This window comes from Dendropsophus ebraccatus, chromosome 10 (genome assembly GCF_027789765.1).
Source record: "Dendropsophus ebraccatus isolate aDenEbr1 chromosome 10, aDenEbr1.pat, whole genome shotgun sequence".
NCBI lineage: Eukaryota > Metazoa > Chordata > Amphibia > Anura > Hylidae > Dendropsophus > Dendropsophus ebraccatus.
In genome coordinates this window covers 16,455,854-16,590,580 of record NC_091463.1, presented here as the reverse complement: position 1 = coordinate 16,590,580, position 134,727 = coordinate 16,455,854, and the positions used below count along the sequence as shown (strand labels likewise).

At 46.2% G+C, this 134,727-nt stretch overlaps 5 protein-coding genes across 13 annotated transcripts; 1 reads left to right on the top strand and 4 right to left on the bottom strand.

Annotated features, from left to right (window-relative positions):
• Positions 1–16,542: 16,542 nt before the first annotated feature.
• On the bottom strand, positions 16,543–45,318 carry FPGS (folylpolyglutamate synthase). Of its 4 annotated transcripts, none has more exons than XM_069943837.1 (15): positions 45,286–45,318; positions 27,120–27,248; positions 25,341–25,394; positions 24,577–24,641; positions 23,870–23,984; positions 23,149–23,226; positions 23,005–23,066; positions 22,721–22,823; positions 21,962–22,039; positions 21,731–21,878; positions 21,267–21,365; positions 20,880–21,030; positions 20,374–20,449; positions 20,165–20,231; positions 16,543–17,298 (listed from the first exon to the last, which is right to left on the bottom strand). In XM_069943837.1, exons 1-15 carry the CDS (start codon positions 45,301–45,303, stop codon positions 16,874–16,876), a joined length of 1,668 nt encoding a protein of 555 aa, XP_069799938.1. In that variant the 5' UTR covers positions 45,304–45,318; the 3' UTR covers positions 16,543–16,873. The 4 variants fall into 4 exon arrangements, with proteins under 4 accessions (XP_069799938.1, XP_069799937.1, XP_069799935.1 ...); XM_069943836.1 differs by lacking the exon at positions 45,286–45,318 and adding an exon at positions 43,797–43,883; XM_069943834.1 differs by lacking the exon at positions 45,286–45,318 and adding an exon at positions 28,518–28,675.
• Positions 45,319–48,472: 3,154 nt separating this feature from the next.
• Positions 48,473–60,158, bottom strand: CDK9 (cyclin dependent kinase 9). Of its 2 annotated transcripts, none has more exons than XM_069943039.1 (7): positions 59,725–60,158; positions 58,484–58,565; positions 57,306–57,396; positions 52,496–52,662; positions 51,717–51,888; positions 51,354–51,502; positions 48,473–49,243 (listed from the first exon to the last, which is right to left on the bottom strand). In XM_069943039.1, the coding sequence occupies exons 1-7, from the start codon at positions 59,814–59,816 to the stop codon at positions 48,881–48,883; spliced, it is 1,116 nt and encodes a 371-aa protein (XP_069799140.1). In that variant the 5' UTR covers positions 59,817–60,158; the 3' UTR covers positions 48,473–48,880. The 2 variants fall into 2 exon arrangements, with proteins under 2 accessions (XP_069799140.1, XP_069799139.1); XM_069943038.1 differs by having other exon boundaries at positions 52,496–52,674; positions 59,725–60,150.
• On the top strand, positions 59,619–105,563 carry SH2D3C (SH2 domain containing 3C). 5 transcript variants are annotated; one of them, XM_069943033.1, is made up of 14 exons: positions 59,619–60,562; positions 61,837–62,136; positions 63,729–64,186; positions 74,888–75,428; positions 88,399–88,438; positions 98,855–98,983; positions 99,076–99,512; positions 99,904–100,028; positions 100,406–100,944; positions 101,257–101,372; positions 101,991–102,162; positions 102,828–102,939; positions 103,371–103,577; positions 103,796–105,563. In XM_069943033.1, the coding sequence occupies exons 3-14, from the start codon at positions 64,147–64,149 to the stop codon at positions 103,969–103,971; spliced, it is 2,634 nt and encodes an 877-aa protein (XP_069799134.1). In that variant the 5' UTR covers positions 59,619–60,562; positions 61,837–62,136; positions 63,729–64,146; the 3' UTR covers positions 103,972–105,563. The 5 variants fall into 5 exon arrangements, with proteins under 5 accessions (XP_069799134.1, XP_069799133.1, XP_069799136.1 ...); XM_069943032.1 differs by lacking the exon at positions 59,619–60,562 and having other exon boundaries at positions 61,330–61,943; positions 62,051–62,136; XM_069943035.1 differs by lacking the exon at positions 59,619–60,562 and having other exon boundaries at positions 61,330–61,943.
• Positions 105,564–106,173: 610 nt separating this feature from the next.
• On the bottom strand, positions 106,174–111,259 carry LOC138766203 (ficolin-1-B-like). The gene is made up of 9 exons (XM_069943601.1): positions 111,190–111,259; positions 110,003–110,116; positions 108,586–108,639; positions 108,223–108,258; positions 108,062–108,097; positions 107,566–107,693; positions 107,354–107,483; positions 107,057–107,188; positions 106,174–106,418 (listed from the first exon to the last, which is right to left on the bottom strand). Exons 1-9 carry the CDS (start codon positions 111,257–111,259, stop codon positions 106,174–106,176), a joined length of 945 nt encoding a protein of 314 aa, XP_069799702.1.
• Positions 111,260–113,874: 2,615 nt separating this feature from the next.
• LOC138766204 (uncharacterized) lies at positions 113,875–126,034 on the bottom strand. The gene is made up of 5 exons (XM_069943602.1): positions 125,933–126,034; positions 122,611–122,856; positions 116,954–117,163; positions 115,492–115,588; positions 113,875–114,836 (listed from the first exon to the last, which is right to left on the bottom strand). Exons 1-5 carry the CDS (start codon positions 125,994–125,996, stop codon positions 114,668–114,670), a joined length of 786 nt encoding a protein of 261 aa, XP_069799703.1. The 5' UTR covers positions 125,997–126,034; the 3' UTR covers positions 113,875–114,667.
• Positions 126,035–134,727: the final 8,693 nt, after the last annotated feature.

Sequence of the window (134,727 nt, the reverse complement as noted above, 5' to 3'; positions counted from 1 at the left end):
CCCTATTCCACCGGACGATTATCGTTCGCATAATCGTTAACGATTAACGATCTCAAACGGCCGCTATCGCGAAAGACCTGAGAACGTTCACTCATTTCCATGGAACGATAATCGTTACTTATGATCGTATTTGCAATCGTTTTTTCTTCGCTATTTCTTCACTATTGCGTTCGTATCTACTGCGAGTGACCGAACGACGTCTTATTTAATGCGAACAACGATAAAAATAGGTCCAGGTCTTATAAAGTGATCAACAATTTCTCGTTCAGTCGTTAATCGTTAACTGCATTTCAACCGAACAATTATCGTTTGGATTCGAACGATTTAACGATAATCTAAACGATAATCGTCCGGTGGAATAGGGCCCTAAGGGTTACCTCTCTTACAATCAGAGGGTCCACCGAACACAGTAACACCAGTAGAGCGCCCACCATTAACTACAGCTACAGAGAGAAACACTATTAAAGGGGTTATGCCGAGAATGAAACCTATTCCTGGGACATCCACATATGATGCTCACAAGGAGAATGGGCAGAGTAGTCCAAGACAGCTGAGGGCATGTGTCTATGATGATGTCAAAGATAGCTTTGTGGTCTTTAAGTGGACTACGTCTGGTCAGTAACAGGTGAATATGCTTGCACAATTTTGCTTTTCTGCAACTTTTTACTTAGATAGATTCACTATGGCAGTGCTACATTTTAATAAATCAGTCACAAGATATTGGAACAAAATATACACCAATCCAGATTAAAATAAAAATCACACAAATTAAACTCCTTAGTAAATGTCCCTCAATGATCCTATTACTATGCATTTAATATAGCAGGTGGGATAAGGCTAAACACTAACACTGCTTTTATTATGCCCTAATGAATGCTATAGGATCAGATAAAGATGCTCCGGCAATATTGCAAGTCCTGCAACTGTAGTATATACCAGTATAAATGGTTGAATCTATAATCCTTTGGTCACTATCACTTGGTATTTTAAACTGCACGTCCCTGTGGGATCAATTGTGTAGTATACCAGTGATGTAGCAAGACCAAAGACAATATATGGTACAATCAAGAATAAATCCTGAGTGGAGGTTCCTATGAGCTACAGCTCTGTAAATTCCCCATGGCTGCAACCACAGTGTACATATGGGCACCATGGGTACTAGTCTGTAACTACTGTATTGGGGCACAATAAAGCCCAACTACTCTATGGGGCCTAACTACTATGTAGAGGCAGAGGGGCCTAATTACTAAATAGGGGTAGCACAGAGGACAGAGAGCCTAACTACTATATGTGGCACAGAGGGAGTTATGGGGGTGCCTATACTATATGGAGGCAAAGTGGGTCCTAATTACTATATGTAGGCTCAGAGCGGCCTTACTTCTATATGGATGCACAGAGGGGAATTATCTAATATATGAGGACACAGATCAGGGCCTTTCTACAATGTGATGGCTTAGAGGGGCTAAATAGTATTTGAGGGCCAAAATTGGGCCTAAATACTATATAGGAGCAAATAGTGGACACTCTCACAGTGTTACTGGCATCATGATAGCTGGGACACATGTGGAAGAAAAGGAAAAGCGAGCAACACTGATCAGAGAAGACACTCTCTGTGAGTCACTGGATGAAACTGTACTGTAATCACTTACATGGTGTGCAGAGCCTGTGTACAATTGGTGTATGGAGGTCTTTGTTTAGTGGATTTGTTAGTAATGGTATGGTGGTATTGGTCACTATGAGGTGCTAATGGTGGATATTTGTCTCTGATATACTGGTATTATTGGTAATATTGGTCTTGGGTTACTCGATTTGGTCAGTAACAGTGTGACGGTATGGTGACATATATGGTAATAATTAGAGATGAGCGAGTAGTGAAATATTCGACTTTCGAGAATTCAAATCGAATAGGCACCGATATTCGACTATTCAAACGAGTATTCGATCCCATTATAGTCTATGGGGAAAAAATTTGCGGCACTTGGAAATCAAAATTCGACCACTTGGAGGTCACCAAGTCCCCCATAAAACCCTCCCTAAACGATGCAAACACCTCCAGAATAACACTGGGACATTAGGGGGAACATGCCTGGGTGCACCCAACTCCCCAAAATCGCAGAATAATGCCACTCTCCGCAGTTGCAAAGGAAAAATATTTGCGAACGCTTTACGAACATTTATGGCAATGTTCACACATTTTGTTAGTATTTCTTGCGCAGTGTTACATACATGATTCCAATGTGCGTCCGCAGAGCGTCATGTTATTCGCCTGTTATAATGCTGTACGAAGGATACTGGAACAGTATGTATGACGTGCCTTTTTCTGGGCTACTGGAACAATATGTATCCCGTGCCTTTTACTGGGCTACTGAAAAAGTAAATATCAAGAGCCCTTAGTGGGCTACTGGAACAATATGTATAACGTGCCCTTAGTGGTGTTAAACAGGGACACTATAAGTCACTTGTACACACAGGGTACTGGAATGAATACACCTGATGCTGCTGCTGTTATATCATCTATGTCTTAGCACTGAGAAGAGCTTTGGATTCAGAGATGACTTTTTCGCTTGATCTTAGCCCTGAAAAGGACTTTTGGGTTCTGTAGTAATCCTGCCTAACCAAAACGCTACTAAACCTATCTTTCCCTGCTCCAAGATCTTTCCCTGGCTAGGTTGAAAGCTCATCTGCGGTCGAAAGGTGGGAGCCAAGTATTTAAGATTTGAGGTCATGTGGTTCAGCCATCCAATGAGGGTAGACGCCGTTTGCGCGCGCTGCGTGCGTACTCCCAGGATCCCTCACGGCCTCCCTGCATGGACATTGGATTTAAAAAAGCGATTGCGATGGGAGGGCTTTCGAATGTATTCGCCTCACTACTCGATTGAATTCGAATACCGCAATATTCGATCGAATACCTACTCGATCGAATTGTATTCGCTCATCTCTAGTAATAATATGCTAATGTAATGTTTGCTAATGTTTATTGATGGCCCTTCAGGACTGATGGTTGTGACCCACAGATTGCAGACATTAGGATCCTCTACACAACCATCACTCCACCTTTTTATGTTATCGCCACTTATTAAATGGTTGTCCTCTAAGAAACTACAACTTCCAGCCTACCCTGAGAGCTTCATTCATTTAGGGTAATTGAGGAGATGTAGTTTGACTAAAAGCCTGTTATTCACAAGGGTGTTGAATCCAAAATGGAATCGGATCATCATGCCATTACTTGCTGGTTCTTCATTGGCGGCCCCCACGATCAGTTCCACTGAAGGGCCACACAACAACTCTACATTATAGTAGCTGGGACACGGTACTGGGACACTGCACACGGCACAAGAACAGGGGTTCCTTGTCCCCCCATGAATGGCGTGGTGGATGAGCGTTGTTTATTTACCTCATGGACATTTACATACAGTTGCCCATCTGGGCTGCAGAAATGCTGAAAAATAAGAATAATGACATAGTTTGTGTATTCCTCACCTAAATCTTCATGAGAAAAACAAAAGCAGCTAGTAACAGGAAGAGCCGTCCCATATTATTTATTATTCCCTATATGTGTTTATATAGGATTGCTTTGATCCTGCACACATGTATAGGCTGGATGTGCGGGCCCAGGCGTCCCCTTACGGCCTTGTGAGGATTTCAGTCAACAGGGTCAGGCTCTGAACCATTTCTTCAGATGTTTATCGTGTTATTTTCTAATTGTTACCAGTTTATTATAGCAATAATGCTCTCTGCCAGCTCGCGGAAAAATAGGCACTTTGTTTCCTTCATGGACTCCTCTCGTCTGCCAGGAAATGCCCAACCCAAGGTCATTACTACCAAGATATACAATGTCATTCCTGTATATAGTGATCGTCACGTATCTCTCACATACATCCTGAAGATTGTCATATAGAAAAGAATCCGGTTATGCCGTCATATGGTGATCTTTGTGCCATGTGTTGTGTAACTGACAGTTTGGGCATTGGGGTAGTAGAAAGGGCCTATAGCTGATGGGGATCTACACCCAGGCACATGTTCTGTAGTCCGCTGTGATTTTAATGGAATTATCACAACTATAAAGAAAACTTAAACTGTGACTTACTCAGGGTCCCTATCACAAGGTTTATCCTGCCCCCAAATAGGGATGACAGGTTCCCTTTAAATAACAAAGTAGAACCTGTGTATCACTTGTGTATACCGACTTTAGTTGGCATGCATTGGTTGTCTACCATCTTGGTTCCTATTTTCCCTCTGATACGGCACTCCTAGTGCACGGACAGAGGGGGCGAAGTCTCATCGCTGCATTTGCCCTATATAACTGCCCCAAGTGATAGATCAGTGACACAGAACAGAAGGATCTGAGACCTGTCAGGAGAGATCTGATATATGATGTTCAATTGTGTAGTTTATATGCATTCAGTAACACAGGAGAGACTGACCTCTTGTCCACACAGTAGTGCACATCATTTTCTGGTGGTCACATATAGGTTGAACTTTATGGACTTGATGGTCTTTTTTTCAACCTTATTATTAAAGAAGAAGTCAGGGGATTTTGAAAATCCGACAGGGGGAAATTTTATAATGAGTAGGTATTTACCTCTCCCTGTGCCTGCGGTGATGGCGGGACTGGCCTTGGGACCAGTAATTTCAATGTCCCGGTTGATGGACTGGCCGCTCAGCCAATCAGTGACTGGAGTGGTCTACCACCCCAGTCGCTGACTGGCTGAGCAGCCAGTCCATCAGCCGGCTTGTGCCGTGTATACCCCAGAGATCCCCGAGCCTGGTGGGGGTTCTGAGGTGGGTCCTGACACTCACCGTGGTCACAGGGAGAGGTAAGTTCGTACCTGTTATCAAATTCCCCCGTGCCCCTGCCAGATTTTCAAAATTCCCAGACTTTTTCTTTTCCTGCAGTAACCCAGCTGCAGTAATGAAATATATGGATGCAGCTGAGCTGGGATGAGACAGATGACAATGTAGGAGAACTGGGGTTAAGTTAGCGTTATTTGGACAAAAAAAGCCTGGAGTGGTTTTTTAAATGAAAGAATGCTGGCTGAACTTATTTACTACTTTGTTATCATTGAGTTGAATGTATACAGTATGTAGTAGGCTTCTAAGTTAGCCATACATTTTAGATAGCTATTTGCTCTGTACACATGTACTCTTGGCCTGGCTGAGCGTTCATGTGCTCAGACTAAAAAGAGGGAAGAAAGCCACTGAACAGATGATGGGTGAGAGCTGTTGGGTTTTGGTATCAGTGACTGATAACCTTCCCTGTGGATAGGCCATCAATCAGTTGTGCCTTGAATACCCCATTAACGTTTCAGATTTTTTCCATCGTCTGGAGACAATCACAGGAATGGCTGCTTTACAAGTCTATGGACATATGCCTCACCGGCCTGACTAGAAGACACTGAGAGTCTGTCCTACTGTGTATATAAGAATCTTCAAACACTAAGGAAGACAAAATATGGCTATAGGGAGGTCGCACAGCGAGGAGAGGTGATGTGCGCACACGGGGAAGTTTATTGACTGTCCCAAGAGATAAAACTTCCTTCCAGTAAGTGAGTCTGTATAACACTGTAATCATTGAGATTGAGCTGTAATAATGGTTGTCCGCTGTGATCCCTCTTCAATAAACCTGGCCATACACGTAAGGCGGCTGCCGGTCAAACACTTGCTATCTCCCCTTTAAGTCTCCTACACAAATGCACGCTCGGCTACAGGGGTGGCTGTGGAGGAGGACACCTCTGGTAATGGAGAAGGGAGAAGAAAATGAGTGAGCAAATAAAATTCAACAAGCATGAGTTGTCTATGAGGAGTTTGGCTGCCAAGGCCTACTCACAGTTGCTTGGGATCAAGCCTGATTCCTGTGAGAAGCTACTATGAACACCCTGTATACCATCCTTGTCTGATCACATCATCACACTCCTAGTATGAGAGGGTAACAATTTGCGAGGACCTCATAGCAGTCTGGGACATTAGTGGAAATCCGTACTTGTTTCGACCACTGCTTCTTTTGTCGCTAGATTCTGTAGAGCAGTGCTTCTCAAATCCAGTCCTCTGGCCTCACCAACAGGTCATGTTTTGAGGATTTCCCATATAAAGATCACCTATAATACTACCTGATGCACTGAGTATAATTATATCACCTGTGAAATACTAAGGAAATCCTCAAAACATGACCTGTTGGTGAGGCCTGAGGACTGGAATTGAGAAGCACTGCTGTAGAGGAAGGACACAAGCCAGAACGTTCTCTACAGCAGTCCAGTTGGGCCCTGGCCCTCTGCCAGGTCCCCAGTCGCAGTGTGCAGTCTAGAAGCAGACCCAGGCACATGCAACCTACAGCTTCTTCTCAAGGAACTCCACTTAACACTATGCAGTGTAAAACCCTTCACTAGAGAGGACAAGTCAGAGATTAGCTCAACCCATGCCATGGAGAAGGAGAGAAACAGTGCAGGACAGTATCCACAAAGCAAGGCAATGAATTGATCCGGATAGCGCAAAGTTGCTAGAAGCCTATGAACTCTATCTTGCAGCGTGGGTGTAAGCAGGGAAACCTCAGCATTCGGCTCATCCCAGGTAACAATGTCTGGGGCCTGTGCCACCCACTAGGACGGGTCCCCCGACACTGGTAGGGCAATAGTTGGTGCAAAGACCAAAGAGTCAAAACACAGGCACAAGTATTCTCTCTCTCTTCTCAAGTACTCTTCTGTTTCTACCTCCGACATCCCGGCAGAGCACAGTACTACTTGGGTTGGGACTCTCACGACATTCTCCTCTCTCCTCTTCTGATTTTTCTATATACCTCTCAGCACGCAATTCAGTCAGCACAACTGTACCACTCTCTATACTCTCACTACAGATCAGGATTCTAAGCTATCAAGTGTCTTCTCAAGTGAAACTTCTTATATCAATGCAAAGCTGTATGATCTGCTGCACACAAGTATCATCTGAGTAAAACAGATTTTATTTATGATAAAGAGACTCTGTGATTCCTCGTCAAACACCAACACAGCACACACACACTCCTTTGGTCATCTCCCCTTTCTGTGGGTGGCAGTACCAATAGTCCGGGTGAGTCATCATTCCACTCCGGACCACCGTGACAACAGCCCAAGGGACTCCGCAACAGCCAGGCAGGCCACCATAGGCGTTAGACTTAACATCTCTGGGCCCGGCTATATCTCAGCAAACCACCATAGGACTGGCGTCACACTTCACCATCTAGCAAGTGACCGGCCGTGTTGCCTCCACATCGGAGGTGTACCACACCACACTGGCATCAGTTAAAAGTGGTGCACTGACAGACATTAAGACATCATTATGGAAGGGTGGGAGGGTGCTTTATGTGCCACGGCTTCCTTTTAGTCCCAGTTTGGCCTGTGCCAAGGTACTATTGTCAGTGCACTGTATTCAGGTCTTCCCTTAGGGAAAGAAGAGGCTACGATCACTCATACATTGGTCCAGCCACCCCTATTGGCCTCTGGTGTGTATGCACAAGAGTGTCCCCAAATCCAGTGTTCCACTCGAGCTACCAAAACATAAATGAAGCGGGTCCCTTTTGTCACCCCGGCCCCTAACCACTGGTCACCTGAAGAAGTATTACCATGAAGTACAGATGACATAGAACATAGCATTGGGTTTGTGCTTTGTGAATTGTTCCCATTCACTGACTGCAAGCAGAAACCATGACGGTAGTGAGAATTGTATAACCAAGTATGTCTGAAATTCAACGAACAATCTGAGTTGGAATCCGTTCAATCGACAAGACGCCTGACACGGCTCTGACACAGATTGTTATTGCAGTCTCTGTTCTTGTAGCTTTCCGCACGCATCACATGACACAGGCCAGCCAAGTCTGTATTTTGGCTGCGGCCGCCGAGTGAAGTCATGGCACTGTACCCGCTGCCTGGTGCCGCATTGTTTGGCTGTCCAGCACTCTTACTGCTAGCTGACTCAGCCACGGCGGCTTGTGTGGGGCAGCCGTGACATCCCCCATAGCAGTCTGGGTCCTGGTGGTCTCTACGTGGCGCCTCAGTCTTGAGATTTTATCCTCATTCACTTGAGAAGCTCATATCCTGGAATGCTTCTTCAAAGCAATTGTGTCAGGCCTGTAAACGCCGATGTCCTGTCGTGTCCTGGATGTTGACACGCCGCACAATTTCCTGAACCAATTACAGAACACCATATGCCTACATAATGAAAAAAAATCTTAAAGAAATTGTCTACTTTAGACACCCAATTTTAACTGATTATACCAACTGGGAAAGCAACCAGTGAGTCTTCACATACCCCGATACAATGTAATCAGCTATAATCTATATTAGGGATTGACTCCCCCCCAACATAGGGCCCCTCCATTACAGAATACATAGACAATATCTAAACTTTTTCAAACACCTGAGAGGAGGGCGGCTAGAAAGAGTGTCTCTCACTCTGGAGGACCTGTCCAGTCCTGCATCACATAGACAGTCCATTGATTTCAATGAGTACAGTGTAATTCCTCATTTCACCTGTGGTGGTGCTGTAGAGGAATTGAATACTCATACAAAAGCATCTCCACAGAACAGGGATGGGAAATCTTTGGCCCTCCAGGTGTTGCAAAACTACAATTCGCATCATGCCTGGACAGCCAAGTCTGTTCAGGCATGATGGGAATTGTAGTTTTGTAACAGCTGTGGAAATGCTTTTTTGTAGGATTGTTGAACGAATATCCGAAACACATAATAAGTAGTGTGGAAGATGAGTTATTTTTCTTGTCAGTCAATGATTTCACAACAGTTGTAAAGCAAGAATGCTGTTCGAATTGAACTACAGATGTCACGCCCCTAGTGACTGTATTTGCATACTGACTGGGTGAGTGTCAGATTGTTAGGCTCCAGGTGAGATGTACCTTGGTGGAGTTACCCTTTAATTCTGACGGTCCCTATAGTAACATCATCTATGATTATGAGGCTGCAGACCCACGCTACATCCACAGGCAGTGAGAGGGTTAATAATACACTAAGAATTTGGTTTCTTCGCAGCAGTGATTTCCTTCCTAGCGCTGTAAGGCTTTGATCCTTTGTTCTTGGCGCAATTCAATTTTACTTTTTAATGTAGAGTTTTAAGGAATAAAATCAGACAGGAAATGTAAATAAAATCCTTATTCTAAAAATCTATATAAAATATACAATAATATGAGCCCAGAGCTGCATTCATACTTCTGCTGATCCTGAGTTACAGCCCAGAGCTGCGTTCACACTTCTGTTGTTCCCAAGGTACATCCCAGAGCTGCATTCATACTTCTGTTGTTTCCGAGGTACATCCCAGAGCTGCATTCATACTTCTGCTGATCCTGAGTTACATCCCAGAACTGCATTCATATTTCTGTTGTTCCCGAGGTACATCCCAGAGCTGCATTCATACTTCTGTTGTTCCTGAGTTACAGCCCAGAGCTGCGTTCACACTTCTGTTGTTCCCGAGGTACATCCCAGAGCTGCATTCATACTTCTGTTGTTCCTGAGGTACATCCCAGAGCTGCATTCATACTTCTGCTGCTTCTAATTTACAGCCCAGAGCTGCGCTCACAGTTCTGCTGGTTGCTACACACACTAGTTAGAAGTCTGTAGATAGGCGCATTCCCAACAACTTGACACCTAAACTACAAAGTTACAAATCAAATTCAACTAGGATCTGAGCAATTTTTGTAAATCATAGAAATTAAAGGGATTTTTTTTATTTTTTACAGTGGCTAGACTGGGGTAAAACTTGAAAAAAGTACTCACCTGCCTCCATCTCAATGGCGCACAGTCCCCACCCCCACCCCTCAAAACACTTCCTGTCTTGGTCTCAGCACAAGGAAGTGCTTGTTCAGCCAATCACAGGCTGGGGCGGGTCACCATTGCATCTAGTCATTGGACGAGCAGGAACTTCCTTGTGTTGAGCGGAGACCACAAAGTGCTGAGCAGTGGGGACCAGGGGCAGCAGCAGCTGTGTACAGGTTTTACATCAGACAACCCCTTTAAGAAGTGTAAAGCAAATTATGCTGAGAAATGTAAAATGGTTGTATGAGATAAGAAAAACATGACTGCTTCATGGAGAGACTGTACCCCCATGGGCAATTGCAGTGTATGGGCTGAGCTGCAATACCAGATGCAGCCTGTGGACCAGGGTGGTGCTGTTTCTGGAAGAAAAACGTCATGTTCTTCCAATCTCATACAGCGACTTAACTTTTTTATGTCATTTATGTCTAAAAGTGAAATGTTAAAAAACATTTGATGACTGAGACATTTACCGCGGTGGCCTTAGCCGCCCTCGCTCCTGGCAAGAAAAAGGAAACAATGGCGCTGGAGCTTATGGTCAGACTGGAAAATATCAAAATACTTGTTTTTTTGGGAGATCATCTGACACTCATGTGAGCGCTATTGTTTTATACCGGAAACCTAGAGCATAAAACAGAGGCGCTCCGGCTTTTTTCAACTAGGAACTGAAATGTCACTGTCTTTGTTCTAAATCCCTAAATGTTCCATTGTTCCATGATGAAGATGACAAAACTCAATGAAATAGGTTGGGATGTGTACATAGCATGTGATCTCCTTGTTATGGTTAGTTTCTACTAAGTTATTGTGTTTTAAAGGGGTAGTTCACAAAAAAAAATCTTTCAAATCGACTGGTGCCAGAAAGTGCCAGAGATTTGTAAGGGTCCTTTTACACAGAAAGATTATCGACAGATAATTATCTGCCAAAGATTTAAAGCCAAAGCCAGGAATGAATTTGAAAAGAGGAGAAATCTCAGTCTTTTATGACCTGATCTCTGTTTATAGTCTGTTCCTGGCTTTGGCTTCAAATCTTTGGCAGATAATCTGTAAAATAATCTTTCTGTGTAAATGCACCCTTATTTACGTCAATAAAAAAAAATCATCAGTCTTCCAGTACTTATCAGCTGCTGTATGTCCTGCAGGAAGTGGTGTATTCTTTCCAGTCTGACAATGCTCTCTGCTGCCACCCCTGTCCATTTTAGGAACTGTCCAGAGCAGCAGCAAATCCCCATTAAAAAAAAACCCTCTCCTGTTCTCTAGACTGAAAAAAAAACCTGAATTTCACAATTGGAAATAATTTTACATTTCAGCAATAAACTCCTATATAAGGCTGGGTTCACACTGTGTATCTGCAGTCCGTATCTGTTTTATGTAGTTGTCTGTATCTATTTGGATCAGTTTTCCATTGACTTCCATTAATTAGAAAAGATACGTTTTTTTTTACCGTACACAAAAACACGGTTGAGCACATTGTTCTATATGGTAAAAGTAACCATTTAAAAACGGATCCGGTAAACGGACTGCAAAAACAGTGTGAACCCAGCCTGATTGACAGAATTGACTGACATTTAGATCCTTCATCATTGACTCTATGTAAAAGAAAAAAAAAAAAAAAAAAGAATGGGGCATAAACAAATTTTACGTCCCAAAAAAAAAAAAAAGTAACACTGATGGATTCGATAAAAACGGAGCACAAGTAAGACAGGCGGAACACAATGAAAACCCATAGAAATGAATGGGGAGATGGACGGATCCACTCGGCTCAGTTCCTCTGTCATCAATACTGAAAGTAGAAACGGAATTGTGCCGGAGGGTCAAACGGTGGTGTGAACCTAGCTGAAGAAATATAAGAACCTTGAGGAAAAAAAAAAAAATCTCTGAATCACAATGATCCGGACCCTTTAATTTTTTTTTACCCACCTATGGAGCTGTGCGAAGGATCATTTTTGCAGTAGTTTTTATTGGTACCATTCTGGCTCCCCCCCCTCCCCCCCCCCCCCCACACTTTTCTGTAAACCTTTCATATACCGGATATTGGCACTAACATTTTTTTTTTTAAAGTTTAGATTAAAAAAATAAAATAAAACTAGTCCCCATAGGCAATCATTTGATTGCTTATATAGATCAATGCAATACCATTGCATTGCATTGATGTATCAAATCGGCAATCTACCGGTACAGGCTGTATTAGCAGAATTGTCTCTGCAGCCACATAAGCCTATAAAATCCCTTCAATTGCCATGACAACTGATCGGCACCCTGCGATTACATTGCAGGGAGTGATAATCAGGCCACTGAGCCCCTTATGATATACAGTATAACTCACTATAGTATGATCACTACTATTGATCATCAGACTGATCACTAACAGCAGGTGTAACCATGTGTAGGGCAGACTGCTCCATACCCCCCCCCCCCCCCCCCCCGATCCATGGAATACTTGTATATACTGGGTCAGGAAGGGGTTAAGTAAAGTTTGAGCATAGGGTATCCTGCCACTAGTCCCCCCAAGAGATCATCTGTAGGGTACTTGACAAGTATTCACTTTCCCTGCAGCGCCTCCACAGGGCAAATGAAATATTACACATTTCCAACCCAGCTCAATAGGCGGTCCTTGTAATGATATTTAACCCTTTGTGCACCTGTGATGATAGGGATCACATATAGTATAGCAGCCGTGTATTTAACCCTTTGTGCACCTGTGATGATAGGGATCACATATAATATAGCAGCCGTTTATTTATCCCTTTGTGCACCTGTGATGGTAGGGATCACATATAATATAGCAGCCGTGTATTTAACCCTTTGTGCACCTGTGATGGTAGGGATCACATATAATACAGCAGCCGTGTATTTAACCCTTTGTGCACCTGTGATGGTAGGGATCACATATAATACAGCAGCCGTGTATTTAACCCTTTGTGCACCTGTGATGGTAGGGATCACATATAATACAGCAGCCGTGTATTTAACCCTTTGTGCACCTGTGATGGTAGGGATCACGTATAATAAAGCAATCATAGATCTAGCTCTGTATTGATATCATCCTCTAGAGCGCCAATTCTGCTTTGATTCCGTATCTTGGCTGAGCAGACTGCATTTCGAGGAGTCACGTAACAGGAGGTGGAATTTTCCATCTGGCGCAGACTCTACGTCTGCAACGGGCGACTTAGCGGAGGGGTCGAAAATAAAGAAAAAGCTGATTAGGAAAAGCAGTTATCGGAATGAAATTTGTCGACTGCGTCAGACACAAGAATTTTTAAACAAAATAGTTGCTTCCCCTTCAGGCTCATTGACAACAAAGGGGGTCCCCATGGCGCCATGTGTGAGGGTCACAGCTCAACGGAGGCAGCGGCAGCAGGCGGCGCTTGGAGCTGGGCACACCGCCAGGCTGCCTCTTCCTCACAATACACAGCACAGGAAGACCTCGAGGTTTGCTCTAACGTCCAAGGACAGGACAGAAAGGAAAAGCGTTATATACAGAAACTATAGGTCAACTTGCTGGAATGTCCGTGTACATTTACTAAATATAATTATTCAGCCGCTGAAGCAGCTGCCTGACACCAACCCATGTATAACCGCCCATGTCACCAGGTCCTAATGCCCTCCAAGTGTGGTGTTACCAATAACGCATCACATGTGGAGGCCGCAACCCTGTGCGGGATCTATTCACATGCAGATGAGACCAACATGGAATGGGCCAGAAGCCTTATGGGTAGTCTCTATGGCACAGATGTCCTTGTCCTCCAGTAACCGCATCCCCTGTGATTGGCTGTTATTGTCGGATCATTTACTCAATTGGACTGAAAGTGACCTTCAGGTAGATGAGGTATTACACATACAGGCATGGTCGATTACAGTTGTTGGTTTTTTGTTAACAAATTGAAATTAAAGGAGTCCGGCCTGACCCATTTTTTGTGCTGAGGAGGGTGAGGGGAAAAAAAAAACATGCTCTTAGCTCCCCCGCTCCAGCGTTGGTCCCCATCACCTTCCTGGCCTGAGCAGTGACCCGGGGTCGTGACGTGTGAGGTCCGCTCAGCCAGTCAGCGGCCAAGGTAGAACCTCACTACTGACGCATCTGGCTGGACTTCTCCTTTAATTGCTTAAAGTGACTGTACCACCAGGCCCAGGCTGAAGCACTGGAGGCGGCCGACCCACCCTTAGTGGGAGGAAACCCCCGCCCCTCTATGATAGGGTTCCATTGATTCTAATGGAGTCACGTCATGGAGGGCCTGGGTTTCCTCCCACTAAGGGTGGGTCGTCCTGCCTCCAGTGCTTCAGCCTGGGCCTGGTGGTGCAGTCACTTTAAAACAATAGAACAAGAAAAGTGAACAAAAGAAGCTTTATAATTTATCTTATTAGAGAAAAATGCTTCTACTCTTACCGAGCTCCATTCCTACCCCCCACCCCAACTTGTCATTAAAGTGGTAGTCCAGAAATAAAGCTTCATATATATTTCTTTTACCATTTTAACTCTGAAAAACATTTGCAACCTATTGTGATTGATTGATTGATTGAGGGCTACCAGCCCACTGAGGGATCGGGGATTACAGCTACCAATAGTAATCTGTGGAAAAGGGAAGTTAGATAGAAGGGGAGTGGCTGGAGCCAGGCAGAGACACTGCATTATTAGACAGCTCTTAGGACACAGAGACACCTGGTGCCGCTCATATATCCAGCTGTGCTTCCACAACAGAAAAAAAAAACTTCTATGGTGCAAAGTGCCAAAGAGGCGTTTCCGAGCTTCTGAAGTGCTGAGAGCTGTTGCGCTTCTTTACTCCCCCTCCCATCCCTATCCTGCTTGATTGACAGTCAGCTGGAAGCCGAGCCCTGCTTCTATGTCCGTTTCGCACCTTGGCTTTCAGCTCTCAATGAAGCAGGAAAGGTATGTGAGGGGGAGCAAGGAGGCGTTGCAGCCCTCGTCACTTGGCAATGCCTCTTCGAACCAAAGCAAAAAAAAAAAAAAAAAAAAAGCATTTTCTACATCCTGGAAGCAGCAGAGCTGGATATATGAAAGGTACCAGGTGTCTCCTTGCCCTGACAGCAGCGTGGATTCCTGAACTGCCTTATCAGCTGCAATACCCCTTTAAGACAACTTGGATCTTGCAAGTGCAGTTACATATTCTATACTAAGGCATCGCCCTTGTGGGTAAAGTCAGTACATCACCACACCGCCATCTATATGCCTGACATAGGAGGCGGTATAGAGGTGCCAGTCACACAGCAGACTGGTTTCCTTGCTATCAGGACCTACATGAATGGAATGAAAATGTAAACAGGTAGAAGCTTGTGCCGCCGCTCATCAGATAACCATTTCCTCTGGAGACTGCAGGTGGCACATTCTTTTTCCATGGAACAATCGCTGATGGATCAGATTACAGCCAGAGCTCTGGTTTAGTATAAGGTAAGGTTTCTCTATTCTCCACAGACACAGCAATATGGGGAGAAGCGGGGAGCACAGCAGCCGACATCACCATTATATGCACAATATACTGGGACCCCACTGATCATCAGCATTCGGACCGTGTAGGCTGCTGACCACCACAACCTGTACAATTGTATGGGGGGCTTTAGAACCTTGTGTTCTCCCCACCTCATCACACCAGAAGGGGGCAGTGTGTTCTCCCCACATCATCACACCAGCAGGGGGCAGCGTGTCCTCCCCACATCATCACACCGGCAGGGGAAAGTGTATCCTCTTCACATCACATCAGAAGGGGGCAGTGTTTTCTCCCCACATCAGCAGGGAGCATTACGTCCTTTCCACATCACACCAGCAGGGGGCAGCGTGTCCTCCCCACATGATCACACCGGCAGGGGAAAGTGTATCCTCTTCACATCACATCAGAAGGGGGCAGTGTTTTCTCCCCACATCAGCAGGGAGCATTACGTCCTTTCCACATCACACCAGAAAGGGTCAGAGTGTTCTCCCCACATCACACCAGCAGGGGGCAGCATGTTCTCTCCACCTCATCACACCAGAAGGGGGCAGAGTATCCTCCCCACATCATCACACCAGCAGGGAAAAGTGTATCCTCTTCACATCACACCAGAAGGGGGCAGAGTATTCTCCCCACCTCATCACACCAGAAGGGGGCAGAGTGTTCTCCCCCTCATCACACCAGAAGGGGGCAGAGTGTTCTCCCCACCTCATCACACCAGAAGGGGGCAGAGTGTTCTCCCCACCTCATCACACCAGCAGAGGGCAGTGTTTCCTCCCGACATTATCACACCAGCAAGGGGCAGTGGCAATTACTCCGATTATTTAATCTCCCTGTAGCTCAGTGCCCAGAGTGCTCAGATCACCACCACCAGGGTAAGGGGAGAAACTGGGGAAGGCAGGGTGGAGGTGATAGACTAGAAAGAGGTGTGTGTGTGTGATGGTTTGTTATTTTACACCCCTAAAAGACTGCAGTGTAGCTTTTCAATACATAGAAATACCCCTTTATCTTATAAGCAAGCATCATCTACAGCTTACATAACCAAGCGTGAGAATAAACTCCAAATATCTGTGGTTCTAACCCAATCCAGGACCATATACCTTGTATTGTAAGAAGTGTGAACATTAACACCCATCATCACAGGGATGGGGACCCTGCAGGAAGTGTACAATTCCCATCATGCTTGGACAGGTAAAGCTTTGGCACTCCAGGCATGATGGGAAGTGTAGTTCTGCAACAGCTGAAGGGCTGCAGGTTCCTCATCCACACTCAGTACTAGCACCACCTACTGGAATCATGTAGAATGACACAACACATTCTCAGGACAGGAGCAATGTTAATAAATATTTTCTGCAGGAAAGGAATTAAAAAAAATATTTTAACCAAATATCTCCCCTATGTACAGAGACGGCGGCAGTATTATTATGATCTTTGAGAAAATGGGACCTATGTAAAATAGCAGCCCTTACAGACATGGTCCAGAGGTAACTGGTCGATCCCCACTAATGCTAGAATTACTTTTTTCCCCAGAAATGACTTTTATGGATTAAAAAAAAATGGAAGGAGAGACGTCCCATGTCAGCCAGCAGGAGCATTGGCCATTCAAGTAAATAGTATGTGATATCGGACCGATAACCCCCATCCCCCTCACTGAGTAAGGGATTGATCAAGCAGTTTTAGGGCTCCCCCGACTAGATGCAGGCTTCCGGTGATGAGAATCTGGACATGAGCAGCTTCCCGCAGCAGTACCGAGCCAGAACTGGCCACAGGATGATGGTGGAGGTGGTTGGTGTCCGGACAAGAGAAGTCGGGGTCCCTGCCCTGGGTGGCCCATTGCAGAGCATGAGAGATGCACGGGAATACCAGGGAGTTACAGTTTAAGAGACGATCTGAAGAAGGGGCAAGGAACAGGGGAGAAGGGCGGGGGCCGTCCTTAATCAGAGTGTCAACCGGCAGGGCCGAGCTCCAGGGGTCGGAACAACTTCTCTCCTCCATCAGAAGGTGCCACTTCTTCTGGTTCTCCAAGCATCGAGTGAGAACGTTCTCCAAGGTCACATTGTAATTCTTCTGATCTAAAGAAAAGAAATACAAAGAGGGAAGGTGACCTACAGAAGATATCAAAGATTAAAGGGGTATCCCTCCAGCACCTCCCCTAAACAATAGGGCAACGCATGCACATGTGACTATCGCTCAATTCTGATGGGAGAATCAGGACCCCATTTTCAAGAATAAAGGGAGCTCAGAAGTCAGACCTCTATCCAATCATACACTTATCCCCCATCCTGTGGCTGGAATACCCCTTTAACTAAACTGCATTAAAAGGGGCATTTCCATCTGGACATAGCTGCTATATTATATCTTAGGGCCCTATTCCACGGCATGATTATCGTTCGCATAATCGTTAACGATAAACCATCCAAACGACCGCTATTGCAAGAGACCTGAAATCGTTCACCCATTTACATGGAACGGTAATTGTTACTTATGATCGTTCTTGCGGTCGTCTTGTGGTTGCTATTGCCTTCGTCAATACTGCGAACGACCGAATAACATCTTATTCAATGCGAACGATTTGCGATTGAGCAATGATAAAAATAGGTCCAAGTCTTATTAAACGATCAATGATTTCTTGTTCGGTTGTTAATCAGTAACTGCTATTCAAACAAACGATTATCGTTTAGATTTGAACGATTTAACAATAATCTGAACGATAATCGTCCCGTGGAATAGGGCCCTTAGAGATTGGGGGTTCCAACCGTGGAAGCACCCCTCCAAACATTCTCTATGGAACCACCGGAGATAGATGCATGCAGTGACTAGAGAATGAATGGAGCGGTGGACTGTCACTTGAATTTTGGGGGCCCCATTCTCAAGATCACAGGAGTCACAGTTATGCCATATCCCAGTGATACTTTGGATAGGGCTTGTCAAGTAAGAAATATCCCTTTAAGACAGACAGCTGCCGCACTGTCCCCCTTCAAAAGCTGACGCAAGTGGTTTATAGAAGTCTCATAGACTTTCAGCACAAATCCGTATACAGCTCACTTTAGCCTCCTGAAGGGCACAAAGCAGACACGAAGGGGCACCTCTCCCAGAATTCCTGAAAATGCATGAACAATGGAAGGAGCACCCCTATCCCTGTAACCTGCTGCCACACACTCATGCATCTTAACTGGTGCAACATAGTGGAGAGGATCCGGGTCTCATGGGGAAAGCTACATGTGATCTATCAGTATTTGGACTTAGTACTCTATTACATGGAGCAATAATCTGCAGAAGCAGGCCGATCCGGCAGATTATCACTCTGTGTCATAAATACAATGATCGGCCAATGAACACACTGATTGTGTTGTTTAATCCTGCCTTAAAATCATTGGCAACCGGGCGCACATGGCTACGTGTAATAGCGGTGCACGGCTGACTGAGGAACGTGTAAAAAGTACAGATGAGCGAACCTGGAGCAGCTGGAGCCCATCCGGACCCGAACTTTTGGCATGTGATTAGCGGTGGCTGCTGAACTTGGATAAAGCCCTAAGGCTATGTGGAAATCATGGATATAGTCATTGGCTGTCTCCATGTTTTCCAGACAACCTTAGAGCTTTATCCAAGTTCAGCAGCCGCCGCTAATCAAATGCCGAACGTTCGGGTTCGCATCGACTCGAACCCGGTTCGCTCATCTCTAGTAAAAAGTATCATGCTCCCCAGTGTTCTCCTCGCTTCTGCCCGCAGCCAGCAGTGAAACTTCTGATCTGGTCTCTGAAACAATAGGCCATTCAGCCAATCACTGGCCGAGATGGGACAAAGCAGGGGGCAGCAGCTAGAAGTACACCAGGAAGCGTGGACAGGTGTGAATAAGGTGCATTATTTTAGAGCAAGGGATACTTTGAAGTGGTCTGAGCAAACAGCCGTGCCTGCAAGGTTATAGGAGCAGGGGAATGTGCTGCTGCCAGACGCCTCTATCAACAACTTATCTCCTGCAGGAACACAGTGCACCCACATCTGCCATCTGGTATCAGCGGGACTTATCCCAGGCATGACCTCTGTACAGGAAGTGTAGACTCAGATCCCTACTTTAGATCTCATGCACATGCAGACACGAGCCTGGATAGTAGCATCTTAGTTCCGATATATGAGACCTCCACTATCTTGTCTGGACCCTGCAAAGAATCCCGCCCAGCTTCTATTGAAGACGCTCCCTGGACAGAGACCAGAGCGGCTTCTCCATGGATTTTGGCAGCACTGCTTCATACACAGCACAGGAATGTCCTCAATTATTGCCAAGTGTCTGATTTACTTCCTAAGCGTTGGGATCAGACAATGTTCAGCCGCGCAGGTTACCGGGGACACGCGGGGCTCTGGGAAGTCCGCAGAATGTCTGGTAAATAATTAAATGAACACTGGAGTGGTGGTAAACAGGAGGATTAACCCCTTCATGACGAGCCAATAAGCAACAGACCCATATGAGGACTCAGAGATCAATGCAGTACCCATGTACTGCATTGATTGATGTGTATGCTACAGGCTGCGGAGGGTAGTCAGAACTGACAGCGCCATTTAAACTGTTAAAATAACCGGCAAGGGAGATGGCTTAATGTCGGCTTTCAGCAGAAGCCCAGAGCCACCTGGTATAGACAGGACTCACCCTGTGAGCCATCTCTATACCCAGTTACCAGCACCATGGTGCAACTGCACATAGGGTAGGGGTTAAAGGCACATGGAAAATATCCTTATATTCCCGCTGGCAGCATGGCACATGATCACTCCAAGAACCCACTGACTTATAACTGTTCCCCACTCTGACCTGGCAGCAGAGATGAAATGAGACGCTCTGTGTGGAGCACAAACTTATTATCGGCCAACCCCAGGGGACGTTACACCCACAATTTTATGAAAGTGAGATGTAAAGTTACTGGCATGAAGACCACATCAAACGCTTACCTGCAATGCCCACCCCCGACACCTCACTGATGTTAGGACAGAAGACGGCATAGTCAAAATGGCAGGGCTGGAAGAGAATAAAATAGGATATGCTGGGAGTTGTAGTTTTGCACCAGGTGGGGGTCACAGAACAAGAACATAGCATAGTATATAGTACAGCCTTTGACCTTAAAATGTATATGGATATATGGATTGGGCCCCACACTCACCTGTAGTAGTTTCAGCAGAGCGGCAGTATCCCGCTCCCCGGTGGCGTTGAATACCAGCACCCGCACCACAGATCTGCTGCAAAAGAGTGAGATGACATGTGAGGGACATTATCATGGCTGACGACAAGTGACCAGGTGGGTTACATGATTATTTATTTACCTGCTCTTACACTGATCAAACCTCCTGCCTAATACCCTGTCAAGTCTCCATCAGCGAATGATGGTCTAGCAATTATTTCTACCTGGAAAACCCCTTTAAGCCCTCTAAGGTGTGAGGTGCGGCCCCCATGGATGGGACTTGTTCCTCCAGCACATCCCAGAGATGATGAATCGGATTGAGATCTGGGGAATCTGGAGGCCGAGTCACCATCTTGATCTCTTTGTCCTGAACAATGTCTGCAGTGTAGCCCCCAGGGCATTATCAATTACATACATTAGGGGGTCCCGCTGCCATGAAAAGGGGGACTGAGTGTGTACAGTGGTTAGGTAGGTGCTACAAGACTTACCCTCCAGCTTTTTCCTCATTGAGCGCTACATCCTGGAACCACTTGACACAGGCCTTCACGCTGCTGCTGGTGTGTGCGCCATCAATGTAATAGGATATGGGGCCGCGCTGAAGAACCTGAGTGCGCCCCAGCCAAATTGTGTGCTGTAAACCTAAGTATAAAAGAAACGCATGAGAAGAGCACAAGCCAGCCATGGCAGCCATGCCTAATGTATTATAGACTCAAGTTACATCACTGCCACCTAGTGGTCAACAGCCGGCACTACAAGTATAGTGAGTGAAGTTCAGGGAAATGATGGTCACCAATCACTGCTATGACACCATGACATCTCAGGCTGACCAATCTATAACAATATCTCTGCCATAAGACAATTTCACTAGATTTTACCTTGTACCATCGGAACGGAGGGTCGGAAAGCTGACGCCAGGGGAAGGGGCCACCTCACTGCAGGACTTCGCTGGTTTGGATTTTTGCTTTCCCCAAAACCTGAAGGATGAAACTCAATGGTGTGAATAACGTAAATGTCATCTAATTTAATGTTTAGTACTGAGATACCTATAAAGTGACCGATTCCAACAACATGAGCATAAGAAACTGCTATTTCTAAGATGTGCACAATAAACTTGTATTAAAGGGGTTATCAGCATTAAAAATACATGGCTGCTTTCTTCCATTAAGAGCGCCACCCTTGTCCTCAATTGGTATATTGTATTGCAGTTCAATTAAAGTGAATGGTGCAAAGCTGCTATACCACACACAAGCTGAGGAAAGGGGTGGCGCTGTTTTTTGGGGAAAAACAGCTGTGTTTGAGCTGATGAACTGGGTGGACAACTTTCTATACAATACGGTACCTTGACAGCCTTGATGGTGCAGCCATGTCTGCACCAGCTGCAATGCCAGGGAAGCATTGGATCTCTGATGATCTCCAGCCAAACCCAGATGAAGTGAGCTGCCATCCTCCTCATACTCTGCCAAGTCTGGGCACATATACAGGGGGCACTATGATAAAGCATCAGTCAGTACAGAGTCCATGACTACTAGGAAGAGAGGGGGAAGAGGCTACAGAGCGGCCGTGGACTTACCCCGATCTCCTGCGCTCTGCTTCTCAGCACCTCCAGAGGGCTTGCAGGTTGGGGGACAGTAAATGCTGGAACACCTGGCTGAGAGGCACGAGAAATCAGACACTAACCAGAGTGAATGTAGGTGTACATTATTACTGCAATGCTGTGTTTGTTTTACTAGTATTAGACATGTATTCCAAGTGCACCATGTTATTTAGAGGGATTATACTGTAGGATCAGTAATGACAAGCTGATCACTGGAATCCGGACCGACTAAAGTGAGAACAGCAGCAATGTGCATGACTGACTGCCGCTCTATTTACTATGGGAGCAGAGTGCTACCACCACTATACCAACTGTGAACAGACAGTAAGCAGAGCATGCACATTGCTGTTCTATTTACACAGAGAAGGTATCCCATGTACAGCGGCCGTCCAGGGGGTCGGACCCCCACTAACCAGTTAGTTATCACTGAGCTTTAATACCCCATCTACAAATTATAGGAAGAAGAAGCTTAAAGGGGTTATCCAGGCTTATAAAAACATGGCCACTTTCTTCCGGAAACAGCTCCTCTCCTGTCTTCATGTTGAGTGCGGTATTGCAGCTCAGTTCCATTTAAATGAATGGAGCCGAGGTGTAATACCACACACAACCTGAGGACAGGGATGGCGCTGTTTTTTTTTTTTTTTGCAACATAGTCATTTTATCTAATCTTGGATAATCCCTTTTAACTATTGCGAAGTGTCAGATGCAAGGATAAGAGATGAAGATTCTCCAAACCTTGAATATGCCGCCTTTCTGCCAGGCAATCTTCTCAATGGTGTCCCCCAGGATGGCCGTGTGGTCGATACCCAAAGAGGAAACGCCACAAACAATGGGTTTCCTGCAAGAAGGACAAACAGAGAACATTTTTAAGTGCAAATAACAAAAGTTATTAGAAGTCAGGACTTCTTGACATGTTTTACCACTTTCCAGAATTCTGACCACAAGGTGGCACTATACTATAAATGGCAATAAGCTTAATAATGTGGCAGCAAAGATATTAGGACGCAGGAGGCACCGACCTGATGATATTTGTGCAGTCATAAGCTCCACCGATCCCAACCTCCAGCACCGCCAGATCCACCTGCACCAGAGAGGAAAGGATGATAAGGAGGAGCGTCAGATAAGACGCCATGGAGGAACACATGCTCCCTGAGGATACCAACCTTCTCCTGCAGAAACACGTGGAGGGCCATGATGGTCAGGAAGCGAAAGTAAGCCGGCATGGAGCACATGTCATCGCTCTGAGGAACAAAGAGAAAGAATCAGACAAAGACATGGCCTCTGATCTAGTTTGTTTGTACTTCAATAGTTTAAAAGTCAATTTACAAGTAAAGGGATTATCCAGGATTAGTTTAAAATAAAAAAAAATAAAAAGCAGTGTCACACTTGCCTTCAGCTTGTGTGTGGTATTAAAACTCGCCTCGATTCACTTTAATACAACTAAACTGCAATACTACACCCAAACTGAGGAAAGGAGTGGCGCTGTTTCTGGAAGAAAGGTACTTTTTTCTAATCTTGGTCGAACCTTTTAAAATTATATTAGCCATGTGATCCATGGTGCAGAAATCCCTCTATTCTGCCCTGTGATTAATCAGTCACATGTTGGATTAGCAGGATTATCAGACACTCTGGCACTGGCATCTCCGATGGGGAAAGTACAGCCCCCCGATCAGGAACAACTGTATGGCTTACTGTAAGGATGGGCCCCAGACATTATGGTAAATGGCCGTGTATGTCTTCCAGCCCTGCAGTGTACATGTATGCTCGGCATAGCTGACCACACATGGTTCTGAACTGGAGTAGAGGAGTAAGCAACCAAGCCTCCTCCTCCCTGCAGAATGGACAGGACCACCAGATACAGGCTTATACTAGTCAGTGACTGACCTTGGTCTCCTCCAGGCGGTTGTACACTTGCCAGAAGTATTTGCTGAATAGCTCCTTGCTGATGGGCTGCCCATTGATGCGAATCCTCTCCCGTACCTGCACCAAGTGTGGCGAGCTGGGAGGAAGCCAAAGGGAGAGACGTTACCAGAGAGAATCGGTGAGAGCGTTAGACGCCCAAGATCATTCAGTGTATGAAGGTGATCAGGTTATATCAGGAAACCGGTCACATGAGGTCAGAACACAGCAAAGAGGTTCTTATCCTCATAAGAGCCCCGGGGGAGTCACTGGTCACACCTGCACATAATCCAGGAGACATGACAACGGTGTTATGTGTAATGTAAGGGGAGGGAGTTCGGACTGTGATCCCTGCGTCATGCTCCGCCAATAGGTATAACACACTGTCATGCTCCGCCCCTCGGGCCCTGCACTAGGTGAAACATACTGTCATGCTCCGCCCCTCAGGTCCTGCACTAGGTATAACATACTGTCATGCTCCGCCCCTCAGGTCCTGCACTAGGTATAACATACTGTCATGCTCCGCCCCTCAGGTCCTGCACTAGGTATAATACACTGTCATGCTCCGCCCCTGCACTAGGTATAACATACTGTCATGCTCCGCCCCTAGGAATCCTTGCACTAGATATAACACACTGTCATGCTCCACCCCTCAGGCCCTGTGTCAGTATTGTGGAGTTCTCCTTTAATACCTGTAAAATCCAGTCTTTAGGCCGCAGTTTCTAAGAATTTGCTCAGCAAAGGCACAAGTGGATCCCTGAAAAAGATCAAAATGTAACGACAAAGTGTGGTCAGGTAAGGGGCAAAAACCAGAGTATGTAGAGAACCTATGGATACAGCGACTGATCCGCCTGACACTGGTATAAATGGCAGCATGTGTGTCCACTACAGGGTTACTGGGAGACATGTTACAAGTCTCACTCATGGTCCCTACTGATGGGAGAACAGATCATCTCCACAGGCGCTGACAACGCCCCCTCCCCCCCCCCCATGTATCTCTGGGTGGAATTTATCGTTGTCATCCTCATACTGTCATCATCCCCAGTGTATACAGGGAAGGAGCAAGAACCTTCCTCTTCCACCATCCAGGGTGACGGGGCTCCAGGGTGACGATAGTTTTACAATGTGTTTTTGGTTACAGAATTCCCATGAAGCACTGGAGATCAAGAGTCCATGGCTTTATGCTATATCTCCTTGTGTATAGCGACTCCACTATGAGCGCTAATGCCCAATCTTACAGAAGACGAGCGTTCTCCTCCCTATATACACTCTGCATCATTGTTACCAGAGGAGGCCGGCGGCGCCTTGCCCCTCTGTACGCGACCCAGGCGGCGCCTTGCCCCTCTGTACGCGACCCAGGCGGCGCCTTGCCCCTCTGTACGCGACCCAGGCGGCGCCTTGCCCCTCTGTACACCAGCCCTTTATATGAGGGACGGATATATTTTCCATTTCTCACCTTCCCCTTTGTTCCAGTCACATGAATTATATTGAGCCGATCCAAATCCTCAACCTGCAGACACAGAAACAAAGATATAAAGAGGGCGCCGCAGCACACAGGGATGTGCACAGTTTGGATTCCCTACATGGAAGGGAAGGGAAATATAAAGAAAATGCACAAAGGTGCAAAGCTCCAAGACCAAGGCTGAGGTGGGCGGCTAAGGGGAGCACAGAGGGGCCGAGGTGGGCGGCTAAGGGGAGCACAGAGGGGCCGAGGTGGGCGGCTAAGGGGAGCACAGAGGGGCCGAGGTGGACGGCTAAGGGGAGCACAGAGGGGCCCAGGTGGGGGGCTAAGGGGAGCACAGGAGGGGCCCAGGTGGGGGGCTAAGGGGAGCACAGGAGGGGCCCAGGTGGACGGCTAAGGGGAGCACAGGAGGGGCCCAGGTGGACGGCTAAGGGGAGCACAGGAGGGGCCCAGGTGGACGGCTAAGGGGAGCACAGGAGGGGCCCAGGTGGACGGCTAAGGGGAGCACAGGAGGGGCCCAGGTGGACGGCTAAGGGGAGCACAGGAGGGGCCCAGGTGGACGGCTAAGGGGAGCACAGGAGGGGCCCAGGTGGACGGCTAAGGGGAGCACAGGAGGGGCCCAGGTGGACGGCTAAGGGGAGCACAGGAGGGGCCCAGGTGGACGGCTAAGGGGAGCACAGGAGGGGCCCAGGTGGACGGCTAAGGGGAGCACAGGAGGGGCCCAGGTGGACGGCTAAGGGGAGCACAGGAGGGGCCCAGGTGGACGGCTAAGGGGAGCACAGGAGGGGCCCAGGTGGGGGGCTAAGGGGAGCACAGAGGGGCCCAGGTGGGGGGCTAAGGGGAGCACAGAGGGGCCCAGGTGGGGGGCTAAGGGGAGCACAGAGGGGCCGAGGTGGGGGGCTAAGGGGAGCACAGAGGGGCCGAGGTGGGGGGCTAAGGGGAGCACAGAGGGGCCGAGGTGGGGGGCTAAGGGGAGCACAGAGGGGCCGAGGTGGGGGGCTAAGGGGAGCACAGAGGGGCCGAGGTGGGGGGCTAAGGGGAGCACAGAGGGGCCGAGGTGGGGGGCTAAGGGGAGCACAGAGGGGCCGAGGTGGGGGGCTAAGGGGAGCACAGAGGGGCCGAGGTGGGGGGCTAAGGGGAGCACAGAGGGGCCGAGGTGGGGGGCTAAGGGGAGCACAGAGGGGCCGAGGTGGGGGGCTAAGGGGAGCACAGAGGGGCCGAGGTGGGGGGCTAAGGGGAGCACAGAGGGGCCGAGGTGGGGGGCTAAGGGGAGCACAGAGGGGCCGAGGTGGGGGGCTAAGGGGAGCACAGAGGGGCCGAGGTGGGGGGCTAAGGGGAGCACAGAGGGGCCGAGGTGGGGGGCTAAGGGGAGCACAGAGGGGCCGAGGTGGGGGGCTAAGGGGAGCACAGAGGGGCCGAGGTGGGGGGCTAAGGGGAGCACAGAGGGGCCGAGGTGGGGGGCTAAGGGGAGCACAGAGGGGCCGAGGTGGGGGGCTAAGGGGAGCACAGAGGGGCCCAGGTGGGGGGCTAAGGGGAGCACAGAGGGGCCGAGGTGGGGGGCTAAGGGGAGCACAGAGGGGCCGAGGTGGGGGGCTAAGGGGAGCACAGAGGGGCCGAGGTGGGGGGCTAAGGGGAGCACAGAGGGGCCGAGGTGGACGCTAAGGGGAGCACAGAGGGGCCGAGGTGGACGCTAAGGGGAGCACAGAGGGGCCGAGGTGGACGCTGAGCTTTGAGGGGCTAAGGTGAGCGTGGAGGGGCAGACATGTCACCTACCCGCAGGCCGCTCCGCTCCAGGAACCCCTTCATGGCGGCGAGCTGCTCCTGGGGATCGCTGCGCTGTCTCTTCACCTGATCCAGGTAGCTGGCGTTAGTCTGGAGGGTGTTGAGGGTCCGTATGGCGTCCTGAGGGCAGAGACATCAGGATCAGTAAACTTTTGACTGTGAATCATATATCGTACATAATAATAATAACTATGTGGTGGTCACTGGACTACAAACACAGGGGCAGCGGGCCGTGCTATTCCTGTCACACATGAGGCCCCTTAAAGGGAACGTGAACAACATGAGAGCCTTAAAGGGGTTATTCAAGGGTAACATCTATCAGCTATCCACAGGACAGTGCATCTGATCAGAGGGGGGTCCGAGTACATGAGCAGCGGGCCCCTCCACCCCATACAACATCTAGTGCAGCTCCATAGTAAACGGAGACACTTGTCATGTCTTAGAGGGGTGTCCCCATCTCATGGAGTAATCCCCCCCCTTATCCACAGGGAGGGCCGCCAGTCTATACACGGGCAGCACCTGCCATCAGAACTAGAAGGGATTACACAAGCGGCTCTGCTCACCCCAGGAATACAGATATATAGAACACATATATATATATATATATATATATATATATATATATATATATATATACACATGGAGGTATACGGGATGAGGTAACACAAGGAAGAGATAGGATCACGTTATGTACAGGACAGGAGAGGGTTAATACTATAGCGGCAGCAGATCCAGACGTCACTGCGTCCCTCCCCTGTGTATACGGAACGCTCACTGAGCTGCAGTTACAGTGTAATAGTGCAGATAGTATACACAGACGGGGTATATAGTGTAGACCACACGGACAACCTTCAAGTGGAGATCCCCTTCACATACACACGCAGGTCGTCTTAGACTTTAAGCCACAAAGGCAAAAAACAAACGTGCGTTCTGATATTAAAAAATACATAAACAACAGCGCCACCTCTGTACACTGGCGGGGTCTGGTACTGCAGCTTCCAGTCACTTGCATAGCTGCAGTACTTAAAGGGGCGTCCTCGGGAGTAGGTTTTGCATCTTAGTTGGCCTGAAGTGAATGGAGCCGACCTGTAATACGGCACACAGCCTGAGCACAGGGGGGCGCTGTCTTTGCAGCTTGCCAGTGGAGTGCAATGTGATGGTTACAGTCACGTGACTCCCAGGCTGCTCTCTGTGACATGGGGAGCAGCGCCACGTGACCCCAGCTGTCCTGACACAATATAACACCACAGTGTACAGGGAGGGCATGCTGGCTCCTGTAGTCCCGGCTCGGGGTCTCTGTGTACGGGGGTCACGTGGTGGTGGCATCAGTGAGTGCAGTGTCCGTGTCCGGCTGATGTAATCCGTCCCCCCTTCCACCATGCCGGGTACCTGATACTCCATCCTGACAGCCGGGGCGGCCTGAGCGCTGAGACCTCGGGACTGTGATCGGGCACCAGGATACGGCGGCGGCAGCAGCAGCCTCAGCACCGCGTGTAGTGCCCGGTACCGTGGAGCCATGCTGGGGGCGCCGGACACACCCCCTGACCCCGCGGTGACCCAGAGAGCGGCAGACGAACGCCGCCATGTTGAGTGTGGCGGCAGGAATTTTTAAAACTTACGTAAGACGTGTGTGACGTCACCAGACCACGCCCTTCTGTGATTTGGCGCTTTAATTGGCTGCAGATGTTTAACCTCTGTTGCAAAACTCCAGCTTTCGGCATGGATGTCGGGGCATGCTGGGAGTTGTAGTTCTACAACAGCTGGAAGGCCACAAGTTGCCAGAGAGAGTAAAATGTGCAGAGAGATATTGCTATCCCGAATCCAGGTGTTGTGAAGGAGCCTAAAAAGCTAATGGTGACCCTCCCAATCCTGAGAACAATTACAGAAACAATCAATGTTATAAGAGCTTCCCTGGATGAGAGGCTTGCAGCACAGCGCGGCCAGTGGTTACCGTATGTGGCCTCCTTGTAAGCGTCTATTCACACAGAGCAGTTCAAGGCACGGTTATTGGCATACACAGTGGTGGTGAAACCGTGTGTGCTCACCGCACCGCAACAACCGCAACTGCTACGTGTGAGCAAAGCCACATGGTTACTACTTATAAGAGATGAATTAAATTTATTCCGAACTTCTCAAAAATTATGTGAATCCAAAAATTTGATATTAATCTCTCAAAATGATGGCTGCGCCACCTACCTCAAAACTGCCGCACATCTCCTGCCTCATCCATCATGTCCCATACTGTACTACTACCCCTACACACCGCACATCTCCTGCCTCATCCATAATGTCCCATACTGTACTACTACCCCTACACACCGCACATCTTCTGCCTTATCCATCATGTCCCATACTGTACTACTACAACTACACACCGCACATCTCCTACCTCATCCATCATGTCCCATACTGTACTACTACTACCCCTGCTGATATGTTCCTATATTAGGAGTTTAATCACCACTCTGCTGATTTTCATTAGAAGGGGTGGGCCAGCAGGGGCAGATCGGTGTATGGAAATTGTGCGGAGAATGAAGGTAAGAAATGTACCTTCATCCTCAGCGCCTTGTGCGCTATAGGAGATATCAGCAGGTTACATTCTTCTAACCTGATGATAGTTTCCTTTAAAGGGGTCACTACAATCTCCCTATAAGTCAGAACATATATACACTCGTGTCTCTGTAGCCCATCTGCCTCCCACTACGGTTTAGTGGGAAAGCAATGTATTTGCACAACCCCAGGTATCCTGCCAAGGACTCCAAGTGTAAATGCAAAAAGCAAACAAATATTATCGTCAAGTTAATCTTTGACAGTTTTACTCCCATTGACTTTCATTGTGGACTCCCATAGACTTGCACTGTGGACTCCCATAGACCTCCATCGTGGGCTCCCATAGACCTCCATCGTGAACTCCCATAGACCTCCATCGTGGGCTCCCATAGACCTGCACCATGCACTCCCATATACCTCCATGGTGAACTCCCATAGACCTCCATAGTGAACTCCCATAGACCTCCATAGTGAACTCCCATAGACCTCCATAGTGAACTCCCATAGACCTCCATAGTGAACTCCCATAGACCTACACCGTGGGCTCCCATAGACCTACACCGTGGGCTCCCATAGACCTACACCGTGGACTCCCATAGACCTACACCGTGGACTCCCATAGACCTACACCGTGGACTCCCATAGACCTACACCGTGGACTCCCATAGACCTACACCGTGGACTCCCATAGACCTACACCGTGGACTCCCATAGACCTACACCGTGGACTCCCATAGACCTACACCGTGGACTCCCATAGACCTACACCGTGGACTCCCATAGACCTACACCGTGGACTCCCATAGACCTACACCGTGGACTCCCATAGACCTACACCGTGGACTCCCATAGACCTACACCGTGGACTCCCATAGACCTGCATTGTGGACTCCCATAGACCTCCATCGTAGACTCCCATAGACCTTGTGTTTTTTTTTCTTTGTAAAAATGCACATAAAATATAAAAATGTATAAAATGCAGGTTGAGCTTTTTTGTTGCTTTTTTTTGTAATTTTTTGCTTCCACATCTCATCACAACTTTTCTATTTGACACTAATGAAATCTTTTTCATTAAAATCCACAAAACCCTTGTTGGTAGCCGTCTACTATAAAGACCCCCCTCCCCCAGTATACTGTACATCCATTGTTATACATGTAGAGGCAATTGGAGTCCCATGACCAGTTGGCTATTAATGTTTATACATACGGTCACCATTGAAGTTCCCCACCCCCCACCATTTAGATTTGGAATGTGTGACGGGGACATGTGATACAGGATACAGACAGAAAAGACCATTTAAAAAGTTGGCGGCAAGAGAGGCAGCAGCTTTACATTCACAGTGACAACTAAAACGTAAGTGACCAGGTCTTATTCCTTGTGCATACTGCTTTCTATCACTATATATTATTGTGAAATGTATGTATGTATGTATGTATATATATATATATATATGCTCCTAATTGTGAACAACAACAATAGAGCTACAGAGCGTTGTGACTATATAGTGGCATAAGGTTGTCGGCTGGATACATAGTAATGGTAACTTTGGAGATTCTGTATCATTTGTGCCAGTAGTGGATTCGGATGGGATGGAGACTATATAGGGAGGACTTGAACTTCTCTTTCCTATTGGATCCACGTCTGGTTTTGGCACAAACAAACACTGCCATGTGTGACACCAGGATAAAAGTTCTTTGTTTAATATATGTATATCTTAATGTGTTAAAAATTCGATAAATAAAGTTAAAAAAAAAAAAAAAAGTTCTATAAAATACGCAAAAAAATCCAGCACGTTTTTTTTTTGTTTTGTTTTTTTTGCAGACAATAACAGAATTCTTTTTAATCCACTCATGTCAGAAAGTTATACAGATTTGTAATTTACTTCTATTTAAAAATCTCCAGTCTTACAAGACTTATCAGCTGCTGTATGAAGTGGTGTATTCTTTCCAGTCTGACACAGTGCTCTCTGCTGCCACCTCTGTCCATGTCAGGAACTGTCCAGAGCAGGGGAGGTTTTCTATGGGGATTTGCGGCTGCTCTGGACAGTTCCTGACATGGACAGAGGTGGCAGCAGAGAGCGCTGTGTCAGACTGGAAGGAATACACCACTGCCTGCAGGACATTCAGCAGCTGATAAATACTGGACGACTCTACAATTTTTAAATAGTAGTCATTTATAAATCTACATAACTTTCTGACACCAGTTTATTTAAAGCAAAAAATTCTGGAGTCCTATAAAGAAGCACTCCAGTATTAAAGAAGCAGTTCAAAAAAATTATTATTTGCCCCCCGGTAGGAGCTGGTACGTATACTCCCCGCAGCGTGGCTTAGTTCCGGTCCTGTAGCGCCATTCAAATCTGGCGTGCGCTCACATCTGCCTCTGCTGTGACTCCTCTTCTCTTTCCTGTGATTATACGCCAGAAATCACACGCTGCAATTCATTCTCTATGGAAGCGCGTGACGTCTGGTGTTCAATTACAGGACAGAGAAAAGGAGTCACAGCAGAGGCGGATGTGAGCGCGCGGGTTTGAATGGCGCCGCCAGACACCGATCAGCTGTGGTGAGTATACGGGGGGGGGGGGGGGGGGGGTTGCAGTTTTATCCCCTATATTGGCTGTCTGCTATATGGATTCCTTAGAGCTTTATCCAAGTTCAGCAGCCCCCGCTAATCAAATGCCGATCGTTCGGGTTCGGATCGACTCGGTTCGCTCATCTCTAGTCAGGAGATGTTAATAACTCTGAAGCTAACCAGTGTATAGGCTCATCTACTATATCACTGCTCTCCTGTCATAGATAAGGTAGACATTATATGCTCAGCAGCATGCTATACATGGAGGGTAGAGCCTGAAGATGAGAGGGGGGGGTCTGAGAGCTGCCGGGAGGAGGGATATAATAGTTGCCGATGTTCAGTTGCATCCATACATATCAAACACATTCAATAAAGGAGTATTTTCATTGCAAAATACACAGCATGTCCACAGTCTAATGCACAGGCAGAGATAAAAAAAAATATATATATATATATATATATATATATATATATATATATATATATATATAAATAAAATGTGCTGATCTTAACATAATGAAGTGTCTGCTCAGCTCAGCCAATCACTGTACCTGTCACAGTGACCCCTACGCACTAATTGGGTGAGCAGGCACTTCCTTGTGTCAAATTTGGAGCAAAAGGTGGTGAACAGTAGGGAGTTAGTGAGCTTTTGTGTAGGGCGGGAAGGGGGATACCTTTTTTTTTTTGTTTGTTTGTTTTCTTTATCCCAGTCTGAGCAGACTACCCCTTTAATAAGCTTTCTCATCTTGAAAACGTTGCCATGTGTACATGATATGCCAAAATGTCTAATAGTTAACATTTTGGTGGGAAAAAAAATTCTTTCAGATTTGTAATTTACTTTTATTGAAAAATCTCAAGGTCTTCCAGTATTTATCAGTTGCTGTATGCCCTGCAGGAAGTGGTGTATTCCACCCAGTCTATCACAGTGCTCTCTGTTGCCACCTCTGTCCATGTCAGGAACTGTCCAGAGCAGGAGAGATTTTCTATGGGGATTTGCTACTGCTCTGGACAGTTCCTGACATGGACAGAGATGGCAGCAGAGAGCTATGTGTCATACTGGAAAGAATACACCACTTCCTGCAGGACATACAGCAGCTGATAAGTACTGGAAGACTGGAGATTTTTAAATAGAAGTAAATTACAAATCTATATAAACTTTCTGACACCTTTTCATTTTTTAAGGGCTTGCTATATACGACTTATATATAACATGAACTTTCTTATTTCCTTTTGTTTACATCTCTTTTTTAGATGTCTCGGGAAGGTTTTACTGATGGAAACGACCCTTATTATGTATCAGATTCTGAGCTAGGTAAATGGATCGTGTTAATACAATATACGTCTGTCGCACAATAGTCGGGACTATAATTTAATATCTGACATTATACTTCCACTAGTTGTATTTCTGGAAGAATATGAGGACAAGGAGGAGACCAGCCGTGGTGACACCAGCATTTTACAGCATGCGGTCAATGGTGAGTAAATCAGACAGAAGCCTCCATAAAGGCAATGGCATGGGGGGCCCAGGACTGACCTGCTTCCTGTCACACATTATAGCCTGCAGCTACTACCAGGATGGGCCTCACGGTATAGGCCCCATATACTACATAAGGGCTCGTTCCCACTGAGCAAAAGCAGCTGAATTTCTGCGCTGAATCAGCGCTGAAATTTCAGCCGTTAAAATAGGTGCAGAGCTAATTTCCATTGTGTTGAATGGAAATTCTGCTCTGCAGTTCACACAGTGGAATTTCCGCACTGAACTAATCCGCTTTCCGCCAGAAGAATGAACATGTTCATTCTTCCGCTAGCGGAAGCCTATACAAATCAATGGGGCTCTGATTTTCTGTTTCAGCGCGTATTCAGCGCGGAATACAAGCGTAATACAAGCGGAAATTACTCGCTGAATCAGCGCGGAAATGGGGAAAAGGGGGGGGGGGGGAGGAGGATTCTAGTATATGTTCTGGTATAGTCTAGTTTACTCACCAAATACTCGCTGAATTTCAGCGCTGAATGCATGCGGATTCAGCGCGGATTCCTCGAGTATTCCGCGCTGAATTTGTCAAGAGCTGATTACGAGCTGAACACTTTCCTAGCAGAATACGCAGGGATTCTGCTTACATTCTGCTTATATTCTGCTCGGAATTCAGCATCAGTTGATTTCAGGCGGAAATATTTCCTTGCATAATCCGCTCCTTTTGCTCTGTGTGAACGTAGCCTTAGAGTTGTCCCAACCTGCTGATTTTGGTGGAATTGGGCCTCCCGACTCTTCCCGGCAGATGATGAAAGGGAGAGAACTATTGGGCATGTCATTTCGGCCATTACAAGCTCATTTCACCTACCTCTCAAAAACATCTCTTACCTTTCTCTTAAAGTGATACTGTCACCCATCTTACTCTATGTATGGTTCTCCGCACCATCCACAAACTTAGATGCTGTACATCTGTATAAAACTTGTCTAAGCCTTCATTCTGATCAAAAATCGCTTCATTTTGTCAGTGGACAGCGTCAACCAGGCGGGGCTTCATGCCAGTTGGGCACCCTACCCAGCTGGGGTTAGGGCCCAACCTCTTCTCTCCAAGTCCTGCTCCTGGAGCCGGTCCCGGGACAGAGATATCCCCGTCGGAAGCCCGGCGTGCGCGCTCCAGAGATGAGTCCGATGCCCATAGAGAATGAATGGAGCCGTTCATTCTCTATGGGCGTCAGACTCACCTCTGCAGCGCACTCTAGCGGGGGGTCTGGCGGCCTTCACCCTGGCACGGGGGGTGACAGGTTCCCTTTAAGTATTGTGTTTCATGTTATGTCCGATACATTTTCTTACTGATTGTCATTGGATAGAATAGGGTTAAATCCATCTATATTCTTGAACTGTGTGACTTCTTTTTCAACAGATAAAACAATAAAGACTGATAAAATATCTGGCGCAGTTCAAATGGACAACCCTCCGACTCGAGAACACCGGGTGGGATCAAGGGAGCAAGAAAGACCAACGAATGTAGATCTGCCAAAAGGTCCTAGAAGTAGAGGGGCAAAATGGGAGGTAGACGAGGCTAGAAGTAGCCACCATGGAACTGGTAAACGAAGCGGAATAGAGCTAAATCTTTTGTCTTTTGAGGGGACAACACCTAAAAAACCTAAGAAAGAGCTCAAAGCAGAAGACTACAAGCAAGATCTTACCTATAAGCGGTGGTCAGAGAACAAACAAATGCATCATGTGAACGCAACGCCTACAGAGGCTACGAGTACTGAGCTGACTCTGACTTATCAGGAGAATACGTTCAAATATCATAGATCTAAACATATAAAACGAGCCATAAAAACACTGATAAGAGTGAAGCAGTCGCTAACAAACAGATCTCGCAGGCTATGTAAACAACGCGCCCAGGTCAGAACCGTCACCGAGGATGTGAAATCTCACTATATAAACCCTGGATATAAAAACTTTTTAAACCAAACACTAAAAACATGCTCAGAAGCCAATCAGTCTGGAACAAACAAAAAACACAGGTTATATGGTGGCCGAACCACAAACATACAAGTCCAAATTATGGATGATGATGGAGAAGAATTTTATGGGCCGCTACTAGATGATAGCACAAGTCCCATCTATCCCAGATATAAAAAACTGATGACAATTGCTAAGAACTCTTTCTTGAACTGCATACGTGCAGTCAGCAACAAGGATGTATCAAGCACAACCCAATACCCAACAACAAGGATGCATCAACACCCCAACATCGTAACGGAGAATGATGGCAGTGACGGCACAGCACATGAGCCGCGGACCCAAGGTCATGCCGGGATCCATACTACCAATATATTGCAACATATCTCTCATAGACAACGAGACTTTGCCAAATTCAACAGCGTTATGCATATCATCCTTTTCAGATTTGTGAACCTAGACACCATACAATCGTTTCTCGAAGCCGTGAACGCTGTGCTTTCTGCCATTGAGACAGTGGTGGATAGGGTTATAGCAGACATCAACCCGGGAGACTTTGTACAACTGAGACTGAGAGGTGGAAATTTCTTAGAGCATGTGTTTTCATCTGTGTATTCCCATAGGGATTTCAGTGTAGAGACCATCTTAAACTCCTTTGCCAGAACTCTGCAATATAATGGAGAGTGTTTCAGTAGGGTTAGCTTCAAACTTGTAGCCACCATAGTGAAAAACCGAAGAGGGGGTGGAAAACGGCACCTGAAATCCATAGCGTACAGTCAGATCATTCAGCAGAAAAGAAGATGGTTGTATGACTTTAACAATTCCAATTCTAATCTGTGCCTGGCTGCCAGTATATATGCCCTCATAGCAGATTCTGACGTTAGTGACGCCATTATAACGTCTCGTGCCAGGCAGCTGCACAAGGACCTGTCCATCCCCGACGGTCAGCTAGTCAGTTTCAATGACATCGAAAAGTTTGAGAAATATCTGGGCATCAACATTAAAGTTTTATACCACAATCAGGGCAATTGGCAATACTTCCATACAGAGTCCAGCCCAACAGGCAAAAATGTCTATATTCTCCACCACGACAACCACTATTACGGCATCAAAAATGTCAGAGGACTTCTCGGGGAAACGTATTTTTGTCATCAGTGCAGTACGGTGTTTCATCACAAGAACAAACACTCCTGCAAGTACTTTTGTAGAGCCTGCCAAAGAGATGACTGCTTAGAAAGTGCCGACAACCAACCGAGATGCCCCAGCTGTCGCGTATTCTGCCGTTCCAGCGATTGTTTCGAGCAGCACCAACGTTTGGCCAATGACAACAAAATGCTCTGTAAACCAAAAACTTTTTGTGATTCCTGCAAGCGGTACGTAGTGGCTAATACCGACCATGAGTGTAAAGGATTGTCATGTAATGTCTGCGGTGTAAGTCTCGATATGTATGCCGGTCACCAGTGTTATATGCAGCCTTATAACCCACCAGACAAGACCGACAAATATATTATCTACAACTATGTGTGCCAGCTGGAGAAGGACACACATGTACCATACTTCATCCATTGCACTACACTGCAAGGAGGCATTACTTGGGAATTTGAGGGCAAAAAATGTCTACGAGAATTTGTTCAATTCTTCACCAGTGGTAAATTTAATGGATTCACCTTCATCGGCCATGATACTGGCAGGTATGACGTCCCCTTTGTTGTTCAGGCACTGATTGAAGAAAAGCTACAAGTAAACCTGATCACACGAGGCCAGAGAATGCTTTTTGTAAGTCTTCCACATCTGAACCTAAAATTCATAGACTTTCTCAATTTCCTACCCATGAGTTTCAGCGATCTACCTGCCGTGATGGGTCTTTCAAGATCAGGAGGATACTTTCCTCATTCTTTTAATACTGAAGCCAACCAGACCTACGTAGGCCCCTTACCGCCTATCAAGTATTATGACGTGGACTACATGACCCCAGGCGATAGGAAGGTATTTAGGGTGTGGTATGAGGAACGCAAAAACACCATGTTTGATCTGAAGTCAGAGCTGAGGTCACACTGTCAACAATCGGTGGAGGTGCTGAGGCAGGCTAGTGAGCGATATCGAGATCAAGTAATGGAAGCCAGCAAGAAACAAGTTACAGTATACTGTAAACAGGCAAAGAAATATTTAGGAGTGGACAAATGCGTTGACCCCTTTCAGCTGATTTCCTTACCCTCTGTCTGTATGGCAACGTATAGTTTCAACTTCCTTCCCAAGGATACAATAGCCATTTTACCTTGCGATAACTACCACAAGTCTCAAAAGCGTACCTCGACCCCAAGCATTCAGTGGTTGATGTATGTCACCCACACGGAGAACATCACCATACAGCACGCTTTAAATGGTGGGGAAAAGTGTGTGGGCAAATATTCATTGGATGGCTATGCCCATGTTGATGGCAAAGATATAGCCTTTGAATTTCTCTACTGCTTTGGTGGCTGCCCGGTTTGCCACAAAAAAAATGACTGCGGGGATGTCCCAAAATCTGCCTACAGTCAGACATATCATACCTTCTTGGCCAAAAAGCAGTACCTGCTGCGTTGTGGATTCACAATTCGTGCAATGTGGGAGCATGAGTGGAAGGAAATGCTTACGAATAACGGGATACTTCAAAATTTTCTTCATAGAAAGAAATTCCCGACCTCACTAGACCCTAAGGATGCCCTATATGAAGGTAAAGTTGAGATTATTAAGTTGTATTACAAAGCAAGGCCAGGAGAGTCTATACATCACTACCAATTTACCAATCTTTACCCATTTGTCAACAAAACCAAGACGTATCCTGTGGGCCACCCGGAAATCATTTATGAAAACTTTGGTCCTATTAACCAATACTTCGGCATTGCTAAAGTCAAGGTCTACCCACCGCGAGGTTTGTTTTTTCCAGTTCTACCAATGAAAATTAACAAGAAACTCTTCTTCACCCTGTGTTACCGGTGTGCCCTGAATGGTCAGGCGCAATCATGTTTCCACAACGAAGAGGAGCGCTGCCTAACAGGTACGTGGTGCACCATAGAGCTCCAGATGGCCATAGAGAAAGGGTATAGGATAGGCCAGATCTATGAGATTTGGAATTTCCCCAATAGATCAGATGATCTCTTTGCACCCTACATTAAATTCCACCGTCGGGACCACCAGGAGGCTTTGGGCTACCCAGACTGGTGCACAGATGACAGCAAGAAGCAGCAATACATCAACACTTTCCTTGAGAAAGAAGGAATACAGTTACGGGCTGAGAATATAATGGCGGATCCAGCTAAGAGGCAAATATCTGCCCTGTTTATAAACTCCTTGTGGGGCAAATTCGGCCAGAAGCCTAACTTACCCTACACAAGCATTGTGACTGACCCCGACAAGCTTTTTCGATATGTTTTCCAACCGTCCTATGACATTTCTGGGCTAACTTTTATAGACGATGAAACGGCAGCCGTCACTATGAAATTCACCAAAGAACACCCCAAGCCCAACAAGAATACAAACATCTTCATAGCCAGTTTTACCATGGCCCATGCCAGGCTGGATATGTACAGGCTTCTGGACCGACTACAGGAGAGATGTTTCTATTATGACACGGAGGGAGTCATTTTTGTAAGCAAAGACGGGGAGTGGACCCCTCCTTTAGGTGATCACTTGGGGGGAATGACTAGCAAGTTGCCACATGGCACACACATCACAGAATTTGTATCTACCGGGCCCAATACTTACGGTTACAGACTGAACACAGGTGACGTCTTCTTGAAAATTAAAGGGATGACTCTGAATGTGGATCGTACACAGGATATTAATTTTGATAGCATCAAAAAAAGAATCCTCGAAGAGCTACACTCCTAGATCCATCACTGACAAACAATCAAAATTAGAATTATAAGAAATTAAAGAAAAAGTCTGGCCAAATAAAAAAAAAAAAAAGGAGGTGGGGGAAATAAACAAACAATCTATATTTACTGGCCGGGTCCGAGAGCTCCGTGATGTGGTGCTGTGAGGGAACAGGGACCAGTAAGTATAGGTTGTTTAACATGTCCGCCCACCCCCTGCCTGCAGTCTAATTATTAATATGGCCGGATTTCTCCTTTAGGGTGCGTTCACACCTACAGGATCTGCAGCTGATTTTCTGCAGCAGATTTCAGTTAAATAACTGAACACAGCATCAGATTTGATGCTGTGTTCAGTTATTTAACTGAAATCTGCTGCAGAAAATCAGCTGCAGATCCTGTAGGTGTGAACGCACCCTTAGGGTATAAACCCACACGCCGTATAAGCAGCGTATTTACTGCTGCGATACACAGCAAATACGCAGCAAACACGCAGCAAATACGCAGCAAAAACGCAGCAGATTATATCTAAATAACTGAACACAGCATCAAATCTGTACCAACAAATCTGCTGCGTATTTGTTGCGTATCTGCTGTGTATACGGTGTGTGGGTTTGTACCCTTAAAGATAATTCTATATGGATACTTCTTAGTTATTACTACTGGGTGACAACTAATATGGCTGACAAAGGGTTCAGTAGTCTGGGAAAGTTGAAGGTCTCTGTGCATTAGAAAACAATTATCTTCCTATTTTCCCATTGTCAGGTCTATGATTGTGAATTGTTCTGTAGCGTTATATAATAGGCCCTTTCATAATAAATAATGATTTTCAGTATCGTACACGTTATTTAGTGCTCAAAGCCACAGGCCTGAATCCTGAAGTTTGTCTGTGTAAAATAAATTATAATCGAGACATAGAAACATATTGGCAGCAACCATCTGGGCCAGAGACTGGCTGTGGTCCTCCTCCCAAGTCCTTGTCTCTGAAGCAGTAAGAAAAGAGAAGAAGATTGGGGGATTGTAAGTAGCTAAACGGGAGCAGTGGAGGATCAGGGCTAGGTGAGTATGTTTTTTTATATTCACTCCCCAGCATAATGATTTTTACACTAGGGATAGAATACCCCTTTAAGGATAGACCATTAAAAACCACAGTCCTAGGAAACCCTTTATAGGATGTCTATCAGTTTGGCAAACTAGTTTTACAGAATAAAATAGAGCAGTATGAGAGTTGAACTGTAATTTTCACTGATACTCTTTTAGAGTGAACAGGGTCATTTTTTTATTGCTTTATATACACGAAAAAATAATACAATGGCAAAAGAAGAATGTTTTGACTGTCAACACATGATACCATCTACAGCTATTGGTCCAACAATCACATAAGACACATGTTGACAGTCCAAACTTTTTTTGTTGTCATTGTATATAGTTTTTCTAGTAAAGATCGGTGTATATGGGAGGTGCAGTTTATTTCCCTTGAGTCTTTCTGCACATAGTTTAGTTGGTTTATCATGCAGGCCGGCACTCCAGATGAATTATATATAGATAGAGGTTAACTTTATATACTAGTAGTTTGAATATTACAGATACAGTAACCAATAAAACTTAAATTTTTAAAAAATGTTTTAATGCATTTTAGTCAAATCATATCACTTATATATGTAGTCATGTACAGAACATAGCAATACTAATGCACTGCAGTATATTGTCAAATTGCTAAACTAGCTGCCTATGGAGAGCAAACATGGCTGACTGACTGCCGTGACAACCAAACAGCACCCCAAGGGAACAGGGGCCACCTGTGCCTAGATGGGACCAGCATGGGGATTAAACCATCTAGATGATGTGGTCGCTAGGCATCTATACTACCGTATGGGAATCTGACTCAGCTCCTGACATCATTTAATGAACCTTCTATGCCATGGGTCGCCAAATTGCAGGCCTAGGCCTCCAGCTGTTGCAAAACCACAATTCCCATCATACTCGGACAGCTACAGCTTTGGATTTGGCTGACCAGGCATGATGGGAAATGTAGTAATGCAACAGCTAGAGGGCCGCAGTTTGTAGACCAATGTTCTACACTCAGTTATGGTGCAGGTCATGTCACAGGATGGTTCATCTGGCTGTTCAATTCTAATATTGTTGGCCAGACATCCTATTTACACTGAGTGATGTGCGGCCCATAATGGTGAAAGGCCTGTAATCGGCCTGTGTAATGCGGCCTACAGAAGCTCATAGCATTGCTTACCTGTCTGCCCCAGGTCTGAAACCATAAAAAATCTATTACTAGGTCAGATAATAACTGTGCTTCCTTGTTGAGCAGTTGCTCAGCACTATAATACCCATAATGCATTTCTTTCTCTTGACTGTTCATTAGAGATGAGCGTGATTCAAGCATGCTTGTTCGGCATTTCAATAACGGTGGCTGAAGAAGTTGTATGCAGCCCTAGAGGTGTCTGGAAAACATGGATACAGCCATAGGCTATAAGTTGTATCCATGTTTTCCAGGGCTGGTATTCAATTGTTGAACAATAGGAATCAAGCATGCTCCAGTCACCCTCATCTCTACTGTTCATCACAGCCCTCCTACAACACTCCTGCCAAGACAGCACACTCTCTTTGTCTTTAGAGCAAGTCTACAAAGCTGCTGTATTCACTGCCTGCTCCTCTGCCTGTGGCATTGAGCAGCCCAAGACAGCATGGTAAAAACACACCTCATTTTTCTCTAAGGGCATGTGCACACTACGGAATCCTGGCGGATCACACGCTGCGGAATCCGCAGCTCACGGGTGTGCGCATATCCACCTGTGCCATAGACTTCATTCTTCGTGCGGACAGCGGAAACTGCCTGTGCATAGAATGGAGTCTATGGCACAGGCGGATATTCGCACGGCCGCGAGCTGCAGAATCCGCTGTGGGTGATCAGCCAGGATTCCGTAGTGTGCACATACCCTCACGGTGCGTTCACACTGAGAAAAATAGGCGGAAATTAGACAGGCAGAATTCCGAATGGAGTCCGCTCAGGATTTCTGCCCATTTACCTCATTGTGAATGCACCCTAAATGTCCCAATAAAGTTATATATTTATGTCAGTGATATATATGTGTGTGTCAGTGATAGCTGGGTACCCGCCGCAACCGCCAAGACCCGAGTCAGATCTCAGCAGTTAAAGTGACTGTACCACCAGGCCCAGGCTGAAGCACTGGAGACGGGCCGACCCACCCCCAGTTGGAAGAAACCCCAGCCCCTCCAAGACGTGACTCCATTAGAATCAATGGAACCCTATCATAGAGGGGTGGGGGTTTCCTCCCACTAAGGGTGGTTCGGCCCGCCTCCAGTGATTCAGCTTGGGCCTGGTGGTACAGTCACTTTAATCCTAGAGATGCTGCAAGCAATACGATTGCAGCATCTATAGGGCAGAACAGAGGGAGAATTCTCCTTTTGTTTACCATCACCCCGATGGTTACTATGACAACTTGATTCCTCCAGTGTCATAGCTACAGTGGCTGATCAGGCTCAGCCCCAAGGCAGTACCTGATCAGCCATACCCATGACAGGCACATTACATTGCAATTAGGCCATTAGATAGTGAAGTTCCCATGGTGGGGCGGTGAAATAAGGTAAAAAAAAAGTTTAAAAAAAAAAAAACAACACAGGGGATATTTATCAAACATGGTTTAAAGTGAAAACGGTCTCAGTTGCCCCTAGCAACCAATCAGATTCCACTTTTCATTCCTCACAGACTCTTTGGAAAATTAATGGTGGAATCTGATTGGTTGCTAGGGGCAACTGAGCCAGTTTCACTTTACACCATGTTTGATAAATCTTCCCCATAATCCAGATATCCCCCAATGCATAAATAAATGTAGAAAAAAAAAGGACACATAGTTAGTATCGCCTTGTGCGTAATGACGTTGGCAATAAAATTGGCACATGTATAAACCTGCACAGTGACCGCAAAAAATTCCAAGTTAGAAAAATACTAATTTTGTCATTTTTTCTTGTTGGGGGTAAATCGAACAAAAACACACTGATGCCAGTACTATTAGTAAGGTACAGTATATGTCTTGGGGTGATAGTGTTATACTGCAATGTCCCTTTAAGAAGGGTTTCTTGTACACACATATCTTTAGCACATGGCATGTCTCTCAGGATTAGCGGTTACCTGCATACAGGAAAGTACAATGCAAAGGTGCAATTAACCCTTTAAGCAAGTGATCAGCTCCCATATACTATACACACATCATTCTTTTTACCTGGTGCCGACACTTGATCATTGTGAGCTGCTCCACACCGGCCGCTCTAGTAAACATGTCACTGGTTACGATGGGGCAAAGGTTCTGGTAAGGGGCAGTGTGCACTGTACTGTACACTCACAATGGAGCAGCTCCTCACCCAATCCTGGGCAGCATTTCCAGGAGGTGTGTGCACAAACAGAGGAGGAGGCGGCAGGATGGGGCGCTCTCCCAGGAAAAGCGTGATTCCTGATTACTAGCAGCACGCTGGTCATTGAGTGCAATGGACCCTGATAATCAGCTGATAGCAAGACTTCAAAGAGAGTCTATGGGGCTGGATGAAGATGGCTACAAATATGGGTCTAGTAAGGACATAGGAAGGGGAAGTTAACTCCTAACCAGTGGTCCCCTAGCTGTTACATAACTACAACTCCCATCCTGATCTGTTCTGGAAACATCAAAAGTTCTGATTGGTTGGGGTCTGGGCAATATCTGTCTCCTGAGAGTGAAGCGCTTAACAGAGTGCTTCTCCCAGCTAGTGATCAATGGGGTCACTTTAAAAGTGAATGAGGGTGCACAACCTGCCGCCCTCAGCTGTTCCAATACTACAATTCCCATCATGCCTGGATGCCCTTTGTTTGTCCAGACATGATGGGAATTGTAGTTTTGCAACAACTGAGGGGTGGCCGGTTGTTCACCCCCACACTTTTTAAAGTGCCTATTAAAAGGGGTCTTCTCATGAAAACAATTCATCCCTAGATTTTCTAGAATATAATGGGTCCAGCCTTTCAGTCCAGTTCTATTAAAGGGGTTGTTCACCATAATTTTTTTTCTTTCAAATCAACTGGTGCCAGAGATTTGTAATTTGCTTCCATTAAAAAATATTAAGTCTTCAATTACTTATCAGTTGATATATGTCCTGCAGGAAGTGGTGTCTTCTTCCCAGTCTGACACAGAGCTCTCTGCTGCCACCTCTGTTCATGTCAGGAACTGTACAGAGCAGTATAAAATCCCCATAGAAAACCTCTCCTGCTCTCCAAACTGAAAAGAATACCACTTCCTGTAGGACATACAGCAGCTGATAAGTACTGGAAGACTTGAGATTTTTTAATAGAAGTAAATTACAAATCTCTGGCACCAGTTGATTTAAAATAAAATTATTTTGTTGAACTAACCCTTTAAAGTAAATGGAATTAAGCTGTAATATTACACATATCCAAAAGACAGGGGTGGCGCTGTTTTTTTTTTGGAAGAAAGCAACTAAGTTTGTCTAGTCCTGGATAACCCCCTTTATTGTAAAAAAGGGGGTGTCATGATAAGACAAACCCTTTAATAATATCAAGAAACTGCTGTGTTCTATAAGATTTGACCTGTAAATGTGTCTTTACAGACCTGCAAGTAACAATTCCAATTCCTTCCATTACAAGCTGTAGGGAATAGAGCAAACCTGTCAGCAGAACGCAGGCTGTCATAGTCAGAGGAAGTAACAGGGTTAACCCCTTGGTCTTACCTTAAAGCACGACTCCATTCAAGCCGCCAGGTTGCAGGTGTGATCCTCCTCTGTATACTGTCTGTTTACAGCCGTGTATGTGAACTGAGGCAAAGGTCTATGACGTGAAGTAGAGGATATGTGAGAAGGCACAACACAGACTCGCTGGTCAGGTCACACACCCAAACATTACAATGCAGCTCTATTGTCTTCTGCTGGATACCTGATACCCTCCGCTATACGGGTATCGCCCACCGCCAAGATCCAATGGACACCTGTGTGATCGGGGAAGGTTCACATACAGCGGGTATCTGCCTCCCTTCTCTACATATAAGGCTGATATAGGAGGAGCAGCTGTACCTATAATGTACCACACCCAACCATGTACAACCAGTGCAAGTGCTACAGAGCACATGACCCTAGCAGACAGCCTGAGGCCTGTTAAAGGGGTACTCCGGTATCAGATTTATTTATTTTTTTTAAATAAGGCTATAACCCCAAGACACATACCCTATTAAGATAGTGTCATCACTAATAGTACAGCAGTCAGTATTGTTGCTCGATTTACCCCTGACAGGTAGTTTTTATTTCCAGTGTGGTATTGTCTCCAGCTCCTCCCTCTTTCCTCTGCTGGTAGGTGTTGTCTCCAGATCCTCTCTCTATCCACTGCTGGGAGGCGTAGTCTCGAGATCTCCTCTCTATCCTCTGCTGGGAGGTGTTGTCTCCAGCTCCTCCCTCAATCCTCTGCTGTGAGGTGTTGTCTTCAGCTCCTCCTTCTATCCTCTGCTTTAAGGTGTTGTCTCTAGCTCCTCCTTCTATCCTCTGCTTTAAGGTGTTGTCTCTAGCTCCTCCCTCTATCCTCTACTGGCACGTGTCTCCAGCTCCTCCCTCTATCCTCTGCCCTGAGGTGTTGTCTCCAGCTCCTCCCTCTATCCTCTGCCCTGAGGTGTTGTCTCCAGCTCCTCCCTCTATTCTCTGCTGTGAGGTGTTGTCTCTGAGCTGAAGCCCCACCCCTAAGTTATGTAATCACCTCTGACCAACCCCTAGAAGCTACCCTGCACACACACATATATAATAGATATACACACATATCTATCTATATCTATGATACAGAGATAGATAGTATGTATATATATTTTTTTATTTGGTCCAGAACATGACTGCCATCTTTAAAGCCGCCATATTGGCTGAAGGGTATGTTCTTCCATGGAGAAGGTGGTTGTGTAGCAAATCATAGAGGACCAGAATTGTCTCAGAATTCGATCATACAGATTTGCAATATGTCTTGCTGTTCAAAAGTTCAGCACCACGGACGACACATTGAACACATCAAATAGCTGTACATAACAAGGAACGTTCCCGACTGTTGTTGCTGAATCACTCCACAGACTTTGCACAGTTCCCAGATTTCTGAGCTAGAATATAAATGCACAAATCCCCGGTGTGATCAGCCGCTGCCCTTACAGCACCCAATACGTGTGATCCCGCCCTGGCACAGCGCCTGGACCTGGACACAGCAGGCTGGTTACATCTGGGCCCAAGGTTTGGCGTTGATTTTTTTTCCTCTCCGCCACCTACTGCGAAACTATAGTAAACAAGGTACTTTGTGAACTCACAGGATTACTGAGAGCATCTAGCCTGTGATAAGTGGGGGTACAAGGGGGGGGCTATAAATAAGACCCAACATACAGCACTGCACCTACTACACACTATGGGGGACATCTATGAAGAACGGTATATAAGTTCGCCAGTCCTACATAAATCCTGCCCCTTTTTTCCAAGGCATATTTACGTACATAGTAAACCCGACCGGGCCTGCACCACAAATCAATCAGGTGTAGATTAGTATCATGATTTACCCCTCAGGAGGGCATTCAGATTGGTGGTTATTGGTCTAACAGGGTCTGCCAGCCACGGTAGTAACTATGAGGAGATCAGCGACTGGCAGATGTGGTAAGATCACATCTTCCCCTTTAATCAAAACATTTGTGAGTTTAAATGGGGTTATCTAGATTTACAAAAACATGGCCGCTTTCTTCCAGAAATAGCTCCACTCCTGCCCTCAGTTTGGGTGTGGTATTGCAGCTCCGTTCCATTGAAGTGAATGGAGCTGAATTGTAATACCGCACACAACCTGAGGACAGGGGTGGCATTGTTTTTGCAAAAAAGTAGCTGTACTTTTTCTAATTCTGGATAACCCCTTTAAGAAGCGGTACTGGGAACCTTCTGAAGCTCCTATATACATGTACGTTACACAAGGCAGGTGTTTTCAGTGCAGAGTGGCTTACTTCTGAGAAGAGCAAAGGGACTGGACATTATTTCCCTAATATAATCCGTCATGGAGAGTCTGACCATTAGACGCTTTAGAGAAAACGCAGCAGGACTGGCAGAGAGTCATAGTCTCAGTAACAGGAGAAGAGGTGGACTGAGCATAACGGAACAAGAGCCTTAGGGATTGGGCTTGAACTGTAAATGTTGAAAATATTTTTGCAGAAATTTTAAAGGATTCTAAGAAACTCTGTAATAGGTTTTATTAGGCAAAAAAGCATCTTTCTATACTCAAAAAGCTGTTTTCTACCCCCCCCCCCCCCACTTATTCGCTCATTATCAGGCAAAGTTGTCTACATTACAGAGAAGCAAATTGAAGATGGGTTTTCTGAGTCCATTATATCCTATGGAGGAGGGAGGGGCCAAGGGGATGAGTGAGCAGGAAGAGCAGATAAGCAGCTGTACCGTTTGGAGACTGTCTGGGCACATAAAACACTGGATTCACAGGTCAGAAAGGTCAGTGCTTATCTGGGAGCTTGGTGAGAGAAGATTGCAGGGCGTTGTCCTGTGCAGGGGCTGCCTTTTCTCCTCTCTGTGCTCACTCATCCCCGTCGACCCCTCCTCTCTCCATAGAGCATAACACAGAAATCCTGCTTCTTCTGGAGGAGGAAAACAGCTACGAGTACAGAAATGACAATTACGCTCATTGAGTATGAGTATTGAGCATGTGACCCCCCCATTTAAAATTACAATTCCCATCATGCTAAAGCTTTAGCTGTCCATGCATGATGGAAAGTGTAGTCCTGGAACAGCTGGGGGCACAGGTTCCCCTTCCCTGCCCTAACTCAACACATTTAGGGGTTCAGGTCTCTGACTGGTCTTACAGAAGGGTGACGAGAACTCCGGCCTAGACAACAATGAATACAATGTACAAGAAGAGTAAGATAAGACTGTTTAATCTTCCCCTACATACACACACCATTCATAAAAATAAAAAAAAAATTACAGTGGAAATCCAAGCTGAGTTCCTGTTATCAGTGCTAGACAGCCATTCTTCATACTGGGTACATGAGTAGATGTATGTAACAAGTAGTAGTAAGAGGACAGATCAGCTCTGGGTGGCACACAGTGCCAAGGGGCTAATCATTACATAGACTTCCATGATGCAGGAAAGATTCATTGCTGGCTGCCACCGCAGGGCACACCTTCATATATTCTATTATAAGATCCCATGTCTCTGTACTAATCCAAGCAACCAGTCCTAGAGCTGTAAGCAATGAGCTACGTGGATGAATCACTCCTCCCTATACACAGCAGATGTGTACCGATATATATTATTTATTCCTCCTCAAAATACACGTTCAAATTCCGACTGGTTAGTGGCGGGGTTCCTCCCCTGATTGGCCGGTTGCTGGGGCATGTGACCGCCTCTTCTCCGGGGAGGAGCCAAGTATTCGAACATGGACTGGTTGTGGGTGGAGAGCATGTTCTTCAGGTCAGAAGGCATGGGGTCAGACCAGAAGAAGTCATGGTTGAGAGCATCGTCACTATCGATTCTCTGTGCTGGGTCCAAGACGAGCAACTTGTCTATAAGGTCTAGAGCGTATGCGTCTTTTACATAGGCTTTTAACCTTTCCTTTACTTTCCTCTTCTGACCTTTCGGCAGCTCAAGCTTTTGGTAGAGTTCATACTTGTCCACGTTTGGCCATACCTGCAAATATAAGAGAGGACATTAAAAAAACATACCCTGGTCTCAGAAATTCATCTCAATACATACAAGTTAAAGGGGTACTCTAGCTGAAAAATACAAAATCTCTTTTAAAATCAACTGGTGCCAGAGATTTGTAATTTAATCTTTCAGTACTTATCAGCTGCTGTATGTCCTGCAGGAAGTAGTGTATACTTTCCAGTCTGACACAGTGCTCTCTGCTGCCACCTCTGTCCATGTCAGGAACTGTCCAGAGCAGGAGAGGTTTTCGATGGGGATTTGCTCCTGCTCTGGACAGTTCCTGACATGGACAGAGGTGGCAGCAGAGAGCAGTGGAGAGACTGGACAGAATACACCACAGGACATACAGCAGATGATAGGTACTGGAAGACTGAAGACTTTTAAATAGAAGTAAATTACAAATCTCTGGCAACTTCTGACATCAGTCCATCTGAAATAATTCCCCCCCCCCCCCCCGCTGGAATACCCCTTTAGTATAGACATTATAGCTAATAGCCCTGTCTGCAGCATGTTCTTGCTTGATTCAACCCCAACAGAGGAGAGAAAGAAATGCATTCTGGGAACTGTAGTGCCAAGCAAATGTTCAACCAGGATGATTGTGGTACTGGAGTAGACAATATGCTTTTGATGTCTGCTATTGGAGCTTCAGATCCCATACTGTCCCCATTGCACTTGCACTCTGGGATCAAGCATCTACTGCTCTCTTAAAAGGGGTAGTCCAGAATAAGAAAAACATGGCTACTTTCTTCCAAAAACAGTGCCACATCTGTTCACAAGCTGTAAGTGGCATCGCGGTATCACAAAGCAGGAGGACAGGGGTGGCGCTGATTATAGAAGAAAGCAGCTTTGTTTTTATAATCCCGGATAACCCCCTTAGAAGTGTAACCAGGCAGACAACAGTAGTCAGTAGAGCCACAGTCTAAAGCGACCGATATCCCAGCTCAGCGGATGAAAATGGAGCAGACAGGATTAGATTGGGATCTGACAAGTATTGTGGTGAATTGTGGAATCCAATCATCAGCACCTATTGCAATGAATGGGTAACTGCAAACCTGTTTATGGTGTGTTTAGCCATTTATCTGACAGATTTTTGAAGCCAAAGCCAGAAACAGACTAAGGGTCCTATTACACTGAGCGATTTTTAACGATTAAAGACTAACGATTGCAAACGAGATTGTTTATCGTTAACCTGAAATTGTTCACCATATTACACAGAGATAATCGTTAGTTATGACAGTTACTATGATAGTTATTGCGATTGTTACTTTGATTGTTTTTCTGGGATCAGAAGGAATAAACGATAACAATGTGCAATTACACTGAACGATTAGTGAAAAAATCCAGAACCTGAGTGAACGAACGTGGAATTACAGCGAACGATTAACGATAATTTTAGGTTCAGATCTAAATCAACGACATATGAACGATTTTTTGATTGTTGCCTGTAATTACACAGAACGATTTTCACTTAAATTCAAACGATTTAACGATTTTTTGCACTATAATCGACCCGTGTAATAGGGCCCTAAAAACAGGAAACCGATCAAAAAGGAAAGACGGGGATTTCTCCTCTTCTCAAATCCATTCCTGGCTTTGGCTTTAAAAATCTGTCAGATAAATCTGTGTAAACATACCATTAGATTCAATGGAGTCTGCTCACTTATTTGTGATGGATACAGAAGATGAGCCTTGCTAAATAACCAGAGGGCTAAGCTTTGGTGCACCCCTGCAGCAACTATTCAAAGCTCGGCCTTTAACAGACACCAAATGAAAAGCCTGTCATGTGACTATGGCCATAACGTTCGGTGACTCTGGGACCATGATCAGCTATAGGTACTCTATAAGGTCATTGGAAACCCAAACTTTTTAACATATACACGACATGTCAGAAGTTGTGATTAGTGAGGGTCCGGCTGCAGAGACCCCACTGACTACCAGAATGGAAGGGGAGTAGTAGTGGCTGGCTGAGCCCTGTGCTACTTCATCAGGAAGCTGGCAGAGATAGAAGGGGCTTCCATTCATTCCAGTCTCGGCAGCTGGACCCTCACTGGTCAAACCTCTGACATGTTCTGCCATCTTAACCAATACTAACCTCGGGTGTAATGGAGCCACACAACTGGCTGATGAGGGTCAGCTGATGCTGCTCGGTGTTTCCCTGCATGATGGGGCTCCTGGTCCACATCTCTGCCATGATGCATCCAGCGCCCCATAAGTCAATGGGTGGTCCATAAATCCGCTCACCTGGTGGCCAAACAACAATATATAACAATTACTAATGGACAATGATCTAGTAGACGCATTGTGAAGATGTGGTTGGTACACTGTACTACAAGGAGTCAAATCCTGCAAAATAAGCCGATGCCAGACCTCATTGAAGTCAGTGGAATTTTGTGTATCCTATCTGCATAAGACTGGGAGCCCCCCTAGTTTCTGGGATGTAACCCCATAGCTTTACCTAGAAGCAGCTCGGGCGGCCGATACCAAAGTGTGACCACGCGGTTGGTGTATCTGTTGGGCTGGCTGTTTTTGGCCAGGCTGAATGCCCGTGCTAATCCAAAGTCAGCGAGTTTCAGGACTCCATCTCTGGTGATGAGAACGTTTGCAGCTTTCATGTCTCTGTGGAGGATCTGTGTAAAGAAGCAAAAAAAAAATAATAAGGTTCATCACTAAAATCCGCAGGTTCTACTGAAACTAGTGAATGACCCCCCCCCCCTATCCCTTCCACACCACTAAAAGATCAGACAAATAGATTAAAAAAGAAGATATCCCAAGAACGGTCCTCCGTCCTATATACTGTCTCTTAGTCTTCCGTATTTTGTAATCCTCATAAAAAAAGGGGGTACTGGCCAAGCACCCACATCAATTCTTTCCAATAAAATGGTATCAGAAAGTGCCAGAGATTTGTGATTTATTTCGATTTAAAAATAAATAAATAAATCACATATACTGTACTTATCAGCTGCTGTACGTCCTGCAGGAAGTGGTGTATTCTTTCCAGTTCAGAGAGCAGGAGAGGTTTTCTATAGAGATTTGCTCCTGCTCTGCACAGTTCCTGACATAGACAGAGGTGGCAGCAGAGAGCACTGTGTCAAACTGGAAGGAATACACAACTTCCTGCAGGACATACAGCAGCTGATAAGTAATGGACAATTTGAGATTGGCACTTTCTGGCACCATTTGATTGGAAAGAATTTTGTTCTTGCTGAACTACCCCTTTATGATTTTGCGGCTCACCTTGTTCCTGTGGATGTAGTACAGGCCGTTGAGAAGCATCTGCATCACTTTCTTGATCTCGGAGAGGGTGAACTTGACGTGAGTATTGCTCAGCAGTCCCGCTAGGTCGTGCTCACAGAAATCAAACACCAAGAAGATGCTTCCCTTGTATCTATTATACTGGTTCGCTGCGGGAGAAACTAGGTGGGCAAGAGAGTCTCGGAAAGGTTCTGACACGCACAGCAGAAGCTTATACATGGAGCATTAGTTAAAGGGTATCTGTCCCCTACACACATGGCAGAGAGGTCAGGCCAGCAGCGGGATGGGGACAGGCAGCGTTCTGTATGCTACTGGCCTCAACCTGAAAGCGACTGTGGCAGGCGACAGATGCACTTTATTATACGGCAAAGCTAACCAAGACCAAGGTGTTCTTATAGGAAGTCTATGATGATTGTGATCCATTGTCCCCCCCATGTAGTGATGGCAGGTGGGTAAGGTGGGTACAAATTGTTCCTAAACTTGGTGCAGCCCCCAGATTATTCCCCCCATCCTTGGTCTGGATTAGATTTGTCACTGATATAATATCTCTCAGTGCCAGGACGCAGAGGAAGAGAAGGCACAGACCCCCGCATCCCAGTAAAATCTCTGCACCCCCCCAGAAGGGGATAGGTGGGCATCCGAATCAGACAATACAAAGTTTAATCGACCAGAGAGACAAAGCATTCAGCAGACTTCCATTTCCCAACATCTACACACTAATGGTGGGTACACACTATGGAATCCACGTGGAGAAGTTACGGCGGATTCTGTCACTTGTACCGCTCACGGTGGCGCACATCTATGCCCATCCCATGGGCGGGCGAATTCCGCCGAAAGAAATGACATGTCAATTCTTTCGGCGGACAGCAGAATTAGCCCGGCCATAGATTGGCGTCAATGGCACGAGTGGAGATGCGCGCCACGTGAGCAGGTACAAGCGACAAACGTATCCGCGTGGATTCTGTGGTGTGAACCCACCCAATCATCGATCTTAAAGGGTTTCCCTTTTCAACACTTCGCACTCCTGCCGATCAGCTGTTTGTCAGAACGCAGGTGATAAGCTGCAATAACCCAGTATGGCCACTACACAATGTACGGCGCTGTCTGCTTAGTTTTACCGACTATGCTCTTGTTTTGGCTGATCGGAGGGGGTGTCGGAGTTCAAACAATCTTATATTGATGAGTATCCTGAGAATAGGTCATCAATAGGTTTTGCACAGAAATCCCCTTTAGGGCCTGTTTACACTGTGGAAAATCCAAGCGGAATCCGCGCCACGTACTCCACCCGGAATTTCACCTTCCTCACCGCCTCAATCTTAAGTATAGGGTGGGGATTCTGCTCTGACTTTCTGCAGTGTGAACAGGCCCTTAAAGTATATTAAAAAAAAAAAGGCACAATATGAGCTGCTAAATGTAGTAATGAGTAAGTAAGTTGTCTAATTTCATTGTGTACATCCAGCTACAACTCTCATCAATGTGTGATGAAAACTACATTAAAGATGTAATCCAGCAATAAAAACCATATCCCCTCTCAGGATGGAGGACGTGTCTGCTTGGGGGGTGGTCAGAGATGTCATAACGGTAAGTGGAGCGGTGGGTCAGCACGTGGCCTCAGCCGCTCCATTCATTCTCCATGGAGCCTCAGAGATAGATGAACACTGCTCTGCGGCTCTGTAGGGGTGAATGCAGAGTGTGCTGAGAGCCCCCATAGTCCACAAGGGGTGACAGGTCAGACCCCCGCCATCGGACACTGTCTGCTATCCTGCAGATAGGAATATGTTTTTATTGCTGTAATACCTCTTTAATGCTCCGAGCTGTGGGAGGCGCTAGCTCCCTCTTTGCCCCCTAGGTATAAGCTTTTGCGGCTTCCACACAGCAGAATAAGGTTCCACCATTGCTCTAATACCTTACTGATCTCCTGATTGTACCCGCTTAACAATAATCACTGATCCGCACATATAGCAATCATACGGGGGGCGATCTACACCCCACCCGGCAGCTCCCCAGATTCTAGTGACATTTCATGGGATTGCAAGCAGCAACACATACAATTAAAGGGATTTTCCAGGATGCACTTACTGCTATACACAAGGCGTTGAAATGTTCCCCCTTCCTGAAAGGGACTAAAGAAAGTTCACGTGGCCACATGACTGGTCACTGACCGTCACCTCCGCCATGTTTTATGGGTAACATTTCACAGCCATGTGTATCAGGGGAACCATTAATAATCTGAAAATCAAGGAGCAGCATTAGGGACCCGTCCTCAGTTCTGTGAGGATTAAACCACAGGCCTCCTTATCATAACTGGTGGGGACGGACTAGTAGCAGCTCAGACGAACTGGACAGAACGGAGGAAAAAGTCTGAGCGGTCCCAGGAGGTATCTCCACAGCAGGCTTGACGGACAGGTCTTCCCTGTTTCTATATAGGAAGGAATCAAACCAAGTGAAGCAGGGAGGAGTCGGCTGTGACCACCTAGATTATATGTCACCTTGTTCTGGGGTGGGCTCAAAGGGGGATTCCACTCAAACATAACTTTTGATATGTTGTGCCCATTGTGAGACAAACAATTTCTTCCATACTTGTTATCTATTCAGTCTCCTTCCCCCAGTTCTGAGCTGCTGCAGACACATAAATCTGTGCGTGAGCTTTTCTCTGTCTCCTCCTTTTCCTCCCTCCCTTCCGAGAAGGCTGATGTAAACAAGTCACTGGCAGGCTTTTTCTGCAACATTGTAGCTAGGTTTATCAGCAACTTGACCTCAGACCTCCCAGCATTACAAAGAAGCTACAAAGTTGCAGATAAAGCCTGTCAGGGACTTGTTTACATCATCTGTCTCAGCAGGGAGGGGGAGGAGGGGAAGACAGAGAAAAGCTCATACACAGATTTGTGTGTCTGCAGCAGCTTAGAACTGGGGAAAGGACACTGAATAGAACAAGTATGGAAGGGATTAGTCTCACCATGGGCAGCAACACATCAAAATCTATGTTTGAGGGGAAAACCCCTTAAAACTAATGTAACCCCTGTAGCTGGTTGTAATAATGTCCCTGTTTTATGCTGTCCACGGTTTTATGACAGGTTATCTTTAAAGGAGAAGTCCGGCAAAAGATTTTATTAAAGTCTTTTATTGCCCCCCAAAAGTTACACAAATCACAAATATACACTTTTTACGGGAAATGCTTTTAAAGTGCTTTTTCCCTGCACTTACTACTGCATCAAGGCTTCACTTCCTGGATAACATGGTGATGTCACTTCCTGGATAACATGGTGATGTCACTTCCTGGATAACATGGTGATGTCACTTCCTGGATAACATGGTGATGTCACTTCCTGGATAACATGGTGATGTCACTTCCTGGATAACATGGTGATGTCACTTCCTGGATAACATGGTGATGTCACGACCAGACTCCCAGAGCTGTGCAGGCTGTGGCTGCAGGAGAGGATGATGGCAGGGGGACACTGAGGGACACAGGGCACTGGAGGGACACTGAGCATCCCCCTCCCATCATCCTCCCCTGCAGCCACAGCCTGCACAGCTCTGGGAGTCGGGTCGTGACATCAGTGTTATCCAGGAAGTGACATCACCATGTTATTCAGGAAGTGAAGCCTTGATGCAGTAGTAACTGCAGGGAAAAAGCACTTTGTGCATTTCCCGTAATAAGTGTATAGTGGTGATTTGTATAACTTTTGAGGGGCAATATAATACTTTAATAAAAATTTTCACCAGACTTCTCCTTTAAATACTGCTACTGGTGCAGGTACTCTGTATGCTGTTCTGACCCATCACATTTTCTAAAGGTGCTTTGTTCAATGTACATAGCCATGGCTGATAACCCAGAGCTGCAGCAATAGTTGCACCACCGGGGCAGAAATGATGGGGGGGGGGGCACCTACTGCTGCAAAACCTATTTACTATCACTTGAGGGCTAGACCATTAAAGGGAACCAATCATCAGGGAGCTGTGCCTGGCATCTGTACGGTACTGGGGACAAGTTACACACCCACAGGGAGGTGATTGGTTCCCTTTAAAGGAGTTATCCAGGATTAGAAAAACATGGCCTCTTCTCCCAGAAATAGCACTTCTTCTGAGTTTGGGTTTTGAAGCTTAATTCCACTAAAGTTAAAGGAGATCATTTGTAATACCACACACAACCTGAGAATAGGGGTGGTGCCATTTTTTGTAACAAAGTAGCTGAGTTTTCCTAAGTCAAATAACCTCTTTAACTTTTGTACAGAGCACCTTTAAAAACACAACCAGGCAGAACTGCAAAGGAAGTATTGGAGTCTGCACATCACTATCCTCTAATGGGAGGTTTTGCAGATTATTAATAGTTGCCCAGAGCTTTAAATTTAAAGGGATACTCCAGTGATAAAAAGCATATGCTCTATCCATAGAATAGGAGGACTGTCTGGGGTCTTACAGGTCACAAGAGTGAAGACCCACTGTCCCCACTGAATTAAACAGGGGGTCAGTATGTACTCCAGTCTATAAGGCCGCTATCTCCGCAGAAAACAAAAAAAATTGAGAAACTGGGTGACCGAGTGCTGACCCACTGCTCCATTTAGCGGGCAGAGTCTGGACCCCCTGGACCTATCCTGTGGACAGGAAACAAGTGTGTTATTTAGGCTGGAATACCCCTTTAAAGCATTTTTTAGCAGACCTAAAAAAAACCTTTAACTGCTGGCACTGAATAGGGTGTAACTAGTATTTAGCTAGTGACCATGCTCCCCATTGTCACCCGGTTGCCAAGCACTACACACATGCAGATATTGGGGCACAGAATATTCGTTACCTTTGGTTCTGCAGATCTCAATCAGGTTCACAACGTTTTCGTGTTTCAGGAGCTGAAGTATTTTGATTTCACGTAGAGCGGTGATCGGGAACTACGGAGAAGATGGAAAAGAAATAGTTATACCTGGTCCTGATAAAGCTGGGCCGTCAGCAATATGGCCGATATCCTAACACAGAACATCTGGCCCTGAAAGTACAATAAGGGCCAGTTCACATGGAGCATAATCTGCTGTGGAGTCCCGCCTGCTTCAGTGTGACACTGTTTCTCTATGGGAGGGCTCGCGCGCCTCTGCTTCAGTCGCTCTCCACTCAAAGAACTGACAAGTCAATGAGTGGACAGCAGCAGAGAGAGGAGGCGCATGAGCCCTCCCATAGAGAAACAGTGTCACACTGAAGCAGGCAGAGAGGTCCACAGCAGAATTCCACTGATTTTACTCCATGTCAACTGTCTCTAAAGAGGTACTCCAGAGAAAAATCAACTGGTGCTAGAAAGCGACAGATATGTAATTTACTTCTATTACAAAGTCTCAAGTCTTCAAGTACTTATCAGCTGCTGTATGTCCTACAGGAAGCAGTGTATTCTTTCCAGTCTGAAGAGGAGGAGAGGTTTTCTATAAGGGATTTGCTGCTGCTCTGGACAGTTCCTGACATGGACAGAGGTGGCAGCAGAGAGCACTGTGTCAGACTGGAAAGAATACACCTTCCTGCAGGACATACAGCAGCTGATCAGTCTTCTAGTACTGGAGATTTTGTTTTTTATAGAAGAAAATTTTAAATCTCTGGCACCAGTTGATTTAAAAGAATTTTTTTTTTTTTGCTGGAGTCCCCCTGGGGACCCAGCAGCAGGTCCCGTATCGTGGCGCTCCGGTTTCTGGCAGCTTCCTGGTGTCTGACGCAGGCTCGAGACGTGACGTCTCAAGTCCGCTCAGCCAGTAAGTGACAGAGGCGGGATCTGAGCGGACTTGAAACGGATCCCACCTCTGTTACTGACTGGCCTCTCCTGACCTCAGTTTGGGTGTGGGTTCTCCAGCTCAGTTCCATTAAAGTGAAGAACAGGGGTGACGCTAATTTTGTAAGAAAGCAGCTGTGCTTTTTCTAATCTTAGATACTCCCTTTAAGAGGCAGCACATGGCTATGAGTGAATGTTATAGGTCCCATAGACTCGGACTCTCCGCTTACCCCTTCTTTCTCATTCTCCATCAGAACCTTCTTCAGCGCCACCTTCTTCCCCGTCTGTCGGTGTTTGGCTTTAAACACTTCACTAAAGAGAAGAGAGAAGCGACAGGTTAGAGAGCGGCAACACTCAGGTGACTACTATACATGTCACTTAGATGGTACGCTGCCTCCACCCATGCCGTGACATCACCTGAACTGAGGGATACCAGCCACTATACACAGGCTGCTGTACATGATGAGGTGGGTTACCAGGAACTCTCACGGACAATGAGTCCCCCAACAGCCATAACCTTGGTGATACTGTGGATCTCTCATTGCCCAGGGCAACCAATCACAGCACCGCTTTCATTTTCTGCCAACAAAATGGAAACCTGAGAGAGTCACGTCAGCCAATCACAGCCTGGCTCTCGCCACGTCACGTCAGCCAATCACAGCCTGGCTCTCGCCACGTCAGCCAATCACAGCCTGGCTCTCGCCACGTCAGCCAATCACAGCCTGGCTCTCGCCACGTCAGCCAATCACAGCCTGGCTCTCATCATATCACGTCAACCAATCACAGCCTGGCTCTCATCATATCACGTCAACCAATCACAGCCTGGCTCTCATCATATCACGTCAACCAATCACAGCCTGGCTCTCATCATATCACGTCAACCAATCACAGCCTGGCTCTCATCATATCACGTCAACCAATCACAGCCTGGCTCTCATCATATCACGTCAACCAATCACAGCCTGGCTCTCATCATATCACATCAACCAATCACAGCCTGGCTCTCATCATATCACATCAACCAATCACAGCCTGGCTCTCATCATATCACATCAACCAATCACAGCCTGGCTCTCATCATATCACATCAACCAATCACAGCCTGGCTCTCATCATATCACATCAACCAATCACAGCCTGGCTCTCATCATATCACATCAACCAATCACAGCCTGGCTCTCATCATATCACATCAACCAATCACAGCCTGGCTCTCATGTCAGCACCGCAGTGACCTGCCCCCTGATTGGCTGCTGCAGACACGTTCCGCGCGCTCTCTCTCGGGTGTAGCGCCCCCTGATTGGCTGCTGCAGACACGTTCCGCTCTCTCGGGTGTAGCGCCCCCTGATTGGCTGCTGCAGACACGTTTCGCTCTCTCTCTCTCCCGGGTGTAGCGCCCCCTGATTGGCTGCTGCACACACGTCCCGCTCTCCCGGGTGTAGCGCCCCTCTGCCGCCCCCCTGCCGCTTACCCGAATGTCCCCTGACCGATCTTGGCCAGCCGCTCGTACTTGGAGACCTCATCGCAGTACGGGAACTCCAGCGCGTCGTAGTTCTTCGCCATGGCCGGGCCTGAGGAGGCCGAGGGAGGAGGCTCAGAGGCGGACGGACCGCGACTCTCCGATTCCGGGCACAGGCCGCCGACCCCCGGCCTCTCCCGGTGCTGAGCGGAGGAGTTCAGACTGGAGGCCTCTAGGAGCGATGCAGACGACTCGAAATCCAGGCCCTTACAGGGAGAGCGAGTCCTACCGGGAACACCGTGCGCGATCACTAAGATCTCCGGTCCGGTTATGGAGATACAGGCCCGATAGAGAAAGGAGCGGAAGTGAGGCGCTTGGTCTACAGTGATGACGTCACACAAGGAGGCGGGGCTTCAAGTGACCGCGGAATCTTCGCGTCTCATTGGCTGGGTGGTCACGTGCTTCTGCCTGCAAGCCACAACATCCACGGCCATCAGCTTTATTTAATTTTTTTTTATCACTTTTTTTTTGCTGCGAATCTGAAATCAGTGTCGTGAGAGAAAGCGAAACACCATCACGTGACTAGGAGCGCAGCGATAGTCGTACAGTAAGAGTTGCCCATAGCAACCAATCACAGCTCAGCTTACATGTTACCAGAGAAATGTGAGAAGTGAAAGCTGAGCTGTGATTGGTTGCTATGGGCAACAAGAGGGCGCCATGAATCTCTCACAATTTTAGCGTTTCTTTGTGTGTTTTAATGCTATTTTGGGGTACATATACATACATGTGGGGGGCGCTCTCTGTGTGGTATATATAACATCATTTCATTCTGGGGGTCAGAACAGTTATGGTGAGTTATACACTTTTTCTGTGTCCCCGGCTATGTTCACACCTTTTTTTTTTTTTTTTTTGCTGCATTTTCTTACTAAATTAAGGGAAATAGCCCTATATGTGCATTTCCCAATTTGTCTAACTTTCCATAAGTAATAACATATTAAAAAATTCTTTTGGCCAAACTTCTCCTCTAAGTTCTATTGAAGTCGGACGTTTTTTCACACATGGCCATTTTTATAGATGTTATACAGCCGTAAAGTTAAAGGGCTCTTCCAGCGACAGAAAAAAACTACAGACTGGTAAAAAAAAAAAAAAAAAAAGTTGTACTTACCTGCCCCTGACCATTCACTGAACCTTCCTGGTTTCTGTCCTCACCTTGTATCCACTCACTGTCTATAGTGGTCGCCCGTCTCAGGGAGTGATTAGCTGAGGGGAAATAACATCACACCAGGGACCGGTCAGTGTCAGGACATCAGCAGCAGAAGATCAGGGCAGAGGAGTGTGGTTTCTTGCATTTGACATTTTAAAAATTTTACGTGAGCTGGAATACCCCTTTAAGCCCTGACTTGTGTCAAAATTGTTCAGGTTCGTCAACGTTTTCCAAATCTGAACACTTTGGGGGAGATTTATTAAACCTGGTGTAAAGTGAGACTGGCTCAGTTGCCCCTAGCAACCAATCAGATTCCACCTTTCATTTTCCAAAGAGTCTGTGAGGAATGAAAGGTGGAATCTGATTGGTTGCTAGGGGCGACTGAGCCAGTCTCACTTTACACCATGTTTGATATATCTCCCCCTTTGGTGTTTTATTCCCTGAGGTTGCAGAAGTCGGATGCCGCCCTAGCCTGTGGCCTATGGCTGTATCCATGTTTTTCAGGACTCCCTAGGGCGGAATCCAACTACTGCAGTTACAGGAAATCAAATTCTGTACAATCAGACTCAAATTAGATCTCATTCTTTACCCATAATCCTTAAAGGGGAAATCTGGTGAAAAGGAAATCAAACACCAAGCGTTCAGATTTGGAGAGCAATGCTAAACCAGAACAGTTACACAGGTCTGCTCAACTCTGACCGACTTATACTTCAGTAGTCAGGCTCATCCAAGTGCTGGCTCATTGACTAAGCCTTACTCCAGAGTCCAGACTAGATGTAGATCATACGGACGTATAAGTATCATACAGCAGGATGCTCTGCTATATTGGCTCCTGAATAATGCTAAGATTGTGGAATATTTGTTGGTTTTATATAATTTTTACTATTAGACTCCTGCATATTTTTGTATTTTCCCTTTAGATGTCATATACAATGTGGCCACTAGAGGTCACTATGCTGATGTCAGCCTCATCCAGTGTGACTGCTGTGAGAACACAGAGGCCAGACAGTTCTCATGATCCAGAGAGGTGATGTATATTATACAGGGCGAGGCATTGCCCCAGCTGCTGCAGAGCTTCTTTGAGAAAAGCTTTATGTTACTGCAAAAATCTATTGATTAACCCTTACTCTTCAGTACCTACCGGGCACTGGTTGTGGCAACGATCACTGTGTGGCACTCTTATGATGGCACCTGATGGCAACAGACACAGCCTGGTACAGGTATCTAGATGCCTTATGGTACTATAAGTATTATAGTGGTATTACTTGGTTACAATATGGCACTATTATGTGTGCACTTCATAGTTGTATTACAAGGGCACTGTCCAGTGATAATATTTAGGCATAGTATGGTACAGTTATGTAGATGCCTTATGCTTGCACTTCGTATTATGTTGCACTTCGTAGTTGTCCAGTGATAATATTTAGGCATAGTATTGTAGATTTCTAATAGTAGTATTATATGGGCACTGTCTAGCGGTATTATTCATACACAATATGGTTTTATTATAAAGCCAACTTATTTTAGTATTAAGCTGACACCATATGGTGGTATTATTGAGGCACAGTATGACACAGTTATGTAGACACTTTGTAGCAGTTTTTACATTGGCACAGTATGGTTGTATTATTTAGGTACAAAATGGCACCATTATGTACACACTTAATGACAGTATTACGCAAGCGTCTAGTGGTATTATTTAGGCACAGTGTGGTTCACTTCTGTAGACACTTAATGGCAGTATTATATAGGCACGGTGTAGTGGTATTATTCAGGCACAGTATGGTACACTTCTGTACACACTTAATGGCAATATTATATAGGCACGGTGTAGCGGTATTATTCAGGCACAGTATGGTACACTTCTGCACACACTTAATGGCAATATTATATAGGCACGGTGTAGCGGTATTATTTAGGCACAGTATGGTACACTTTTATACACACTTAATAGCATTATTATATAGGCATGGTGTAGTGTGTGTAGTGGTATTATTTAGGCACAGTATGGTACACTTCTTTTTTTTTTTTTCCCAAATATTTTTATTGGATTTTCAAAAGTTATAGCCAAAAAACAATAAGGTGCCATGCAAGACACAAACATTGCACCACATATAAAACAGGAATATAAAAGAAATATTTGCCGGTAATGGGATCGTAACAAGAGCATCAGGACATATGGACATATGGAGAGACCCTTAATAGTACAGAGTGGTCATCATATCATACCGGAAAAAGTGCTCGCAGCACAGTATAGTAAAAGGGGTCAGTAAGAACAGGGTAACAAAGAAAGAAAATCAATATAGTACACTTCTGTACACACGTAATGGCAGTATTATATAGGCACGATGTAGTGGTATTATTTAGGCACAGTATGGTACACTTCTATACACACTTAATGGCAGTATTATATAGGCACGGTGTAGTGTGTGTAGTGGTATTATTTAGGCACAGTATGGTACACTTCTATACACACTTAATGGCAGTATTATATAGGCACGGTGTAGTGTGTATAGTGGTATTATTTAGGCACAGTATGGTACACTTCTATACACACTTAATGGCAGTATTATAAAGGCACGGTATATCGGTATTATTTAGGCACAGTATGGTACACTTCTGTAGACAATGGCAGTATTATATAGGCATATTGTAGTGGTATTATTTAGGCACAGTATGGTACACGTCTATATGATGGCAATATTTACAGAATAGTTATGCACAGTATGGCAGCATTATTCTTACTATGCCCCTCCACAGACTTCACTCTGTTTCTGCTGTCTTCTAGATGCTGTCATTTTATTTCTCACAGGAAACCAATAAAAAGCGGAAGTGAAGATCTGCAGCAAGCATTGTGTTACGCGATACAGATGACAGTAAGTGTGCGCCATTTACCTTACAACACTATGCTTAGCAGAGTATGCAGATCACTGGGCTGGTGACCCCACCAACAACAAGGAGGAGGAAGAGGAGGGGGCTAATTACATGATCAAAAGACTTCTCACACCAGATACTCATCTTTCTGAGAACTTTCCTCCTCCTGACATCACAGTCCATCATGCGGTTAAAGGGATGATCAGAAAAACCACAGAGCAGCAGGCCTGATAGTAGTGATGTGAGGAGAGATGTGTAGGAACTCACTACAGAGACAGATGGTGCCCTGCATGGCGGCAGATGAGTGCAACTAGTGCAACGGATATCGGAGGCTTCAGCAACTTTGACTTTGCAAAATGGGCGACACTGCCAAGAAGGCAAACTCCAAGAAATTCAGTAAGTCTGAGACTCCTTCTATATCACAGGTGTCAAACTCAGGCCCTCCAGCTGTTACACAACTACAATCCCCATCATGCCTGGACAGCCAACGCTAAAGCTTTACCCAGACATGATGGGAAGTGTAGTTTTGTAACAACTGGAGGGCCTGAGTTTGACCCCCCGGTTCTATGTATATGCGTGTGGTAAATGCTTTGTTGTACCTGTAGCTATATATTGTACGGATTAAGATATAACCATATGTGTTCTCTTGTTCAGGTCTCGCCAGAAGCCCTGCTCTGTCTTTTATACATGTACTGTACATGTCATCCAAATCTGGCTTTATGGTGCAGATTTATCTGACAAGATTTTTGAAGCCAAAGCCAGGAATGGATTTGAAAAGAGGAGAAATCCCAGTCTTTTCTTTGAGACCTGCTCCCTGTTTATAGCCTGTTCCTGGCTTTGGCTTCAAAGATCAGATAAATCTCTCTGTGTAAATGCACCATCGGATCGGTGCTCTTTAACAGTGCGTTCACACTGAGGAATCCGCGCGGGGAACATTCTGCGGATTCTGCCATTCGCATCTCTGCCCAACCCGTAGACTTCATTCTATGGTCAGGCGGATTCCGCCATCTACCCAAAGAGTTGACATGTCCATTCTTGGGAGGACGGTGGAATCTCCCTGAGCCTAGAATGGAGTCTATGGCACGTGCAGAGAGTCAAACGGGAGTGTGCGGGTGTGAGCAGCGGAATCCTCAGTGTGAACGCACACTATTAAAAGCTGTTATGGGACAGATCGATTATCAGGCAAATGAGTGTTTTTTAAGGAAAGGTTGTTATTGAAAATCGGTCTGTCTAAAAGGGCCGGGGATTGAGCCAGGAAAAGCTAATGCATCTGTCACTGGATCTTGTGTGCAGCCATTACTGTCCTTTTACATGGAGCGATTATCGTTCGGATTTTCGCGATAACGATCGCATTTGAGCGCTAATTGGCCAACGATCAAGCGATGAGCGAGAAATCCTTTATCTTGGTCTTTCAACATGTTCTCAAATAATTGTTGGTCGTTCGCTGAAAATTTGCAGATCGCTTTGTGTAAACAGTCTTTCTCAGATTCACCCTATGTGTGAGATGGGCTTAAGCGATCTTAAAACGATCGCAATAACAATTTTTTATAACTTTATCTCTTCGTCTCAGGGTCCATTTACACACAAAGATTCTGACAGATTATCTGCCAAAGATTTAAAGCCAAATCCAGAAACAGACTATAAACAGAGATCAGGTCATAAAGGAAAGCCAGAGATTTCTCCTTTTTTCAGATCCATTCCTGGTTTTGGCTTCAAATCTTTGGCAGATAATCTGTCTGTGTAAATGGACCCTAAACGCTGATCATTATGAAAACAAAATCGTTAAACGATCCATTGGGTGAATTATCGCTCTGTGTAAAAGGAACATTATGGTCCTTTTACACGGAGCGATAATTCGCCCAATCAAACGATTAACGATTTCGTAGTAATGATGTTTTTTATAACGATCAGCGTTTAGACGGAGAGATAAATCGTTTGAAAAAATCGTTATTGCAATCTTTTTAAGATCGCTTAAGCCCATCTCACACATAAGGTAAATCGGTGAAAGAATGTTTAGACAAAGCGATCTGCGAATTTTCAGTGAACGACCAACGATGAGTTGAGAACATGTTGAAAGATCAAAATGAACGATTTCTCATTGCTTGATCGTTCGCTGTGTTTACACGAGCCAATTATCGCTCAAATGCGTTATTGCAAAAATTTGAAAGCTCAGGTGATGTGGCTCAGACAGTGATGAATTTAAAGGGCCGCAAACTCAATCCAGTGATCATTTGTGCCGATTCAAACCTGGTGAATAAGCACTGAAAAGAATTCTAATACAACACTTAACCTAAAGACAGGGGTGGCGCTGCTTTTGCCAGAAAGTAGCTGTGCTTTCCTAACCCTGAATAACCCCCTTAACTCTCTATAATACTTTTGCCAGTCCTGACCTCACTGTGTCATCATGTACAATAACCACTGAGCAGAATCAATATATTGATGGCAATTTTTTTGTGGCTATTCAATGCGGGGGAAAAATCTGGTGTAGAATTTCCATTGTCATCACGGGTAAGGCGAGAATAGATGCATCAGTGTGCTATGTATTGCTTGTAAATGGCTGTACAGCTGTATGGCTATACAGCAGGGATTATGGCTGTCTGGGCATGATGGGAGTTGTAGTTTTGCGACATCTGGAGGGCTGAGGTTCCCCATCCCTGCTGTACACCATCAGTAGCTGTTGGTCTATCGCCCATTTGGCTGGCGGCTATTCCAACATAGACATGTGTGCTTAGCTTGGGAAAGGACTTATGTTAGTTTGGTACAGCTGGTAGCAGATGTGGCGGCCATGTCAATGTGAGAGTCATGATTATAGTCATAAAAATCCCCTTTTCTGTTTGCCGCTTGATGTTACTTCTCACCCAGTTTGGATATTGCTCAGAGAGGTCTCATAGGATTCCAGGCTCATAGCACAAGTGGCCATATAAGCAATGGTCTATATGAGGCTAATGGTGGCCAACATACGTCCTCCTGATCATATTATGGAACTATACAGTCATATACCCTCCTACAACTAGTATTGATTCTATAGTCGCCAAGGATTCTATAGCTGGCCATACACATTACACTAAAGTCAGTCCAATGTGCCAAACGGCCATCTAATGCATACAGGGGCCTCCCAGATCTCACTTTATAGCTATGTTGTAAAGTTCAATTTAGGCTATGCTTGTATTTAGAGATGAGTAAGGAGCGGGTATGGCACTATATGCTTATGTACTTTGCTGACTGTATAGATTTTCTATACAGTCAGCTACTGCGTCAATATCCTATACCACACAGTACATGGGCTTATTGGTCAGGGGCCATTGTTATACCAAATAGGATGTAACATAGCCCTGTACGATTAGGGTTCATGATGCAGCTTGGCACCGTTATCTAGATGCATTATGGTAGAATGATTATTATTTGGTTACAATATGGCACTATTATGTATACACTTCATCGTTGTATTACAATGGCACTGTCCAGTGATATTTAGGCATAGTATGGTACATTTATATAGAATTCTCATAGTAGTATTATACTGTATGATTAGGGTTCGTGATTAGAGATGAGCGAACCTTGAGCATGCTCGAGTCCATCCAAACCCAAACTTTCGGCATTTGATTAGCGGTGGCTGCTGAAGTTGGATAAGCCCTAAGGCTATGTGGAAAACATGGATATAGTCATTGGCTGTATCCATGTTTTCCAGACAACCTTAGAGCTTTATCCAAGTTCAGCAGCCCCCACTAATCAAATGCCGAAAGTTCGGGTTCAGATGGACTCTAGCCTGAACCCCATTCGCTCATCTCTATTCATGAAGAGTCTACTGGGAAGGCCCATTGATTTGTGTGTGAGCCCCAATGGGATGCCCCCAGTTGCATGGATCATACCACTATATAGCCTCATCATTATATGGTTAGGTTAATTCTTCTTTACACCTACCTTTCTATCTTAATCCACAAACCTGATAGATGCAAACATTTTACCAGCAAATTGAATAATTCTTCATTTTTAGAAAAAAACATTCTCCCCAGATTTCTCATCCCGGTAGAGCGCAAAGTGCATTGATTTCCTTCTGCTGAAAAATATCTTCTCCCCTGTATATTCTGCAGGGCCGTGCAGAGTGAAATGTAAGTAATGGACGGAGCAGGATGTCTGGGTTTGTCTAATCAATTCCTACATGAAGCTGTCAGCAAAACCCTGGTGTCCATAAAGCCCCAGCGGGAACCTGTGTAGGTTGTTTGCTCTTATTGTGGAAATATAGAAGTCTCTAGGGTCTATCATTGATATACCTAAGCACAGGGTACCCGTTGTACATCATAACTGCCAACTCACCATTGGTGAACCAATGATGATATTTGATCTGTATATATATATGTTCTATATACATTGTCAGCATTATATACGTGGACGGGCCATATGGTCATCTAGTCATAGACATTGGATTGGTCGGACATACTAGTCTATATGTCTGCACCCGCCTTACCCTGAAAACATTGATCCCTTTTAGTATGTTCCTTAATTTCACCTTTAAAGCGGGAAATGTTGTCATGCGTGACGACACTGATTCTCTGGTTAGGCCCTTTAATGCAGTGTGAAGGGCACGGGACTCTTAATGTAATGGGAGCCCAACAGAGGATGGGCCCTGGTAATAGGACAGGAAAGTATCCCTGTTATGTAAGGGAAGGACAGGGAGCCTTTGGCTCATCAGTCTTTGCAAAACTACAATCCCCATCATGCCTGGTCAGCCTTTGGCTGTCCAGGCATGATGGGAATTGTAGTTTTGCAACAGCTGGAGGCCCGAAGGTTCCTCATCCGTGATGTAGAGTCGTGAGACCACTCTTATGTATGTGACCAGGTGGACCATACATGCGGTTCTTTAGGGAATGTGCACACTGAGTAATTCTGACGGAAACTCCGTCACGGAATTCTCAGCTCAAGTCTCCGCCCTCCAACCAAAGAATAAACTTGATCATTCTTTGGACGGATGAAAGAATCCGTCCGTGCATCGAATGGAGTCTGACACAGGCAGAGACGCAAGCTGAGAATTCCGTGACAGAGTTTCCGTCAGAATTACTCAGTGTGCACATACCCTTACTTCCATAATTTTGTAGGCCGCACATCCCCTCTGACACAAGGAAGCGTGCCGCCTTTAAGCTGTAAATCTAGAGTTGTGGTTTTGGGTGTTGCTCCAGGTTCCCCCTTCTTGTAATGTGAGAATGTATATGGCTTCTCTCTTCCCTCACCCAACCAGTCGCCATGATCGCCCTTCCTTATTCCTGTGACTCGCACTTTTACTATGACCAGGGCGGTGTCTAAATTTGCCAACATCCCCATTTTAGGGGTATGGCCTCGAACCGCGCCTCAAAGGGCTAAGCTCAAAAAATACCACAAAAAAAATGGGTATTTTGGGGGCATTTTGGGCCGTTCCTATAGGTCTTATACCAGGAATGGGGAACCTGTGGCCCTCCAGCTGCTGCAGAACTACAACTCCCATCATTCCTGGACAGCCAATGCATTGTGTTTAGCTGTCCAGGCATGATGGGAGTTGTAGTTTTGCAGCAGCTGGAGGGCCGAAGGTTCCCCGTCCTTGCCCTATATTTTTATACCCTGGTCCTAATAGTCTGTAGATATTTGCCAGACTAGAAGACACAGTGGAAGCTTTAATATTAGTTGTAGTCCCTTTCATCTAACTTTTCCATCTTAAATGACCAATATTTAAAAATTGTGGAGTCTCCCAGTATTTATCATCTGCTGTATGTCCTGCAGGCAATGGTGTATTCTCTCCAATCTGACACAGTGCTCTCTGCTGCCACCTCTGTCTATGTCAGGAACTGTCCAGAGAGGTTTTCTATGGGGATTTGCTGCTGCTCAGGACAGTTCCTGACATGGACAGAGGTGGCAGCAGAGAGCACTGTGTCAGACTGGAATGAATACACCACTTCCTGCAGGACATACAGCAGCTGATAAGTACTGGAAGACTGGAGATTTTTTAATTTAAAATAAAGTACAAATCTGTATTTATTTCCGAACCAGTTCATTTAAAAACAAATTTGTTTCTCCAGTGTACCCCTTTAATGGGGAGATATATATTTATTTATTTTTTTAAATGTCAGCTTTCTTCCTAAAAAAACTGCGCCATGCCTCTCTGAAAGCTGTGTCTGAAATTGCAGCACAGCCCCATAGAAGTGACTGAAGCAGAGCTGCAATACCTTACACAACCACTGGCCAGATGTGGCACTCTTTTGGGGAAGAAGGCAGCCATGTTTTTCTAATCCTAGACAACTCCTTTAAGAAACAGTTAAATGTGACAGAAGACACAACAATAAAGATTTTCTGCTTTTAGTTTAGGAGAAATGATCTTAAATTAGATTTATTTTTTTTTGCCAGCCTATCCGTCCGTCCCTTCTGAGGCTGGCACATTGTAATGAACGCTGAATGTAATTGCTGTTTTGGTAGCTCAGCTGCCAGACGCCTTGAGTACATGGGCTGAAGCATGTTATCATTGTTGGGGGTTAATCACCCAATTGTCTCTAATCGCCCGCCTCGCCCCTGTAATCATATTACCCTCTGTATGGCTCTGATGGACTATCAATGGCCTCTTCTCTCTCAGAGCGGCCTTTTGTTTTGGGTGCGGAGTCGTCTGAATTCCCAGCACCAATTTGTCTTCTGAGTGAGTGCAAACATATGTAAATGACACGCCGCCACCCTTATCCCGGGGATATGCAAATGCTAATGACTGGGTGTCTGTGAGAGCCCCCTGATAAGGCGCTCATTCATATGTGCTATTCACTACACATGGCCTCCTCTCCTAGTGTACCACCCAGATCTTTCCTGAGACCAACAAGGAATACACATATTCTAATATACAGTCTGAGGATTTCCTGCCACGGTCATTGTTCTTCTCTCTTTTGTCATCACTGAGTAAGGGCCCTATTACACGGGATGATTATCCTGCAAAAAATCGTTATATCGTTCGAATTTAAACGATAATCGTTCTGTGTAATTGCAGGCAACGATCGAAAAATCGTTCGTATGTCATTGATCGTTGATTTAGATCTGAACCTAAAATTATCGTTAATCGTTCGCTGTAATTCCACGTTCGTTCGCTCAAGTTCCACATTTGTTCACTAATCGTTCAGTGTAATTGCAGATTGTTCATTGTTTTCCTGAGATCAGAAGGAATAATGGTGCGTTTACACAGACAGATTTATCTGACAGATCTTTGAAGCCCAAACCATGAACAGACTATAAACAGGGATCAGGTCATAAAGGAAAGACTGGGATCTATCCTATTTTCAAATCCATTCCTGGCTTTGGCTTCCAAAATCCTGTCAGATAAATCTGTCTGTGTAAACGCAGCATTAACCATCGTAATAATGATTGTATTTAACGACCATCGTTCTGTGTTATATGGGGAACGATTTCAGGTTAACGATAAACAATCTCGTTTTCGATCGCTTATTGTTAGTCGTTACAAATCGCTCCCTGTCATAGGACCCTTAGGGTCCTATTACACGGAGCGATTTTTAACGATTAATGACTAACGATAAACGATTGCAAACAAGATTGTTTATCGTTCACCATATAACACAGAACGATGGTCGTTAGTTACGATTGTTACTGCGATCATTATTGCAATCGTGATGCTGCGTTTACACGTAGCGATAATTCGCCCAGTTGATCGTTTAACGATTTTGAAGCAACGATTTGGTTTTTGTAACGATCAGCGTTTAGATAGTTATCGTAGAATCGTAAATCGTTAGAAAAATCGTTATTGCAATAGTTTTTAAGATCGATTTAAGCCTATCTGTCACATAGGGTGAATCTTTGAAAGACTGTTTACACGAAGCGATCTGCAAATTTTTAGCGAATGACGATTTGAGAACATGTTGAAAGATTTCTCGCTCAGCGCTTGATCGTTTGCTGTGTTTACACGGAACGATTATCGCTCAAATGCTATCATTCCGTGTAAACGCAGCATAACTATAAACGTTTAGGGTGCGTTTACACACACCGATTTATCTGACAGATTTTTTTAAGCCAAAGCCAGGAACCCGTATACTGGTGATATTGGTTGGATGTTATTAAAAGCACTCATTATTCATTCTGGTGCTCACTTTCTTAGTGGGTGACCACAAGGGTCATCCATTATTAGAAAAACATGGCCGCTGTCTTCCAGAGAGAATGCTGATAAGTCCTCAGTTTGGGTGCGGGGTTTTTGCAGCTTAGTTCTATAAAATGGAGTTGGATTGTAATACCACACACAACCTGAGGACAGAGTTTGCAATAAAGCAAAGGTGCTTTTTTTTAATTCTGGATAACCCCTCCTGCTATTAGAGTAAGGTCATTTGGGCAGCCGGAGGACCCCAGGGCCGGGTGTGACGCCCATCCCGCACCCCCTCTAGTTACATCCATGCATTGGTAGAAATACGCAGATAAGTGAATAATCAGATAAAGTTTAATCGCCAGCAGCCGTATCTCATGTGACAGCACCTCGCCTTGGCTTTTAGCACCCTCAGGCAGTGATTGCTCCTTCTGGGGTCAGGATAAGGGTGACCGGGTCGAGAAGGTTACTGTGATATTGATTCGGCTTCACGCTCAGTGACTGTAGATATACAGAGAATCAAGCTGTAATGTGTTGATATGGACATTACTGTGGTCCAGGGGGTCCATCACTATAAATCCTACCGCCCCCACGTTCACTTAACTAGCAGTAGGTCGCAACATTGCTGACATTAGCTTTCAGCCACCGTGCATTAGAATTCAGAGCTTTAAGCAGACATAGATCGGTCTATGGCCGTGGCAAAGATAGTCGCCCCTATGACTGTTCTTCTTTCCTCACAGGTTAGGAAACCCTAACATCCGAACATTTTCTAAGATATAGGTCCTGTAAATTGACACCATACTTATTTGCAGATCTTCATTGCACCATCAATGTAATAACTGTGGGGTCTGGCATCAGGGCATCTGTCACTCATCGGTGGGGTACTTACACCAGGCACCCCCTGACTAGCCGTTCAGTGCCCATACTGGAAGCAGCTGTCTCCGTTCACTGTGTAGTAGTAGAACAGCTCCTGTTCTAGTGAGTTGCAGTAACCAGATCCAGCCACTACACAGTGAACGGCGCCAACTGCTTCCTGCCCTGTTCACTGTGTAGAGCGGGCACTGAATGGCTGATCAGCAGGGGCACAGGGTGTTGGCACCCGCCGACCCTAAGGATAGTTCATCAGTATGTTAGCCCATTTAACGCTTACATTCGTAAACTTCCTTTTAGTTGTTACACGTAATGGAAAATATCACGTGAGCTGATAGCAGCCATCTAGCCTGACCATCTGCCTACATGTCAGAGAGGCACATATCGGATATGGTCTTTTATCAGGCGTTGTTCACATGGCGGGCACGTGGGCAGTTTTCCATCCCAATTTGACTGGTGCCAATAAAATTGCAGTTTTTAGATAGGGCTGCTATGACTGATTTTGATGTATTCCTCTGTAGAGATCCTGTATAGTTACCAGTAGTATTCTTCTTCTGATAATAGTAATCCTATATCCGTATACAGCTATGTCCGGATATATCGAGTGAGCGTCCATTGAAGCCATGACGCATTATTCCTTTCCCGATTGCAGCGCAGGCTCCACATCCAGTACTGAGTATACAGGAAACTGACTCGGCTAAGTGCTTCTAGAACCGCTCTCTATTAACCAATCAATCAATTCCTCCATTAATCAATCAGAGGGATTTCTATATACTTTAACATGCAGGGATATATACTGTACATGGGGCATATAGCCCTGCTTGTAAAATATAACGGTCTTAGAGGTTATCTAATCAAGCGTGCCATGATGTATAATAATATTTGTATATACACTTTTTATGGACCTGGCCATACACGTGAGCTAACTCTCCCGACTCCACCTGCGTTTACACAGACAGATTTATCTGACAGATCTTTGAAGCCAAAACCAGGAACAGACTATAAACAGGGATCAGGTCATAAAGGAAAGACTGGGATGTATCCTCTTTTCAAATCCATTCCTGGCTTTGGCTTCCAAAATCTGTCAGATAAATCTGTCTGTGTAAACGCACCCTGGGTCCATTTACACAGAAGGATTATCTGACAGATTATCTGCCAAAGATTTGAAGCCAAAGCCAGGAACAGTATAAACAGGGATCAGGTCATAAAGGAAAGCCTGAGATTTCTCCTCTTTTCAGATCAATTCCTAGCTTTGGCTTCAAATCTTTGGCAGATAATCTGTCAGATAATCTTTCTGTGTAAATGGACCCTTAAAGGTGTTATCCAGCGCTACAAAAACTTGGCCACTTTCTTCCAGAGACAGCCCCACTCTTGTTTCCAGATTGGGCGGGGTTTTGCTGCTCAGTTCCACTGAAGTGAATGGAGCTTAAAGGGGTTATCCAGCGCAACAAAAACATGGCCACTTTACCCCTACTGTTGTCTCCAGTTTGGGTGGGGTTTTAAAACTCAGTTCCATTGAAGTAAATGGCGCTTAATTGCAAACTGCACCTGAACTGGAGACAACAGTAGGGGGAAAAGTGGCCATGTTTTTGTAGCGCTGGATAACCCCTTTAAGCTCCATTCACTTCAGTGGAACTGAGCAGCAAAACCCCGCCTAAGCTGGAGACAAGAGTGGGGCTGTCTCTGGAAGAAAGTGGCCATGTTTTTGTAGCACTGGATAACCCCTTTAAGCGTGTACGTTCAGCTCTGCTGAGCATGCGTGTTTGTTTTAAATGGGAGAAGAGAAAATTGTATTTGTCATACACTGAGCTGGATACAAACAGCGCCATACAATGTGTAGTGTCCGTGCTGTGTAATTGCATCCTTCTAGCCGATACCATGTCTTATGATTGAACCTCCAGATGACTTGTCAACTCTTTGTATTTCGCCATCCTCCGGGTCATTGTTTTTTGCTGTTAAAATGATCTATTTTTAGATAATGCTTGAGAAAGTTGTGTATATATTTAGTAACCTTTATGCCGGCCGTACATATAGCGATGTGACACTTCTCCTTTACGGTCACGATTCTTCTTCTTCTTTCACGTATCTAACCTCTATACTGAATGATATCTGCTGTAATCTTTCCTCCCTTCTCTTTGCAGGGTTGTTTAAGCTGAGTGTGTTCGGCAGCCTCAGCAGCCTGCCCCGGGCTTTCCGTAGAAAAGATTCTCAAAGTTCTGAGTCAGGTAACAATGTCGACTTGGGCCATGTATTCGAGAAGACACAAGATGACCTTACTACCATCCCGCGGAGCCCTACCTATGCCCGGTCTAGTGACATGTACAGTCACATGGGCACCATGCCTAGAATCAACAAAAAACTCTCCAAATCCAAAAAGGAGAAAACTAAAGGGCGAACATCCACAATGGCGTCACACTCCACCAATGACCTGCTGGATGAGGACGCCCCTGATATAATAGTGGTTCCTTCTCTAAAGATGCAAAAGAAGACTGAAGCAGCTCCAGTACAGGATCACGTGGAGGAACAGAAGAAAGAGGTCACAAGGGAAGACTCCAATGGACGTCCAAGAGAATCCAGTCCAAAGAGTCTAGAGGTGACACCGGAGGTCACTGACAAAGTAGAAGACCAAACAATAATAGAGGAGAATGGGATGGTTCAGAGCCAAGAAAGTAGTGAAGAGAGGTAAGGAGGGGTCCATGGTAAAGTATAACACTACATCCAGACTCAATAAACCTTCTATATTACCTCATAAGTCATTATTAGTGATGAGTGAACCTGCTGGATGCTCAGGATCGTACGAACCCAGACTCTTGGCACTACCAATGGCTGGAAAAGTTGGATGCCGCCCTAGGCAGTCCTGGAAAACATGGCTACAGCCTGTTTCCATGTTTTCCAGGAGTTTCTAGGGCGGCATCCAACTTCTCCAGTCACTGGTACTCAATTGCCAAGCGTTTGGTTTCGGACGATCCTGAGCATCCAGCAGGTTCGCTCATGATTAGTCACTATATACTATCCAGTATAGTATGTGTGAATGGCAGCCCCGTTGGTTTTAATTGGAGGCTCACCAGTATAAAGGAAGGTTCACATTACAGGTACCCTTGTGCCGTCTATGCTCTGTATATATCAGAAAAATGTTGAAATGGGATGCCGACCAGCCCCATTGACATTGATGGCCCGGATGTAATCGGTTAGTAACAACATTTGGGTAATTTATTTGCACATATACGCTTTATTACTGGGACTGGAAAGCGCAGTAAGCCATGCTTTTGAGTCCATGTGCACTTACGGTAAGGGACCTAAACATAGTCACTAGCTGACTAGCCATAAGGTGGCATGTAGAGCATGTCCTACAGCTCTGTGCCCATATCATGTGATAAGCACTCAAAGATATTCATGTGCACAAGAAGAACACCAACATGGTACAAGCCTGGATCTTGGGGGGAAGCCATCATTGCTCATCACCACCACTGAGGAGAGGGTCCTAGAGTTTCTTCTCACCAGGGTATCTAGATACAGGACTAAAGGCCCTGTTCCACGGACCGACTCAGAGGAGCAATCCAGCGCTAATAGCTCCCCGCAGCCCATAGCATATAGCAGCGTCTGCTGCTGCCGCTCCTATTCCACGGAGCGACGGCAGCACATCGTTACTGTGTGAGTCTTTTGTCTTTCAACATGTTTAAAAGACAAAAGACGCATCGATCAGCCGACATGAACGATGTCGGATGATTGTTGCCTTTTATTCCACGGGACGATTACCAGCCGTAACTACCGATATCAGCCGAATACAGCCAATAATCGTTCCGTGGAATAGGGCCTTAAGGTGGTAAAATAATTCTTCGCCTCTGCTGAAGGAAAGCATCCGCTCTATACGAGATGATCTAACACCACCCACAGTTTGCAGCAGCGTTTCATCCATTTTTGGAGCGGAGTAACCTAAGTGAAACCACACAGCTGCTGTTTAAACTTGTTTTCAATGATAAAAACCTAAATTTCTGCTCATCCTCACCCGAATGTTACCACATCCTGAGAGTACACCGCTGTTTTGCTGCAAGAGCAATAACCATAACCCAAAAGGCTGCACATCAACACTTGTGGATGGAAAATGCAAGAGCCTTTTTTTTTCTATATGAGTTTCTGAGAAAGCTGTATGGCTCTCCGGGGGTCGGCACCCTACGCTCCCAGACTCTTGTGTGACCAATCTGCAGCGATATAGTACATCAGATGTATCATTGCCTAAAGGTCCTATAACTCGGGACGATAATTGGTCTTATTTGTGTGATACAGTCCCCAACCCATCTCTAGGACATGTCAAAGGTTTTGTAAAGTGACAGGGACACTTTAAATATAAAAGCCCAGTCCTTCTGCTCTGAAGGGGTATACGTTGTCAGTAGAGGTGTCTGGCAGTAACTTCCTCCCTTCTCCCCATAAAAGCAGATGTAAGCTCGGCCAAGTGTGTACATGTATGGGGAGGTCAGAGGAGTAGCTGTCAGCTGACAACAAATGGGATATGCCGCCATCATCTTGTCACCATAACCATTGTAGTTATTATTATCATCAGGCTCAGGGACCGAATGCTGAAAGAGGAGACAGATGAGTTTGCTATCCGTGTTATGACTATTCGCAGGCTTCGTCTGTATTGTAGATTATCATTAGAGCTGACAGCGTCAATAGTAACTACATTATATTTTATATACTAAGCCATGCATAACGCTTTATGACTCATCCCCTGTACGCCTTATTACCTTGTAATACAGCGTGATGTGCAATGTATTAGATATTACAGTCATGCCAGCTCCATAGAATGTAAGGAATGTCCTCGTCCTATAGGTTTCTATGGTGTATGAACACTCTGCTTAGGATTCTGATGTTATACACTTGTAAGGTCAAGTGCGCTATACAAGGGGCCTCTTAAACCTGCACATAGTACAATGGTCTCCATGGCACCCGGGTAGGTGACACCGCGACCTGCCGCCTGTAATGTGGGTGTAGATCTTCCCATCAGGAGCCATTATAAAGGGTTTATGGGACATGGGTATATAGACTCAGGGCCGGCCTTATAGTAGATGGCGCCCTGTGCAGAATATTCTTTTGGCGCCCCCCCCCCCCCGGCTAATTGTAGCCCATCCCAAGCCTATCTCTTGGAGACACACACTGTATATATACTGCTTACACAGACAGATACAGTCACATATACACATACAGACACACGGGGGAGATTCATTAAACATGGTGTAAAGTGAAACTGGCTCAGTTGCCCCTAGCAACCAATCAGATTCCACCTTTCATTCCTCACAGACTCTTTGGTTGCTAGGGACAACTGAGCCAGTTTCACTTTACACCATGTTTGATGAATCTCTCCCACAGTGTATATACTGCTTACACAGACACATACAGACACACAGTATATATATCCTGCAAACACAGACACACATACAGTCACATATACACATACCCACCACTGGGAGTTGTTGTTGTCCTACCACACAGAGCCACACAGGAGCATGCTGCGAGTTGTTGTCCTACCACACAGAGCCACACAGGAGCATGCTGCGAGTTGTTGTCCTACCACACAGAGCCACACAGGAGCATGCTGCGAGTTGTTGTCCTACCACACAGAGCCACACAGGAGCATGCTAGGAGTTGTTGTCCTACCACACAGAGCCACACAGGAGCATGCTAGGAGTTGTTGTCCTACCACACAGAGCCACATAGGAGTATGCTGGGAGTTGTTGTCCTACCACACAGAGCCACACAGGAGCATGCTGGGAGTTGTTGTCCTACCACACAGAGCCACACAGGAGCATGCTGGGAGGATTTGTCCTACCACACAGAGCCACACAGGAGTATGCTGCAAGTTGTTGTCCTACCACACAGGGGCATGCTGGGAGTTGTTGTCCTACCACACAGGAGCATGCTGGGAGGATTTGTCCTACCACACAGAGCCACACAGGAGCATGCTGGGAGTTGTTGTCCTACCACACAGGGGCATGCTGGGAGTTGTTGTCCTACCACACAGAGCCACACAGGAGCATGCTGGGAGGATTTGTCCTACCACACAGAGCCACACAGGAGTATGCTGGGAGTTGTTGTCCTACCACACAGGGGCATGCTGGGAGTTGTTGTCCTACCACACAGAGCCACATAAGAGTATGCTGGGAGTTGTTGTCCTACCACACAGAGCCACAAAGGAGTATGCTGGGAGTTGTTGACCTACCACACAGAGCCACACAGGAGCATGCTGGGAGTTGTTGTCCTACCACACAGAGCCACACAGGAGTATGCTGGGAGGAGTTGTCCTACCACACAGAGCCACAAAGGAGCATGCTGGGAGTTGTTGTCCTACCACACAGGGGCATGCTGGGAGATGTTGTCCTACCACACAGGGGCATGCTGGGAGATGTTGTCCTACCTCACAGAGCACTAACACACACAGAGCACACACAAACTCCACTAACACACACAGACAGAGATAGTTATACTCACAGTCACACTGCAGTAGTAGTGGAGGATGTCTCTGCCCATGAGGAGAAGCAGGTAGAGCGGAGGATCACACTGCTGATGTCTCCGTCGGGGGAGGGGGCGGGGTTATGGGCCTCTGTGAGCTGGGAGACGCTGTGGGGGGCGGGGGATGGGGGCCAGGCTGCAGTCACATGTCTGGGGAGAAGAGCTTCCTCGGCTGCTGTGCAGAGGCAGGGCCGGATTTATGGCCTCAGGGGGACGCAGGTGGCGCCGCCTTCCTGCCGGGAGTGCACAGCGCCCTGTGCGGCCGCACTGCTCGCACACCCCTAAGGCCGGCCCTGTATAGACTGTATATCCACCATTCACTACAACTTTTTTTTTTTTTTTTTTTTTTGATGGGCTTGTTTTTTTACGGGTTGTACTAATAATGGCCCCAGTTTGGGGTTAATATAACTTACTCATTTCTTTGGAGCAGTTAGTGAAAAAAAATGCTATTCATGTCAATGTTATTCAGTAAAAATAAGATAGTACTTTTATTCTCTGGGTCAGTCCTCTAACAGTGAAACTGAGGTACACCCTCATCAATAGGCACTGAATGACGTGACCAGTGTGATGGGTTATCCTGCTGCAGTCCTGCCAGCCCCTCGCCACACATTGTGGATCAGGATTATTGATCCAGACATAGTAGTAGCTCGCCATGTCGTAGTGAAGTGTGCCCAGACACAAATAAAAAGCGTCCTGTGTAACTCAATGCTGGGAACCATGCAGCATTAAAATTTAAAGGGAAGATTAGGAAGAAGTGTTTGTCTGCCCTCTTACTGAAATAGCTCCAGCCTTGTCTATAGGTCCTATCTGTAGATCTGCACTGTGCTCCTAATGCGGCGGTGCCCGACCCCGGCCATAGGCGGTGCCCGACCCCGGCCATAGGCGGTGCCAGACCCTGGCCATAGACGGTACCAGACACTGTTCACACTGGGTTTATTGGCAGGAAGAGCTGTCAGGAAGGATGTTTTTTTTCTTAATTCCAATAGAGGAGATTTGCCAATATGTAATTGTCTAATAATACACAGCCTTATACACAGTCAGGCCAGGTTCACACTATGTGAAAACAACAGCCGTATTTCATAACAACGACCATTATTTCACAAATACCAGCCGTTGTTGGCACAACTATGGCTGTTTTATGAAATACGGCTGTTGTTTTTACAGTGTGAACCTGGCCTCATACCTAGCCTGATACACAGCCATACACAATGATACACATACACAGTGATACACAGCCTGATACACATGCACAGTGATACACAGCATGGTACAGCTATACACAGAGATACACAACGACACTCAGTCATTTACAGCCTGAGGCTATGTTCCCACACAGTATTTTTGCTCAGTATTTTGGTCAGTAATTTGCAATAGAAACCAGGATGGCAAATAACAGCCGTTATTTCAAAACAACAATTATTGTTTTTAAAAAACGTCTTGTTTGTCATTAATCGGCAGCCGTCCACTAAATTTCAGCAGTGTGTGAACATAGCCTTTCTGTGTTTTGAATCCACTCCTGGTTTGGGTTCCAAAATACTGACCAAAATCCTGTGTGGAGCATAGACTTAGACTGATACTTTAAGGACACCAGATATCTGAGCAGTCAGTGAGGTATATAGCCATCCTTGAGGTGTCACACGCTGTCAGTGTATACAGCTTCTAGTCCGTTCCTATGAGGTATAATGTGCTGTCAGTGTATACCGCTTCTAGTACTTTCCTGTGAGGTATAATGTGCTGTCAGTGTATACGGCGTCTAATACTTTCCTGTGAGGTATAATGTGCTGTCAGTGTATACGGCTTCTAGTACTTTCCTGTGAGGTATAATGTGCTGTCAGTGTATACGGCTTCTAGTACTTTCCTGTGAGGTATAATGTGCTGTCAGTGTATACCGCTTCTAGTACTTTCCTGTGAGGTATAATGTGCTGTCAGTGTATACGGCTTCTAGTACTTTCCTGTGAGGTATAATGTGCTGTCAGTGTATACCGCTTCTAGTACTTTCCTGTGAGGTATAATGTGGTGTGTAGCCCCCAGTGTGATGTTATATCGGAGGATCGGCCGGTCACTTGCTAGGTGGTGAGGTCTGACCTCCACACCGGAGGTGGTTGGCTGAGATGCAGCCGGACCTTGGAGTGTTACTCTGTGACGCCAGTGCCGGGAAGGCACACAGGTGTGAGGGCATGCCTGCTTTTATTTTACAAGGCCGGTTGTACCCTTTTCCCCTGGGGTCAGTGTCGGGCTGCTATGGGGTTCCTTGGGATAGTGTAATAACGGATGGCCAGAGTGGTATAGTGACCCTCCCGGATTATCGGATCTGCCACACGGGGAAGTGTCCCAAGGTTATGGTGTGTGCTGTGTTTGTAGAAAGTGAAGAAAAATCACAGTCTTCTTAATTTAAATAGGCTTGTTGTTTACTAGAAAGTGCTTGCTTGCAGTCAGATACAAGATTATGAGGTTTCTCTTGATAAAGCACATGTTAATACACTTGACAATAGTTCCAGACAAATACTTGACAATACAGCAACCAGATCTGTAGTAGGAATATAGTAGAAGGTATAGTCGTACCGAGTGAGTAGTGTACTGAGTGATACAAAGAAGCAGAGTAACAGAGAGGAGGATGCCGTCAGAGTCTCAACCCAGGTAGCACTGTGCTCTGCCGGGATGTTGGAGGATGAGGTAGAATACTAAGAAGAAGAAGAACACCTGTGCCTGTGTATTGACCTTGAATTAGTCTTCACACCACCTTGCCCACTAGACTCGGCTGAACCTTCCTAGAGGGTGACACAGGCCCCAGACCTTGTTACCTGGGATGAGCAGAATGCTGAGGGTTTCCTGCTGACAACCGTGCTGCGAGATAGAGCAAAGTTGCAGTAAGCCTAAGAACTCTATCTAGATCAGTTCCTAGATCTTTGGCTTTGGTGGATACTGTCCTGCTCTGTGACTCTCCTAGTCCACGCCGTGGGTTGAGGTTGTCTCTGGCTTGTCCTCTCCTAAGAGGGGTTCAACGGTGCTCAGTGCTGTGTAGCATTACTGAGAAGAAAACTGAGTACTGTCTTGTATCCTTCCCATACGGGAACCTAGCTAAGACTGACTTTTGAGGGTACGGGGACCTGGCAGAGGGCCAGGGCCAAGATACGACTACTGTGGAGAGCTATCTAGCTGGCGTCCTTCCTCCACAATGTCCAACACGAAAGACTCTTGCTCCTCCTCCATCCATGTGACTTACTTCCCTAGCGTAACTAACGTGCACTGTCAGTGGGTGAAGAGTGCAATAGAAGAAGTAAGGAGAGAGTTGATAGGAGAGAAGACAGATTCCTACTAGTCCTACAGATTCATGTGACACATAAATAAACAATAACCCTTTACATCCTTCAGCTGTGCGGCTTCCAAATACACATATGTAACAGTGACATCTAGTGGCGAAACTTTAGTACTACTTTCATCACCACACGAGTACAATAAGTACAGACTTTTTTATGAAGGCTGTATAGACCTGTAACACCCGTGGTAGGACACCACATATACAGCTTCTAGTACTTTCCTGTGAGGTATGGTAGGATTGGAAGTCTCCTGATCCCTCCGTATACATGCATGCTTGTGTCGGCTAAGCATCCATATGTCCCGGATGAATTGAGTTGAGGTAAGCTGCGGACAGACTCCAGCTTATCTCCCCAAGAACATAAGGACACTATTCATGCAATATCCCAATACCCTCAGGAAGCGGCTTTCTCTTATTTTCTTCTATTTTCCTGATTCTGTAAGACGTGATCTTGTCTTGTATCCAGACAATACAATTTTTGGTGGCATAGACAATAGTGTGGGATTCATGACTCTGCATTAAGTAGCCTCCATCCTCCAGAGCTGCGTGCCAGGCAGTTGGAGAGGTGTATGTGGGCCTGCATCCCCTCCTGTTATGATATGAATGTGATGTGTAGGGATGAGGGCTCTTCTGTGTGGATGGGGAGGAGACCATGATGCCCTCCGCATGTTAATGACCTGGAATTCCTCCACTTGCCAGAATGTAGGAAGCCTTCCCCTTGTTTGCTGTACATTCCATACAGGGCAATGGAGGGAGGGAGGACCGGCCGAGGAGGAGGAGGAGGGCCGCTCAGGGCTCCAGGACAAACTTTCCCAACTCCACAAACGGTCGCAGCCCAGGAGCCGAGAACTTATCACATAGACATGAATGTAGATTTCAGAGCCATGACAGACGTGGGCAGAAGATGTTACCCCATGGGCTACTGGTAAGACCCCCACTGGGGTAATAAAAACCTTGTACATTGTAACAGATCTGTCACACTGCAGCAAAAGGGAAGGATGTAGTGTGTACTGAGAGGGCATGCAGATGTAGCAGAGAGAGGGGCACGCTGATGTAGCAGAGAGAGGGGCACACAGATGTAGCAGAGAGAGGGGCACGCAGATGTAGCAGAGAGAGGGGCACGCAGATGTAGCAGAGAGAGGGGCATGCAGATGTAGTACGAGGGCATGCAGATGTAGCAGAGAGAGGGGCACGCAGGTGTAGCAGAGAGAGGGGCACGCAGATGTAGCAGAGAGAGGGGCACGCAGATGTAGCAGAGAGAGGGGCACGCAGATGTAGCAGAGAGAGGGGCACGCCGATGTAGCAGAGAGAGGGGCACGCCGATGTAGCAGAGAGAGGGGCACGCCGATGTAGCAGAGAGAGGGGCACGCCGATGTAGCAGAGAGAGGGGCACGCCGATGTAGCAGAGAGAGGGGCACGCCGATGTAGCAGAGAGAGGGGCACGCCGATGTAGCAGAGAGGGGCACGCAGATGTAGCAGAGAGAGGGGCACGCAGATGTAGCAGAGAGAGGGGCACGCAGATGTAGCAGAGAGAGGGGCACGCAGGTGTAGCAGAGAGAGGGGCACGCAGATGTAGCAGAGAGGGGCACGCAGGTGTAGCAGAGAGAGGGGCACGCAGGTGTAGCAGAGAGGGGCACGCAGGTGTAGCAGAGAGGGGCACGCAGGTGTAGCAGAGAGAGGGGCACGCAGGTGTAGCAGAGAGAGGGGCACGCAGATGTAGCAGAGAGAGGGGCACGCCGATGTAGCAGAGAGAGGGGCACGCCGATGTAGCAGAGAGAGGGGCACGCCGATGTAGCAGAGAGAGGGGCACGCCGATGTAGCAGAGAGAGGGGCACGCCGATGTAGCAGAGAGAGGGGCACGCCGATGTAGCAGAGAGAGGGGCACGCCGATGTAGCAGAGAGAGGGGCACGCCGATGTAGCAGAGAGAGGGGCACGCCGATGTAACAGAGAGAGGGGCACGCCGATGTAGCAGAGAGAGGGGCACGCCGATGTAGCAGAGAGAGGGGCACGCCGATGTAGCAGAGAGAGGGGCACGCCGATGTAGCAGAGAGAGGGGCACGCCGATGTAGCAGAGCGGACGCTGTCAGGTATAGCAAGGTTAGGGCTTTACCTGCTGCAATTCTGGGGGAAAATATAGACTGATGTCTCCTCAGTAAGTGACAACCCCGTCTGTGCTACATCTATACTCCTTCCCATGAGAAGATGTGGATGTGATGTAGGATAGAGGCTTTGTGGGATTCCATGAAACAGAACATCTTTTACTTCAGGCTGGAGACAAAATGACCCTTGTATATTCTTATGCTGGAGGATAGACAGGAGAGCCTAGGTATCTGTCTGGGGGGCGAGCGGCCGCTCATGGCCCATGGTCAACATACCCGACATGTTTATAGTCACTAACAATGGTCGGTCTATCTATCTATCTATCTATCTCCTATCTCTTATCTCCTATCCATCTTCGCCCTTTGATTTAGCTGTCTGCATTTCCTGTTATGTCTTATGATCAGCTTTATCCTACCTTGGCAAATTGGCACACATGGCACCCCAGCTACTGAATATATCCCCCACCCATGTCCCCTTCCTAGCCCTGCTGACAATGGCTCTCTGTTCCCGATAACCCTTACATCTGGTCGGCCTCTTCTCTGGGATTCCCTCTTTCCCACGCACAGACTTATCTCCCACAGATCATCTGGTTACAATTAAAATTCTAGTTATTTATAGGGAGGTGACGAACCCCCTGACAAAGCGCTGAGCTCATTCTCCCCCCCGGATTGTTGTCCACACTGTCGGCTATGTGTGTAATGGGATTTACTGTGTCAGCACTGTTCTCTATAAAGAGTCTGGGAACCTGGGGGATTAGGGGGTTCTCCAGGAATTTGGATTGGATACTTTGTAATATATTCGGCATTATAAGCAATGGAAGTGGGGGGGGGGGGGCATAGACTTATCCATAGAAGCGGACCTCTTCTTTCCGATTTTTTTTCCTCCTTTCTAGGTTTCATGCACACAGCAGAACCAGTAAGAACATGGAGGCACTGCGGCCTGTACTAGAGCGGTAGGCGCTCCCCATGCAGCTGTAAGGTGTATGACACTGTAATGCAGGCTATAGAAGCCAGTAAAGCATGCCATATTTCTGCTCCTTATGCCTCCATAATAACATAGTACTCTGCTATAGGTGTGCTGTCATAGCTTTATGGGAGGTTGTAATTGCTGACCATTACTTGATCGCTTGGCATCCAGCAAGCCTCGTGGGCATAGACAACAACAGACAGGAGCTGCTCCATTAACATAAATGAGAAACATTACTTAGAATGCTCCATCACCTTAAAGAGGTATTTGCACAGACAGGGGGAGGCTGAACTGCGAGCATCATCTATTGTCTTCTCTATCTAATGATATGACCTTTTGCTGTACACATCACTTTACAGCAGCCTCCTCCTTATCATCACAGAGAGAACAGGAAGTCTCTCTCAGTTTCAGGCCTAGTGGTGTGAGTGAGAACTGCAAGATTTCAGGATTATTTTATAATATAGATAATATAACATATCTGATGATACATTAATTTTAAATGGCTTATCGCCGATAAAATCTAGGATTGTGAATGGTGACATCCATTGTAGGGTCTTATGGATATTACCATGGCAGAAGAAGAGTTCCTAGAAAAGTTTTTTTTTTCTCCTCTGACTCCGTCTTCTTTGCTGTTCTTTACTCATTGAGCACAGGTTACAGCTGAACCCAGAACTGCATTCACTATTCTGAAGGCTTCAGAGCAGAAATCTCACAGCATTTGTTCTGATATAGGACACTGTGTTGTAGAATCATGTAGAAGAACACATGTCTGCTGACTGAATAAAGTTATTGGTCAGGACTCTTTTAGGTGCAGCCTAATGGGCCTAGACATCTAGTATATTCCCATATAGTGAGTAATGTGTGTGCATAGCAGAGGGGTAGGAGAAGGGTGCGTGTATACACTATGCCAGTGATTTTTAACCTTTTTTGAGCCGCGGCACACTTTTTATACCTAAAAAATTCCGGGGCACACCACCAACCAAAATGGCACAAAATGACACTAAAACAGTACATATTATACATATAGTTAATAATATAGATTCTAAATGTATTTATACTCACTTAGTGTGAAACCTGGGCCTGTTCTCTTCTCCCCCCTGTGCTTCTCTCCTGTGCTTCTCTCCCCTGTGCTTCTCTCCCCCCTGCTTCTCTCCACCAAACTTCTCTCCCCCCCCCCCCTGCTTCTCTCCGCTGTTTCTCTCCCCCATCCCCAGGTTTCTCTCCCCCATGCTTCTCTCCCTGTCTCTGCCCCCATGCTTCTCTCCCCCATCCCCAGGTTCCTCTCCCCCATCCCCAGGTTTCTCTCCCCCATTGTTTTCTCCTGTTTCTCTTTCTCTCCCCCATCCCCAGGTTTCTCTCCCCCATTGTTTTCTCCTGTTTCTCTCCCCCATCCCCAGGTTTCTCTCCCCCCCTTCCTCCTCACCTCCTCCGAGATGGTCGCCGCTGCTGTCCGCCTCACCTACTGGCCGCCCATAGGGCCCGGACGTGCTCCTCCAATCAGCAGAGACCGGGAGCGTGGTGCGCTGCGGCGGGCCGTAGCGCACACGTTGATTGGATGCGTGCATCACGGCCCACCGCAGTGCACCACTCTCGCGGTCTCCGCTGATTGGATAGGAGGAGCACGTCCGGGCGCTACAGGCAGCCAGTAGGTGAGGCGGACAGCAGCAGTGGGGCAATCTGCAGGGGCACCATAGTTTGGGGAACTTTCACTAGTGTGCTGCGGCACACTGGTTGAAAATCACTGCACTATGCATTATGACTCCTGTGTGCGTGTGTTGTAAGTTATTATTGTCCCCTCCCTGACATAAGAGGATGCAGGGAGGAAGCTTTCCATTGTCCGCCGTCATGGATGAAGCCTGCTGTTTCCTGCGTTGCGCTCTCATCCAGAAGGGGTCACACGCTGCCACTTGACCCCTCTATGATTCACCCCCGGCCCGGAAACCTGTCTGAGAACACAATGTCCGCTGCCCTCATAGCTGAATGGGTCCGCGGGGAGATCCAGAAATGACAGAACATATTGTGACCGTAAACAGTAAAATGGCGGCTTCCTGTATGGAACGACGGTCGGTTATTGTCTCACAATACTCCATAGAACTAATGGCGGGTCAGGGGTTTGACTGTATGACTGAGGGCTGTGGCCTATGGCTGTATCCATATTTTCCAGGACTCCCTAGGGCAGCATCCAACTTCTTCAGCCACAGGAAATCAAATTCTGTACGATCAGACTCAAATTAGATCTCATTCTTTACCCATAACCCTTAAAGGGGAAATCCGGTGAAAAAGATTTTTTTAACAAATCAACTGGTAGAAATTATAGAGATTTGCAATTTACTTCTATTCAAAAATCTTCCAGTACTTATCAGCAGCTGTATGTCCTGCAGGAATTGGTGTATATTCCTTCCAGTCTGACACAGTTCTCTCTGCTGCCCCCTCTGTCCATTTCAGGAACTGTCCAGAGCTGGAGAGGTTTTCTATGGGGATTTGCTACTGCTCTGGACAGTTACTGACATGGACAGAGGTGGCAGCAGAGAGCACTGTGTCAGACTGGAGAGAATACACCACTTCCTGCAGGACATACAGCAGCTGATAAGTAGTGGAAGACTTGATATTTTCAATACAAGTAAATTACAAATCTATATAACTTTAAATTACAAATCTATATAACTGACACAGGTTGTTTGAAAGAAAAAAATCATTTGAGTTCCCCTTTAAGATGAGTGGAAATACAGAGAATTCCCCTAACCTTTTCTTTCTCTCTCTTGCAGCACCTGTAACAGTCTGGATGGTGGTAGCGACTATGTGAAGGTAAGGATCACTCCGTCCCTTATGGACGTATGTTTATCCTATGTCTGCCACCTGCGCCATCACTCCGAGGAATGGCAGCACCCAGTACACAACCCATGACATCAGTCTGCTGAGGTCAGGTCACATAGGGAGAAGCTGTAGACGGCAGTAGCCATGTTTACTGCACGTACTGAAGGTCCTTATTACCAATAATAGTGGCGGCTCCTCTTCTCTACTACAACTTGGAAACAATCATATGTCGGTATTATACAGAACCCTATGACTAGCACACAGTTATATAGTTTTCTATCATGACAACAGTTAAAGGGGTAGTGATGGGGTAATGTGTTTCCATGTGGATTAAGGAGTCTTATAGGTCAGACAATGCTTCCTGAGAAAAAAGATATGCAAATAAGCTGTCTGCCAATAGTAAGGCTCTCTAGTGCCTCTAGAGGTAGCTACCCTGTAAGTCAGGGTATCTGACCCATAAAAAGTGCTGAAGATTGTCAGCCGCAATCTCCTCTAAGGGTTCTATTACATGGAACAATAATCAGCCGAATTGGCCCTATCCGGCCGATTATCACTCCGTGTAATAAACACAACCATCATCGGCTGATTGTTGATATAGGTTTGGACCTATAATTGTCGAGTGACGAACGCGCATGGCTATGTGTAATAGCGGTGGGCAGCCGGTGATTTCCAAACTCTATAAATCACCTATCCATGCTGCAGGGCTCCTCTTGCGGTCTTCTTCCCGGGTCCTGCGCGCTCCAGCTTCAGAGCGGCCTGTGATTGGCTGAGCGGCTTGTCAGTTAAGACAGGCCACTCTGAAGCTGCAGTGCGCCGGACCCAGTAAGAGGAGACCTTCAGCATGGATAGGTAATGTATAGAGTTTAAGCAAGGGCTGCAAGGACATCTGTAACGATGTCCATGCAGCCCTTGTTAAACGAATATCAGGTCGTGTAATAGGCCCAGTAAACGAGCACCGATCTAGTTATTATCGGGCCCCCATCAACCCGTGTAGTAGTACCCTAATAGACTTAGGGCAGAGTAGAGTCCTACAAATGAGTGAAAATTGGGGTGCATATGGAGGTGAGCGGGTCCCACTGCAAAGATTGAAAGGGTAATGGTTAACACCATCACAGCCCTAACAATGACCTTCATACTCTTGATACCTCATTTCTTTTTGGGTTAACGTAGATCACAGGTGTCAAACTCAGGGCTCCCCCGTTATTGCAAAACTACAATTCCCACCATGCCTGGACAGCCAAAGCTAAAGCCAAAGTCGGGCATGATGGGAAGTGTAGTTTTGCAACGACTTGAGGGCCTGAGTTTGACACCTCTGAAGAGAGTGACTGTACAGGTTCTCCCTAGGAAGGGATGCAACTAACCTGCACACATTACAGATGCCCGTACATCTTCCATAGTCGCCGGCCAAATTTTCGTTGTCTCTCCCAATCCCTTTATTCACATGAATATTGGCCTCGTGTATTCTGAATGGGGAGAGGGGAGGTAGGCTGCTGCCAGACACCTATGGGGTAGGGTTATTTCTCTGAATGCAACAGGGTCAGACAGTAGAAATCAAACATGCCTGACCCTTCTCTATCGGGGTTGGAAGGCCTACATGTACATTAGACAGTTGGCTGGTCCCTCCATAAACAGTGGGGTTGACCCCCACGTTTTACTAATGTGTATGGAGGCTTAAAGGGGTAGTTCACCATAAAAATATCTTTCTTTCAAATCAACTGATTCTAGAAAGTGTCAGAGATTTGTAATTTACGTCTATTAAAAAAATCTCTAGTCTTCCAGTACTGATCAGCTGCTGTATGTCCTGCAGGAAGTGGTGTATTCTTTCCAGTCTGGAGAGCAGGAGAGGTTTTCTACAGGAATATGCTACTGCTCTGCACAGTTCCTTACATGGACAGAGATGGCAGCAGAGAGCACTGTGTTAGACTGGAAAGAATACACCAGGACATACAGGACATACAGCAGCTGATATATACTGGGAGACTGGAGATTTTTTTTAATAGAAGTAAATTACAAATCTCGGGCACTTTCTGCCAACAGTTGATTTCCAAGACAAAAATTTTTGGTGAACAACCCCTTTAATAAACCTCATTGAAATGAAACCAGGATGTTGAGGGCCTCACAGATGGGGGGTCCATAAAAGATGTATTGAGACATGCCAGGGGTGAAGAACATGGAAAGTCATTGGCTCAGACGCGGGTTCAAAGCCAAGGCAAGGGTCAGGGTCACATAGACAAAGCTTGAGAAGTATTCGGTCATAACAAAGTCAATCAGCCTAAGTGCTATTATACTATGGAGCCAATTACGTAGGGGCAAAGGAGCAACTAAACCGTGCGGCAAGTGTGATCCCTGAGGACAGAGCTCCTAGTATGTTATAGGAAGAAAGACGGTGAGCACATTATAGGGACACACCAGGGAAAGCTGATATTGTGTTACACATAGTGCAGGGTCTGATGGGGTGCAGCATGGCTTCTGTCTCTGCTCTCCACCCCCTCAGGCCCAGCACTAAGCAGTATACAGTATACTATTTTTTTTCCTAGAGTGTTCCTTTAAGACATTAAGCATCACCTGGGGAGCTATATTTCTAAAAAAAAAAAAAAAAAGAAATGCCCCGAGAGAGTAGAAGTCGTCATCCAGTGTAGACGCTGGGGTACTATAGTATGCAGCCTAATGAGTTCTCTTCCGCTCGGCCACCCGGAGAAGTTCCACTGGAGATGAGAGCACGGCTTTTGTGAGTCTCTGTGCCGCCACATGTCCGCTCGCATTTGTCGCAGCTTCACAAAATAGAGCATCTGTCAAGTAAATCTGGGCCAATACGGACAGACACTTGTCTGTAGACTTACCCCTGCCAAGTACTGAGCCCTGTGAATTTACCAAACTTGGCAACGAGCAGAAATGTCGCTTCCTACCAGCTATGACATGTATAGCGGAATATCGCTGCTATTAATGGAAGTCATACCGCCAAACAGTAGTCATGAATCAGATGGATTATATATTCTAACCAAACTGAATTTTCATATAATAAAGTATATATAGGGCAGTATTTTAAAGGGACATTACTTGAACACTATATGGCGGTATAATGTGAGCTGTATAGGGCAGTATTATAAGGAATCTTTAATGGAGCATTATTTGGGAACTATATGGTGGTATAATGTAGGTTTTATAGGGCAGTATTATAAGGGATCTTTAATGGAGCATTATTAGAGCACTATATGGCGGTATAGTGTGAGCTGTATAGTGTGAGCTGTATAAGGCAGTATTAGAAGGGATATTTAATGGAGCATTACTTGTTCACTATATGACGGTATAATGTGGGTTGTATAGGGCAGTATTATAAGGGATCTTTAATGCAGCATTATTAGGGCACTATATGGCGGTATAATGTGGGTTGTATAGGGCAGTATTATAAGGGATCTTTAATGCAGCATTATTTGGGCACTATATGGCGGTATATTGTAGGCTGTGTAGGGCAGGATTATGCGGACTCTTTAATGGAGCATTATTAGGGCACTATATGGAGGTATAATTTTTAAATATTTTTTTATTTTTTATTTTTTTAAAGGAAGGTATCCGACCTTTTTAAAGAAATATTAGGTGCCATGCAGCAACTAAGATGTTTAGTTGGATTAAATATATATATATATATATATATATATATATATATACACATGCACACACTCACAGGTGTAAATAGCTTCTACATGTTCTCGGTGACCTGGATACCAATGTGAGATGCTCCCGGTGACCTCACATTCCTGCCCTGCCCCCCACCAGTAATAAGTTCATTCATTCACACACGTAGTAGTCCTCCTTCCCTGCCCAAAATCCCTAGAAAGGGGGAGGTGTAAGCCTGGAGAGGCGGAAAGAGAATTGGGAGATAAGAACAGAGAAAGAGAGGGAGGGAGGAGGGGAGATAGGGAGGAGAGGCTATAGCCATAGCTGAATGTCTATGAGCGCCGGCCGGGCTCCTCCCATGATGCTCTTTTGACAAGGGATGAGGTAATGCTTGAAGCATCAGTCTGCAATCCAACAGCAGCATCAGCACCAGTAGCCAAGATCAGCTGTAGCTGCCGCGCTGCATGCACCCGGCCAACAAGGGATCTATTACAACTATACGTCCGGTCAGGATTTTACTTCTTTCTTTGCATTTGGATGGAGGATTTGGTTTCAGCATGACTGAAAGGTGCAGCCTATGGAGTGCCCTGTCAGCGGCGGCATGCTGCTTCTACCGGGGGTCTTTCATGCAGGTGCAGGTAAGGAACCGCATGAGCAAGTGTGGCTAAATTCTCTGTATATCCGTCATCTATCAATCTCTCCATCAGTCCATTTATGCAGCAGGTGAGATACACAGGTAAACCGTGCCCAGGTAGAGGGGCATGACACGATGTCCACAGCTGAGGGGGTCCACCATGGGTCTTGCAGGGGTCCACCATGGGTCTCCTCACTTCTCTGTACTGAAAGTTAATAGACGCAGGATGCATTTATTGTAGGGATTAAAGTTGGTGTAGAAATTGTGGATAGAGACGGGGTAGACTTTATGTTCTATGAGGGACATCACCTAAATAAGGATTCTGGGCAAAGCAGTTAAGACGATGGCACGGCACAAGACAATGCTACCTGCTTGCCAAAGGGGGGAAGTTTCTGGGTCCAAGGTGGATCCCGAAACCGGTTCAGGCTGGAATCACCTGTGCGGTTTTATTGAGCCGGAGCCAGGTATACATGTAAGAAGGAAGGACTTCTATGTCTCCATCCACTTCTGCATGTGTGTGTTTTAGCCATATGGTGACGTCATTGCTTCTGGTACAGACAGCGCTGGGTTAAACATGTGGGTAGATGTGGTCATACATGAACACTGCAAGCACATCGATCCCCATGTCATCACCATTCAATCAATATTCTCCAATGACGTCATCTAATGGCATGTAGGCAGGGGGCATGGGGAACATTATTGCGTGGGCAAAGAATCACTTTTCCTAAAAAAAATAAAAAATATATAGGATTTTTAAGGTATAAAGTCATTTTATTGGGTGCCATGATTTAGTATGGAACATTGGGGGTTAATAAAGTATGTTGTGAGTGATATGTTACACTACATAATGTTACATGATGTAATGCCTCGCCGCGTTGTATCTGATATTATTTAGTGTCGCCCTGCGGCAGAAGGTGCCCTGTCCTTAGATGAAAGTTACGGATGAGCGAGATTGAAGCCCGGAGTACATGTATCCATCTGGCATGGAGAGGGTTACTGAGGATGGGTGATAGAGCAATGAATGAATGACTGGGTGTTACTCCGGTGACGTCATCATCTCTGCACCTCCGCCAATAGCTTATTACCATGTTCTTAGAGCAATGACATCATTTCTAACCAATGGCAGCCCAGACAGCATATGCAGTGCCCTGAGATTGGGGGTGAGCTCAGGACCCCCAAATGAAACAAGCCAGGAGAAAAATCACCCCAGGTGTATTGGGGCTATTTTTCCACTACATATCAGTACGTGATAAGCGGCTTCAGGGAGTGGTATGGAAAGAAGATGTTCATTATTAGATGCAGGATAGGGTTAAATGACTGAACCCATGTGTTGTGCTGCAACCATCGCGGCGACAGCGTCCTCAGGGGAGAGATCAGACACCACGTCCCCTCAGGACACCGTCAGATGTGCAAAGAGAAATGAACCAGAAACATGGAGCATTTACAAGCGGGGTAACCCCAGGGCACCAGCAATATTCTCCCTCAATACGGGCATTTACAAGAGGGGCAACCCCCATGGTACCAGCAATATTCTCCCTCTATACGGGCATTTACAAGAGGGGCAACCCCCATGGTACCACAATATTCTCCCTCTATACAGGCATTTACAAGCGGGGTGACCCCATGGTAGCAAGCAGCAATATTTTCCCTCAAAACGGGCATTTACAAGTGGGGCGACCCCATGGTAGCAGCAATATTCTCCCTCAATACGGGCATTTACAAGCGGGGTGACCCCATGGTACCACAATATTCTCCCTCTATACAGGCATTTACAAGTGGGGCGACCCCATGGTAGCAGCAATATTCTCCCTCAATATGGGCATTTACAAGTGGGGCGACCCCATGGTAGCAGCCATATTCTCCCTCAATACGGGCATTTACAAGTGGGGCGACCCCATGGTAGCAGCAATATTCTCCCTCAATATGGGCATTTACAAGAGGGGCGACCCCATGGTAGCAGCAATATTCTTCATCACTATGGCAGCACCCAATATTGGTTATTTGGGTGGATGGTTGTGTTATTCTAATAGTAATATTCCTATAGCACATCTATCCTTCATCTCCATCCAGAAGCATAGTCAGCACAGACTCCCCCTCTCCACGGCCCCTCCTTATCCGTGTAGTAGTAAAATCAATGGATGGATGGTGAGGGATTGTGGCAGTAGACAGACCTGGTAAGAAGGAAGTTGTCAGACCGCACAGAGAAGCCGCAGCCTTGACAGGAGTGGGTTGACATGGCAACGGTATCTACTTAAGCCGCGGCCCCTCCAGGGAATATTTAGGCTGAATGTCCCCACCAGTAATTAGAGCCGCCGCCTCCTCCTCTCCGTGCCCCCTCAGTCACAGCATGGCCAGGGCGGCAGGATAATGGGGCCGCGCTGTGCAGAGGTGGTCTAATAGAGAGACAAGGGGTCCAAAGAGCTGGCAATTATTCTGTACAGTCCCAGCACTAAGGGGACAATAGTACAACCGCTATATATAATAGCGCCATCTATTAGAGAACCCATATAGTAGTGCTAGATAGTCAGCACAAAGGTATGGCTACTATGTCCAATACAAAATGGCTTCACTAAATCCATACTGTGTCCCTTTATAGTCCCGTCATTGCATGTAATGTTTGGGGTCTTATAAGGAGACCTCTCTGGGTCAAAGGGGGAGGGTGAATATGGAAGAAAATGCTGGTATAAGGCCAGTTTATCATGACCCTGGTGGAAATATTATGTACAATGTAATTGATATAGGGATAAATGTGGGTGTAAATCGCATGGCTGCCTTATTACTTGTGGCCGTATATCTGAAGCATCTGCTTAGAGACCCTACACGGATGGCTACGAGGTCTTTATATGGGGACACGAATACAAAAATATTGTTGGTTGGACAGCGGCCTAAATCTTGTGAGATCACTTCCAGGGAATGATTTATGGTAGTATGGCCGCCCATAGAGCCAGCATCACATATAGTAACAGCAGGGACCAAGGGGCTATTCCCAGCCCAGACTATTATGGCCGACCCACAAATGTCAGATTGATAAGTCCCACCTCTAGGACTGGCACCTATGCTTGGTTGTGCCATCCTAGAGGGAGGTGCTTTAAATGTTACCCCCGTATATGTAATGCTATGCATATGGGGTAAAATGCTGCAATATCTCCCATAATACCCTCTAATAAGATTTATGCTAATGCTTTTGGCCAGTGTTGCATATAGTTACAGCCCCCTTGGACCCTGAAAAGCTTCTTTTTTATAAGTCCTGGTGGAGATATTATGTGCGGTGCAATTAATATGGGGGCAATGCGGGTGTAAATCACATGATGTGAGCAGCTGCCGGGCAGAGGACCTCCGATATACTTTAATTAATGTGGTGATGGGCGGGAAGGAGATGTTTCTGCTTCTGTAATTTCCCAGTGGGCTCACTAGCTGCGAATACGTTACATGTAAGCGATCTCCAGTCTGGATTAAACAGCTCCATTTTATACAAATCTCCCAAGACTCCAAATAATAGGATTGTAAATTCAGATAAATGTGCCGGAGTCACGTGGCGAACCCGACATATGATCAGAACGGTCACTTGTACCCGGCCCTTTCAGCCATGTCTAGTTTTATCCTTCTCTGGGAAAGCTGGGTGACAACCAATATGGCCGCCAGAGTAAATCCGCCCAGTTGTGTATTGGCATCAGTGTCGGTGTTACCTTTCCCATATGTAAAATGGTACAAAGAGCTTACAATCTAATCAAGGCTGTGCTGTAGTGATCCAGCTGACTCAGCCCATGGCGTCATTGCTTTTCCATGGTGGGAGGCAGCGGGGGCCGTGCACGGGTGATCGGCTCAGGTGTTCCCGTGGCCACAAAAGCTCATTACAATGCAGACGATGCCTCTAAACCGTCTGTATTATTCAAGAAGCCAGAGCAGCTTTGATGCGATTTTCTGCAGAGGGAGATTATCTGGTGCTGGCGTGGGCTATGGCGGAGACTAGAAGCTGCCACCTGGACTGATAAAGAATAAAGGCCTTAATTCTCTTCTGCTATAAACCTATTGCCTGCAACACACACTAATAGTCAGATCTGTGTCCTCCATATGTGAAAGGGAATTACCAGCCAGCATTAAATGGCTAATGCTGATCCTGTTAGACGGGGGTCACGTAGCTCTTCTGTATAGGTGGGGAATTACACATTTCTATGGTTTTCTTGCTTTTTGAGCAATACAGTAAAATCCTAAGTTTGACTGTCAGGTCTTGGGATGAAGATCAGTGATGTCGTTGTGACAGTGACATCACATAACTCAATTAATTCTTAAGGGAGCAGATGAAATCTGCTTAATTTTACGCTACAGATGAATATACAAAATGGACAGAAGTAAGATCATGTACCCCCCCCCCCCCCCACACACACACACACACACACACACACCTCCTTGGATATGGGTTTCCTGGTTGCCAAAGTGGCATAGGTATAGGGCAGGGGCAGGGAACCATGGCTCTCTAGCTAAAGCTTTGGCTGTCCAGGCATGATGGGAGTTGTAGTTTTGCAACAGCTGGAGAGCCAAGGTTCCCTACCCCTGGTATAGTGGGTGCAGAGGTAGTAGTCACACAAGGTCCTGTTATCTGAAGGGACCCAATGCATTTAAATTACCCATCTAAAAGTATATATATTTGCTTCAGTGTGTGTGTTGTGTGTGTGTGTGTGTGTGTGTATATGTATGTATGTATGTATGTATGTATGTATGTATGTATGATATATATATATATATATATATATATATATATATATATATATATATATATATATATATATATATATATATATATATAATTTTATAGGGATATTCCCATTTCAAGATGTTTTTCCCTAACCACAGGATAGGGCATAACAAGCTGGTCACGGGGGTCTGAGCCAGGGTCCCCCACCAATCCCAAGAACAATTGTTTCTGGAGCGGATAATTGCGCTTTGGCAATGTTTGGTCCTGAACTCGCCAATGTTTGATGACCCCATAGAGAATGAATGGAACACTGGCCATGTACAGGCACAGTTTAGCCCCATTCTCTGGATTGGTTGTGGTTCCAGCCATTGGACCCCCACTGATCGGCTTGTTATCACATAGGGGATAACAGCTTGAAATAGGAACACCCATATATTAGGCTATGTTCACACATAGTATTTCCGTCAGTCTTATTTCTATCAAAACCAGGAGTGAGTTAAAAATATGGAAACTAGGCAAATCTTTCCATTTTAATTTTGCCCTCTCAATTACACTCCTGGTTTTGGTTGAAAAACTACTGACCAAAACACTGACGGAAATACTATGTGTGAACATATTATTGTGAGAACCAAACCATGGAGAGTAAGCTTTGATAAAGAACCACAGGTTCGAAACGTGCTGGATTCTTATGTTGTTCAAATTAGCCGACAGTGAATGAAGATTTAAACAAATATTAGGTGTCGGAGTATTGGATGTTCCATCGAACAAGCTTGTATCTAAAATTGCTGGCACTCCAACTTTACATTGCTCACATGCCCCTCATCTAGTATCTATTATATATGCATGTTGCTGGGTTGATCTATAGTCGTGTGGCTCTACAGCGGTTGCAAGACTACAACTCCCAGCTGAGAGTTGTGGTTTTGCAGCAGATGGAGAAGCACAGGTTGGAGGAGGCTTCTGTATGATGTTACATGTAGAACTCATGTTCTTGCAAGACCAACCATAAGTGAATGTGATGTTGGCAGAATAGCGATTATGAAGGCATTAGAGACAGTAGTGATGGATCCTTCCAGGTTTTCAGCCAGCAGTCCATCCTTTGAGTTCTCCTCAGATGGTGAATATAGTCCACTGATGCCTCAATATGTTAACACGTTGATGCCAAAACCAAGAACGGCACCAGCCATCTTCCCATCTGCCCATACCAGTCCTGACAGCACATGTCCACATGAATACAGAAGCTGCTGTGTTCCCGTAGCCTTGGTCTGTAGGGGAGAATCGCTGACTTTGATCCAGAAAGCTTTGCATTAATAGGGTGTGAAGTTACATTTTAGGGTGAAGGATGAAATTGGAATCTTCTCCTATAAATATTACACACTGTGCTCTTTGAAGTCGTATAATCGCATTTTGCTCAATATGGGATGGATGAAGTGGTACATATCTTATAACGTGCTTCATGTTCCCTTAGTTCTCGAAGGAGAAGTACATCTTGGATACTCCACCGGAGAAACTGCATAAAGAATTGGAAGAAGAGCTGAAGCTGAACAGCTCGGACCTGCGCAGCCACGCCTGGTACCATGGACGCATACCACGAGAGGTAGTGTGCCTTTTAACCTCGGTCATGGTCTCCACTTTTCTTGCTAAACCACGATGATTGAGTAACTTGTCCATGTTCTTCCATTGTCTTAGGTGTCGGAGAGCTTAGTGCAGAGAAATGGGGACTTTCTCATCAGGGACTCATTGACCAGTCTGGGTGACTATGTACTGACCTGTCGATGGAAGAATGAGCCTTTACATTTCAAGATCAACAAGGTGATGGTGAAAACCAGTGACAGCTACACCCGTATACAGTACCTTTTCGAACAAGAGAGCTTCGACAACATCCCGGCCCTGGTTCGCTTTTATGTCGGTAGCCGACGGGCAGTCTCGGATCAGAGTGGTGCACTCATCTATTGTCCTATCAATCGTACATTTCCACTACGATACCTGGAGGCCAGCTATGGGCTATCCCCGGGCAGGCAGGGCTCGCAGAGCCCACAGAAGGGACATATGAAGAGAAGAAGCATCACCATGACCGATGGACTCACTGCAGACAAGATCACTAAGAGCAATGGCTGCCCAAACAGGTATGGACATACCCATATTCCTAGTGTCTTATGCACTAAGGTGGCCATACATATATTGGTAGAATTGGGCATGTCAATCCTTTCTTCACACAAATGATAATGGGAGGTAAGATGCTACTACAGTAGCCAAGCAGCTAGTCAAACGTGAATGGATAGGTAGTAGGGATAGCTGTTGAAAGTATACGGCCAGCATAACTCTCTAAGGACGTAGCCACAAGTTTCATATTTCTTCAGAAGCCTGAGGAATGGGAGATGGGTTGTGGATCAGCAGATTGCTAACCATTTTAACCATCCATTTTTTTTTACTTCGCTGGTCCGTGTAGAAAGGCAGGTTCCAGCATCTCCATCTTTATATTCTATATAATGTTTTTTTTTTGTTTTTTTTTTCTAGCACCTCCTCCCCACATCACAGAGACATCATCAGGAGCTGTGCCGTCAGTGTGGACCAAATCCAAGACCTCCACTCTCCAATGTCCCCTATTTCGGAGACTCCCGGATCCCCGGCCTATAGTACAGGTATGTATCATGGTGATATAAGTCTGTAAGGGCTCTATTACACAGGGTGTTTATGGGTCGAAGTGGCGGACATGTAATAGGGATAGGAATCAACTGACAAATGAGCAAACTTTAGTTTGGCTGTACGGCTGATTGCCCTATGGGATGTATGTAAAGACTCTATAAGCAAGCACTCATCATGGAGATCGGCGCGCATCTTCACAAGGCTGGACCAGACATACATCCCTTCCTAGTAATCATCCGTCAGCCGTACATCTGAACTAGCATTTGCTCTGTATGTTTAATGGGGCCCTTAGTAAGTTTCTAACATCAAAAGATGGTGATAGCATTCACCCTTATGTCTATGTATTAACCGTTTCATATCTGCCCTTGTTCAGTTGTCAGGGTGAAGCCCCAAGGGACTCCAGCACCAAGTGTAACTCCAGGTTCCCCAGTCATAAGACGCTCCAGCGAACCTTATGTGAATCCAGCAAATAACAAGGCCACATTAAACATGGCTGAAAGTACCCATTCCACTCCCAGTCACGGATACCCACAAATCTCCCCTTCACCCTCTATAAACAGTTACAGCGACCCCGATAATGGACATTATTGCCAGCTCCGCCCGGCCTCCCCGACACACGACACGCACAACAAACCTTTGCCACCCAAAAGTTACGTGGAGAGGTTAAAAGTCGATGAAGGCGTCAGGGCAGGTGTCACCCGTATGGTGGACGATACCGACAAGGACAGACTCTCTTTTATTACCCCAAGCGTAGAAGTCAAATCTTCTTTCAACCCATCGGCCTTCAAGTCCATGCTGATTCCTGCAGACAATAAACCCCTGGAGATGTGTATCCTGAAGAAGGTCAAAGAGCTGTTCTCTGAGGTGGATGCAAAGACTATTGCCAAGCACATCACCAAAACGGACTGTGAGGTAAGGACATGACCATCTCATATAATAACCTAATAGTCATCATAGAACCTAGTCCTTCAAAGTCCACACCTTCTAAGTGTGAGTCCAGACACTGTGGATGGAAATAGCATTGAGTCAGAGGAAGATGATATTTTTAGTAATCTCCATGATGTCACTATGATGTCATCCCCGTCTCTTTCCGATACTCCTGAAGGAGAGTGATTGCTGTCCTCATGTTTATTATGATCCCCCGCAGGAATACTTCCCACTAGATGAGGCGACAATCTATTTGCAATTAGGAGAGATTAATCTCCATCTTTGTGTTGCTCCCAGGTTGCCAGGATACTCGGTGTTACCAAGGAGATGCAGAGGACCATGGGAGTCAGCTCCGGCATGGAGCTCCTGACGCTGCCGCATGGCCGCCAGCTGCGACTTGACCTTCTGGAAAGGTGCGTAGGGATCAGACTTAATTCATGGCATCTGTCTGGGATGTGAATGGCGTCACGCTGAACTGCAAAAACAACATATCTGCCGCAAAGGACATCCTGCTCCATCATTGAACAGACAGAGGCCTTATTAGTCATTGAAGAAGTAGGACAGGCCTATTCTCATAGTGCCATACACATCCATTAAGTTCAATATGGGACAGAAGGGCCAATGTCAGAACCTGGCCTATGCCAAGGCCCAATGCCCCTCTGATAAAGATGCTAAATTCTATACATGTCCATCAAGTTCAAATTTTGACAGAAGGTGAAAGGGTTCTGTGACCTCTGGGGTGTTGCTGCCCTCACCTATTTGACTCTGGAGAGGGTTTAAAGATTCTCGGGGCCAGCCTGAGCTCCTGGCCGGGCCTAGGCCAATGCCCTTTAGGTAAAGATCCTCATGAATTTACTTTGAGACCTAGTATGGTGGGTCTATGAGGGTGCTGTGACTCTATCACCCATGTTAACCTAACAGCCCTAGATACACAAAGCCAATGAAAGGCCTTCTGGGAATTGCTGACCCTATGATACATTTACCATCATAGTCACATATCACGTCATATATCATTGTTTATCATTTCTCAGGTTTCACACCATGTCCATCATGATTGCGGTGGACATTTTGGGCTGCACAGGAAGTACAGAGGAGAGGGCGGCATTGCTCCACAAGACCATTCAACTAGCGGCCGAGCTGAAGGGCACGCTGGGGAACCTGTATAGCTTCGCAGCTGTGATGAACGCATTGGAATTGGCACAGGTACATCAGCTGTCTTCTCTGCCAGCTTCCTGCCATTGTCCATTATCTTCTCTGGCCTCTTAGACAATGCTTTATAGCCAGATATGGTGCCGTCACATCACTCTTATGTGACCACAGACATCAGCCAGTGTCACACTGCTGAAAGCGAATTAGCTGCTAGTTAAAGGGGTATTCCTATCATCATGCTATACCACATCATCTAAACCCACAATGAAAATATAGAGCAGGGGGTAGGGAACCTTGGCTCTCCAGCTGTTGCAATACTACAACTCCCATCATGCCTGGACAGCCAAAGCTAAAGCTTTGTCTGTCCGGGCATGATGGGAGTTGTAGTTTTGCAACAGCTGGAGGGACAAGGTTCCCTACCCCTGCTATAGAGAATGGAAGAATGATATCTCTATTAAGAGAATCTGTTCACAGCGCATTAAAGTTACTCTCCTATAACATGCCGAATGCTGGCAGAGTGAGCGATAATGTAATGGTTCCTATCAGATGTCACATTTGTAAGTTGTCGGGGTGGGGGGTCATATGTAATCAGGTCAATGGGCCCTCCTGCCAGCTATATTATTGGCTCGGAGGAAATGGTGCTATAACCCAGCAAGATTAATGAATCCTCCACACGTGGCGTAACAAAGACTGACTGTTTCTCCTCCATCCATCTCCAGATCTCAAGACTAGAACAGACGTGGATTGCCTTGAGACAGAGACACACAGAGGGAGCCATATTGTATGAGAAGAAACTGAAACCTTTCCTGAAAAGTATGAATGAAGGAAAAGGTAATACATTTATTTCCCAATTGGCTGACTTTGTTTTAAGCGCTGAGTTGGCACAACATGGTGTGAAGGTAGCGTCAGATATGGCGGATTTATTCAGAGACGTGCACCATTTACTTAAAGTGGTTGTCCAGGCTTAAAAATTTGGCCACTTTCTTCCAGAAACAGCACCACTCTTGTCCTCAGTTTGGGTGTGCGGTATTACGGCTTAGTTCTAGAAGTAAATGGAGCCGAATGGTAATACCACACACAACCTGAGGATAGGGGTGGCGCTGTTTTTGCAACAAAGTAGATTTGCTTTTTATCTAATCCTCCATAACTCCTTTAAGACTAGTGTATTCATTCACTGGTTAATCCCCTTCCCCCCATTAATCTCTATTACTTTGATTGTATCAGTGACTAAACAGTATGAATCTTTATTGTCTTTTGTACAGAGAGTCTCCCGCTGAGTAACACCACCTTCCCTCATATCATCCCGCTCATCACCCTTCTGGAGAGAGACTCCCCTTTGTTGGATAGCGGAGAGCCCTGGGACAGCATTGACAATGGAGTAGAAGTGGTCATGTCTCATCTAGAAGCTGCCAGGATGGTGGCGCATCACGGGGGCCTGTACCGCACCAATGCTGAAATGAGGCTACAAGGTGAGAAATACATCCTTATGGGTACATTGGTTTCTTAAAACATGATTGATAACAATATGGCCACCGTTACACCTCCAGCATGGGGGGCTTTATGTAGAACTACATAAGATTCTCACTCTATGAAAGTTGCAGTGGCGGCCACATTGGTTGCCTCCGTGTTTAATGGCCGGCGTGGTCCTTATTGCCTGTCTGATGGTGTCTCTTTCTCGACTCCACAGGCTTCCATCCCCGATCGGATCTCATGGAGGTCTCCAGCACTGAATTCCAGATGCGGATGCTATGGGGCAGTCGGGGAGCAGCTGGAAGTCAAGCCGAGAGGTACGACAAGTTTGATAAAGTTCTCACCGCTCTCTCACACAAGCTGGAACCGTCCGTGCGCTTCAGCGAGTTATAACAAAGATCCCGCTGATAGAGACTGGAAAACAAAGGGATGAAACGTGTCCAAAGCAATGAAAGAAAGAGAGAATAAAAGAAAAAAGAGAGACTTCTTACGGAGGAAATATAGCACTTTTTATGACTTCTCTGAGGGGGGGAGGGGGCATTGATATATCGCACCGCAGTGCATGCTGGGTCTTGTGACATGGAATGGGTTAAAATTCCAGGGAAGATGACTGCATCATATGCTTATTGATTCAAAAAGAACAATCTGACACCATGGGTGGCTTTTATATGGGATCTAGCGTTCTAGATCCATGTGTACCGGCTTACCAGCCATGCCAAATCTGCAAGAGGACAGGAGACAAAGAATATGCACGAGGATGGAAAGAACTGCTGGTCCTATGATAGGGACTGTATCGCCACCTAGTGGGTTAGTTACGTTCTCGCTTAATGCCGTTTTATCATCCAATGTTCATGAAACCGAAGCACATCGATACAAGAAAACCCACCTACTGCAATAACATGGACTACTGACATCACTGACCTATCCGTACATAAGAGACTATAATTTTATAGAACTGGAAACATTTTACTGTATATTTTCAATCTATCGGAAAAGCTATAAAGAAAGGTTATCAATAATCCCTACGTAACCTATTGGTTTATAATGTAACCCCCCCAGTAAGGCAGGTATATTTTTATATAAAACCTAACATAAAAGATAACTTTGGTCCGACCCTCCTACAACATTAGCGCAGTGAACCTGGGCCGTGGCTCCATTCTTCACCACACTGCAACTTTAACAACAAGGGAGGGAAAAATGGGTCTTCCAAAATGAACAGCAAGTAAGTGATAGGGTCTCCTGGGTGGAGAGTGCAAATGTTGGGGTGTATGTAGAGCAGGCGAGTCAAACTCAGGCCCTCCAGCTGTTTTAGAACTACAATTCCCATCATGCCTGGACAGCCAAAGCTACATAAATTATAGTGTTGTAACAGCTGGAGAGCCTGAGTTTGACACATGTGATGTAGAGATAAAGCAGATAGGGACCAAATCAAATTGCCTCCGTTTGGCACAGGGCTTCCCGTTTTTACTGCCAGGGGTCATGCCGCTGTTCTCTGTGACAAGTAAGGAGGGTAAAAAAAAAATGGCAGCGGTGTAGTAGGATCCATGGCCTGATCCCCAGTGCCAGCTCAATAACCAATCATACGGCTGCTTTCATAGTCTTATGTGCACTATAAAATTGATTGGAAGAATCTGATTGGTCCTTACACATATAATGGGCGGAGGGGGGGGGGTAAAGTCTTTGCACATCTGTACATATGTGACGTTACAATGTGTCATCTCAGTGTTGTGAAGATTTCTAGTTTTCTTCAAGAAAAGATCTGAGCCGCTGCCAGCCCCCCCACCGTGAACGTATAGACTGTATACTTACCTCTAAAGTGGCCGTCACTTTTAGAACAATGAATGTCAATTGCTGTGTGTATAGAGATATGACTTCCCTTTGTAGATAGTCCCAGTCTGTAAATATCTGCTCTCGCCTCAGATCAGTGTACAGAGCCGTCCGCCATTGATTTCAGCTCATTTGTAAATAAATGGATTGATGTAAAACGCTTTTGTGTGACTGGTTTCCTGTATCCACAGCCGCCCACAGCATGTCAGTACAGTAGTGCAAAGATTTAAACAGTTTCCTTACTTCGGGCAACAAAATGAATGAAGATGTCGGGAGTTCCAAACTTCGTTCTGTAGATCGGACAGGTGTAAATGCCCCCTAAATCGGTCAGCTTATCGGGAGGTGATGATCCCCTGGGAGCACCAACAGAATAAAGCTAAAAAGCTGCCACTAATGTTCTGTCAAGCATCTGTCGCCATCTTGTGTCCAGTGTTAGAACTGCAAGTTGCCTGCTGTCAGCCGTAATAATCCCAACAGCAGAGCTGTCGGCCATACAATAATTCTGCCAGCATTCAGCTACTCACATTACAAAGCAGTGACCACTATGATATGTACTATGGGGGGTTTTATATATTTTTATTCAATTCATTATACTACATTATAAGAAAATGCAATCTTCTTTCCAGAAACACATAGGATGGATGTGAAGTGCTGTGCTGAGCGATTATACTGATGCCATGAGCACTAAGAACTATATGCAGGGATAATAGTCTAAACTTCTCCTTTTATATTTATTATTGGAATTATTAATTCCAAGATGACATGATTTTACTGGACAGGCCTGATCTTCATTTCCGAAAACTTATATGAGTAGTTATAGCCCTTCCCGCTGCTCCAGTTTATGCCATCGGCATAGGAGGTGTGCGCCCCCGCCAGGTAGAGCCCATTTAGGTTTGCATGGTGGCAGCTGCCATACCACCAGCCTCCTTTGTACAGGGTGGCACAATGTTCTTGAGTTGAATCTTTATCCTTTGTGGAGAATGGCATGCCTATATGAACATCCATAGAATCACCTGGAAGGATCAACATCAATCATTGTGAACTCTGATAAAGCTGTCTTATAGTGCTTAAAGAACTACTACATCTTCTAAGTTCTATATACATAGTCCCTTTATTGTGTGATATTTGGGATTTTAAAGATTATTATGACAACATTTATTATTTAGATTTAAAGGGGTTGTCCAGCAAAAATCTTTTTCTTTCAAATCATCTGGTGTCAGAAAGTTATATAGATTTGTAATTCTATTTAAAAAATCTACAGTCTTCCGGTACTTATCAGCTGCTGTATATCCTGCAGGAAGTGGTGTATTCTCTCCAGTCTGAATCAATGCTCTCTGCTGCCTCCTCTGTCCATGTCAGGAACTGTCCAGAGCAGCGGCAAATCCCATAGAAAACTTCTCCTGCTCTGGACAGTTCCTGTCATTGACAGAGGTGGCGTCAGAGAGCACTGTGTCAGACTGGAAGGAATGCACCACTTTCTGCAGGACATACAGCAGCTGATAAGTACTGGAAGACTGGAGATTTTTTTAAATAGAAGTAAATTACAAATCTATATAACTTTCTTAAATCAGTTAATTTAAAAGAAAAAGATTTTTGCCAAAGTACCCTTTTAAGGATTTCCAATATCTCTATATCTATCAATGTGACTGACCTGAGTTGCCTTCTGCATAAGTGCCAAGTAATTTATATTTCTCCTCTTCTCCCAAAACCTTGAAGGATAAATACTTGGCATAATGTTTTGTATTCTCAAAATCCTGAAGATCAATGCGCATTTCCCATTTACCTGCAGGAAGGTATAGATAAATCATATATATGTGTGTGTGTGTGTGTGTATATATATATATATATATATATATATATATATATATATATATATATATATACACACACACAAAATCAGGGTATTGATGCAAATCTAATGGCAGCCAGAAGTGAGATAACTTGTCACCTGAGGATGTCAGCATATGAAGATTGTCATTTCCCAACCAGAACTCATTGAGACTGCTGCCAAATCCCTTCTTGTAGGAATCCCAGTCACGGAAAAAGTCAACAGAGCCATCCCAGCGCCTCTGGAATACCTGATATATATATGTACCATACAGTCATATACTCCATATTACTACAGGAATATGATAGTCATTAGAATAGGAGAGCACTTACAATCCAGCCTCCCCCGTCAGTATGGAGGTCACACAGGACCCTCAGAGGCTTCTGACCCGCTGGGTATATGGTGTACCAGCCACTTAGGACCTCACCCTGCTCCAGTAACTCCTTGCAGTTTTTTGCAGCTTAGAGGAAGAGACAGAGGATGATTACATACTGTATATGCAATATATACAAAATATGCAGCCCAGCATACGATTTGCTTTCCCTACAGCCTGGTTGCACTGGTGGCTCATGGTGAGGTGTCAGAAATCACTACCCCTAGATCATGGGTCTCCAAACTGCAGCCCTCCAGCTGTTGCGAAACTACAACTCCCATCATGCCTGGACAGCTAAAGCTTTGGATTTGGCTGTCCAGGCATGATGGGAAATGTAGTTTTGCAACAGCTGGAGGGCAGCAGTTTGGAGACCCATGCCCTAGATCCTTCTCCTCTGAAGTCTTTGGTAACACAGAACTGCCGATATGATGATCTGTTCAGCGTTAACTACTTACCATACACCGAGTCAGATCCAGAGTCACCTTTCTCTCCTGTTTTAGAGAAAATACAAGGTGTTCTTTTACTATATGTCATTGTTTATTACTGCCTGATGGCTTGCTCCATTTTTTTTTTATATAAATGGCCCCTAATGTATTGGAATTGCTGGACCACTTACCTTTTTGCCCCTTCTCACCTTTGGACCCTTCTGCACCTATATCAAGGTAAAAAAAGAAATCCATTATGGAGAAGATTTATCAGCATCTCACACTATGCCCCTCTCCTTTAATAAGATTTTTTTACCTCATTGGAAGGGTTGCCGTACATTATACTACATTGGGTGGCACATTGCATTAAGGGGAGTTGCAGTGCATCGTACCCCATTAAGGAGGGGTCACAGGGTAGGGTGGCGCTAATGATGGGGTGCTTGCCTCAGACGGCAGAGAACACAGAATCTGCCCTGGCTACGCCTCTGGAATAACTTGTATATAGGGAAATTAATATTTTCAGATTCTATATAGTCTGACACTTTATCACTTACCTGTTAGACCGGGAGAACCGAGCTTTCCCGCAATGCCCTGAAGACCCTTTTCTCCTAAATAAAAAGTTGTCTAATTTTAGCTACAATCGTTGCATCACTAATATATATATATATATATATATATATATATATATATATATATATATATACACACACAAACCCACGCACCAATATACTCCATAGGAATAAATAGAAAAAATTTGCAATCTTTTAGAAACATCCACAAAGTGTTGCCAAGCTACTGGGGGTCCACCAAGGTTCTGGAAGCTAAGAGGTTCTGAATAGAGATGAGCGAACCTCCAGCATGCTCGAGTCCATCCGAACCTGATCGTTCGGCATTTGAATAGCGGTGGCTGCTGAAGTTGGATAAAGCCCTAAGGCTATGTGGAAAACATGGATATAGTCATTGGCTGTATCCATGTTTTCCAGACAACCTTAGAGCTTTATCCAAGTTCAGCAGCCACCGCTAATCAAATGCCAATCGTTTGGGTTCGAATGGACTCGAACCCGAACCCGGTTCGCTCATCTCTAGTCCTGAACTACTCTCTCAAGCTAGAATCACTAACAAAAAACCTTGTCTTGAAGCTCTGTCCCTCACGCTAGGGCAAGGTGTCTGTAATTCCTGGACTCGGTGGTATGGGTCCTCGGACATCCCTCGGCAACTAACTCTACAGGCTTTATTCTTCAGAAAGAACGAATATCTGTACAGAGGGGTAATCCTTCTTTCTGGGGAGATTCCTGGCTTGCCATGTATTCCCAGTCACGCTATAAGGCCCCGTTCCCACTGAGCAAAACTAGCGGAATTCTCCGCCGCGGAATGCCGTTAGCCTCCCACTCATAATGGGAGTCTATGGGAGGCCCGCACTCCTGCCCTGTCCGCGCTGAAGAATGAACATGTTCATTCTTCAGCGCGGACAGAACAGGAGCGCGCGCCTCCCATAGACTCCCATTATGAGCGGGAGGCTAACGGCATTCCGCTAGTTTTGCTCAGTGGGAACGGGGCCTTATAGAGTAAAACCCTGGTGGGACCAGAGGGCTACTTTGCATATTCCTGTTCCCAGAATTCCCAGTGGAGCACAAAGGGCCTGTAAGTCTTCAGACACCTTTATGATGCTCTCCTCGAGGGGGAATATTACTTCTTTAGTCACAAGGCTAGCTCCAAGCTTCTAAAATACTGATGTGAGCCAGTAAATCAGCTGGGCTGTGGAGGCAACGCCCCGTTACATAAAGCCCTGCCCACTTTTTTTTTTACAAACCTGCTGCCAATTTGGCACTAATAAGCTATGTATGAATATTGGCTATTAAACCATTCAGGCATAAACTGATTCATACATCCCCCTCCTTATCTATATATTTCTTTTATTATAATAATAATTATTATTATTTATTATTATTATTCTCCCCAAGCCCCTTTTACCTTTTTCTCCAGGTAATCCAGCTTCTCCTTTTTGTCCAGGAGATCCAGGAAAGCCCGGACACCCTCTGAGTATGGACAGCTTGTCAGAGTCTCCAATTCCTATAACCTTCACCTCTGTGACCAAACATGTGGAAAAGCACAGTCCATGAATACATACTTTCCCATACGCTACGTACTCATTTCTAAATAACCCTATTATAGCTGTGAGCTCCATATTCTTATCATACAGAGATGCAAATCTCCAGCGTAGATATAGATTTAAAATTCTATAAACAGGTGTGTGTTAGCAAAGACTTTAGAAGAGGAGGATTTAGGAGCAGTGATTTTTGCAGTCCAGAGAAAAAGCAAATTTTATGCTGGGCTATATAGGGCTGTTTATATATAATAATATGCTGAGCTGTATATATATATAAAATTATATTCTGGGCTGTATATATATATAAAATGGTATGCTGGGCTGTATAGCTACAGGTATAACCAGTAGGAAGATGAAGACTGTGATCCTGCTGTATACAGCTCTAGTGACATCACATCTGGAATACTGTGCCCAGTTCTGTAGACCTCACCTACAAAAACATACTGATAACCTCTCCATATTCTGTTCAGCCATTTGTAATCCATTGATGCTGGTTTTAATATATTAAAGTTACTGCTTAGTTGGTGAATTTGCTCATCCAAGGTCTACACACTATAGAGATATCCAGTACAGCTACTATGGGGCCCTTGAAGTAGGGGGTCTCATTCTGGGGAACCTATACAAGGCATTCCCTCTCCATGCACATTGCACTAAGCTGACAATAACCTAATGTATAAAGTGGCCTCCTGACCCTCCCCTGATGGTATATGTACAAGTGCTTGACCCTTATGGTCTATGGGTGATGTATAGCGGGGTCTTTCTCCCTATTAGGAATACATGCTGATCTGACATATATAGGGGAATCTGAGGAGACAGCCAACAGCTATGTAATATATATAGCCAGCTTTAGAAACAAGTCTGGAGAATCTTCCTACCCTGGACATCTACAAGTTCTATCTGCCGTGTGTGAATACAGTCTAAGGCTATGTTCAAACTATGTAAAAGTACGGCCGGAACACTGCCTTTCCTGCTATGGGATCCCGTCTGGATCACGGAACGGCCGGTCATATATACGTAGTGTGAACATAGCTTAAGTGTAGAAAGGGCTCACCTGGGCAGGAATTGTCAGAGCCAGAGAGAGCGGCTGCCATTAAGATCCCAGCGAACCGTAACACCCACATGATGAGCTATAGCTTCTTTGTCTCCAAGATCCAGGGGTGTTAGGAGCAGGTCCTCTTATAGACGTCGCCCTGTCCCCTCCTCTGCTTATTCCGTCATTAGGAGATACAGAACACAAGACCATCCTAGAAATAGATCACAGATATCATAGCTATCACATGATGTGAAGTGCAATAGAAACAACGCCACGGCAATGTATAGAGAAGGGGGCACTAGTAGGCCGGGATTCCTACTGGAAACCATCTAGGAGCCCAGAATTTGTGAGCAGGTGAACTTACATGTGTATAATAGGCAATAGCGGAGTACACTGTACTCCCCCCTTCATATGTGATAATACCCAGGGCAGAGAGCAGATTCCTGGCCGCATACCTGTCAGCAGACAGACGTGTTATGTCATAATATCAGCCTCAGCAAAGTCCATTGAGAACCCTTAAAGGGGTACTCCGGAAAAAATCTTTTTCTTTCAAATCAACTGGCTTCAGAAAGCTATACAGATAAGTAGTTTATTTCTATTTAAAAATCTCCAGTCTTCCAGTACTTATCAGCTGCTTTATGTCCTGCAGGAAGTGGTGTATTCTTTCCAGTGTGACACACTGCTCTCTGCTGCCACCTCTATCCAGGTTAGGAACTATCCAGAGCAGGAGCAAATCCCCAATTGATTACAAGTACTAATTTACCTCTTTCCGTGCCTGCGGTGAGCGGCGGGACCACCACCGGCTCCGGAACTTCGGGAGCTGACACGCCACAACCGAGCAGATGGACTGGATGGATGCTCAGCCAGTCAGTGACTGGGGCAGGACACTGCTCCAATCACTGATTGGCTGAGCAGCCACTCCATCAGCCAGGATACAAAAGGGGAGGACCCTGAAACGTAGTGGCGTCTGACATCACTGCCCTGGTTCACAGAGAGTGAGAGTCTCCTACTGACTGCGTTTGTCGATAAGCGCTGCACTAGCAGCATACAGACCAGATCCCGGCCTGTCCTAAACACTGTGGTGATGTATTGGTTTCCATGTTTATGAACAAGCTGTCTCACCAATTAGCATCAGGATTTTCTAGTTTCTGAACATCATATTGATATCTGATCAGTCTTATGGAGAGAGTTAATGGGTTTAAAGCGACTCTGGGTCTGTTCGGCAGATGATGCAGTTATTGTCCTAAAAAACAACTTTTAAACTTGCAGCCCCAATGGCCGGGGCTTAGAATATCTGTGCCCTAACTTTGTACCACCCTCTTCATCATTAAGAAATGCCACTGGAACATTTTCTCCTGTCTGAACATTGCACAGGTGCCTTAACGATCCAGCCCATGTGATGTGCTCACACAGGTGGGGAATAGGAGACAATCTGCCTGGAGCATTCCTAATGATGAGGAGGGCAGGGAGGAGGGACAGAGAGGGTGTGCCAGCCTAATGTATACACAATCTAGGCCACAGCCGTTGGGCACAGGGCTGCCAGTTTAAAAGTTGTTTTTTAGGACAATAACAGCATCACCTGCCGAACGCACCCCAGGACAGATCTTGAATTAAAAGCAGCTATCTGAAGGTACTAGTAGTTTTTTTTTGGGGGGGGGGGGGGTCAGATTGTGGGTACAGAGTCACTTTAAAAAGGAGAAATCTCAATCTTTCCTTTATGACCTGTTCTCTGTTTATAGTGTTCCTGGCTTTGGCTACAAAAATCTGTCAGAAAAATCCGTCTGTGTAAATGCACCATTAGGGCCCTATTACACCAACAGATTACCAAAAAGATTTTTAAAAGCCAAAGCCAGGAATGCATTTTTAAAAGCAGAGAAATCTCTATCCTTTATAACCATTTCTCTGTTCATAGTCCGTTCCTGGCTTTGGCTCAAAAAAATCTGTCAGATAATCTGTTGGTGCAATAGGGCCCTTCCCACATTTACTGTACATTAACACATGCAGCTGAAACCAGACCCTCCTGCTGTAACCAATAGCCATATGGCCAATAATCCTGGTAACAGCACATGACTACTGAAATGGGAGCCTGATTGCAGCCACATGCATTTCTCTACATGTAGAAACACTTGAAGGAGAGCAAGGAGAAGTATCACTGACACCGGCTGCTTCCTAAGGGCATGTACTAACATGTATAATATCTCAGGGGGATCAGTATCTCAGCACTAGTGATATGTAGCTGTGCCAGGACAGGGATTGTACAGCCCTGCAGTTCCCGACATGGCCATTAATGGCAGCAGAGGACCCAGTCACCCCTTACTGCTTCCAATCACACCAATCTTGCTGGAGCACTTAGAAATTTTAATTCATATGCTTATGTAGAGATCCATTTACACAGAAAGATTAATCTGCCAGAGATTTGAAGCCAAAGCCAGGAATGGATTTGAAAAAAGGAAAAATATCAGGCTTTCCTTTATTACCTGTTCTCGGTCTATAGTCTGTTTCTGGTTTTGGCTTCAAATCTTTGGCAGATAATCTTTCTGTGTAAATGGACCCTGAGAGTTTAAACCACGGTTTGTTGTTTCCAATATTAATTTTATTCTTGTTTTATAACTCACGTTTCTTTTGCATGGGACTGCTTGGGCTTGTGTTGGGTGTGCATACAACTAGAAGTAGTGACCCCCTCAATCAGCAATAGAGTCTTTATTTACAAATGTTCTCAATAAAAACAGGAAAGAAAGTGAGCGCAGGTGGCCCTGGTGAGGTAGAAGGTTACAGGGTAAGTAAGGCAGAGGTTAAGGCAGAGGCTACAGGGGCCCAGGTAAGGCAGAGGCTACAGGGGCCACAGGGGCCCAGGTAAGGCAGAGGCTACAGTACTCACAGGGGCCCAGGTAAGGCAGAGGCTACAGTACTCACAGGGGCCCAGGTAAGGCAGAGGCTACAGTACTCACAGGGGCCCAGGTAAGGCAGAGGCTACAGTACTCACAGGGGCCCAGGTAAGGCAGAGGCTACAGTACTCACAGGGGCCCAGGTAAGGCAGAGGCTACAGTACTCACAGGGGCCCAGGTAAGGCAGAGGTCACAGGGGCCCAGGTAAGGCAGAGGCTACAGTACTCACAGGGGCCCAGGTAAGGCAGAGGCTACAGTACTCACAGGGGCCCAGGTAAGGCAGAGGCTACAGTACTCACAGGGGCCCAGGTAAGGCAGAGGTCACAGGGGCCCAGGTAAGGCAGAGGCTACAGTACTCACAGGGGCCCAGGTAAGGCAGAGGTTACAGTACAATTCTCACACATTTCATAACTTCTTCCTGCTCCATCCAGTCTATGCGGTCAGAACATGATTTAATAGACAAACTTAAAATCCACAGCTACAAAAATGGCTGGAAATCTGTGTACAGCGCTACAGAATGTGTCAGTGAAACCCCTAACTTGCTGCACTGCAATCAATGGGTCATGTGGGCAACGTGTCCTCCATCGAGACGTTCTCCAGAGCCGTCCCTTCTATACACTGGAGTCCTCTGTGACGCACGGGTCTTTTGTGGTCGGAGCTCCTTGTTCACCATTATTAAGGGGAGACTCTTCCTCCCGGCTATGTTCATCAGGTGTAGACAATGCTCTGTCCCCGCAGATCGCGCAGCATTGTCGGTTCTCTATGAAATCAAGGATTTTACTGGGTGGGAAAGAAAAAATAATCAAATCCAGCTCCCAGATCCCCATACAGTGCAACCTGCAAATACACTGATCAGGCTCATGTCCTAGGGTATTATTACTCACAGCTGGGCGTTAGCTACAAGTCCCAGTCTGGACAATACTCTGTGAGCTAAATCTATGTGCAGAAGCATCCTGTCTACTACTTACAATGCATCAGGTCGGCAGTCACTGCATATAGCATGGGGTCTGCCCACACCTGCCGGCTACCTGTCCGGGGTCCACGCCCCATAACACAATGACGGGGTGCCATTCCGTTACTACAGCCGTAACTAGGCCTCTGTGCCAGCTGTAGTGCCACCGCAGCCTGTACAAGCAGAGAACTTGATGGGTCGATACTATATACATATAAGCACTAATCTATAAGCACTCTTTGGTCATATATCACATAAAATGAACAAAATGGGGCAACACGGGCTCCTCTGCCACCAACATTTCAGTTGGGAACAGACCAGCTATACAGAGCAGAGTCACGTCCCCCGGGGTACTGTATATTCTTATATACAGTACCTAGTGGGGAAAGCTGGACGTCGCTATAGCACAGTATAGCACTGTCTCCACAGTGAGTGTTTCTTTCAGTAAGTCACAAAGAGCCATATATGATGATCCAATATTACCTGCAGTTATAGATGACAACAAAGATGAGGAAGACAAAGCCAGTTATACCGAAGATGATGCCGAGGACGCTGCCGATGCTCAGACCACACATGTCGCCTAAAGTGTAAATATAAAAGAGCAGAATAGAGCAACACCGCCTCATACACACCCTCCAGTATCACCCACCGCCTCATACACACCCTCCAGTATCACCCACCGCCTCATACACATCCTCCAGTATCTCACCCACCGCCTCATACACATCCTCCAGTATCTCACCCACTGCAGTATCACCCACTACCTCATACACAGCCTCCAGTATCAACCACCACCTCATACACAGCCTCCAGTATCAACCACCACCTCATACACAGCCTCCAGTATCAACCACCACCTCATACACAGCCTCCAGTATCAACCACCGCCTCATACACAGCCTCCAGTATCACCCACCGCCTCATACACAGCCTCCAGTATCACCCACCGCCTCATACACAGCCTCCAGCATCACCTACCGCCTCATACACAGCCTCCAGCATCACCCACCGCCTCATACACAGCCTCCAGCATCACCCACCGCCTCATACACAGCCTCCAGCATCACCCACCGCCTCATACACAGCCTCCAGCATCACCCACCGCCTCATACACAGCCTCCAGCATCACCCACCACCTCATACACATCCTCCAGCATCACCCACCACCTCATACACAGCCTCCAGTATCACCCACCACCTCATACACAGCCTCCAGTATCACCCACCACCTCATACACAGCCTCCAGTATCACCCACCACCTCATACACAGCCTCCAGTATCACCCACCACCTCATACACAGCCTCCAGTATCACCCACCACCTCATACACAGCCTCCAGTATCACCCACCACCTCATACACAGCCTCCAGTATCACCCACCGCCTCATACACAGCCTCCAGCATCACCTACCGCCTCATACACAGCCTCCAGCATCACCCACCGCCTCATACACAGCCTCCAGCATCACCCACCGCCTCATACACAGCCTCCAGCATCACCCACCGCCTCATACACAGCCTCCAGCATCACCCACCGCCTCATACACAGCCTCCAGCATCACCCACCACCTCATACACATCCTCCAGCATCACCCACCACCTCATACACAGCCTCCAGCATCACCCACCGCCTCATACACAGCCTCCAGCATCACCCACCACCTCATATATATCCTCCAGTATCACCCACTGCCTCACATCCTCCAGTATAACCCACCGCCTCATATACATCCTCCAGTATCTCACCCACCGCCTCATATACATCCTCCAGTATAACCCACCACATCATATACATCCTCCAGTATCACACCCACTGCCTTATACACATCCTCCAGCATCACCCGCCACCTTATACACATCCTCCAGCATCACCCGCCACCTTATACACATCCTCCAGCATCACGACTCCTGTTCATCATTCACACCAAATACCGTTCAACAGACCTCCAGCTTTGTTTTTGGGGTCACATTTCTGACCAGCCCTGTTTCCTGGCTCCGCACTGGTCGGACCAGCCCTGTTTCCTGGCTCACTGGTTGGACCGGCCCCGTTTCCTGGCTGCTCACTGGTCGAACTGGCCCAGATTCTTAGCTCCAGACTGATTGGATTGGCCCTGATTCTTGGCTCCTCACTGGTTGTCAGCTGGACATCACATCCTAGAAAGCAAACACAGGAGGACAAATACACACTACACGTTATATGGGAGACTGCAGAGCGAACGGCAGACATGGTTTTGCACTCTATGGGCTCAGTGTCACTTGTATATCCTGAGGGGACATTCAGGAACAGACTTTTCTTTAATACTCTGTGCTGATGGGAAACGATTGACCATTTGTAATCTGGATAGATTTCCTGATCTACAGGATTCTATTAGGCATGGACACCTTTCATGTTTTTTCCTGAAGGGTGTCCATGCCATAAAACAGGTCTGGACGTTATAGAGCAGGGATGGGGAGCCAGCGGCCCTCCAGCTGTAGCAAAACTACAATTCCCAGCTCTAGCTTTGGCTGTCCAGGCATGATGGGAACTGTAATTTTATAACAGCTGGAGGGCCTGAGTTTAACAACCTGTGTTATAGAACATGTCCTATTTTTTTCTGGAATTCTGGCTCGGGTGTCAATTTAAAACCCTATGGGGGCATCCAAAATTCTGGACAGCTCCGGATGCGCTGCCTGCCAGAGCAAGCCAGCACTAGTGCCCTAGTATGTGCCACTGAAGTCTTTGTTGCAGTGTTTTGTACCCGTATATGAATCCCTACTTATCAGGAACACGTACAGTTAAATGCAGCACTGTGTTTGACAGGGTGAGGAGCCATTGGCTCCAATCAATCGTGGCTGGAGGTATAATGCTGCCCCCCCCCTCAGAAACACACGTATATGGGTTAGTGGTCCCTCAACACACGATATTAATTGGTTCCAGGAGGACCATTGTATGTTACCAAAACGCTATGGAAAACTGGTAATTAGTTCTAAATCCCCAAAAATGAGAAAACGAAAATTCTAAGGAAAATAAGCAGCTAACTAATATGGATACAGCAAGTCCTTACATATAACAGTCAGAAAGAGCTGCAAGAGACTAAATTACTTTCTACGTGGGGGACTGGAGCGTTTTCAGGTCCTGTACAGACAACTCAGGGTCCCAGAAAAATAAAATGAAGACGCCCTCACATGATGCAACTCATGCTGGCCCAGATAAAGAGAAGCACAGGACATGTAGTATCACAGTGTACTGTAGAGAGGAGATACACACAGCAGTACAGGACATGTAGTATCACACTATACTGTAGGGAGGAGATACTAGACACACACAGCAGTCCAGGACATTAGTATCTCCTCTCTCCAATAAAGTGTGATACTACGACACACAGCGGTACAGGACATGTAGTATCACACTATACTGTAGAGGAGATACTAGACACACAGCAGTACAGGACATGTAGTATCACTATACTGTAGAGAGGAGATACTAAACACACAGCAGTCCAGGACATTAGTATCTCCTCTCTCCAATAAAGTGTGATACTACATGTCCTGTACTGCTGTGTGTGTCTAGTATCTCCTCTACAGTACAGTGTGATACTACATGTCCTGTACTGCTGTGTGTCTAGTATCTCCTCTCTTCAAGTGTGATACTACGATACACAGCAGTACAGGACATTTCGTATCACACTATACTGTAGAGGAGATACTAGACACACACAGCAGTACAGGACATGTAGTATCACACTGTACTGTAGGGAGGGGATACTAGACACACAGCAGTACAGGACATGTATCACACTTACTGTAGGGAGGAAAAACTAAACAGCCAATCACTGCACTTCACTAATACTGGGATTTTACCAGTAAAATTGCCACTTTCATTGGTCAATTTTTAATAACTTATATTTTATTGAATTTCACACAAAATTACAACAGTACATTGTAAGAAAAACACAGACCGCACTGACAGAGCCGTAAGTACACATCTACATCTTTCCAAACACAATGATAGAGAAGATCAGCTGTTTTTTTAACATGTTCCGCAGATCTAGACTGTCTGTAGTATTAAAGGAGTTATCCAGCGCTACAAAAACATGGCCACTTTCCCCCTCTCGTCTCCAGATTGGGTGGGGGTTTGAAACTCAGTTCCATCGAAGTAAAACCACACCTGAACGGGAGACCAGAGAGGGGGAAAAGTGGCCATGTTTTTGTAGTGCTGGATAAAGTCTATTCTGAAGTTGCAATGGTCCAGGCCATTGTAAATTGAGGGATGACTGTATACATACACTCCTTACAGGGGGGACATGATTGACACAGAAGGGATAGTTGGCATTAGGGATGGAACGAACAGAGTTCGGTTCGGGTTCGTACGAACCCGAACCCTTGGTAATGATTCCCGCTGTCTGCCCGCTCCGTGCATCGGGTGGATCCAGCGGGAGGACCGCCTGGAAAACTGGGATACAGCCATAGCCATAGGCTGTATCCCAGTTTTCCGGGCGGTCCTCCCGCTGTATCCGCCCCATCCGAACCCGAACCTCGGCGGGTTCGGACCATCCCTAGTTCGCATATTGTGTGTGTAATTATATATAATATATTACAAACACACACACACACACACATACCACACACAGTGGTACTTTGGTTTAAGAGTAACTTGGATTAAGAGCGTTTTGGTTTAAGAGCTCACAGTTTTCAAAATTGTGACTTGGTTTAAGAGCATTGCTTTGGTTTAAGAGCTCCCTGTACTGGGTGGGAGGGGAGTGGGGGAGGGGCATCATCTGAAGTCTCCCTCCCCTTCCAAATCATAGCAGATCGACTTCAGGCTGGGGCTTGCATCAGGGGACAGGACTGTGGAGGTAATCTCTCCACAGCTGTAATCTCTCTCTCTCCCTGGACAGAGTGCTGCTATACTGTGCTTATCATATACCCTACTCATTCATTCCTGCAGTCTGTCACTCCTTGTGTTTCCCACCCTCTATTCCTGCACTTACACATTCCTGCCATTCACACTGCTGCTATAATGTGCCTGCACTCACACTCAGCTATACACACTGCTGCTATAATGTTCCTGCACTCACACTCCGCTATACACACTGCTGCTATAATATGCCTGCAGTTACACAGCCAGTGGTTTAGTTATCAGAGGCAGGAAAAGCAGTTGCTATGGGGCCCCTGGGGGGTGGGGGGCCCCGGGATGCACAGGGAAGATAAGAGCCTCCTGTGTCCTTCTGCTTAACCCCTTATTTACTGCAGTATGTAAGTGACCCAGTGTTCTCTTACATGCTGCAACACAAAAAAGGGTTAATATGCTACAATTAGCTCTCTGCCTCACTACTCTGATAATCCCTTTCCTCTGCAGGAGCTCAGAGAACAGAGGTCAGAGGTTATCAGTGCAGGAGTAGTGAAGGAGAGAGCTAATTGTCTTTAGCATATTAACCCTTTTTTGTGTTGCAGCATGTAAGAGAACATTGGGTCACTTACACACTGCAGTTCATGAGGGGTTAAGCAAAAGGTAGTCTGCTCCTGCACCTAAGTATATAACCATGAGGCTCCTAATAGGCTGTTATAGTTCAATACAGTGGATGGACAGAACAAGTAGACATTTGCTTTCTCCTCTGCCAGTCACTGTTGTGGCTGCACACAGGATTCTGCTTCTGGCCACATCACAGCGTGTGTGAGAATATTATATCTATCTATCTATGGGGCGCCATGAATCCTAGCTACACCCCTATACACACTGCTGTATAGAGGTTTCTGCCACCGTCCTCCTGCACAGCACTTCCTGATTGGTCCATGCTGAACACACGCCCCTTCCCCACTGCAGTCATGTGACCACACAGACCTCTGACAGCAGCCCTGCTTCTCTACTCTAGCCTGTTGTACTCAGGGCCGCTTCTGCCATGAGGCAAGAAGAGTTTACTGCTCAGGGCGGCAGAATTTATGGAGGGGCCATAAATTATACTGTCTGCTACACACCACTGACTGCATTGACCCCATGACCTGCAGATGATAACTGGACACAGACGTAGAATGCAAGGAAGTCAGGACTGCAGACACTTTGCAGGTATTGTTATACGTGTCACACATCACTACACTCCAAGTGATCATTACCCCTGAAGAATTGTTTACACTCTGGCGGAATTGGAAACTTTCTGTCTTGTCCTCACCAAGGATGGAAGGTAATGCTGGGACAGGGTGACTTATGGTGGAGCTGGATTGTGTATACAGGATGCACTCATTATTAAAAGCTACAGGTTTTGTGCACACCCGCCTATGATTTTCAATAGGCTGGGGGGGTAATGAGTCAATGTGGGCACGAGGGGGGGGGGGCATTTCAGGTCTTGCTTCAGGCAGCAGAAAACCTATAATCGGCCATGGTTGTACTACGCTACTGCATTATGGGGGATCTGCAGCTCCATCCTGTATCTACAAACTGCTGCTGTTATTTCAGGTTTATGCCCTTACTATACATTATACACCACATGCTGACTGCTATACTGTACAGTAACATAATATCACATATCCACTCTTAATCCAAAGCAAACTTTCCCATAAGAAATCATTGAAATGCAGACAATTGGTTCCACCCCCCCAAAAACAATGATTTATTATTCTGAACAACATGTAAAACAGATGAAACAAACAATCAGAAACAGCAGAATCTGTGATATTATAAGTTACTGTACAGTAATGGAGAGGATGGGAAACACAAGGACGGACAGAGACTGCAGGGAGCATGAAGGAATGAGCAGGAAACATGTGGGCACATACATGCAGCACTCTGTCTGGGGAGAGAGGGATTACAGCTATGGGGAGATTACCTCCACAGTCCTGTCCCCTGATGCAAGCCCCAGCCTGAAGTGGATCTGCTGTGATTTGGAAGGTGAGGGAAACTTCCTGGGTCAGAGTACAGGGCTGTAGACCCCGCTATGCAGACCATGCTCCTCCCCCACTCATCCTCCCACCTAGTACAGGGAGCTCTTAAACCAAAGCAATGCTCTTAAACCAAGTCACAATTTTGAAAAAGTGTGAGCTCTTAAACCAAAACGCTCTTAAACCAAGTTACTCTTAAAACAGTTACCACTGTATTTGTTTTACATGATATTCAGGGGAAAGATCAGAAGCAACATGAGAAAATATTTTACTGATATTCAGGGGAAAGATCAGAAGCAACATGAGAAAATATTTTACTGAAAGAGTAGTAGATACCTGGAACAAACTTCCAGCAGAGGTGGTTGGTAAATGTACAATAACAGAATTTAAACACGCCTGGGATAAACATATATCTATCCTAAGATAATAAGAAAGAAAATACTAGAAGGGCAGACAAGATGGACCCAGTGGTCTTTTTCTGCCAACAATCTATGTTTCTATGTTTCAGGAAAAAAAAAAAAAAAAAAAAAATCATTTTTGGGGTGTGAAACCAATTGTCTGCATTTCAATGATTTCTTATAGGAAAATTTGCTTTAGTGTAAGAGTGACTAGGATACACACACAAACTTCTTACAGGGGGGACACGATAGATACAGAAGGGATAGGTGGCATATATATATATATATATTCCTTACAGGAAGGATACAGAAGGCGCAGACAGTATATACAGCCGTATGGGAGACACTCACCGATCCATCTGTGTGTGATATTCTGAAATATCGGATCCTGAACAAATGGATATACAACCGTGATATCATTGCGACATATAATATAGGTAGCGTCTGTTATGAAGGTCACGCTGCATCCGTTGCTGCTGTTGTCCATCTTTAGATTTGCTGTGTCGTCATTTATTGGAGTGTAGAAACCATCATGCAGGACATAGAAAGAGAATTCAGGTGAACACGGCTCCAGCCACAAAGTGACGTCATCCTGACCTGAAAGGAGAAGAAGAGGTAAGGCCGGGGTCCTCCCTGCACAGGGCAACGCCAAGCCAGCCTGACCCTGGTGACCCTCACCTCACATTCCCAACAGAGAGGCACAGTGACCACCTTTACCCCAAGAGACCATGCCAACTGCAATGTACCATACCCTTACCCCAAGAGACCATGCCAACTGCAATATACCATACCCTTACCCCAAGAGACCATGCCAACTGCAATGTACCATACCCTTACCCCAAGAGACCATGCCAACTGCAATGTACCATACCCTTACCCCAAGAGACCATGCCAACTGCAATATACCATACCCTTACCCCAAGAGACCATGCCAACTGCAATGTACCATACCCTTACCACAAGAGACCATGCCAACTGCAATGTGCCCCCCCTACTCCAAGAGACCATGCCAACTGCAATGTACCATACCCTTACCCCAAGAGACCATGCCAACTGCAATGTACCATACCCTTACCCCAAGAGACCATGCCAACTGCAATGTGCCCCCCCTTACTCCAAGAGACCATGCCAACTGCAATGTGCCCCCCCTTACCCCAAGAGACCATACCAACTGCAATGTGCCCCCCCACCCCAAGACACCATGCCAACTGCAATGTACCATACCCTTACCCCAAGACACCATGCCAACTGCAATGTGCCCCCCCACCCCAAGAGACCATGCCAACTGCAATGTACCATACCCTTACCCCAAGACACCATGCCAACTGCAATGTGCCCCCCTTACCCCAAGAGACCATGCCAACTGCAATGTGCACCCCCCTTACCCCAAGAGACCATGGCAACTGCAATTTACCATACCCTTACCCCAAGAGACCATGCCAACTGCAATGTACCATACCCTTACCCCAAGACACCATGCCAACTGCAATGTACCATACCCTTACCCCAAGACACCATGCCAACTGCAATGTGCCCCCCTTACCCCAAGAGACCATGCCAACTGCAATGTGCACCCCCCTTACCCCAAGAGACCATGGCAACTGCAATTTACCATACCCTTACCCCAAGAGACCATGCCAACTGCAATGTGCCCCCACCCCAAGAGACCATGCCAACTGCAATGTGCCCCCCCACCCCAAGAGACCATGACAGCTACAGTGTACTCCCTTTTACCCAAATAGTCCATGCCAGCTTCAATGTAGCCCCCCTTTTTCCCCAATAGACCACGCCAGCTTCATTGTACCACCCTTTTACCCCAATAGACCATGCCAGCTTCATTGTACCACCCTTTTACCCCAATAGACCATGCCCACTGCAAATTAACCCCCTTTTTCCCCAATAGACCATGCCAGCTTTAATGTACCCCTCTTTTATCCAAATAGACCATGCCAGCTTCAATGTACCCCCCTTTCCTCCTAGAGACCATAAAACAGCAGATTGCCCCTTTCCCCCACATACTATGCCAGCAGTCAATGGAGCAATATAAACACTTTAGCCCCTTGCAGTGGCTGCTCTATATAAGCCGCCCCGTATCCCTGGACCCACCATAGACCCCGTATCCCCCCCCACACACACACTCATGATCCTCCAGGGTACCAGCAATCACAATCCTCACAAGACACAGACAGGTGATAAACTGATATAGGATAAACACTTCAGGCTGGTCACTAAGGGGTTAATAAAGGGGTTAATAAAGGAGTTGTCCAAGGCAAGAAAAAAAAAATCACGTCTGCCCTCTCCGTAACAGCCCCACACGCGTCCACAGGTTGTGGGTGGTATTACAGCACTCCCTCACCGATATGGAAGAGACAGGAGTGTAAGGTGCAGTGTTGGTTATGGAAGAGACGCTCTGTTATTCTTATCCAGGACAATCCCTTTAAATATCTGCTTCCTGTCAACAGCTTCTGTAACTGGTGACAGCACAAAGCCTGTGATGGAACAGGCCCCCCCTCCCTCCCTCCCCGCATCCCCTGATGGAACAGGCCCCCCCTCCCTCCCTCCCCGCATCCCCTGATGGAACAGGCCCCCCCTCCCTCCCTCCCCGCATCCCCTGATGGAACAGGCCCCCCCTCCCTCCCTCCCCGCATCCCCTGATGGAACAGGCCCCCCCTCCCTCCCTCCCCGCATCCCCTGATGGAACAGGCCCCCCCTCCCTCCCTCCCCGCATCCCCTGATGGAACAGGCCCCCCCTCCCTCCCTCCCTCCCCGCATCCCCTGATGGAACAGGCCCCCCCTCCCTCCCCGCATCCCCTGATGGAACAGGCCCCCCCTCCCTCCCTCCCTCCCCGCATCCCCTGATGGAACAGGCCCCCCCTCCCTCCCTCCCCGCATCCCCTGATGGAACAGGCCCCCCCTCCCTCCCTCCCCGCATCCCCTGATGGAACAGGCCCCCCCTCCCTCCCTCCCCGCATCCCCTGATGGAACAGGCCCCCCCTCCCTCCCTCCCCGCATCCCCTGATGGAACAGGCCCCCCCTCCCTCCCTCCCCGCATCCCCTGATGGAACAGGCCCCCCCTCCCTCCCCGCATCCCCTGATGGAACAGGCCCCCCCTCCCTCCCCGCATCCCCTGATGGAACAGGCCCCCCCTCCCTCCCTCCCCGCATCCCCTGATGGAACAGGCCCCCCCTCCCTCCCTCCCCGCATCCCCTGATGGAACAGGCCCCCCCTCCCTCCCCGCATCCCCTGATGGAACAGGCCCCCCCCTCCCCGCATCCCCTGATGGAACAGGCCCCCCCCTCCCCGCATCCCCTGATGGAACAGGCCCCCTACCCCTGGACCACTATCCCACCACCACAGGGTATAGGACAGCAGTAGGGAACCTTGTCTCGCCAGCTGCTGCAAAACTACGACTCCCAGCATGCCTGGTATAGAGCTATAGCTTTGGCTGTCCAGGCATGATGGGAGTTGTAGTTTTGCATTACATCCCTACAGACACAGCTCACACCAGGCTCATACTGACACTTCTATACAAAGATGAGGTGGAACTACAACTCCCAGAATCCCTAACACAAGTTAAACTATAGACACACACAGAACTACAGCGCCCCCATAGGCTGTCAGTGCAGGTGCCAGCAGAACACACAGGACCACAACGCAGACCGTGTGCCGGTACCTTCCGCCATCACCGCCGGGAGGAGCAGGAGCACGACCAGCACCGGGACCGCCGCGCGCACCATCTCAGCCTCACACAGACAGGAGTCCCGGGACCGGAGCCAGACACATGGAGCGGGGAGCGCCGGCTGAACACAAAGCCGCAGCCAATCAGATGATAGAGCGGGCGGGACTGCAAAAAAGAATCAACCAATCACACAGGCGCCACTAGGAGGTGGGCGGGGCGTCTGTCATTATCGGACAGCGAAACAGCTGAAGTGTCACCAATCAATTTAAGAACGCTCTTAAAGGGGAAGTTCACAATTGTTTTCCTTTTAAATCAACTGGTCCCAGCAAGTGTAAATTTGTAATTAACTTCTATAAAAAAAAAATTCTCCAGTCTTCCAGTACTTATCAGTTGCTGTATATCCTGCAGGAAGTGGTGTATTCTCTCCAGTCTGACACAGTGCTCTCTGCTGCCACCTCTGTCCATGTCAGGAACTGTCCAGAGTAGGAGCAAATGCCCATTGAAAACCTCCCCTCCTCTCCTGACTGAAAATAATACACCACTTCCTGCAGGGCATACAGCAGCTGATAAATACTGGAAGATGAGGTTGTTTTTTTTTTTAAATAAAGGAAAATACAAATCTCTGGCACCAGGTCACATCACAATGACCCTATATGGTCACAAAAAGGATCCGACCAACACATTTCCCCGTACAATAGTGCACTATAGTTCATTAGGGATATATATGCTTTAACCCTTTAAGGACATGGCCCATTTTCGTTTTTACGTTTTCGGTTTTTCCTCCTTGTGTTTAAAAGGCCATAGCACTTGCATTTTTCCACCTAGAAACCCACATGAGCCCTTATTTTTTGCGTCACTAATTGTACTTTGCAATTACAGGCTGAATTTTTGCATAAAGTACACTGCGAAACCAGAAAAAAATTCAAAGTGTGGTGAAATTGAAAAAAAAAACGCATTTCTTTTATTTGGGGGAAATGTGTTTTTGCGCCATTCGCCCTGTGGTAAAACTGACTTGTTATGCATGTTCCTCAAGTCGTTACGATTAAAACGATATATAACATGTATAACTTATATTGTATCTGATGGCCTGTAAAAAATTCAAACCGTTGTTAACCAATATACGTTCCTTAAAATCGCTCCATTCCCAGGCTTATAGCGCTTTTATCCTTTGGTCTATGGGGCTGTGCGAGGTGTCATTTTTTGCGCCATGATGTGATCTTTCTATCGTTACCTTGATTGCGCATATACGACTTTTTGATCGCTTTATATTACATTTTTTCTGGATTTGATGCGACCAAAAATGCGCAATTTTGCACTTTGGGATTTTTTTGCGCTGACGCCGTTTACCGTACGAGATCAGGAATGTGATTAATTAATAGTTCGGGCGATTACGCAAATAGCAAACAGCGATAGCAAACATGTTTATTTATTTATTTATTTGTTTACTTTTATTTAAAACCTGGGAAAAGGGGGGTGATTCAGACTTTTATTAGGGGAGGGGGATTTTTACTATTAACAACACTTTATTTATTTTTTTTACACATATACTAGAAGCCCCCCTGGGGGACTTTTAGTATATACACTTGGATCTCTCATAGAGATCTCTGCAGCATAGATATGCTGCAGAGATCCATGAGATCGGCACTCGTTTGCTTTCGGCTTCTGCAGCCGAAAACGAACGAGTGCCGAGCCGAGGACGGCGCCATCTTGGACGCGTCCCCGGCCGGCATCAGTAACGGAGATCGCTCCTCCGGGACAAGGTCCCGGAGGAGCGATCTCCCCCACTAGACACCAGGGAAACGTTGCCTCCGGTAATCGGAGGCAGCTGTCAACTTTGACAGCTGCCTCCGATTAGCTAATTAGCGGGCACGGCGATCAGACCGTGCCCGCTAATAGCAGCGGTCCCGGGCTACTCGCGGCACCCGGGATCACGGCACTTCAAAGCGGGGCCGCCGCGCAGCCCCGCTTTGAAGTGCTAGTGCGGACATATGACGTACCGGTACGTCATATGTCCTTAAGAGGTTAAACCAAGGATGGCTAAAGCTGCGGCTGTCCAGGCATGATGGGAATTGTAGTTTTGCAACAGCTGGGGGGCCGAAGGTTTCCCATCCCTGCATTAAAAGGGGACTGGAACACCCCTTTAAAGCATACACATTCCGGGACCCCTCCTTGAGCCCTCCCAGCTGATCCACGTGTGTGTGTTTCTGTAAGGGTACTATTATGCTGCGTTTACACGTAACGATTATCGTGCGAATTCGCACAATAACGATCGAATTCAAACGATAATCGTACGTGTAAACACAGCGAACGATCGAACGACAAACGAGAAATCGTTCATTTTGATCTTTGAACATGTTCTCAAATCGCCGTTGATCGTTCGCAAAAAATTCGCAGATCGTTCCGTGTACACAGTCATTCGCCGATTTAACCAATGTGTGAGAAAGGCTTAAGCGATCGCAAAACAAATTTCCGTACGATATATCGTTCCGTTTAAACGCTGATCGTTATAAAAAAAAATCGTTATTTCGAAATCTCTAATCGTACGATCGGGCGAATTATTACCGATCATTACCGATGTCCTTGCAGCCCTTCTTAACTGGCATACATTACATATCCACGCTCCAGGGCTGCTTCTGCCGTCCGCTTCTCCCCGGGTCCCGCGCCCTCTAGCTTGACAGCGGCCTGTCAGCTGACAGGCCGCTCAGCCAATCACGGGCCGGGACCGCCGCGGCCTGTGATTGGCTGGGCGGCCTATCAGCTGACAGGCCGCTCGGAACTAGAGCGCACGGGACCTGGGGAGAAGAAGACCGCAGGAGCAGCCCTGGAGTGTGGATAGGTAATGTATATCGTTAGTCGCCAACCAGGCACCGCTATTACACGTAGTGATGCACGATCGGCGCCCGACAAAGTTAGGTTCTAACCTATAGCAACGATCAGCCGATGATCGTTGTCATCGGCTGATCGTTGTATTTATTACACGGAGCGATAATCGTTCCGTGTAATAGTACCCTAAGCGTCTATGTGCAGATGTGATTGGATGAGACACACAGTCGTGCTGCACATTCACCTTTAGGCCATGTTCACACGGTGGGTCCGGGCCTCTGCTGCTGGTCCAGGTTATAAAATCCTCAGACGTCATATCTGGTGTGGATTTTCCCACTTACAATAGAAAAATTAAATCCAAAGCAAAATCCTCCTGTCCCACACATGGACTATGCAGTGTCTACCTCTGCTGTGCGGACTTATCTGTGGGGTAAGATAGTCACTCACATAAGGCCTGGAGAATAACGGGGTTTCCTGATCGTCCTACCAAACTTACCAAAATTTTAATTTCCTGGAGTCCGTAGGCAGCACAATACTACAAGCTCGTGCTGCCTACAGACTCCAGGAAATTAAACTTTGGTGAGTAAATGTTGGTTATTCCAGCCCCTAAAACGTATGGAGTCTGACAGCTGGGACCCCCTTTAGTCTCTCTGCCGCAAGGCGCAGTCCGCCTCAGGCCGTGTTTACATATCACAATACCGCATCATTTTTGCCATGATTTTCCCAAATTGTGATGATGCGTTTTCACTGCAGTTTGTGCTGAATCCACTTGAAATTCCGCCCCTAAAAAATGAGTTTTGGCTCCCGTTGTCCAGAATTGCATCCAGATTACACGTTTTGTCCAAAGATTATGTCCATACTACGGAATCCAGGCGGATCACCAGCTGCGGATTCCGCAGTTTGTCCCCGCGCACATCTCTGCTGGTCCCCCAGGCTTCATTGTATGGTTTGGCAGATTATGCCTACTGTCCGAAGAATAAGCAGGTTTATTCTTCGGGCGGATGGCGGAATCTGTGGAGGTGAGCTGCGGAATCCGTGGCGGGTGATCTGCCAGGATTCCGTAGTGTGAACATACCCGAGCTGCTAGAGGAATCCTATAGAAGTCAATGGGGCTTAAATTCCGCTCCTATTCTGACAGAGCAGAATAGGCGAGGAATTTTAAGCAGAAATCTTTCTTCTTCAATACCTCACCTATTCCTCAGTGTGCACATACCCTCAGAACATCATTTACAGCAAAAAAAGCAACAATAGTAACATAAACAAACCAAACATAGTCAATAGTAACGTATGACTGGTCTATTAAACTCAATGGGACCAGTGTGTGCCTGTCACTGTCTAAGTCAGCACATAGTTGTAACCAGTGGGTGAGAGAGCCGACGCGTTTTAAACAGGTTACGCGCACCTGTGTGAAATGTGTTGGTTCTAGGCCTGTGTTCACACATTGCTGTTTCTCTGCAGTACTGCATCATTTCATTGCGTACCTGCATAATTTTTGCATTATTATTAGGTATCGCAACAGTACTGCAATAAAATTCCAACGTGTATGAACACAGCCCAACTCTTATCTGTGCATGGATTTGAAATCTGGATATGTAATAAAAGTTAAATGTTATCCATTTGCACAAGTCTGGGGGTTGCTGGATCCTTCACCACTTTTCTACATCTTCTACGAAACCGCGATTGGCTACTCTCGCTGCTGCCATACATGAGGCAAGCTGACCATCAGTTCCTTTTTCTTGAGGGTCTGTTCACACGTACAGACTCGCAGTGTAAATTATGCTGCGTGTTGGTCCTGGCAGTTCACTGTCACTACATACTCGCAGCAGTCTGAACGAACGCTGCGTGTATGTAATTCTGCCGGCCCCTTAACCCCTTCTGCTGCCACGCGGCTCCTGCTCTGTATACATTACCTCTCCTTGTTGCACGGGTTCCCGGCGTACTGCTCTCCCGCCCGGCCAATCAGTGGCTGCGGCTGGGCAACACACCCATTGTCCGGGCGGGAGAGCAGGACGCCGGGACCCCTTCCAGCGAGGACAGGTAATGTATACAGAGCGGGAGCCGGGCGGAAGCAGAAGGGGTTAAGGGGCCGGCAGAATTACATACACGCAGCAGTCGTTCAGACTGCTGCGAGTATGTAGTGACAGTGAACTGCCGGGACCTGCCATACTCGCAGCTAGATTTACGCTGCGAGTCTGTACGTGTGAACTGACCCAGGTACAAACACACACACACCGTATACGCAGCAGATACACTGCAAATACGCAGCAGATACGCAGCAGATTTGATGGTGCAGATTTGATGCTGTGTTCAGTTATTTAGATCTAATCTGCTGCGTATTTGCTGCGTATACGGTGTGTGTGTTTATACCCTTAGGGTCTGTTCACACGTACAGACTCGCTGCGTATTTATTGCTGTGAGTTTCTCGCACATAAGTCCACAGCGATGCTGATTGCTATCAAGTCAATGTATGTGTATTCTCGCTGCGTGTTTGGTGCGATTTTTACATGCGAGTTTTGATTTTCACATGATTTTTACAGGCAAGTTCAACACCACAAAAAACGCAGCTACTTTCATGCGAGTTTGCGAGTGCGAGTTTTACGCTAGTCTGTACGTGTGAACAGACTCTTAAGGTGAATTCTAGCCTGCTGATATCTCCCTATTGCACATGGGGTGCTGAGGATAAGTCTCTTACCTTCATCCTTGGCGCTGTTCCCATGCAGTTATAATGTAATCCTGTGCCCAGTAAGGTCTTTTGCCGCATTGCCCCCAGAGCGCCGATGATAATCATTGGGAAGGGGGGGGGGATAGTGCTCCAAACAGCCCAACCAGACACAACAGGATTACATTAAAAATTGCATGGGAGCAGTGCCGAGGATGAAGGTAGGAGACTTATCCTCAGCGCCCCATGTACAATAGGGAGATATCAGCAGGTTAGATATGTCCGTACTCGGCTTTTTCCAGAGGCTCCATAAAAATGAATAGAGCCAGGCTCGTATTGGCCCACAGGGGGAACAGGGGAATCCCCCTGTGGGCCCTACCCTTTGGTGGGCCCCTGGCAGGAGGTGCGCCTCCCAGTCTGACTCTTTCTACCAGAGAATAAAAACAATTTCTATGCTATAGAATCGAAGACAAATATATGTAAGGTACCATGTGTCTTCTTGACCTAACAGCATCTAACAGTGTCAGCAGTTTGGAACACGAATTACAGCTGACAGAAGTCTCGTAACAAATGACAGGCAGGGAGTGGAGTGTGTGATGATAATAAAGGAACTATACTCACCAGTCCCTGTGCCCCTGGACCGCTCTCTCTCCCACAGCTGCTGGAAGTCATTTTCTGTCACTTTCGACCAGTTTCTATGTATGTCACAGCCCCAGCTTAATGTCACATATGTGGCTGATGGATTGCCTGCTCAGCCAGTCAGTGACTACAGCGGTGTCCATCCCCAGTCAGTGATTGGCTGAGCGGGCAATCCATCAGCCCAGTATGTGATGTTGCAGCTGGAGGAGGCCAGTGGCTACTGGATATTATTAAGGAAGAGCTTCGGGGCACAGGGACAGGTAAGTATACTTTCTTTATTATGTTCCAGCACCCCCCTGCCTACCTGAGATTTGTTAGTTTCATGGGATTTTTCCTTTCAAGAAACTTAAGTGGCAGGTTATGCTGTTTGCGTAGAGTTACTAGTAGTGAGCAAGCATCACTGGTCACATACACAGCTCTGTGCAAAGTTGCTATAGTAATGTGCTTGTTATATCTGGTGTAAGTAGGGTGGGCCCCAAGAATCAAATTCCCAGGTGGGCCCAAGGTACCCCAATCTGACACTGGCCAGCTGGTGCTCCCCCTAAAATCCATAGGATAGGGGATATCAAGCTAAAAAAAAATATTTGAAATCAACCAGTGTCAGAAAGTTATATAGATTTTTAATTTACTTCTACAAAAAAAAAAAACAAGCCTTCTAGTACTTATCAGCTGCTGTATGTCCTGCAGGAAGTGGTGTAATCTTTCCAGTCTGACACATTGCTCTCTGCTGCCACCTCTGTCTATGTCAGGAACTTACTTTGGATTGGAAAGAATACATTATTTCCTGCTGAACATACAGAAGTACTGGTAGACTGGAGATTGTTTTGATAGAAGTAAATTACAAATTTCTGGCACCAGTTTATTAGAATTTTTTTCTGTAGTACCCCTTTAATACTGTGGACATCGCAGCAGATTTTCTGCTGCAGATTTATTTTGAATAACTGAACACAGCATCAAATCTGCTGCAGATCCTGTATGTGTGAACACACCCTTAAACAGCTTGACAACCCCTTTTGTACAGTCAATGCGGTTTCTCCATTGATTAACTAATCAGGTGATCACCGATTTCCTATGAAAACCTGGGAAATGTAGTGTTACATGCCACCCATACAGCTATCCAGGTACTGATACCCTTCTTCTCTATTCAGATTGTCCGCTGTCTCCTTCATATTAACAAATCCGCCATATATATCTGTATGCCAGTGGATTCTAAACTGAGTGACCGGAAATGCTGGGAATTGTAGTGTATAGAAATGTCTGTAAACCACAAGTGTCCCTCCAAAAAGATGGGAGGTATGGAGGAAGGGCAGACTGCAAAGCATTATGGGGAAGCTTGATGTCATGTGTTTTCAGTCATCATCATCATAAACTTTACAGCTTTATCAGCCTGTCAGAGACAAAACACGGTCTGAGTTGCCCATAGCAACCAATCACAGCTCACTTTTCATATCTTAACAAGGATCTTACAAAATTAAAGTTGAGCTTTTATTGGTTGCTATGAGAAGGTTAGACTGTCTGAATTGCACATGGCAACCAATCACAGTTCAGCTTTTATTTTACCAGAGTAATTGGAGAAACAAAAGCTGAGCTGTGATTGGTTGCTATGGGCCACATCAAACCATATTATTTAGTGTTCTTAGTGCGGCCTAACCATAAGCTGTTTGCTTGGTCACAAGTGTGTTTAGTGACCTCTGCAGTAAAGCGCATCACCAGTCATTGATAGGTTAATGCTTCAGATGTGTTTACCTGCAGTAACCATGGCAACCGTGCTCTGTGATGACAAGTGCTTATGTCATAAAGAAGGTTCCATAAAGCAATGCACCGCGCCCTGATCAGTGCCATCTTGGATGCGCCAGAGGACCTTGAGTTTGACTACTTTACTCCCCCCTACCCTTGATGTAATTTGGAGGTTCTAGCAGGGGAAAAGGGGTGGTCTGCTTTAGACTACCCCTTCATCAAGTCTCCACCTTCTTGAGAAGTGGATCTGGATCTGTGAAGGAGAAGAGATACAGCCACCTAGCCATCAGTAAGGTGACAGATATTGCAGCCAGATCTCTCTCACATCCACGTTATTATATTTATAGTATGGTATTACCCTTTGAGCCCAGGGGTGGGGCAACTCTCCAGCCATGGCTCCCTCGAGGTTTCCCCCACAGGGGGTTTTTCCTCGCCTGAATGCTGGAGGGTGACTCTTCGTGAGTCGGGGGTCTGCCATTTTCAGTGTCATGTAATTTTGTAATAAAATTGGGCCCCTTTGACACCTGATTACAATGTGTTGTGTCTTTATGTTGCGTTCTTTGGTTTAACTTATTATGCTTGGGAGCTGGGGATTCATTACATATTGCAGAGTCATAAAGCTGGACATCTGCCTGCTACACAGATCCATCACCTGCACAATGAGCGGACGTAGGATGGAGCAAAGGATAGCAGAACTGCTGCATGTATGTGCGTATCCCTGGAATAAAGGGGCACTCAAATCTTGAAGAAAAAACATTCATCGCCAGGCAGTGATGGATGCAAAAAGACCCAAGGACCTCGTATTCCAAGGATACATCGGGCTCAGGTAGAATGAAGATAGGTTGCAGTGTGGGGTATTCACCGCGGGACATGTAAATGTAAACCAATCCCACGGACTAAAGGTGCAAAGAATAGTTTTATTGTGTGCAAT

What these genes read in the sequence shown, in the direction of transcription:
- LOC138766203 (XM_069943601.1), bottom strand. Translation starts at nt 111,259, where the DNA reads ATGTGGGTGTTACGGTTCGCTGGGATCTTAATGGCAGCCGCTCTCTCT. An exon ending in CTCTGACAATTCCTGCCCAG is followed by an intron (nt 110,117 to 111,189) that starts GTGAGCCCTTTC and finishes GTTTGGTCACAG; the next exon opens with AGGTGAAGGTTATAGGAATT. An exon ending in AGGTGAGAAGGGGCAAAAAG is followed by an intron (nt 108,098 to 108,222) that starts GTAAGTGGTCCA and finishes TCTCTAAAACAG; the next exon opens with GAGAGAAAGGTGACTCTGGA.
- CDK9 (XM_069943038.1), bottom strand. Translation starts at nt 59,816, where the DNA reads ATGGCGAAGAACTACGACGCGCTGGAGTTCCCGTACTGCGATGAGGTC. An exon ending in GCCGCCCGAGCTGCTTCTAG is followed by an intron (nt 51,503 to 51,716) that starts GTAAAGCTATGG and finishes TTTGGCCACCAG; the next exon opens with GTGAGCGGATTTATGGACCA. An exon ending in GTGGCTCCATTACACCCGAG is followed by an intron (nt 49,244 to 51,353) that starts GTTAGTATTGGT and finishes TTATATTTGCAG; the next exon opens with GTATGGCCAAACGTGGACAA.
- FPGS (XM_069943834.1), bottom strand. Translation starts at nt 28,646, where the DNA reads ATGGCTCCACGGTACCGGGCACTACACGCGGTGCTGAGGCTGCTGCTG. An exon ending in GCACCATCAAGGCTGTCAAG is followed by an intron (nt 21,366 to 21,730) that starts GTACCGTATTGT and finishes TTCATCCTTCAG; the next exon opens with GTTTTGGGGAAAGCAAAAAT. An exon ending in CTCCGTTCCGATGGTACAAG is followed by an intron (nt 21,031 to 21,266) that starts GTAAAATCTAGT and finishes TTTTATACTTAG; the next exon opens with GTTTACAGCACACAATTTGG.
- LOC138766204 (XM_069943602.1), bottom strand. Translation starts at nt 125,996, where the DNA reads ATGGTGCGCGCGGCGGTCCCGGTGCTGGTCGTGCTCCTGCTCCTCCCG. An exon ending in CCCGGCGGTGATGGCGGAAG is followed by an intron (nt 122,857 to 125,932) that starts GTACCGGCACAC and finishes TTCTCCTTTCAG; the next exon opens with GTCAGGATGACGTCACTTTG. An exon ending in GTTGTCATCTATAACTGCAG is followed by an intron (nt 114,837 to 115,491) that starts GTAATATTGGAT and finishes TTTCCCACCCAG; the next exon opens with TAAAATCCTTGATTTCATAG.
- SH2D3C (XM_069943033.1), top strand. Translation starts at nt 64,147, where the DNA reads ATGGGCGACACTGCCAAGAAGGCAAACTCCAAGAAATTCA. An exon ending in AGCAATGGCTGCCCAAACAG is followed by an intron (nt 99,513 to 99,903) that starts GTATGGACATAC and finishes TTTTTTTTCTAG; the next exon opens with CACCTCCTCCCCACATCACA. An exon ending in TGCTGAAATGAGGCTACAAG is followed by an intron (nt 103,578 to 103,795) that starts GTGAGAAATACA and finishes TCGACTCCACAG; the next exon opens with GCTTCCATCCCCGATCGGAT.